Raw genomic sequence first — 111,661 nt, 5'->3', positions numbered from 1 at the left:
GTTTCCATTGCAACATCCAAAGTGGTCAAAGACAACTTATATTTGACTTTTTGAGGCTTAAATCTTAAAAACTAGACGGTAAAAGTTTTTGTTTTTCATATATTTTTGTCTAATGGACAAAACAATCTAACAACTTTTTAGAAAAGTCTGTAGGTGGGGTTCACAGCCACCTTAAATTTATGAAAAAAATAACGTAGCACCGAATCCTGCCTACAGATTTTTTTAAAAAATTGGCAAAAATGTTCCTTGTGTCGGTTAGATAAAAATATATCAAAAACAAGAACTTTCACCAAGTAGTTTTTGAGTTATTAGCCTCAAAAGGTCCAAAGTAGGGTATATTAATTTTGACCTGAAATGACGTTATCATGCAACGAATTTTGACGTCATTATGACCTCAATTTGTTCATTTGTAAACCTTGCACAAGTTTGTACAAAAATATTTTCCTAAACATTACTAGTATAGCTGTGATAGAAGTTTTAGAGCGTGTTCACATTATCATCAGCCTCCAGTTTGTTTTATTCGGGAAAAAAATAGACGCCTATTAAATACAGATTAGATGACATTTGAAGAGAAAAATGCTAGAAAGCAAGTTTTCAGGTGCGTCGCGATACACACTTTGTGAAAACAAAAGCAACAACAAATATAGTCATTACCTAGTCAGCCGAAATAAAAGAAGGAATCCTTGATGCAAATAACGACACAGCACTTATAGACTTGCACCAAGTTGCCCTCTATTGGCGAGCGACATACCTAAACCGCGCGTCGAAGGAGTTTGAGAAAGTTTAAGCACTTACGAACAACAGTTTTTTTGGGAGCATGAACCAAAACCATGAACATGTGTTTTTGTTTGGGATGACTTTTTTGGCGTCCTTCTGATAGGTCATCAAAAATCAGCGAGAAAAAATTGATGTGGTAGCGTACATTTTTTCGACTTATCCCTCGAGAATGTGGAGGAAAGGTACCGTAGTGATTCCATTGAGCGCCTTCAAGCGTTAAAGCAAGTGACACTCGGACACCAACCCCACAGCCGAGGTGCCCACGGCCTGGCTAGTACCATTTTAGCCATTTTACCTGAGCAGTTGCGCCAGTCATGCGCAAAAGAGAAGTGCACTGGATTCCAGAATGTGTGCAAGTCTTAGTGCGTCATTTGCTTTAAGGCGGGGGTGTATGTGAATTTAAGGGAAATTTTTAAGAGGTTTAAAGAAAGGATGGAAGGAAGAAAATTATTTTTGGAACGCCACCAGACAGTTACCCCCACACAAGAGCACCCAATGTTTTCAGGGGACTGTTTTGGTGTTCATGTACTAATTTTTTATTCCAAATTGTAGTTTTAAAATCACATAAATGTTTACAAGAGAACTTCATGTTCTCTTGATGTTCAATATTTCTTATTTCTCTAAATCCTTTGAGAACAACTAAGCTAATCTCCTCTCAGACATCCCCAAAAATCACCAAACATTGTCGAAACACCGCAAAACATAGATTCGTGCGATGACTTTTGGATTGGTAGAAACACGAACCCGTTCCAAAAGCGTCACTTTTCCAATAACTGCACTGATTATGTTTTAATTACAAGGCCGTCAGAGTTCATTGAGATCAACTTTAATTTCTGCGTTACAAAAGAAGTCAAAGAAATGGTGCAAGTAAACAAGCAGTAAAAACTTCTACTCTCCAACTGTTAGTGGAGTTGAAACCTTGTGATTAGGTTTCAGTTTTTCCTAGCTCTTTATATTACGTGACGTCAATTAGGTTACGTGAATCGTGGTCGTGAAAAAAAAGTAGCGACTCGCGTAGGTAGTAAACAAGAGCGTTGAAAGAAAATCGCAGTTCTATTGGAAGAAAACAAATGAAAAAACTTACAGTTAAAAACTGATTAATCTAGAGTTCGGAACATCGTGGACTGGGCTCCTGGTAGACTGGTAGGCCATAAATCCAAAATTCTGTTGATAATTATCTGTTGATAATGTTTACAGTCACACCAATCTAACTCTAGCAGAATACAACTTGTCGTAAAATGGCAGACTATCCTCAATAGCTTTCATGACGTCAGCTGGATACGTCACTTCCTTGTCACTGGATGAGCTGTCACGTGGCTTTAGGAAGCCGTTGCTGTGAATGGCTTGATACATCCAAGCCACGCCCATTTCACCTTCCCAGGCCTTAGGAACCTCGCCAGCCTTCCAAGAGGTCATGTGATCTTCGTATTTGATACCAACCCCCTCACAGTAAGCCTTCATGATCTCCTTTGGTGAGCTGAGCAGGTCATCCGCATCGACTACCACAGGATTTGGATCAATGTTTTCTTTTACAAACTCGTACATCTCCTGTAGTTCTTTAAAGCCAGCTTCACTGGGATCAAAGTAGTCCCATCCTTGGATCTCTGGATTTTCGCTCACTCGATACAGCGAAGGAATGGCTTTCTTTGGATTGCGAATTAGGAATGAATGTTTCGCGTCATGAAAAAATTCCCCCAACATGCCGCGTCTTCCATTCATGTAATAACCCATTTCTTTGATGAAAACCACCTCGATCCCGCCACCGGGCGCTTGATCCATAATCGATTTAGCAATGGCTTCGTAACTGCGAGTCTGATCGACCTTTTCCGATGCGTAACGTGGACTCTGCCTCTGTGGGCCAAAGTAGTAAGCATTTTGAAAAGGTTCTGAGATCAGCTGGGTCGTAGATAAATTCAAGATCGAACGCTCAAATGCTGAAGAGCAGGATCGGGGACAGGTCCACAGAAACACTCGCTTGTTCGGTCCTGGGCTTGCCATCTCGGGGACTCCAATACTATGTTGACAGCCTTCAAACACAGAGAAAAATTTGCGGAGATTCAGCGCCGGAGTGATTGCGTACGCACAACCACAGGAAAACACCCTATGTGTTCGTGGTTAATAATTGTTGACATAAGGTTATGTTGAAATCAATGGTGCAACCTGTACATGATTGTAAAAGTACTTTACTATGTAAAAGTAGAATTACTGATTCCTAGTATTGTAGTGTGAATCACTCTTGATCTTGTAATAAACTTCAGTTGATTAATAGCAATGAAAGGTGTGACTTGAGTCGATTCCCACGACACTATACGATTTACTACAAAATATAAAATTTACTCTAAATGATTCAATAAGATGAAATGTTGAATGAGTCTTGTGTCATGTTTTTTTGCCGCCCCGAGCCCTTTTAAGCGTTTATTTTGCGAGATCATTTAGCGACCGGTAGAAGATATATAGCTCACTGGAATCGCGCTAAATCGCTCCAAAAACCACATAGGAGAAAGAACAACAGACGAAGGACTTAAGTTCGCATTTTTGAATTAACGTAGGAATCGTTATTTGCCATACAAATCCTTACAACGCTGAACAAAGGTCACACGGTCTATACATCTCCCATAGAGCTTTGGGTACCTGTGGTCTCATTCGATCACGTTTTCGCGACTTCGTTTTAACGTTGGTTTTTGATCTACATACGAGTCATGGCAAAAAACAAAGACATTAAGTTTAAGTTCACTTTTTGCCAATCTCAACGAAATTTTCTGTGTAAAAAGGTTTCAAACCGAAATTGGTTTCTCGGTAATGACCAAGCACGTCTAAAAGTACACAGCCGCCTGCTACGCAGGCTAAGCGCGCCTTGTTTTCGAAGAGCAATTTGAAGCAAAATCAATCGCTTTCGCCTCAACTTCTTGAGGTGCTGCAAAAGTAAGAGCCGCTGAAATTTTGAGACCTGAGTTTGCAGCTCAAGAACAAGAAAATAAACGCGAGGGCTTCAAGAGCCACAGTTTCTCTTATAGATGTGGGTATTTTATCGACACCAGTCCTACTCACTAGTGAGTCACGTAAGATATGTGCAAGTAGCCCGAGCGATCAGTTGCGCGCGTAATCCCAGTCGGCGGTCGCATTTTTTGAAAGCTCTTTGATTATGACAGATGCGAACGGGAAGCTACTTTCGACTGAGGCGGAGGACGATGGACACAATCCTAAGGAAAAGACCCCAACAACTGATTCGCCCACAGCCAGACCAAGCGATGGCCTCGTTAATAATTTGCAACGGTCGTTCTCGGTTTGACTCAAGCGATCGAAAAAATGCTCCATAAATTGTTGAATTTGAGATCTTTTATTCAGTAAATTACAATAAATTGTAAGCCTGATAAATAAAGATCAGTTACTTCATGTGATTGTATGTTATTGTGAGATTTGGTGGGGCCTAGTTTGGGACGATTAATTTATCACTTGCCGCTGACGCCCCCTACTAATACCAGAGACTTGTCTCTTTCTCTGGTATTAGTGTGGGGCTCGCTAAACATAAAAGTGTTGTACCTTTTACATTATGGTGTTTTACTAAGGTGGTTAGAGAAGCACAGCTCTTTTAACTCTTTTTAATAGAAAAGCCATATTCTTGTTCAGTGGCTCAAAGCCACTTTGATTGATAACTTTACTTCAGAAGGGTTTAATCTGGCTCTTAGTTAAAAACACTTTAAAGGGTTGTGGCGGCAATATAAAATGTATCTAATACGAGTTTGTGATTTCTACTAAAAAAATCGCGAAATTAACGACCCACGAAACGTATTTTTTAACGTGTTTTGACATATTTTTAATGCTTTTAACGTACTTTTTGAGTATTTTGGCCAAATCGCGAAAATAAAACCCCACGAAATACTGTCTCGCCAAAATTGCGAATACGCCACAATAACAGCTCCTATTGCGTATGTAGAAGACCTAAATGTAAAAATTGAACTTAAATGTAATAAACTCCTAAATGTGACAACATTAAGGCTTAAATATATTTACGCAATCACAATGAAACTTATAGGATGTATAGTATATCCAAACATCTTTATGTAGGAGAAACAAAACGAACTCTTCGGGAACGTTTCACTGAGCACAGGCAGGCCAGCAATAATCCAAGGCACAAGAAAGCAGCCACTGCAGTCCCTACTCATTTCAACATGCCAGGGCACTGCACATCAGACATGTCTCTAGTTCCTCTTGAATTGCTACCCACTAAAAGTACTTCTCGTCGCAAAGCAAGAGAAGCATATCTCATAGACCGAGGCAAAACTCTTGAACCTAATGGCCTCAGTAGACGCTCTGAACAGTGATATGTTATATCTTTAGATCGTTATATGAAAGTTAGCTTTAGTTTATTATTATTTTGTTATTTTTATTTATTTATGTTTTTTTTTTATTTTTTATATATATATATTTTATTTTTATTTATTTTTTATTTTTATTTTTTATATTTTTTTTCATCTTTTATATATTATTAGTGCGTGTATTTTCTTTATACGTATATATTACACCCTCGACGCTGTATTTTATGCTTTTTCCTTATATGGCTATCGTGTTACGTATTATCCACTTATATACTTTAATTTAAATTTTAGGAGCCGTTAAGTTTTATCTCACTCCAGCTCTGGCCCTGTAGAAGACTAGTTGACTAGTCGAAATATCGGCCAAATAAATTGTCCAACACAAGTGACGTCGTACTAGCCGTGCATTTAAAATTACTGTTTTATACACCTCGAGTGAGTTCTAGTACATGCATCTCCAAGCTACGTGAGATCCGACAACAATTGTGCCATAGTCTTCCTAACGTTGTGTGGCCCTCTGCATTTAATCGTCCCACATCTTTCTTTTGGTATATGTCACGTGGGGTAACTCCCAACGAACCTTAAAAACACTGTGGACCATAATGCATTTTGCAGGGAAGCAAAGCGCTTCCTTTTGAAGGAAACTAAATTAACAGATTGATCTCCTGTAGCTTTTTATTTTTATTTTTCTCTTAGATGTATATAGTATAGTAATTTTTTAAAACGCATAAATGTATATAGTATAATATAGCATAGTAGTACACAGTAATTTAATGATAATTATAGAATTTTAATTGTAAATATCATTTTATTTGTTAGGTTAGGGTTAAGTTAATTGGTAAATGTAGAGCTACTCTGTAGAAATGTTACCAAGAACTGTGAACTGTGCTTTTAAAACCGTAAAAAGGTAACAATTTATTGCATTTAAGTTAATTTTCATTAATATTAACACGAAAATTACAAATTTGGGAAAACATGCTAAATACGGTTTAACATAGAAATGACTTAAAATACGGGAAATTCTCCGTAACAAAAAGTGGTTTGTTAAGCCATCTGTCACGCCATCGGACAAGTTGCTGTATTCATCATGAATCAAACGTAACTAATGAAAAACATCCATTAAGTGACTTCAAATTGGGGGTCTCAATGGGGTGGTGGCTTTTACGGTTTACGGTTAAAATTTAGGCTTTTTTACGGCTAACGGTTAATTTATTTCTATTACGGTTAACAATAGTTAAAAATGAATTTCCGTTGTATTTAAAAGATGAAAATTAATTTCCCTTATCGAAAAACATATTTTAGGTCTCAGAAAGTGTGAATGGGGTTTAGTGTTTTTAAAGTGGTTTTTGTATTTAACGTTCGTTTACTACACTAAACATTAAACATTAAAATTAAATATTAAACATTAAAATGTTATTTACCCATAATTTTTAGTGCTTGCTGTTAAATTGGCCAATTTTTTAAAGTTTGCTGTTTCCGGTCAATAGTTTTTAAGATTTTAGCATTGTAAATTCTTATCTGCTCGTCGAAAATCGATAAAAAATCACTCATGAACATTGAGCCCGTGCTATGTGTTCTCCTCTGAAATCTTCGTTATTCTTCAAGTTCCTCGACACAGCAACCTATCCTACCAAATTATTCCAAGATAAATTAAAGATAAGCTCGCAAAGTTTGGCAGCGTTGGTTGAATCTTGAAAAAAGTTATAAGCGTTCAAAGTCAGCACGTGCACTCCCCCCCCCCGGTCTGGATAGGGGTAATGAGGTGATGGTTACGTCATTGATGACGTTATTATAACGTTATAAGTCTGAATATTGTCACAATTAGGAGTTTATTACATTTAAGGTGAAATGTTATTACATTTAGGAGTTTATTACATTTAGGGTCAGTTATTACATTTAGGTCTTCTACACGTAAGCTCCCCCGTTCTGAAAAAGCGACCCAATTCTGTTTACTGCCCTGATTATGTTTCAGATACAAGGCCGTCAGAGTTCATTGAGATCAACTTTAATTTCTGTGTTGTAAAAGAAGTCAAACAACAGGTGCAGGTACTTCATGGTAAGTCAACATGGCCGCTAACATGGTCTAAGATGTTCCGCAAATAAATGCTAACCACAAGCAAACAGCAGTAAATAAATGCTAACCGAGCAAATCGCAAGCAAACAGCGGTAAATAAATGTTAATCTCAAGCATACTGCAGGGTGATTCATCTGTTGGTGGAATCGTAACTTTGCGATTAGGCCCCAGTTTTTCCTAGTTCTTACTTTCTTATTACGTGACGTTAGTTACGTTACGTGAATCGTGGACGTGGAAAAAATGCGAAAACTTGCGACTCACGTAGGTAATCAGTAATCAAAAGCGTTACAAAATATAGCAGTAATGGAAGAAGGTGCATTTGGAGAGCCATGCTATTAGAAGTAAAAAATTTAAAATAAAATAAAATAAAGTTAAAAAACTGGCCATAAAGCCAAAATTCTGTTGAAATTCGGTCAAACCAATCTTACTCTAGCAGAATACAACTTGTCGTTAAATGGCAGGCTATCCTCAATAGTCGTTTAATATTTGACAAACGGCTCCCATTAAATTTCCGTCCTGAAAAACACAACTTAAACATCAACCAGTAAATGTTTATGGTAAGCAATTGTACCAGAATGTTTATAGTGTAGTTGTAAAGTAAAGTGTTCTTCATTCAGTTTATTAAATGTGTCAATTCATTTTAGAATGACTTAGTTAAAAGGATTTATACGTCTCAATAGCTTTCATGACATCAGCGGGATACGTCACCTCCTTGTCATGGGATGAGCTGTCACGTGGCTTTAGGAAGCCGTTCAGTGCTGTGAATGGCTTGATACATCCAAGCCACGCCCATGTCATCTTCCCAGGCCTTAGGAATCTCGCCAGCCTTCCAAGAGGTCATGTGATCTTCGTATTGGATACCAACCCCCTCACAGTAAGCCTTCATGATCTCTTTGGGTGAGCTGAGTAGGTCATCCGCATCGACTACCACTGGATTGGGATCAAGGTTCTAGTAGTTCTTTAAAGCCAGCTTCACTGGGATCAAAGTAGTCCCATCCTTGGATCTCTGTATTTTCGCTCACTCGATACAGCGAAGGAATGGCTTTCTTTGGATCGCGAATTAGGAATGAATGTTTCGCGTCATAAAAAAATTCCCCCAACATGCCAAGTCTTCCTTTCATGTTATAACCCATTTCTTTGATGAAAACCACCTCGATCCCGCCGCCGGCCGCTTGATCCATAATCGATTTGGCAATGGCTTAGTAACTGCGAGCCTGATCGACCTTTTCCGATGCGTAACGTGGACTCTGCCTCTGTGGGCCAAAGTAGTAAGCATATTGAAAAGGTTCTGAGATCAGCTGGGTGGTGGATAAATTCAAGATCGAACGCTCAAATGCTGAAGAGCAGGATCGGGGACAGGTCCACAGAAAAACACGCTTGATCGGTCCTGGGCTTGCCATCTCGAAATACTCCTTTACTCTTCAATTTGATAGCCTTCAAACACAGAGAAAAAAAATCCGGAGATTCAGCGCCGGCGTGATTTCAGTGATCGCGTGCCGCTGTTTCACAGTGTTATATCACATACAAGAACAAGGTGTCAAACGTTTCGTGATCGATCGACATTTCGCACGCGCGATCACGAAATTAATTTCGCGCACACTCCTTCAAGGAGTTAAAAAGAATAGAAAAAACTGTATACAGGTATACTTGATTGTAATGTTAAACCCCCTGAAGAAGTGTGCGCTAGTCACACGAAACGCGTAGGAAAAAATAAAAAAAGGTTTACAACTCAAGTAGTTCGCAGACGTGCTGCTCACTGGTTCTACTCTTAAAATTGAAAAAAAGTGTGAAAGTTGGTACTATGTTGTTTTAGTATATAGATTTTTTCCCAAAGTCTGCCAGTTTAGTTGTAATTTGTAGGCATTGTCTGGCAACGCTTCAGCTCGGAAGGTTAAGTTAGTGAAGCCAAAATTTTATTATTTTGGAAAAGACAATTATTTGAGAGGGAGTCTTCCGGTTTCATTTTTTGCTGCGAAGTTTGGTGCTCTCTGTTAAGACCAAGATAGGATTTGTAAAACTGTGAGTGAAAACGTTCAAAAGAGTTATTATTCACTTAAAAAAAACGCTTCTCAAGTGTCCGTTGACAGTTTCAAAGTCTCTGTTGTCCATTTTAGGGAGTTTAGTTAAGTAAATTTTAGTGGGAAAAAAGGAACATAAAGGTAGAGCATATTTACCAGTTTATGATCGCGTGAGATCGCGAAACGTCTGACATCACGCAACATTTGACGCTAGAGACTGGTAGCTAGGTTGCTTACAGAATCATGGAGTCGAGGCTGGAAAAAAAAGATGGCGGCTGTTTTGCGAAGTTTAAAGCAAGTCGCACTGCGTACGATAGACAAGTTCGCGCCTGAACTTTATCAGCTAAACCAAAAGATTTGGAGAAAACCAGAACTTGGTTACGGGGAAAAATACGCGCATGAGTTTTTGACCGCATTCTTTGATGAAAAAGGTTTTGATGTGACGAAGCAGCACACGCTAGACACAGCGTTCCGCGCATCTAGTGGTCGCAGTGAAAGACGAGTTGTTGGGCTTGTTTGTGAGTACGACGCTTTACCGGGTATAGGACATGCCTGTGGACATAATCTTATTGCTGAGATTGGAGTGGGCGCTGCCTTGGGTAAGTGAAATACCCGGCCAGCGATAATGAGATGATGAAATCCCCCTTCCCCGAAAAAAAAGGGAGGGGGTGGTTGAGGGGAGAGAAGTTTCTCATGAAAAAATAACATGGGTGATCTTTGTACTTTTTATTAGGGAATTAAATTTAATATATGGTGAACGCCACAGTGCACACTACTTAAGTTATGGACTTGCCATTTGTTTTATAGTATATTACCATTTCTTTGAGACACAACTGTGTGTACTTAAGGGGGGTCTTTTTTATTAACTACAGATCTAGAGCAGTTGCTAAGGAATTTCTGAAGGTGGTTTTTGGTGGCAAGCCATATTAAAGCTTTTGGTTATGCCTTATGGTGAATTTTTGGTGGGGAGGACAACTGTATTGAAATTACGGGTGTTTATTATGCCATGTAACTCTTATAATAAAGCAAATTTCATAAAAAGCCATACTTTATCTCTTCATTTTGATTTTCGTATCTTTTTGCCCTTTCAGCTTTAAAAGGGTTTTTTTCTATTCTGGTCACATGACTTGTCAAATATGGCCTTGATTTGAAACACTTGAAGGACTGTTCAATGAAAAAAAAATAATTTATGCAAAAGGCTTCTCGATAGAAGGTTTGGATTCCAAAAAATGATGTTCAGAAACTTTTCCTAACAACAAACTGGTAGTTAAGAATAACCCCCCTTAAGGTTTCTCTCTGAATTTTGAAATAATACGTGTAGTATCACACATTTCCTGACAAAAACCAAAAGGACATCAAACTTTTGCTTAGTGTAAGCCATGGCATACAGTTAACATTCTTTCAGTAGCGGAATAAATTTACTAGTAAAAAATCGGAGAAAGTTTGAAGTAGTTGCACTTTCTCTTTTCTACATTGATTGATTGCACCTTGGTGAGTCACATCAGTGTGCACGGCTAGGAATTCGTCGGCATCCACCCATGGGAGATTGTAAAAATTACATTAACCAGAGCACACTCTTAACTTATACCATAATTGTAGTTCGTACCACATAGGGTGTAAAGATCTAAAATGGCAGTACAATGAATTTTAGAGATTTTAAGCCAGAGAAGATATAATAATCAATACTCCTCTTGTGCACTTCAGTTTTTTGGGGGGTGGGGGTGGGTGCTCATTCGAGGCTGGGTGCTTATTAACTTTTCTTACCTTCAGGGTGGGCGCTTATTTGAGGTTGGGCGCTTAATCAAATAAATACAGTATTATTACTTTGACATATTGTGTTGGGTTTCTGGTTTGAAATCCCCCTTCACCCACCACTCTGGAAATTTCATTTTAGCTAATTAAATAATACTTTTCCTCCCCACTTAAAATTTCCAATGAGCTTCCTTGGGGAGTGTATGACTATCAGACATTTGTGCCATATACATGAAAGTCATAGAGGCTTATGGTATCCCCTTAAAGGTTTAATGATAGATTGTGTGACAGTAAGAAGTAATATTTGTATTGAATTTTAGGATTAAAAGCAGCACTTGAAGCATCAGACCAGGACTTAGGAAAAGTAGTAGTTCTAGGCACCCCTGCAGAAGAAGGTGGAGGTGGAAAAATCAAAATGATTGAAAATGGTTGTTTTGATGAAGTAGATTTTTGTTTAATGGCGCACCCTAAATCGTTCAGCTGTGTCTATCCAACATGCTTAGCTATGCAAGATGTTCAGGTCACATTTCATGGAGTATCATCTCATGCAAGTGCTTTCCCATGGGAAGGCGTCAATGCTTTAGATGCTGCTGTTATGGCATACAATGCTCTGAGTGTTCTGCGACAGCAGCTGAAACCAACTTGGCGCCTTCATGGTGTTATTACAGATGGAGGAGCTAAACCAAATATTATTCCTGAAAAATCATCATTAGAATATTATGTGAGAGCTCCAACTGAGGGAGAACTAAGCAGTCTGCGGGAGAAAGTGCATAGATGCTTTCAATCAGCAGCTCAAGCAACCGGTAAGTAACCCTTTTAGATTTACTGAACAATATTACGCTATTTTTATTTGGGCTAGGCCAAGTCAAGTTTTTGGTCGCATTCTTTTTTCTTTGTGTCGCAATTGTCCTGAAAAGGATGGACCAATACTCGATACCAAATATTCGATACACCGATATTTCTACTGTGCAAAATGATCTTGTAAGTGTATGTGATCCATTGCTGTCATGTGATATCTGTTTACGGATTGTCTGGTAATATTATATTCTGACAAAGGTTGCCTGGGCCGAAATAATCGTCGCCAAACCCCTGCAGTCCCTTACCTTCAAAAAGAAAGTTATGCAAAAGCACACTAAACACTCTCTGTATTTAAGAAAACCTGAGTAAAAGCTGTTTGCAGCTTCTTCAGTGTTGGATGAGGTTTTGTGATATCCAAATAAATTAAAGTTGAGGTATTAAGTTCTGCAAAAAAAAGAAGATAATATCAAAATTGTGAATAAGTACTATTCACAGTTAATTATAAAGAACTAAATTCATAATAGTTATTAGTGATATAATTACTATTAATTTTTACTATGTAACTATTATGTTATTGTTGTTTATTGCCACAAAACTACAGGTTGCACTGTGGACATAGACTGGAATTCTATGTTTTATTCAAACATGGCAACAAACGAACGTTTAGCTGAGCTCTACCAACAGAATGCAGAGGAACTTAGCTTGACTTTCCCTTCACGAGAGGAACAAGTGAAAGCATCTTTTGGATCCACGGACATGGGTAACGTGTCACATGTAAAACCTTCCATTCATCCTTTCTTCGACATTGAAACTTCTGCTGCTAATCACACACATGAGTTCACTGCAGCGTCAGGGACAATGGAAGCTCATTCAAGGGCTGTTATTCAAGCCAAAGTTTTGGCCATGACAGCTTTGGATGTCTTGTGCAATGATCAAGTTTGGGAATCAGTTGTGACAGACTTTGAGAAAGATCATGGAAAGATGAAACCTCGAGTCACATGAAATGTGCTCAAACAGAATCACAATGTACATTGTTAGCTGGTTTGCTGAATAGAGAACAGTGCAGTCTGGTCCAGTCTCAGATTGCTGGGAAAATGAAGAAATGTGGGCAAGTGACAAAAGAAAAAAATGAAGGCAGGATGGCTAGGAATTGTGTGACATCAAGCCAAACAAAAATGGATTTTGACTGCTGGCTATTGTTATTTTTAAATGCAAAATGAAAGCTTATTGTTTAAATCAGTTTTTAATGTCATAAACTCTACATGTGATTAGTTTTAGCATTTACTTTTTATAGACAATTTTTAGCATCTCTAAGAATTTTTATTCTATCATTGTAAAAAGTTATCAATAATTTTTTGTAGACAATTTATTATTTTATTGTATTTTCTTATCCATTGTCTCTGAAAAGCCCCCATGGGGAGGTGACGATAAAATTTGTATTGTATTATTGTACTTTCATTAATTCAGTTCTTTTAAAAAGTACCGCAAGAACGTTTGTTAAATAATATTTTTTTGATGGTGACTTTCAGTTATTTATTAGTACAAATTGTGTGTTTTGGAATAGGTTTGGGCGAAACAATGTATTCAGTGAATAGAACTTTTGCATTACAAAATCCACGCAATCATCATCCAGAAATCAAAATTTAACCGTATAGCATTAGAAAATTAATGTGGTATGAAACAAACCAAATCTTGGCCTTACTTCAGAAATGAGGTGTCTCTGTTTCAAATTACTCCTATAGCTGTACACAGATTTGTGCAACGTCTGTGGTCAGCTAACTAACAGCATAGTGAAGCCTGCAAATACAATTGCCTCTCATCGCTCCCGGCCGGAGAGGGGTCTAGGCCAGGGGGGACTCCTATATGAAAGGGGTGGGGTTGCTCATCGGAAATTTTGAAAAGGACCCCTAAAAGATACCAATCTGGGTGTGGCTCAAGCTTTTTTTGGCTCATAGAAGATACCCAAAACTTAGAATAGAATTTATATTTGCGTATGTCTTCATGTGCAGCCCTAAACGAGACCATTTTGGCTAAAAATATTGGGGCTTTGCCTGGAACACCCTAAGTGAGACCAAAAATCCGACATTTACACCAATACATAAGCGAGACGACGAGCACCCCCCCCCCCCCCTTCATCTTCTCGAAGATATTAGCTCTATACAGCTACTCTGGAAATTTCGAGGATAAATAAAGTACATGTGTATGTGTGTATGTATATGCAAATCCCCCGGGGGTCTAAGGATAGTACAGATCAATTTATTTCCACTTGACGGAGACAACCTAATGACTGCTGACCAATACAATCGCCAGCTATATAACAGAAGACTCTTTTTTCAGAGAACGTGGTCGCTCTAGGCTCAATTTCCAGGCGGTTGTCATCCTCCTTTCAACGGTGTGGTGCAGAGAACGCGGGCTCAGAAAACAGCTGGATCGCTTGCTATAACAAAGAAAGACAAGAAATGTCCGTGAACAGACAACCTTGCGAGCAGAGCCTCCATTAAATCTTTACTCTTAAGAAAATAGTCAGAGGCTCAGCTCGCTGGGTACCCGGAAAACATGCTGCTCTGAGCAATTGCGCGTACAAAGATTCACCCCTGTACTGGGATCGTACTATTTTGACGAACCAATCAGATTAAAGACCAAAATAGATTTAAACAGGTGTTCTTTGCCGAACAGTTACATGGTTGATTTGCATGAAAAATATTCTTTGTTTTGTGTTCATTTTGCTTCTGTTTTCTCCACCGTACTAGTTTATTTTGTCTTGGATCACCCTCTCACGAGTATGAATTAAATTTTCTTACTGTGCAAAAAATGGAAGTTTGGAAAAAATGGAAGTCAAATTAGCATTCAGATCGAATTTAAAATAGCTGAAAAGAAGTAGATCTACTTCTACATCTACATTAAATTTGTCGGTCAAGTCCGAGACATCACACCAACTTTCCTTAAAAATAGACTATGTCATGGTTTTTAACTGAGTACTAAAGGATGTTTTCGTTGCCGCGTTTTTGAACTTGATTTTAATTAGAACTTCTAGGAATATTCTTCAATAGGTGATTATGGACCATGTTTAGGTTATTCACCGGGCAACGAGTAAATAATCTTGCCATGTATTGTCAGTAAGTTATCATTAATTATTAAACGACTACAGACAGTGTCTAAAAATGATTGATTATTACAATATTTAGGATGCTCTTGTTAACATGTTGACTTCGTAAGTCAAATAACAGTTTATTTCATTGCAGCTTGTCACGTGCCTCAGTCGGTCTTCAGGGCTTGAAGACCTCGGTAAACCGACAAGATGCAGCTTGAAGGTATATCAAAACATACATTGCTTCCTGGAATCGTTCGTGACAAACCGCATCGACAAGCCTGTTCTACGTACTAATTTTAAGTCTTCTTTTTCCCCTTTGCAGTATTTTTCGGATTTGTTCTTCTTTTGTTGTGCGATGGAGCTGCTAGCGAAAGAGGGGGATCGATCAGTGAATGTGAACGCGATGAGGTTGGTATGAGATCGCGATAACAACACCTAAACCGCAGTTTTAATATTTTTGCAATTCTGCAATATATTAGTCTGCAGCTTTTAAGTTGCCTTGAAGATCGTATAATGTAAATCGATTTCAGTGCAATTTTTAAAATTGCCTTTAGCAGTTTTTTCGTCTTTGGCACAATTATATTGTGTTAAATTGAACTGTGCGGCAGAGAAATTACAACACGAACAATTTCAGTTTGCAAATACGTTTAAATATGCGTTAATTATCAAACTCTGTTCAATTCTTTGAAATTATGTTAGAACAGCCGGGATAACTGGTAAACACAGAAACAAAAATGATATTTTTATTTCGTCCAAAGGAACCTGTCATTTCGTATCTTGAGAGACTGTTGTGTATTTTAAATATCTACTTTTCTAAACAAAATTTATCAATATCCAATTTTTGTCATTTCTTTTCTTTTTTTTTGGCAATCTTTATACCGTCCAAAACATTTTTCCATTTCGAGACTGGCCTGATGCTCTTGTGCCAACTTTTTTTCAAATTTTTATTTTGCTAAATAAAAGTTATCAATATTCAATTCGCTAATTCTTTTTTTTTTTTAGCAAACATTTATTATGTGCGTCATTCGTACCTACTATGAATCACCATCACTGCGTATTCATAGTTTTTCTTGACACTTAAGACATGTCCATATTGATTCAGTTTTCAGTTTGCGCGTATTGTAACTTATTACGCACGGGAGCAAATTAAACTATTACAGTTGTTTAACTTTATTTTACTGATAAAGAGTACCTTGGAGCGTTAGTGAAATAGGTAAATGTAACTTGTGCTCCCAGAAAAATTTGACTTTTGATTTTTTTAATGACGATTCAAAATGTGCATCTTTTTTTTTTTGAAAAGGTTCTACACTTACTATATACTTGTTGTTCGTCAAAGCAATATATGAACGCTTTTGTTTTTCCATGACACCTACTGAACACCCTTCAGTCATTTTTATTGGTGTTCCTTATGTTCAGAACCCATTTGGTTTAACAATGAAGAAAGTATTGCTGTTTATACAGATTCAAAAGTGTCAACCTGAAGAACATTTATAATTCATTCGAATCTTGTAGCATTTGTATTCACTATTTTCGAATAACGCCAATAAAAAAAAAGAAGCGATATTCATTGTAACTTTCGCCTTACGTTGCTCTTTACCTCGTTTCTATTGTTGACCAAAATGTATTTTCTTACCGCACCTTCGAGATCCGCCTTTACAGGAATATGGTCTGAGGACTGTTCAGTCAAATGTGCGCCAAATCTGTCGCAAAGTACGCATTCGCTAGCTGCGTTTGCCGCAAAATTCGACTCTCTTTTGTAAGTGGACACTTGAAGTGTTTGATTGATGATGTACAATTATACTCCATATCGCGAAACACTAGTCAGCACCCAGCGAGTGGTAGTCAAATTAAAAATGGTTTCTGCTTGTATCTTGAATCTTAGAAATCGTTCTTCTCGAACCTTTTTGCAAATAAGAAGCGGTCATTTTTTCATCATTACGTTTCCCATCGATCTATATCGCTCACGACTTCCGGACTAAATTTTCCTGCAAACTGATCTGTATAAACATTGTTGTTTTCAAGTTACCTCGTTGCATGCCAAACCTTAAGGATCATGAGATGAATTGACTTCACTGTACAAGTATCGCGCGAGTTTCTCGATGTGGTTCACGCGAGATCACGAAGCAGGTGGCACATGCATGTTTTGGTTAAAACTTTGTTTGATACTTTGAACTTATTTTCCATAAGAATTATATGCCAGTTAAACGAAATAACGAAACTTTAAATCATGTTATGCACGCTGACTGAAAAAAGTGTTGACTGAACTATCATGTACGTTTGGTGGAAATGGTTGCCTTAGGTACTTAGCCACATTGTCTTATGCACTTGTTAATTGATTTCCATTTCTATCATTTGTTTTTCACTGTTTATCTTTGGTGCTTAGCTACCTTTCTTAGCTGTCCACGTATGAATAATTTAAACTCTCCACATGAATATTTACTCTACTATCTTTTCGTTCGGATTTCGACATACTTCACTATGCTTATTACTTGTCTTATTGCGGGCCCAAGAGAGGCCCGCAACCCTAATCTTGACAGTGACCAGCGGATTGCGTATTACGCGTGCGCGCCACGTTTATAAAGGCTATCTGCAAACCGGAAGTTTCAAATTTTGTTCTTCCACTAAGAACGATCGGAATGCAAAAAATGTGTCAATCACGACAGTTTGTCGTAACACCGGAAGAGAAAAATCTTGTCTCCAAGAGCGATAAGAATGCGAAAAATCAACAGTTTGTCACATTAGATCGAGGCTTCTGTCTTGCAGACATTACGTTTTGCAGACGTTGTTTTATAGGTGTTGCTTTTGAGAAGATCTGCTGTGATTGTATCACAGATAAACTACGGCAAAGCGAATGATTCCAACAACGGTTATTCTCGAGAAATTCCTTATAACACTGACAACAAAGCGAGTTTGCCGACGGAGGAAAATCACATCTCAATTCACACCGCGTGCTCGACTACACTTCGCAAAACTGTCAATCATAAAAACAACTCTGATTGGTTCGCGGCAATAGGAAACGATAAAAAACATTCGTGACTTAAGCGTGACTCGTTATTTGACCTTCCAAACTAACAAAAAACACTTCCCTCCCAGTACCTTCTCTTAACTGCATCGAGGCCCGCACTTTCTAACCTGTGGTTACCACTAGTTTTACTTTCGTCTTTTTTCAAAGCAATTTAATATTTTGTAACTACTCAGCTCGTTTAGTTTATTTCTATTCTGGGTAGTTTTTTTTACTATGTTTTAGTTAATTTATTTTATGCTATAATTTTTTCTATTATTTTTGGCAAAATAAAATATAGTTGTTGTTGTTGACATTGTCATCAGTTCAAATCTTTCGACGCACAAAACTTTCTATACATATTTGTTACTGAGCTGTTAAATACAATTTTTGATAATTTTCCCCGACTCTCCATTAAAATACCTTTGCCGAAGACAAATGCAAATTTCATTATATTGTACCGGATAGCTTTTTGTTGGTATGTAAATTTGCTGGTATGTAGGTTACGATATCATGCTACAAAGGGAATATTGAAGGAGTTTGTTGTTAGTTGAGATAGTTAAGCCGAGTTGCCATTCGACGGCATTTCCCTTCTAATCTCTTACCAATTCAATCTCGATCGTAACTGTACTTTAGGGAATTTTGTGTTATGTCGTCCCCTCCTATAAATTAATTTGTTCTTGTGTCACTGCAGAGAGATTAGATAACAAAGTCTATTCTGTAATGCCTCGACACAGTCTTCATTGGGCAAAATTTGCCGTGTGTTCAACACCCCGAAAATCGTTGCGTGCACCACTGGGCGTAACTATTCCGAAATAGGACAAGAAGTCCTCAAGTAACTATCGGCAACGCTTTATCCTTTAAACCATTATTGTGCTCACCCTATCCACTTGAAACAATTCTCCCTTTTAGAGCTCAGTAAATCGAAAATTCAACGAAAACATTTTTGTAAAATTTCTCAGTAGGAAACTCTGCGTGCACAAACGAATATTAATATCAGCGATAAAAAATGATGGGAATCTTTTCAAATGGAAACGACTTCAGTGGATCTCTTTTTAATGATGTTCCCGCATTAAACATCAATGCAAGCTTGTTTCGGTCCAATATCGGACATACGAATATGTTCTATTCAATTTTGGTCTTTTAAGAAAGCCCTTAATTATTAAAGAAACTGATAAAAACTATGAATAGCGTTTCATTTTCTGGTTTATTTCTTTTATTTATTTACGCCCTGCAACTAACTAACTTGTAATTTGTGAACTGGAGGTTGAATCATGCATAACCTTTCCAGTTTCTTTTCGGTGTCCCCACCACTTTTTCTCTGTAACTTAATTTAAATGATTCTATTGTGTCCTGTTTTGAATTTACTTTGTGTGGCCAAAAATTGCTTTCAGTAGTTTCATTTCATAAATTATACTTTTTCTGAAGTGAAGCCATAGCAAAACGTAATTCACATTGAGGATAAATAATTTTTAGATCGTAATTTTTCTGACTGTCAGCTATACTGGTATTGTTTGCATTTCGGCATCCTTCAAAGAAACGTCTTGTGTCACGTTCTCGTTCCTGGTCAATCGTTATAATTTAAACTGTTTTCCGAAACATTCTGGTAAAGAATAAAAAACTCGTATCGATATGACGTGGCAGATGATGATAAAATAGAGAAAATGATTTTGGTTTGAAGAACTGGAGTGAGGTTGAGACAACAGTCGGTGCAGGCCAAACCTTAGTTGGCGCTCTATTATTTTTTCACTGATTATAAACATGTATATTTATTCCACACCCTGGTACCGCCACATCTCTACTTTAAAATGATGTTAGAAAAATCTAAAAGACATTTCGCTATAATTTTTATATTTTCGATTCCTTCTCGAGGGTCCCGAAATTTTTGGCACCCGGAAAGCCATAGCAAAATCTCAAGCCTTATGATTACAGAGCTGTTTTATTCCATGCTATTTTTAATATGAACAGAGGTTCCTTTCATACAAAGTTAAGGCCTATACACTTCTCTGTTATTAAGATACAGGTAACTAAAACTGGTTTTGTGGGCCCGGAAAGTTTCCGGTGATTTGAAATTTAAGTGCTAGCCTGTGTAAAGGGAAGGGGGCGGCTATAGGACACACCATCCCCAAATTTTCCTTGCACTATTTACTCTCAAGACTACTGTTCCCTAGTGTCCCTGGACCATGTGTAAGCTCCATTATTTATACAGTACTTTCAGAATGACCACTGATGTGACTTTACTTTATTTCCATCCAGGTTTTCTGTCGCAGCGATAGTAGATGTGTCCCTCGCTTGGCCTTTCGCTGCGGAGACGATTCTTGTGGAATGAACGAAAAGCTTTGCGGATCACCCCTGGAAATGAAATGCATTGCCCAAAACAAAGAATGTCCTCCACCACCTGACAGAGCTGACAATGGCAGCAGCCCTTCCCGAGGAGGTAACGACAATGTCAATCGCCCTCCCCGCCGAGATGATGACGACGACGATGATGACGACAATCCTTTCAGCCGAGGGCCGCCGGATGGTAGGGACGACTTTGACCGAAATGAAACAAGAAGCCTTATGAATGAAACAAGATTGAGAGGAAAGCTGCGCAGATCTTTCAATCCCTCATTTATTGACGAAATCATCGGACTTCGGGGTCGCGGGAACGGGTCATTCGGAGATCATCAGCATGGGGATAAGTGTGCCAGACGATATTCATCCTGTGTCAAAACTGCGCTGGCGAATTTAATGTTTCTGAGTGATTTGGATGGTGAATGCTGCAAAATGACCCAGGATCCTCAGCGTTTCGCGCAGAGGTTGCGCAACATCAGCCGGCAGTTTACTCCACGCAGAATGGATTGTCCTGAGGGAACCAGGTTCTGTCCTTTCAGTTTTGTCCTCAAGGGCAATGGGTGCATCCCCGTGAGAGGAAACTTTTCTGGTGGACTTAACAATGACTCTGATGGCGGTATTCCCATGGACGACCACTCTACACCCTGGGGTAACCAATCCCGGAAAGGATTCAAGGTTTGTGAGGTCCTCATGCGGGGCATTCGTGACGGAAAGCCATGTTCCCATCGTCATCTACTTAGGTGGCTGAGGAACAAAAACGACAGCATTTCTCGATTCGGAAAGGCGTGCCCTGGGGACAAGAAGTTCTGTCCGTCATCGTTTGACTGTAGGTCCGAGGAAGAGGGGTGTCACACTGACAAGCTTAGACACTGGGCATCTAAGAATCTCTGCAACTCCTCTGAACGTCTGTGTCTTGGTTGTAGCATCGAATGTCGTTTGAAGGACGAGGAATGTCCTAGAGCAGCAAACATGAGTAAAGCTCTGCGCGAGGCTGCTCTTGCACTCAAGCCAGGTGAGTTATTTTTGTGTCACTCTATCATAACGCCATTTAAAATGGTAACGTTATTTGCTGTTCTGCTTTCCAAAAATATTCAGCGAAGACGTGGTTCATCATATTTACTAGTAATAGTAAACAATAGAAATAATATTAAGCACTAGCAATGAAAACAGTTACTTGTTTATGCCTTACATCAATGAAATGCTATATTTTGTTCGTATCCTTTCTGATCTCGAAAGAACATGTTTTTTTCTTGCAGAGAATATTACAGATGAAGCACTGCGTATGTTGTCCAAGTCAGGTAAATCAAACTGTCAATACCATAAAACTGATTCGTTGGGAGACGCTTTCTTCTCCACTCTGCCGTTGTGGAGTTAAACCCAAGACCAAAAAGGGGGGTAAGGGGTTTGTTGTACTGACCACAACTGTGCTGCAAGGCTCCTTATCTTTTGGAGTTATACGTATTTACAGTAGTCAAAGATACATCAAAGTGGTCAAGGGAGTTAGTGTAGCAACAAAAGCTATTAACAATGTACAATGTTCACTTAATGATCTCTTTCTTGACTCGTAGGTTGGGCCTCATTCTGCTTTCTCAAGAAGGCTTTAGCGACTTGCATTCTTGAGCGACTTAAAGAATGCCTGTCACAAGAGGTCCACTGTCGTGACACCGGCTACGAATCGCACAAAAAGTGCATGTCCGGAGAAGGCTTCTGCCGAAAAGTCACAAACATTGCTCGTCCTTTGTCGACCGAGAATCACCGACTTTGCAGCCTCCTCAGGACCAACCCTGATAAGTTCGAGAGAGAAATAAAACGCCAGTGGACTAGAACACCCTGGGGTGCACCATGTTTTGCCGGAGGTGTTTTCTGTCCGCTTACAATGGAATGCGTGCCTGAACATGATTTATCCAACTGCACCACAGACAGACAGTTTTTCCAACAAGATTTAGTGAGGGCGCCGTGGAACGTGAACCACACACAGGAAGCAGGCACCAGATTTTGTAGGCTTTCCATGAGGTATAAAAGTTAAAGAGTTGTATCACGTTATCATTATTCGATTGAGTGGCTTTTGCTGACTGTCGAGTAGTTACAACAAGAGCCAATCAGTACGTAAGCACAAATATAGCAATGTCCAATAAGAATGCACAGCGGAAAACACGGCGGAAAATGCGAGGAAAGTATCAGGATCCAAATCGCGATAGATTTTGGATTTGCCTGCTCCTGATTGGCTGACGGAAGTTGCACATGTTTATTGAACAAATTATAATGCACAGCTTAGCTGAGCAAGTAGGTGACGCAATGACCTGCTCAAATCGTCTCACAGAACAAGAGTAGCCTCAAAACCTAACTTACGTAGCAAATTGAAAATAGGAAAAGATGCATTGTCACAAAATGATTCATTTCGCGACACACCCTTTAAGAACATGAACGCATCGTTTATGTTTCCCCTACACACTAAAACGTTAGAACCACATTAGTTGTCCTTAAGTTTAAATCTGGGATTAGCAAGGTTAATAACTCAACAACCAAGGAATTTCGATTCATCTATAAGCTCAGCCAATTACCCTTTGTTTGTTGTTGTTTCGAACTGCTTTATCAACCAGTTTTTAAAGGATACACTATTTTCTACTTTTTATCGTAGCCCTGCTCCAAACGGTTCGTGTTCTTTCCGCACGTGGCTTAATTGGCAGGCGCGAAGAAACAGAAGCTGCTCGCCGTTTGGTCGTTGTTGCCCAAATGGTCAGAGATTTTCATTGTCGGCCATGAAGTGTTTCAACCCACAGGACAAAGACAAACTGAGGCTTGGACTCAATCACACTAAGTGCGATCCTGATGATCAAGTGTTCTGTGACCGGCAACAAGTGTGTCTTCCCAAACATGTCAACTGCACGGATCCGGTCATATTCGATTACTTTTCCGTCAGTCGGTTTGCCAACAAGAGTGGTAGGTTCACTTTTAATAGAGCTCCAACCCCTTTTTTTCCTCATTGGTGTATCTAACAGCCTTGTTATCATTTTAACTTAACTGAAGAAAAACACTCAAAACTTTTTCAAGCTCATTAAAATTTCAAATAAGTTCAGTCCCATGCTCAAGCTGTTTTATTATACTGACGAATTTTGTTATTCTCATCAACTGTCCACTTGTCGATTTATTGATATTGTAAGGAGAAATTATGATGTGATCACTTCCGTGCGCGCGGATCATGTGGATCATAAGCTCGTTGTTGTTAAAAGAAAGTGTTTTACAAGTCACTGGAGCTCCGTTGAAAGGACCATTGTTAGAATTTCAATTCTATGTTGCAAGAAGTTGGTTTTAATGCATGTATACATTTTTGAGTTGACCACATCCTACATTCTTATGTCCTAAATGTTTTTAATAGTTTTGACACACTAAGCAAAAGTTAACGAAAGATCATGGGAAGAAAAGATTTTAAGCTATCTTGTCCCAGTGAGACGGTGAAAGAAAACGTTTATACAAGCCTTGCAAAAGAGCTATGAACGTCTCTTTTTGATATAAATAGGTTGGGCTGCTTTTTGCTCGGTCCTTTATCCCTTTACGGCAAGGTTGGAACATGGATTTAAGAAATGTCGACGGTTGCTCTTGAACGGGACTTGTAGTGCCCAGATCACTTGCTCGGACGAAGAACAATTTTGTCGACGCGAAAGAAGGTAAGCCTGTAAAGCCGAGATTGTAACATTGATTTTTTTCTATGCGATTCCTTATGCAAAACTCGAAAAGCGTTAATGTGTTCAAGACATGTAGGATCTTAATTAACGGGTAAACTAAAGTGTGCATCTTACCCCTGGCCAGGTATTGGCAATCGATAAGGATTGGGTCAATAGAGGCATGTGTTTCCAGCCGAGGAAGGAAGAACGCAATTTACACGCTCAGAAACAAAAAACAACACATCCAATATGGCTGACTAAAGAAACCTCGTGCTTTTTTATTATCTTACCCAAGATACTTAGGGATTTTACAATTTGCAGGGGGGAGGGTGGTGTAAATGTCTTCTTGTCTTCTTTATCCTCAACACATGAACATTTCCTCGCAACTTGTCTGAGAAAAATAAAGCTTTGCAAGTTGAAAGGACACCATCGTTGTTCGTGTAATTTACTCAGTATCTGATCATAACAAATGGAACATCTGACTTGTCTTATGTGAAGCACATTTATATGAAGTAGGTCGAGGCACCATGCTTTGTTCGAAAGCTAAGAGTGCTTTGTCGTAAGATTGCTCTTTAACTCGCGACACGACTTACAAGAATATAATATCTGTTTAACTTGACTATCAGTGAAAACCAGGTCTCCCCAACTCGTATACATTTTTGGAGACGGGAATAACAAATGCACTTCCATCAGGCTTTGGCTAAATTGCCAAATAAAATTGATGTACTTTAGCAATGGTTAAGATTGTAATTAAATAGCTCATACTAAAGTCGCTCACGATTCCTGCTAATTTTAGATGTGTGCCGAAGGGAAATTGCAGCAGTCGGCCGCCACCACCAGACCACAAGAAACCCACTCCGCATCCAACGGATAAGGTGGCCTGCAACCACTCTGACCTAGAGGCGCTAATGCTGTGGTCCAATGAACCCATCAAATATCTGTTCCCAGCCGACAAGGTTCCAGATTTCGTGGGCCTGTTGGGGGTCGGCGAGAAGCACAGAGCCGACTTGCAGTTTAAATCAGACACCGATGATGACTGGAAGCCGTACAAGGGTTGCGGAGATGGTCAAATGCGAGTGGTGTCATCTGATAGCGCTTTAAGGTAAATTCTAAGTAAAAGCAACAAATGCTGAACAACAAAAGAGCAATGAAACAAAAATACCCGTAATTTGCACCAAAACGAAGAAAACAGAAAATGACCATGCTTATAGGTATGAATTTAATCCACTGATTAATTTTTCCGCCCTCACGTACATCACGTAACACAAGAACAGACAATAGATATCGGACAGCATATCCCTTCCGATACAACAACGCAGTGTACATTTTGGGAGATTGTAAGTTATAAATTTATAAATAAATAAATAAATAAATAAATAAATAAATCAAAGAGTAAAGCAAAAATTTGGTAAATATAAAGCCTTTTTGATTGATAGAGGACCATGAGAGATAACCGAGTGATTCGTACTGTTTGTTCCCGGATCCCTTGTTTTAGATGTGCAGGAGCCATACGTAACTGATCCAGTATTGCAATGATTGTCTTTTCGTTCAGACTGAAAAAGCCAAGTTTTGACATCCCTCGACTCAGATTCTTCTTGGTGTTCGTTACAAGTTACACGTTAAGTTTAATTGTGCCGCTCGGAAAATAAGTTTTGGTGTTCAGGTTTTTCGGCGACTTTCGTCCTTTAAAAGCAATGTCGAGGTATTTTGCTTATTCACTGAGTCGTCGGCAAACATTCTTTGTTTTATTTGAAGGTTTGCCTCTTGTGCGCATGGGTTCCTGCCGTTCGAGATTGACTCTGCACCGGAAAATTCTGTCCATGGACAATGCGTGAACACTGCAGACTCGCTCCAACACAGAGATACAGTGATCATGGTCTTGTTGCCAACTTGTGCCGCAGGTCTGGATATCGCGGTCATTCGTCCAAATATTACAATGAAGGAGGACCGACCGTCGAATAAAGAACCGTTACGAGTCATGATCAGTTTGTCCAATAATGGAAGTAGTTAATGAGTAGTTTACAGAGTAAATAACTAGCAACCAGCCCTATAAATTCCTACTGAGTGAAAGCCATGGAAACGAAATGAACTGCACCATGCAAGGAAATTGAAATGATTTTACCCCTGTCGTCCCCGGTCGTGTTTCAGCCCGTGTTCTTTCTCTCAGAATTTATTAATAATGCTTTCATTGTATTGTGAACGCTGAGCGGCGACGTTTTGTTCGGTTTTTGAGTCAGACTGGGAATGCTGCATCCGATACAGCTTTTCCTGGTCCGGCTTGAAAATTTACAGAAAATTATAGAGTGAATACGATTAACCTGCATGTAAATGTTTCAAAAATTTAATTTTCATGGAAAGCATTTGAAATTGGATTCTCATAATTTACATGCTATGTACTTCGCGGCCTGTTTGCTTTTGTTTTTCAAAATAGCGGAAAACTGATCTGTATAGCTTATAAATCCATCTAATACAACATGGACATGTTAGGGAAAGACATGGTGAACCTGACCTCCATTTTCGTTTTCTCTGCAGTTCTCCAACTACGTAAATGTCACAAGTCGGCCTACGAACTGCAGTGAATTGAAATTAGAAGAAGCACTGACCTGCCGAGTTTCCGAAAAATTTGTCTTGAGATACAATCGAGCAGTGAAGCGGTTGGAAGAAAAGATGCCTGGACTAGTCATCACTAAAATCGATCCTATTAGAAAGAGTAAGTGACTGAAGACAACACAACTTCATACAAGGGTGGTATGGGGCATGGAAATCGTTTTAAGAAGATTATGATTTGTTCTGTGTGGAATGCGGCTTAAAAGAGCGGCCAGTTGGAAGATGGCTTTGCACACTCATTTTCAGATCTGAACTTCTGAAAAGCTGTACTTTAGAGCAGTATGGTGTAACGTATATTCAAGGGTTTACATTTGGAACATCCGTCACTGGCCACAAAACCCACAACTAAATGATGTTTGACAATCTTGATGTGAGATCAGACATTAACAGCATTGAAAACATGCAAGTTTAGTGGGTCTTTAACTTTACTTATTATAAATGTATAACGCACTGAAGGTAAAAATGTTGAATAAAGCAATCTACGAAATTAGAAATTCGCTAAGGAAGTTGCAAATAAATATATTTTTTTGAGATTTCCTTTACGAATTGTGATTACTTCCACGTGTATACTAAAATTTCTTTTTTTTTTCTACAGTCCAACTTAAATGCTCTATTCAACAAGGTAAGCGGCCTGTGGAGATAGTTCCAAGTTTGTTCTTCCCTCCGGATGCGACATGTGTTGTACAACCTGCAGAGAATGTATTTGGTAGTGTCAACATCACCTTGGCTCCAGCGTGCAAGTTTCCGGCTCCTCCTTCAGTCAGCTCGGATGCAGTAAGTTCATTGATAAGAAGTATTGATAGTTTTTAAAAGTGAAAGAGACTGGTTTACTTACAACATTGGGCGTTTTTAACTATCAGTTGACAAATAGGCATATTGTAACAGCAGAACTTCTTGCACTGAACCCAGCTTGTGCTCACGACAACAACAACAACAACAACAACAACAACAACAAGGTTTATTTGAACTGTAAAAATTACAAGTAACAACTTAAACAATAAATAAATTAAAAATACATACAGTTGCTGGTCACCCAAAATAACTAAAAAACTAAACTAGTTGGGTGACCACTATTTATTAATTTAATATAAGGTCAGAAAAGAGGCATTTTACATTTTACATTTTACACACTTAATTAAGTAATAATAGTAAAAATAGTAATAATAGTAAAAAAAAGAAAAATGGCAGAAATACCAGAATAAAGCAATTAGAAGAAAAACTTAATAGAAATTAATGTAATGCGAGGATAATTCTCTTTTAAATGAACGACTCAGTGGAGGGGCTTTTGAAGGGGCTTTAACCAGGAAGCTTTAACATCCTGGAGGTGCATAGAACCAGGATAAAGTAAAACATTGTTGAAATCTTCTTATTCTCCAAACCAATCGACTACTCACGGATGAACCGTTTTTGAGCCAAAATTAAAGCCAAAACGTTTCCTTCTTTATTCAATGAACGGAACTATACAATCAATTGCTCATTTGTGCTTCTCTATCTCTCAGGAAAAACCGAACTGGCTGCAGCAGATTTCTCCTAAAGTCTACGCGAGTCTCCTACTCGAGATAAAGAAGGGCAAGATTGATGACGTCATAAGGCAAATCGCTGGCCGGCTTGGTGCAGACGGCGATAAGAAGTTGAAGAGGAAAATAAGAAATTTTGTTAGATCCTTTATCGTGCCAGATAGAAAGGTAATTGTTGTTCCAATAACAACAAAGGCACGGTAAACAAAATAAAAAACAAAGGAGAAAGCAAACAATACACAGGCAATACCCACGGAAACTGATTAAACGCAATAAAAACAACCAGGACATTAAACAGTTGACTTATTCTAGTATCATTCTTTGCAATTTTTGGGTGGAGCCTACAGTTAGTTTCCACAATGCTCTATCATTGTAGATCTTTCCTCAGATCATTGTGTAATATTTTGATTCAGAATTAGAATTCCACCAACTTTTCGAGAGACAAACATGTCTGCAGGCTAATTGGAAGCTACCACATGGCCACTTTGTTTCTATCTAGATTGTGATAAAGGTATAGAGTCCTCGCAGTTTATAATATTTGCTTTTCTTTTTTAAAGAAAACTTGTGTGGGGCCACCTAACTGCGAGTGCCGACTGGGACGAGGAAGGGCCCAGCTGACCTCAAAGATTAAACCCGAGAACGATCCTCCAATGTTTACATTTCGGCGTGAGACATGGTTTCCCTTTCCACCACTCCCAGAGAATTCTAGTGACGCAAAATGCATTAGAGTTGGCAAGTTGACTAAGATGAGCCTAGCATTTATTGAACGCATCAAACAAAACAAAGAAGTTAAGAACGACACAGATGAGGATTTGACCCCGCAGCCTGTTGTAATAGATCCTGACAACCCAGAGGTTGGACTTGTTGTGGAAGCGGTGACGACTAAACAGAAGTTTGGCAAATGGGAATTTCAGATCAAAGAAGGCCCACGACAGGAGATGAACCTGACTTTAGGCAACGTGCTTTACCTAAAACCACACGATTTTATTTGCTTTAGAGCTAACAATGGCGCTATCTGGTCAAAGGCCACTTCTATTGATTCCACTTTTGTCAGAGTAAGAGCCTGGGACTGCTCAGATCACATGTCGTCAGGATATAAAGCATTGAACTCTAGCTCAATAGACGCTCAGACCTCTTTCTCTCGTAAGATCGCCAAACTTGTTGCCTTCATTAAGGGCTGTGACAAAGTTGCTGGATCCAATAAAAAGACAGACCGTTGCGGCAAGTGCCCTATAAGAGGGGTAAAGGAGAATAGTTGTGTTGGATGTGACGGTGTTCCCAACTCCAATCGTAAAAAAGGTAAAGAAACGTACCTTAAATTTAAAGATTGGCTTAGAAGGTGGGGGTAGAGGAACCAAATAGGAACAAATTCGGATCAGGTTGGGATCACTTGAAGTGAATAAAAAATGTTGAGAAACTCATAAGACTGTAAGACCTTTCTACCTTGAGGCCATTAAGTTTCGAATTGAGCGAGGCTCTCTGCGATATGTCCTTGTGCTTGTTTTGCTGCTGCAAGATGTTAAAAAAATGTGAAAAAATTATCTATTCAGCACAATCACCCGTGCACATAAGCCAAAACAGTGTGAAAACAGTCAACCCTCGCAAAATTCTTAGCACACGGTACACAATTGTAAGAGTTACTTAGTTACAGGAAGTACTCAAATTTCTTTATCAAAAGTTATTATAAATTATGTTTTATAGTTTTCTAGAAAACTATAGAACTATCCTTAACTCTTGATCAACTACAAAATATTTTTTTGCTCAAGATGAGTGTGACAACTGTTTACAACCGGGCGAGAAGACTCCATACTGTTCTAAGACTTGCAAGATACCATCCTATATAGACGAGTGTGGAGTTTGCCAAGCAAATGGCAGCGAGAAGTCTGTCAAGGACTGCAATAATGACTGCTCTGGTAAAGCCAAACCGGTAAGTTTAACTTCTGCGCGATTGTTTCTGAATGAGAAAAAACGCTGGCAGCTTTTAAATTGTACAAAAGTTTTCCTCCAATCGGACGAATAAACTTCCGCTTCTAACGAATGGTGGGAAACTCGCGATAGTTAAATATTGCATTGTAAGCAGTCCGAATTAAATTACAAAACCATATTTTGTCTACAACCTTGTGCTATGAAAACGATTTTGGTTATCATCTATTTCCCAGGACCCTCTCGTTCCCGTCCCCTGGAGCGGGAAGGGGAGGACCCTGGGAACGAGGTTTTTTGGTTAAATTATGCAATGGACAAAACAGAAATGGGTTTGAAAGGTATCACATTATTTTTGAGGCATTGAGAGCACGCGAATTATGCGCTGTCCAATTGGTGAAACAGTGTTTATTGCTTTTATAGTGCTGGGCCGAAATTATTACTTTTCAACAATTTACCCATCTTCTATTTAACAAATAGATTCCATTTTGCCGTGCGTCTGTTCAGTTATAGATCACAGATGACGTCAAAATGTGGTAAGAACAAAAAAAAAGTGGCCCACGAGCCGCTAGGCGAGTGGGTAACTGTTGTTCTTACCACATTTTTGACGTCTTCTGTGATCTATAACTGAACAGACCCACGGCAAAATTGAATCTATTTGTTTTATATAATAAAACTCTGCGTCTGTACTCTAATAGATCATAAGTAAGAACCAATCAAAATGCGCGTAGAATTCAGGTTATTATATAATATTTATTTTTCAACAGTCTGATTGTAATGCTAGTGTTTGTGTTGGTGGTAAAACCGGCAAACCACACGATTGGGGAAAGGACCAATGCGGAGTTTGTGGAGGCAGCAACAGGAGTAGTATAGGAGTTGGGGGTACGAGATCATAAAAATTTTTATAATCTCTTACATCCCCAACTCCTATACTACTGCACAGCACTGGAATCAAAAATGAAATCAAAAATAGAATCAAAAATGAAACCAAACCTCGAAGCCAAACTGAAAACCAAAATGGAATCAAAACTGAAAACCAAGCCTGAAAAACCAACCCTAGGTCAACCTTAGGATCAAAATAAAAAAATCTCTTATACCTTTTTCAAAATTTTGGATACAGTGCGTTTAAACAAGCCTTGAAATCATAACTGAAATATGAATCTGGAAAAACCAAGCGAAGCAGATTTTAATGAGTCCGGCACCGCAGATCGTAAGATCGAGGAGGGGGATGGGACGAATGTTAAAAAATCACAAGGCCTTGGTGGGTAAAAAAGCTTCGTAAGAAGCTTTTCGGGCCTTGTTTTATGATGTTTTTGAAATTTATTTCAAAAATCACCTTATTTAAAAAATGCTCTTATACTCTTTTTAAAATTTTGAAATCAAAGTGCGTTTTAATTCGATATTTCAACCTAGATAATTAAACCTATATATTAATTCTTTTTCAGTATTTATATGATTAAACGAAGTTTTCCTTACTTCTCTCTTTTTCTTTATTTAAAATTTTGTAATGGCCGTATGCATAGCTTGATATACCATTATCTAGCAAATATCGTTTATCATCAAAACAACTCAATGATACTTTATTAATTTCATAGCTTCCAAGTTGATGATTTTGACTTCTAATGGTTTTCATCTTATGATGCATTATTTTGTTGCTAAACAGCGTTTCTTTATAATTTTCATGTGTGATATCATATTTAATAACGTTCTTTTTGATTCCTTTAGCGGTCTTACCTACTGATTGATTTTTTTTCAAATAGCTGTACATCTTTGATCTTAAACCAATGAATTCTAAAATTGGAATAAAAGAAGCTTCGTCTTTGAATTTACCTACAACTTTTTTATTTGTTTTATCATAAAACTGAGAGCTTTCAGGATAGCTACTAGTATCGAATTTTTCTTTGTCATTCCAAAAGTCTTGATATACATCTTCAGCTTCAATTTCATAGGTTAAACTGTCAGTATCCGTAAATAGTAGCTTAGCTCTGTTATCATATTTCTTTTTAATATAGTTATAATGAAAATCATACATCAGTGTTTTACTGATGTCTAAAATGCACATGCCGACATATGAAGGGCGATTGAGTGTGAGTGTTTCTTTGATCTTATGAACTGCTACGAGGTCTTTATTAAATATTTTGTTGCTGACATAGGTTGGTTTAGATGCCATCTTCAATAGTTTATTCTCATTTGTAATAAGTCTGACATCAATCCGTTTTCGGAGGTTTTCCATTGTCTTACCAAAAACGCTATTATTCAAAAGCTTAAAAAAGTCTTTTTCAAAATTATTGGAAGCATCCTGTCGTTTTTTAGTATTGAAATCGATATATTGTTTTAGCCAAGGAGATTGGTCAAACTCTAATACTCTATGGACTTTAATTAATTTCAAGCCGAGATCTAGGTATAATTGAAGGTTTCTATAATGTGTTATATATTTATGCTTATTATTCAAGGTAGGTATCAGTTTATGAACTAATCCCGTGGATATATTGTATTTGGTTGCAATGTTTTTGCAATAATCTGATAGCATATCTTTGGTTACTTTTATCTTTTCCGGTGCAAGAGGGTATTCATTATGAAGATCATGCAATTCTTTAGGATATTCAAGATCGACTTCTAATATCAAACCTTTTTTAGTCTCTTCTTTATACTGAGCTAAGTCAATTTTATCAATCTGTTTCTGTGTTATCCATTTAAAATTACCTGTCGGCAAAAACTGACTCATTGCCCAAGAATATAAAGCATTAGCATCTAGATACATTATATACTTCGATGGCGCCTCTTTATTATATGTTTTCATATATTTGTTATTAGCTTTCCCATATCGATGAGCTATATAACTAATACCTCCTCTCATTCCTTTTTCAATGAATTGATACATATCAATGTCTGTCATAAGTTCTAGTTTTATACCAGTCATTTTAAGCATAGCATCCCATGAAAGATTTGGACTACTAAAGTACCAACAGGGATCTAATCCATAATATTTAAAACATGTTTTTCTGAAATTTTCAAATACATCAGCCAGCAAAAGCACATCAGATTGGAGATACAGATCATGATATTCACCCATTGTTTTGAGCTTGAAGGTTTTACACACATTACGAACATGTTTATAGTCTTTATCCGATATATGCTCATTATTCAAGATGCTGTAAAAGTCTTCTTTAGTCGGTAGCCCCTCATTAAATTTATTAAAGCTGTCCATGTAGTCATAAGGGTATACTCCTTTTCTCGTCATCAAATTTAATTTCTTTCCCTTGAACATGTTTGAGGTATATTTTAACGATTCTCTAGGTAGATTACTGACTAACTGCTCAAGGCTAGAACTCATAAACTGAAAACTATCAATAAAATTAAGATGATTACCAAGCATAAAAGCCATATACTTTTCCATATTATTTGGTATAGCATTGATATTCATCTCTTTGATCTCTCCTTTTTTATTTTTGTATGTATGGTTCTTAACAATAGCTCCAATCTCTTGCATTATAAAATGACTATCATAACCCCTTAGATTATGGAATATAACAGGTATTTTTATCTTATCCGATTCTATTCTCAGTTTAAGATTGCATTCTTGGTGTGCTGAACCTCTGTATTTACCAATGATATGGCAATGGTCTCTGACTCGTATATCATCATCAGTATATTGCTTATCACAAATATGACATGCTTTTGCATTTTTGAAATTCTCTTCATTGTCTTTAGTCATTTTCAATGGTTTGTTGAAATGTTTTTTCATCACTTTTTTACAATATTTAATTTCATCCAACATCTTTTCCATGAATTTATAAACAGCTTTTTCACCTCTGTATATCTGCACAGGCTTGCTATATTGGTCATCATAACAACATACAACCTTGTATCCATATCCACAGTCTTGATGCTTCTGATAGGCTTCAGTATATGATTTATCATTATTGGGCTTACAACTTGAGATCTTTTCTGTTATAGCCTCAAAATCTGCATAAATAACGAATGGCACTTGTTGTTGTTTATGAAAGTTGTTGAATTTCAGTATATTGTTATCCTTGTCAGGCATCTTAATAGCTTGTACTCCATTTACTTGTATACAGTTTTCCTTATGATCATTCAATACTCTTTCAGAGCTAAAGCACTGGAGACAATGCATACAAAAATGTTTCCTTTCTTTATGCTTTGTTTGATTATACATAAATTTGTTGAAATCCTTTATAAGAACGTAATGCTTGTTTTCATTTTCAGTTATCAATAATAAATTCATCTCTTTGTTATATTTTTCTTTTGAAATAAATATGGGATATGGCTTTTTGTCTTCATAACCGAATACATTGATATTGATTTCATTCTGTTTCTCGATTTTGTTAAACTGCTTTATATTCACGGGAAAATTAATTCCATCGTAATTTAACTTTTCAACATATGCCTTATCAGATTTTTTAATCCTTTGAGGGTATTTATCTTGCGGATTTAAGCATCTGATATGACACCAACGAAAGCACTCATTATCCTCATTTTTCATGTTAATCAATCCTTTTGAACTATTTCTAAGTTCTGGTGGTAGCTGAATATAGGAGGAGCCTTTTATTGGTTCATATTTTACTATATTAATATAATGACCATCAACTGATTCAATAGTCCATCCTGAACCTTGACTAACCCATTCATTCAGCTACGAAATTTAATATCATTTGTTTAGATGCTTGTAGTGATTCTTCGATCTCTTGATTATTAATTATGGTCTGTGCTTTACTGTTGAAATAAGCTGTTTTATATATTACACTATCGCCAGTCATCTTTGAAAATGTCACCTTAAGAGTTTCAGCAAATTTGAGTCCTTTCATTGCTGATAGCTCTTTTATTATGTGATTTTCTACAGCTTTTCTTGTGTTTTGAAGCTGTAATAACGGGTCTTTATTATTTTTTATACCAATTTCAAAAGACTTTGTGTAGCCTTTTAGAGCTCTGCTGACTTGTTCTATTTTAGTCCTTGGTAATGGAACTGGTTTTTTTGGTTTTATAGTCCTAGGCTTTGGTGTAGGCCTATAATCATCTCTAAATTTAAGTGGTGGTTGAATGATATTTTCCTCATAATCATCAATCATCTGTTTAACACTCTTACGAGGAGTTGGGATTGGTGGCCTAGGTTTGTAAACTTTAGGTTGGTTTGCTTTTAGTGATAATATCATTTTTATAAGATCGGTTTTCGATAGCTTAGCTAGATCTGATTCGTTCATATTATTAGATGAGATATTTTTATTTTCCATTTTTTATACTATATGAAATTATTATTTCTTTAAGTGTCTTATAGTAAAATTATTTTTTTTATTTTTATAAGATCGGTTTTCGATAGCTTAGCTAGATCTGATTTGTTCATATTATTAGATAAGATAATTTTATTTTCCATTGTGTATTGTTATTTTCAATTATTTCAAATCTATCATCATCTTCTATTGCTTTGAAAACAGCATTTTTGAAATGTTTTTTTGACTTCAAATGTGTCCATTTAGCTGCTAATGAACTATCGTAATTACATATATCGCATTTCCATCGTTTATTTAACATATACTTAGTCTTTGAATTTTTGATAGCGTTTATTCTATCAGCGTCGTTATCATACTTTAAATTTCTTCCCATTTTCTCTTATTATACTATAAATGATATTTCTTTATATCTTTTACTATAAATATATTGTGCGTTTAAAAATAACTAGTAATAAATATTATTGGTTGTCATCAACAACAATAACAGTATCATATCAATACTGTGTAACCAGCCTTATAGCCTTCTTCAATATATGTTACATAACTTGTCTTTATATATGTGACTGTTATAGTGCGTTTAGATATAAACAGATAATTATTTTCTTTAATATATATATAGAATGACTGATATAACATTAAATATCAAACACCTTTTAGAATCTGATCAAAGCTCGAATGATATAGCCTTCATTAATAAAATGTATTGTATTCAGAGCATCCTTAAAACAAATATTTGTATTATTAAAATGCTATCTTCAGACCTGAATAGCAGATCTGAAATATCAAATGAAGACAAAAATCATGTACGTTTAAAGTGTATACCTGAAGACCAGAAAAGACGACGTGGAAGACCTCGTAAAGATCAACATTAAATAAATAATTATTCAGTTTACGGTTTTAGCCATAAGTTATAAATGATTAATGACTAAACCATTGACCGAAAAAACCTGCTGACGCGTCAGCAGGTATTTTAATCTGGTGTGATTTCTATTGACCAATCATATTTCAACAAATTTTACTCAAAAAGTTTACACAAAAGTTTACACAAAAGTTTACACAAAAGTTTACTCAAAAGTTTACTCAAAAAGTTTATTCTGAAATTTACTGCCAAACACAGCTGTGCCGTGAAGTTATGTGTGTTATATATATAATGGTTTGTAATTCTGAAATCCACGATGAATTAAAAAATTTAAAAGAACCTATATGCCCTTTCTGTGATCAACTATTGATAAAAGGTATCAAGGATGCTGAGCAATGCTGTAGTAAGCAGGATATAGAAAATATAAATGGTATGGATGTCTGTCTAAATTGCGGTTTGGTTAATAGTTATGATTATGTCAGTGAGTACATTGATTTTTATGAAAATATGCATAGAATACGGCGAGAATCGGTATATCATCGGAAGTATCACGTTGAGAATGTTTTAAACGATTTATGTATTAAAAATAGGGTACAATTGACTAGTGATCAAAGAAATCGAATTTATAAAGTGTTTGATATTATCGAATCCGGCGCTATTCCTGTTGTAAACAAAGGTAGAAAAAGACTTATATCAACCAAATTCATAATTAAACAGCTTTTTTTGATGATGAATCTACCTTGTGAATTTATCAAAATTAGCAAAAGCAAGAAAACGTTAGCCTATTATCGATTGTATTGGAATGAGATTTTGTCATTAAATTTTGGCGAAATAAATCGGATCATCCAATAAATTTCTTATCATATTTTCGTAGGTACTTGTCGATTATCGGACAGGTATCCGTCACATAATCGTCAATGTTCTTCATTGAAATTATGACGCTAGACGGATTGTAATCACCGCATCTCATCGTGTTTTTAATTGAGTTGAGTAAATGCTGGTAGCTCTGATATGCATATGTACTATTTTGAATTTTTAAATCGAGATTTTGATGATGCATCCAGCCTTGTATTAAAAGCGCTATTGTACTAATTGCAACCAAACTAACACCTCCTGTAGCAATACTTGATGAAATGGAGCCGGATGCAAAGAGAATAGACAATGAATTCCCTAATAATTTCCATTTTTTGAAACGTTTAACAGCCTGCTTATAAGCCCAACATTTTCGATGATATGTTTGATAATAAGCTTTCAATTCTATAATTTGTTCTTCAGTCAGTTCGCTTGATATATGGTTCCATGTAAATATGCATTTTCGATGTTTAGTCATATATATTAGTTATATATGATTTTTTTGCTTTATCATTTTGTTATTTTACCATTGCGCTTGTTCTTTATTGTGTAATACAGCTTCCTTATGTTTTGAATTAATCTATCAATAGAATCAATAATATTGCTAACCAATTTCACTGTTTTCATATAAGTGAATTAGATAAAATCGTTGGAGTTAGATAATTTATTCAAAGAATACATCGTATGTTTTATCTAAAAATTGAATTTTATGATAGATGGGCCCATTTATCGGGTATGTATTTTTACTAAAACCGATTCTTTGTATATAGTAACCTGAAGAAATTTGAAGGCTAGATGCATTCAGCGTATACCCCGAGAAAATTTTATCGAGACTAATGCCGTTGTTACAAATACCTATTCTAAATTGATTACCTATTTTAGTATACCAGAGATTCAAATATTTACCTATATAACCAGCTCTAATTTGCTCATAAGATACATCTAAATCATAATCGAGTGATAACTTATTAGACTCTACTTTCACCCATGGATAGGAAAAACTACTAACATTGTCGAAGTTAATTTTAATTCTTTCAGCGGATTTATAGTCATATTTAAATACCATATATATAGTCCAGTCATCGGATTCAGTGACATTTTCATTTAAATTAATTTCGAAACCACTCATAAAGCCCTTTTTTGGATCAAAATCTGATAACAATTTTGTGGGATTAAAGACAAGATTGCCATTTAATCCAGACACTACAGCACCGTTACTATCTGACATGATGAATTCAGATGGATCTGTTAGATCATAAAAATACTCGAAAATTTTATGGTAATAGCTGATGTTTCTTTTTTTATCCATTTTTAATTCAAGATCAGACTTCAAATTGTCCCGAAAATTTTTTAACTGTTCATAATTAACAGCTTGGTCATTAGTAGTAGCTGGTTTAATACCATAAATAGTCTTTGTTTTCATATCAATTGATGCATTGAAAGCTATTCTATCATTTTCAACATAATATAGCTGATCGTATATCCTAGGATCAACGTTACTCTGATAACCTTTTATTCCATAAATCACGATATATGTTTGTAATTTTGGGACATATGCGTTCCCTGATTTCATCTTTAAAACGATATCAACATAGAGATAATTATTAGGATGTTGCTGATATTTATTAATTTGTGCTATTGTTCGACTATATCCATCATAAACTCGCGTAGTTGATTTGTCGATGTTGTCGATTGATGATACAATATCGATATCTAGACTATCATGATCTATTTCAGCTGGAAAAAATAGCTCGAAAACCATTGTGTATCGATTGATTGGTAAACTATATACATTGATACCTAATCTGCTTGAGTAGTAGCCTTTATTGCTGTCAAGTACCAGCTTACTGTCTACAACTTTCGTATTGATCTTATGGTATGAATTCGGATGATCGATTAAACTGCCTAACTTTATATCATCTTCCTCGCTTAATTGATTGATACTATCGGTCATTATATGGGCAAACGTGTTTTCTTGGCCAACGGAAGTTATATGACTGCTATCAACATGATCAAGCATATATTTTTTGTTTACAGCGTCTGTATCATTGGTTGGGTTTTTTAGATGGGTTATATTATACCCACCCATATGGAGATTTGCCTGCATCATGTTACTACCGTGAATATTGAGCCTATTTTGTATGCTCTGAGCTAAGCCATTACCAACGGATTTAGTTAGAAAAGTACTGTCTACATATACCTTCGAAGCCTTACTCTGAATACTGTTAGATAAAATAGCTCCGGTATTTTTGGTTAAATATGTATTATCAGTGTATGATTTGTCTGCTTTAAGCGCGTCTCTTGAGTCAATATATTCTTTATTCATTACGTTAGACATATTACTATATCCTGAATCGAATTTCGGTACGTTTATTATGCTGTTAAACGTTTGTTCGTTATTGGTACTAAGATCGGCTTTATCAGTGAGTTTGTTGTTTAGTTCTGTTTTGACTTTATTGTCTTCTAATTTTACATATTCAACATTCGGTATTGATAAGTCGTTATACAACCCATCATAGTAAGCTTCAGTGTTCTGAAGTGAAAGTCCAACACAATCAAAATGGGTTTCATCACTGTTTTTTTTCATTAAAAATTGGTTGACATATCTCTTGTTAACAGCACTACTCAAGTCTTTTGCATATGTATCAAGATCAGCATCAAATGCTACGTCATCTTGAGTCTTTAACCCAAATATTTTCTTTTTATCCATGTCATAATCACCTGATTCTGTTAGTTTGAACCCAACCCCAGCTGGTCCTTCTTTTCCAACACTTCCAGTTATTGCATTCGCAGTATGATTGCCGTCAAAAAATCCCATATGTAATTATGTTATATATTTTCAAAATAGTTCTTGATGAATTTTTCATTGTGATTGGTGTTTGTCATTGATAATGGTTTCAAGATGTCAAAATATCCTTTTTTGAATACAAGTGCTTGGTGTAAAAAATAAAGACAATAATAACCACATAAAACAGACTTGAGGTCTTGATATTGAGAATTATTGAAAAGAATATTGGTGATACCATCTCTTTTTGCTCTCATTTTAAACTCCTGGGGGTAACTCATCCCAAAAGAATCAAAGTACCATAGCGTTCCTTTCTTATGACCATTTACACACGCAACCCAATGAGTACCAGCACCTTCCAAATCATCAAGATTGATGATACAAGGACTATGTTTCTTCGGCATATGTTCATCTCTGCTGAAAATTCCAATTATGTTTATGCCAAGTAATTCACACCATCTCATCAAATCAATGCTGTTCAAAGGTTCATTGAGGAATTTCATAGTTTCATACCGATTATGGGAATTCTTGGTTCTTTTACTTTTCTTTTCACTTTTCTTTTTTTTTTTAATTCCCAAGCCTTTCTGATCTTGCCAACTTCCGATGAAAGGAGGTGGCCTGTACTGTGCATAATCATGTATATTAAAAGGTCTATTTCGTAGCCCTTGGCCTATTTTTTTGATTGGAGTCGGTGGTCTGTTTTGAAGACCCAGGCCTGTCATCGATCTCATTTTGGATATTAGCGTTTTTGAAATGTTAATGTCAACACCCTTATTGAGGCTTTTGGATTTTTTGATCTTATTTATCTGCGTTTTAGTCAGGAAGATTCTGTCACTTCCAGATAAATCAGCAGATGACAATCTCAGTGTTATTGGAGATTTGTTCATGATGGCTTTTGTAAGCTTCAATTTCTGGTTTCCGCTGAGTGATATAGTGTATGGTTTGTATTCAGTCATATATATTAACGTTACATAAAATACATTTGATTAACGAATCAAGCTTTGAGGAGAACTTTACCATTGACGATATCAACACCAAGCTCTTCTTCATGGAGAATGAGAGCATAAAGACTGTAATTTGCATTTGGAATCCCAGATAGTTTATAACTGAACTGGATTTTGGTCGATCCACTTTTGATTTCTTCTTCCTGGTTTCTCAGATCAAAATAGATGAGCCCATATAACTCTTGAAATGATTTCAGTGTTATTGTTGGAGAACTGTAATAAGCATTAAAATCTTTTTGATATTCCATCAATGTCCTGTATGCTTGTACGATCTCTGTATCTGGTTTCAGTTCTTCGTTTGGATAAAAAATACCGTTGCTTAGTTCAAGCCTTGCATTTGAAAATGTTCGGTTATTCGCGATGTTATATGTATTAAATAGAAACGGATTCTGTGTTTGATCATTCATTTTTGCATCATTAAGAGCCCATATAAAAACATGCCTCGGTTTTCGAATTGAAGAAGTAATCCTGAATGTACCTTGACGTGCTGTTGTTGATGGAGAAATCTCAATTCTCTCTTTGAGATATGACCATGTATGTGGCTTTAGATATGTTTGAAGAAAAATCTGCTCACCCTCAGCATTGAATATCATTTTCGGTACCCATAAAACAAGCCTAGTGACAATAAACCTTCCTGGGTCACCCCCAGCACGAAATATCACATTGTTATCAGTTTCAAGACTGACATCAATGGTGACTTTACCATTCGGTGCTATTTCTGTCTCAAAAGAGTTGAAGAAACCATATCTGTTCAATGGTAGTATGATGTTATTTTCAACAGCTTGCGTGAGTAATGCTTTTCTTTTTGCAAAACCTTCATTATATGTTGCCATATCTGTTGGTGCAATATTCTGAGCATTTCCATCCAGTGCTAATGTTGTGTATTTTTGAATAACAGCTCCGACGGCTGTATCAGGGTAATTAAACATGCTTGGTCCGACTGTTTCAGTGTAACTTGATGATAATTCAGTCAGATTTTTCACATTGATAGCATGATTAACCCCTGGTGCATCGAGAGCATTAACTCCGCTTAATTCAACCTTCAACTGATTGATAAGTGAATAACCGGAATTGACGGTTGCAACCCGATCAGCTACAGCATAACCAGTGTTATCCATCTTTGTGATTTTAAAATCGACAGAAAGGTATGAATTATACAAGTCAAAAGGGTGAGTCTCACTACTGCTATCAATAACAAACCTGTATCCACTCTTTTTTTGAGACTGGTTGTTTGCAGGTAATGTTATTGGATTTTGTAATTCAAATGAGACATATTCGTATCGTTTGCAATATTTCGAACTTCTGAAAGACATTATATAATAATGGTTTACATTATTTTACATGTTGGTTAATTTGTCGAATTCCAGACTGAGGATATCATTCCTCAATTGTTCTTCAGTATTTTTGGTTCTTTCTGGTTGGAATTTTTTGTTTTCAGGATGTGATTGTAATAAGCTGACGATCATGTCTCCCTTATTTTCTGATTCAGTGTATTTTTTCAGTTTTTCTGTTTCTTTCTTGGTTGCTTTATTCAGTCTATTTTTGATGATGTTGCCAGTTTTATGTGCAACATGTTGTACTCCTTTTTTACCAGCTTTTTTTGCCAAATCTTTGGTGGTTTTACTTGTCAATGATTTTTTTGCAGTGGAAATTAAACTGTTCATAATACCACCTCCTTTTTGGTGATCATCAACTGGGTCACCGGTTTCAATGTCGATGTAGTATGACATACCGGTATTCATATCTCTCACTTTTCTGATTCTGCTCATATACGAATACGATATATAATATCACACTTCTTTCAACAGCAAAGTCAAGTTAATTGGTATATTATTGAGATGGATAGGGTTGTTCAATCCATCAGTGATATATATCCTCAATTCTTTGATGATGTTGGTATTGATTTTGTTGAAAAGGGGTCGAGGTATTGTTTCTTTTATTTCAAATGGATAAGATATCTGCAAATTGGCAACACTAAAACGATAAAGTACATCACCTTGCGTCCCAGAAACAAGTGAGTCGCTCAGAAGATTGCAATGAATGAAAATGTTATCAACATTTCTAGTTATGTTTGGAGCATTGGATCCGTATTTTGTTGATGTGATGATTTCTTTATTGAAACCAATCAGTTTTGAGAAATCACCTTCTCTGAGATCCAATTGATATTTTTCTTCCAATTCAATATACACCTTCAATAATGATGATGAAAATTCAAGTGAGATACCTTTCCCCTTATCGTTTAAATCACCATTCACTTCGAGTATTTGTGAAATATACTCATTGATGTCTGAATAAGAATAATTACCATCACGGAAAACAATTTCAACCCAATTCGCTCCAGAATCCTTGCTGTATTTTATTTTGTTATTTCCATACTTTGAAGACACATTGAACCAGCTATAAGTCATTTCAGCACTGTAAAGAGCCAAATAATATGTTTTATTCCTGTCTAGGACTATTTCAGGCACATGATTGATGGTGAAATCATGAGACATTGAATCTCTTATTCCATCATTGCTATCCAAAAACATCGGGATTTCCATTATATCATTAGATTACATTAATTGAGTCCTGACAAATTTATCGTATTGTGTTTTAGCTATCACACCTTGTTTGAGTAAATAATCAATGATCTGCCACATTTCATTTCTGAGAACAATACTTGTATTACCAGCCCTTTTGCTTCCAGTCAACAAAGTCAATCTTTTCATCAAATCGTTTGGGTCTGAGTATATCATTGCACCTCCAATCAGTTTTGATTTCCCTGATGATCTATGTTTTGGGATGTTTGATAACAAATTGAGATTATTGAATATTTTGATTGCTTTTGATGAATACTTTTTCTTCGGATCAAACCTCTTTGTGATGAGATCAACGAGTGATTTGTCAGCAATATCTTCATAAACCATTTTGCCATCTTTCACGGCTTCGATGACCATTTCATTGATTAATCTTGGCATATTTATGAGTAAACCACCATACTGTCCATTGTTTATCTTGTAAGCATTTCGCTTTGGCTGTTTGTAAGACCTGATACCTTCGCCTGTTTTTTCCCTGAAATTGATTCCTTTTATAACAGTGCGATATTTACTCAATATCTCTTGATCTTTCCTTGCGTTATTTTTAATAATCCGATTTGAAGATCGTCTTTTTCCAGTAAGATGAGATATTGCTGATCTAACTTCTTTTTCATCTGGAATATCATTCAAATCAGGATCAAATCCATATTTTCTTATGATGGTTTTTTCACCTTGGTTAAAGATATGTTCTTCAACGACTTCTTTTTTTGGGACTTCTTCATCTTCATCTTCTTCTTCATCTTCTTCAGGTAATATGTCTAAAGGTTCAAATTTTGATGGTAAATCACTTAACCAACTTTGAACCCCACTTTGTGAACCAGATGATGACATTGTTTCATTCAACATATCAACAGCTGTAATTAATTTTTCTTGTTTTTCATTCAAGTTTTCAATTAATTTGTCTTGTTTTTTATCGATGGTTTCTTTCACCTCTTTCTGAGATGTTATAACGGGTTTGAATAATTCCTTGCTTTCAAATTGTCTTGATTGTTTTTCATCCAGTGTGTCTTTTATTTGTTTTCTGATTTGTCTTTTCAAAAGATTATTCTCATAATGCTTCTTCTGATTCTCTCTGAATTTTTCGATATCCATATATAATAGTTTAGATAAATGACAAAATTAATATATCAATTGACATAAATGTTGGAAGACAGATATTTTAATGTACACAATATATATATTGATGAAGATTCCAAACTATGACAACATCAAAAAAGAAGCCCAAAAACGAAGCTTAAATAACTTCTTGAATGAAGAATTCAGAATGCTCATTTGTGGTCAAAGCAATTGTGGTAAAACAAACCTTCTGATGCACATATTGAGAAAACCGCTCGTGTTTTATGACAAGATAATATTTTATACTCCGAATAGACATCAAGACAAAATAAAAGATCTCGAATCATTGATGGATGACATATCAAAAAAGGTTGGTTATGATGTGTTAGAGATTAAGACTGCTGATGAAATAATGGCTACTGAAGAATATCCCAACAATAACAGAAAAATAGTGGTCTTCGATGATTTGATAAATTGTTGTGACAAAATTCAATCCAAAATAGCGAATCATTTCACTGACGGAAGACATCATAATATAACTCCCATTTATTTGAGTCAAAGTTACTATGATGTGCCTCAGAAAATAAGACTGAACAGTTCACATATGTTATTATATCCACCAGCCACAAAAAACCATTCCAATCTGATCGGCAAAGAAAACAGAATAGATCCCAATTTATTTGACAAACTGATGCCCTTCGAATTTTTGTTCATTGATAAAGAAAAGAGAAGCTGTAAAAAAAATTTTGATGAAATTGTATAATCAATATATATAATGGTCAAATCGTATTGTGTAAAACAGAAAAAAAAGACTGAATGCATACCTGATAGCGAGCGATATGTAAAAACCAAAAATGGCCGAACTATGATGAAATGCATATGCGCTGAATGCAAAATCACTAAAACCCGTTTTGTAAGCAACAAATCTGGTAAAGGACTCGGAGAATCGATCAACAATAAAATCGGCAATAAGATCCCAGGGTTTAAGCAGGCTCAAGACGTAGCATCCTTTATCATGGGCGCTACCGGAGGTGATAAAAAATTGTTTGATAAATACTGGAGTGGTGAAATTGCTAAAGGGGCTTTTAACAATAAAAATGGATTATTTTCAAAAAAGTTCTGGACATCCCCAAGTGAGCATCAAGATCCGTCATGCTCTGCTACTATTTGGGATAAGAAATCAAAAAAATGGCGAAACACATACTGCGATTAAATATCTAATGTATATATATATGTGTAAGTCATACTGTGTTTCATGTAAAAAGAATACTGAGTCTATGAATTCTAAAAAAAGTCAAAGCAAAGAATGGCCGTCTTATGGAAAAATCAAATTGTTATATTTGCGGTAAAAAGAAGAGTAAATTCATAAAAGGTCATAGTGGTGGAGCTCTCACAAGACGAAAAGACCCTTCTACTGTTGATAAAATAGCCTATGTAGCATCTAATTTCGTAACTCCATCACCTAGCTTTGCTTCAATGGCAAGACTTTTAGCAGGGCAAGCTCTCAAAGGTGTAAAAGACAATGTTGATTACTATAAAAAGGGTAAGGGTCTTGATATTCAAAAACACTTATCAAAACTTGGAGAATTACATATGAGAACACCTACAGGAAAAAAGTACAACTATTGTGGACCTGGTACTAAATTAGAAGAAAGATTAGCTTCTAACGATCCTAAATATAGAGATCCAATAAACAATCTTGATAGCATATGTCAACAGCATGATATTGATTACAGTAATTCAAAATCACTAGCTGATAAACATAAGGCAGATGATCTTATGCTTAAGAGAATATCAAAAATACCATTTAAAGACCGTCCATGGGGAACAACAGGGGTACAAGCTTTAATCGCTAGTAAAAGAAAAATCGGATTGGGTATAAAAAAAAAAAGCCAAAAAACGTAAAAAGCCATCGGGTGAAGAAAACTGGCAAGAAAAATTAGCTGATGAATTACACACGCAAATAAAGAGGAACTTTACTCGACGGCGTGTTATTGTGAATCATATTGACGAAATATGGTGTTCGGATTTGGTTGAAATGCAACAGTTCAGTAAATGGAACAAAGGCTACAGATATCTTCTCATGGTACTGGATGTTTTTAGTAAATATGGTTGGATAGTGCCTTTGAAAGATAAAAAAGGTGAAACAGTAACTCAAGCATTCAAAACAATATTCAAAGAGGGGCGTAAACCACAATATCTTTGGACTGATAAAGGGAAAGAGTATTACAATAAAAATATGAAGGAGCTTTTGGAAAAGAATGGTATAACACTATACTCCACCGAGAACGAAGAGAAGAGTAGTGTTTGTGAACGATGGAACAGGACAATTAAAACCCGAATGTGGAAGCAGTTTACCGTACAAGGCAATACTATGTATGTTGATATGTTGCCCAAATTAGTGAAGCAGTATAATAATACCAAACACTCAAGCATTAAAATGACACCCGTAGAAGCATCGAGGAAAAAGAATGAAGGCTTAGTATATTTCAATTTATACGGTGATATGAAAACATCAAAACAGAAACCGAAATTCAAAATAGGTGATAAGGTTCGAATATCGAAGTATAAAAGAAATATTTTCGATAAAGGGTACACGCCAAACTGGACCGAAGAAATTTTTACAATCGATAAGATACAATACACTAATCCTATTACTTTCAAATTGAAAGATCTCAATAATGAAGACATACAAGGAAGCTTTTATGAACCTGAACTATTAAAAGCAAAACAGGATGTATTCAGAATTGATAAAGTGATCCGTAGAGACTACAAAAAGAAACACGCTCTTGTCAAATGGAAAGGTTATAATAATAAATTCAACTCATGGGTTCCTATAAAGGATTTACAGCAAATAAATACACTATAAAACTACGTGCTCAATAAAGTGTCATCGTCTCATGAAAAACTTGTATAAAAACATTAAACAAGTTCTTAATTTTTTCCATCATCCAGATTCAATTCTTCAATCTCTTCTTCATCCATCTCTTCTTCATCCATCTCTTCAATCTTCTTTTGGTTCAGTTCCTCCATCATCATCTTCTTAATATTTGGGATGATAATCGGCTTTGTTTTCCTCTCAAATTTATTCTTCATAGTCAAGCGTTTGATGGTTTGCTTGAGCTCTTTAGCCTTCAGTCGTTGGCGAATTTCTTTAGAATATTGCCGACGCTTTCGCTCCAAATTAAAAATCTTCTCACACTGCTGAAAAATATTGAGAGCTGTACCAACTAGTTGGATAGCTTCGTCAATATCAAGGGTTGTCAAGGAATTTACAGCGTCAGCCAAACAAAAGTTCAGCTTGTAATTCACATCACCAACCTCATCGGCACATAGGGTTAAAGCCTCTTGAATCCCCTCTTCACATCCATTAATCTGGTTTTTCAAAGTCGTTATTGATTTAGGCATTTTCAACTGCTTGATTACAATTCTGAGAATAAACTTTTTGAGTAAAATAAATTTTATCAAAAAAATTTATAATAAAGTTTGTTTGAATATGATTGGTTGGTGAAAAATCATCCAACTGTTAGCTGACCTTGGGTAGAATCATCAAGAAGGATTCATCTATTGTATTTCAGAGTGATTAAGCAAATATTATGAAACCATAGCAACAATAAGTTCAGCAGATGTTTTTACTAAAGATTTACCATGATAATAAAAACAGCATAAAACTCGGCTTCGCTTGGTTTTTCCAGATTGATATTTCAGTTATGATATCAAGGCTTGTTTAAACGCACTATTAATGATATAAGAAATTAATATATTGTGTTATTAATATATAACAATTGATGTTTTGGAATGATAATATTGTTAATGCCCGATACCAGAGATGGTTTACCAAAGAAGACAAAATGAAAGCTATAAGGCGCACAAAAGCCCGTTATATGCGAAATACACGATGGTTTTGTGAGCAATGTAAAAAAGAGTACAGTCTGGGTAGCAAGTGGACCCATATAAGGCAATCCCATTCGAACGCAGTATAAAAAAAGTTTAAAAAAGAGTATAAGAGCATTTTTTAAATAAGGTGATTTTTGAAATAAATTTCAAAAACATCATAAAACAAGGCCCGAAAAGCTTCTTACGAAGCTTTTTTACCCACCAAGGCCTTGTGATTTTTTAACATTCGTCCCATCCCCCTCCTCGATCTTACGATCTGCGGTGCCGGACTCATTAAAATCTGCTTCGCTTGGTTTTTCCAGATTCATATTTCAGTTATGATTTCAAGGCTTGTTTAAACGCACTGTATCCAAAATTTTGAAAAAGGTATAAGAGATTTTTTTATTTTGATCCTAAGGTTGACCTAGGGTTGGTTTTTCAGGCTTGGTTTTCAGTTTTGATTCCATTTTGGTTTTCAGTTTGGCTTCGAGGTTTGGTTTCATTTTTGATTCTATTTTTGATTTCATTTTTGATTCCAGTGCTGTGCAGTAGTATAGGAGTTGGGGATGTAAGAGATTATAAAAATTTTTATGATCTCGTACCCCCAACTCCTATACTACTAACAGGTGTGTTGACTGTGCTGGAGTGGTGCGTGGAAAGAAGGTCTTAGATTCTTGTGGTCGTTGCTTGCTTGAAAGCGACAAGGAATTTGACCGCTGCCCAGAGATCAAAGATGTCAATATCAGAGCTGTACCTGGACACGAACCTACACTGTTGGTCCTGACTGTTGCTGGAATGAAGGAACGCGTCACTTGCACTCTTGGTGGAAGGTACGCCATGAAAATGCTACATCGTAAATCGACCTAAATCCTGACCACTGACAATATTCCGATGCTCAGGTGGGATTCGAAGTCACGACTTTCAACCTTCATGTCAGTGGTTAGGATTTAAAGCATACCGTTTTCGTTCAGTAATTGACATGCCTGAGAATATTTTTACTCACATGAGGGTGATAATTTTACTTTAGCTAGCACCGGGTTGACGTAACGCATAACTCAAAATCTTGTGTCCAGCGCCAGCGATTGCTTTATTTTCGTCGAAATCGCCAGTAGCCTTCGGTCGTCACTAGTTAATAACATACGATTTGTGGAGATGTGATAGAAAACGTTACTGGTTGAACGCTACTCACAGTTTGAACCATACGTGCCCCAATCTCACACACGGAAAGCTATTCTTTCAAAAACGTTTCGAAACATTTATCACTAATTACGTACCTTACCTATCTGCACGTTTTGTCTCTTTGATGTTTCTGTGGTCACTGGGATGATTTTGAGCAATATCATTAAGCGAGCTTCTCTTGTTCGGAAATTGCTCCAAATCAACCCAGAAATACCACCAGCAAAAAAAGAGTTTGATTAAATTACTATATTTAGAGAGGAAGCCACATCAGCGCTAGCTGGTTTTCATGCGTTCCTCTGTCCAGGTCGAATTGGAATTTGGAAGTGTTGGTTTTTCAGGAGGGAGGAAAACCGGAGAACCCGGAGAAAAACCCTCGGAGCAAGGCGAGAACCAACAACAAACTCAACCCACATATGGCACCGGGCCGGAATCGAACCCGGGCCACATTGGTGGGAGGCGAGCGCTCTCACCACTGCGCCATCCCTGCTCCCCCCCTAAAAATGGAATCATGAAAAATGTATGTATCTATGTATGTATGTATGTTTGTATGTTGGTAGGTAGTCAATAAGTATGTGTATAAGATAGAATCCCTTAACACTTGACCAACAACGTTTTATTGTTTCATTTGTAGGCAATACTCCCTTACGTTCCTGAAGACTCTCTCAAGAAAGAAAGCTGCACTAAAAACACCAGCGGGAATGACAGCTGGCGAATATTTACTGGAATGTTTGTTTGATGATGCTGTTAATAAGGTAGCTTACACCAAAGAGAAGATTCATGTTTATGACCAACCGATAATCAACGAAATCAGTCCCAATGAAACTGCGGTGAACACAGAAATAAATGTGACTATCACAGGTAGTGGATTTATTAACAGTTCTTCTCTGATGTGTGTACTTGTCCCGGACAAAGAAAGGAAGGTGGAAACGTTTAAGGCCATATTTGTAAATTCAGCAACAATCATTTGTCTGCTGAGGCGCTCCTCTCGGGCTAAACATAGCAAGATCAGTGTACTCTTTGCCCCTGGATCCGAGAATGAGAAGTTAGCCAGGGCAATAGCGACGAAGTTCAGTTTCTACGACCCTGTTCCTGTGCCATTAAGATGCGAGTTTAGCACTTCTGCTCGCTTCATCTTTGTCATCTTTAATAAATCAGTTGACTGTAACGGGAAATGCGAACGTTTTATCAAGGGATCTGCTTTAAACAAGCTTACAAAGGACTCCAAGTGTCGCTGCCAGAACAAGAAGCTGTTTATTCAGCTTCAAAATTCCAGACTTCGTCCCGGTGATGAAATGGAACTTTTCCTGAGGAACTTTCAGAGTCAAAGGTCAAGCTATACAAAACACGTTTCCGCTGAGGAGGATCACACGCTCACATGTAATTTCAACGGTGCTTCGAAACCCTTTGAACTGGAGATTTCTGCTCCGGAGACAGTAGGTAGGTACTAGAGCTCATTGCTAAATCACACACAAGGGGAAAGAAAAACTCGAATGTACTCCGCAAATCTTTAGCAGTGTTTAGCACATCTTAGCCTTCGAATACAGCCGCCTCTCATTCGCTCCCGCTACTACGTGCGAAACAAAGTTACAGATGCCAATGATTAAAGTTCTTGTGTTAGCTCTTTGTAACAGTGACAGTAAAGGCGACGACTGTAGGGATCGGAGGGGTAACAAAATTGGAGAAAACAAAGTGGCAATATAATAAACAAATCAACATAAATAAATTAATCGAGTTAATAAGTTAATCAAATGAAAAAAATATTACATTGAAAAGATTTTACAAGATTTTACAAGTTTAGTTTTGTATCTGCAAGTGACTGCAATTTAAATGTAAAGAGTTGCTTCTCCATAAAAGTAATGATCTGAACCAAGGTGTTATTCTAAATGTTGGGGAAATAAATTTGCTTACCGATACTTATTCAGAAATATTAATGCCGAAAGGCAAGAGAAAAATTATAACAAAATTATAACTTCAATTCTCTCCTGCACTGATTAACCTGTTTTGTTGTTTTAGGCTTGTGTGATTCATTCGTGGTGTCTGTGAAGGGGAACATGCGAGCAGCAATGAATTGGTCAGTGGTTATCTCCGATTCACCGGCTGTCACAGCGGAACATACCGCTGATGTGCAGAAACTGAATCTCAGATTCTCAAACTTGCCCTCCAATCAGACCAGAGTAAAGCTGAGTGCTAGAGACGTAATAACTGGAGTAGATTACAACGTTACAGTCTGTGGCCGAGCGGATTTGAGTGGCCAGGAAGCTTGTGTCACAAAAACCGTCAGACGTGTTGGTAAAAAAGTTCCCAAGATAAGATTTCCTAGGACTGTCATTAAAACCCTTCCATCTGTTACACTGAAGCTGCGTGGTGAGTTCTGGTTTCTTTTTTCAGTAATCAGAGTAACGCAGACTCCTCTAACAGGGATAGACCAAGAGGAAAAAAATAACTTGCTCTTCTTTACGATAATACCCCTGAAGTTTTCAATTCCGGTTTATGTTACGTAGCTCTAAGCATTTTCCATCCAGAGACGCCAAATACGCAGAAGGATATGACACGTGATAACTGTTTGTCCGTAGATCGATCGTTCGCTCGTTCTTTCGTTCGTTCGTTCCTTCGTTTGCTCGTTCATTCGGTCGGTCGGTCAGTTGGTTGGTCAGATGTTCAGTAAGTTACATGTGTACAATTAGCAAGCTTATCACCAGCTCGCTGACACTGCACAGCAGTTTCATAAGAACTCAATAAATACGTCTTCGCTCTGATTCGCTAAACCATGTTACACGCGTTACTCCGTTCGTACAAATGGCGTCTTTTCTAGAAAATGCTGCTCAACTAAATCAATGTATTTTCCCATTTCTCCTGTCGCAGCCATCGTACACGCAGCGTCTTGTGCCCAGCGTAATATGCGATATTTGTCTTTCTTTTGGTCATGTGACGGGAATCTTGAGTTTGATGATGATAGCCCACGTCTTGTAGTGAAAGCTGATCAGTGGACCGCAGGCCAAGTGAGTTAATGCACCACAATCTCCAAAAATAAGTAATGAAACAAGTTATCCCGTCCTTTGAGTGTGAGTGGTACACAATTATCTTGAAAATTGTACGGGTTGCACTGAAACCAGCTGTGAATGATCTTCGCTTTACTAGCTCTGTACTGTTTGGTTTCAATTCCTTACTTAGGCTCTTTGCTAATAAGGAGTTAGTAACATATTCAACCATCTATTAAAAATTTCTGCTAACTTCCAAATTAACTGACGCTGACTCTTATTAGGAGGGGCTGTCCGACAAGAAAATAGGGTATATGGCCCGTTTTACGGTTTGAACTGCAGTAAAATTCGGCCTGCAACTCTGTTAGTAAAACGACAATCATAAAGTAGTTTAATCATTATGTTTTTGATAAACTTTAGAAAAATCGATGTTGAAAGAAATAGCTTAAAAGGTAACATCTCCTCTGAAAATTTTGCTTATGAATTTATTAATGAGCAAGGTTCCTGCGTGACCTTATGTCTGTGGATGAAACGCTAGTGTACGACCATTCTAATAAAAGGTGTTAAACTACTGTACATCCATGGATTCTGTTTATTATGCTGTACAAGGTGATTCTTACTTTTACCGCCACGGATTAAACCCTGGTATGCTTGAAATCGGGTAGTCCTATTCTATATTGCAGTCTGTTTCGTGACATTTTATAAACTTTACAACTGCCTGCTCTCTTCTGTCTCTTCTCTTTCAGAGATATCAATGCATTTTAACGGTGTACGTGATAAATGATGATTCGTTGTTTGCACGTGCCAAAGTAACCATAGTGGTGAAGAAAGAGAAAATGAAAGCAAAGATAAAAGGTACATTAATCTTATATCTCATTCCCGACCAGTCGTTTCTGTAGATAATGTGACTACTAGTAATGAAGAGTCGACAGTCTGGTCGACCAAGTTTTGTTCAAGACTTCAATCATTGTGCAAAATAATGTTTGCATTGAAAGCCCATGTAAAATATTCTCGTAAAATAGTCCCGACGTTGTTGTTAAATAACAGATGCAGCCACGTTTTCAGACTTGCACAATTTTTTCCACAATACTCAGCTTAAGTCGGCGGCAAATGTTTGGAGACAAAAGTATGGAAGTCAGGACTGAAATCTCAATTACATTCTTCCAGTATTAGAACTACAACAATTAAAAAAAAAAAAAAAAAATCCCCCAAAAAAAAAAAAAAAAAAAAAAAACCCCAAAAATAAAAGTAATTGACCTATATATTATCTTCAAAATTCTGTCCGGGAGAATATAAAAATGAGAACATTTGTCAGGTACTTACATCTTGTAAATCAAGAACGGGATGACTTACAAAGAAAAGTAGCCCAGATTTAGTAGGGTAAAGGTGTTTCAGCAACGAAATGAAAGAAAAAACACACTGTTTGATGGTGTTGCAGTAACACGTTGCTAGACATATTTCTTTATGTACTCATTTTGGTCCAGAATCAAGGTTTTTAAGGATTTTTCCTGTTGTGTTTCAACGTCTAGGTCGTCAAAATACCAAATTTATATATTATTTCTAGCATTTTTAAAAGTAAATCAATTACATTTGTCATTCGACGTTATCCACTCATCCTCTTCGCTCCTGTATTAGTGGAGCATAAGTATGCAAACGACATTATCCAAGTCAGAAATTACAGTATTTTACAACATTTAAAGTGATTCGTTCTTCTGCAGCTGGTTCATCATTCTATGATCAATTTTTGATACTTATCTTACACTACGTTATATTCTCTTGCACCTTTTCCGTAGGTGGCGAAAGACGAACATTGAGTGCACACCAAGAGGCAGTCTGTGATGGCAGTGACAGTAAAGATCCTAATAACTTGCCAGGCAATCCTATATATCTATGGACAGTCAAATGCCAAGAACGTGCCAACTGGTACCCAGCTTTCTTTGAGAACAAGACCACGGGAAATCTTCAGCGACTCATCTTACCACGTACGGCAGTCGTTCGCATTCCTCCAAACACATTGCCTGCTAATAAAATGTAAGTATTCACTGACAGATGAACGCGAAATCTTGGGAGTGTATAAGAATGGGAGAAGTTAAAGGGTTTTCTGCATTCTGGGGTACCAAAGCTATATACATAAAGGCTGGAAATGACCCTTAATTTGTCATACAAAATTGTGTTCGTGTAGACGTCAATTCCGTACCAGAAATTCCAATTAGGGCCTGTTTACAACAGGTAGGGTAACCCTAGGTGCTAGGGTTACCCTAGCAAGGGTTAGAAGATAGCCCGGGTTCTCGCAGGTAGGGTCCCACTACCCGGTCAACTTACACCCGCTTCAACCTTGTTTTGTCGTTAGAACTGTTATTCGAAAATCCGTTCCAGTAACACATGTTTCTTGGTCACATTCGCTGTTTTTGTCGGACTTTTAAACATATTTACTTTTTGGGCCATCCCGGGTGGCGGTCCCCGCGTTTACACGCTAGGGTTACCCTAGCTAGGTACCTACCTCAGCTAGGGTTACCCACTTGGGTACCTAGCGCCTTGTACACGTCGATGAAAGAGAAATGTGGGAGCGCTAGGGTAACCCTAGTGCTAGGGTAACCCTATGTGCTAGGGTTCCCGCCTCCTTGTAAACAGGCCCTTAAACACTCAAGGCATAGTAATATTTTCGCAGGAGGGTCCTATCATAGAAATATTGCATTAAAAATATGATTGGGCTGATATTTTAAATGGGCAGTATAACAATTTTTCGAAGATCGAGGTATGAAAATATCGTATGTTAAAAGTTCGTGAGCAAAACTGATTTGAAATCAAAACAAGCTTACATACACAGTCTCTAAACACACCGTAAAGGGAGAAATTACAAATTGCCCCGGCACTTTCTTTGTCAAGCTAAATCTAAATACAATCCCACAGTTTTTTTTTCACATCCGGATGGAAGAAGTGTTATTCGAGTTTTACGGCCAAAGAATAAATGTCATTGCCTAATTTTGTTTGAGACTTTTCCCCAATTCATTAAATCGAAAAAATAGCTACAAAATTCAAATGTTCCATCAAATACGAAGTTATTCATTTTAAGGTGCAAACGATGACAGAAAAATTAGACTTTCCCGCTCGGGGAAAAACAAACGCGATGCTTTATTGCTCAAATATCGCATGCAATTTGCGTCTGAAATATATATATGTTATTTGCCGGCTGGGAGGTCCGTATAGTGAAAAACTGTGACCGAGGTCTTGAAAATGCTGCCCGAGGCCGCAGGCCGAGGGCAGCATTTTCAAGGCCGAGGTCACAGTTTTTCACTATACGGACCGACCCTAAGCCGGTAAATAACTTATTTATTTTTTTCCTACTTTAATGTGTTTGATTAAAAAACACCTAAAAACCTACAAAGACTTTCTTGCCAAATGTGTTTGTATTTATATACGCGCGCATCCAATGTTGAGTCGATCGCCATAAGCTACGGCAAGAGTAAATAATGATCTGTTTGCTACAAGAGCTTACTGCCAAACAAAATAAATTCACTAAAATGAACAGTACTCAAGGAAAATTTCATCTGCAAAAAAAAAAAGAAAAAAAGCATCTGAAATAATAGAAAAGCACAATGTAGAACAGAGCAATCAGCGAGTTGCGAAACACTTTTAACTCCATTTCGGCTTGTGAGTTCTTTAGTTAATTAAACTTACTTTTCGGACTGGAAAGCACTTAGCTATTTACATTTGTATTTAACGAGTCAAAAACCTCTGTGTTGATTTCCACAGTATTCTGTTTTGACAAAAAGTTTGCGAAAGTGAAACTGAATGAAGCTGAAATGTGTAGTTTGGTCGCCTGCACAGTGACGGCACAATATTGCGAGAATTAATTTGACTGTTTTTTAATAAAGCATCTCATTTTCTTGAATGGCGATAAGCAGTATTCGGTTTTGGAGAAAAGTAGCAGAGAAGCAAGGTGTTTGAAAGGATAAATCGAGTCTGTAAACCGGCGACTTGCAGTTAACCGCAATGGCGTGAAAATCAGTGCGAATGCACAAACAACGATCGGCAAACCACGGCCATAAAACTATAACTTCATTTTGTCACTAAAGAGAATAAATACTCGCCTTTTGGAGAACTTCAAGGCCTTTAATTCCACTGCTAATTTTCCCTTTCAAATTTACAACGGTTGGTGAGCAACTACATCGATTTAAATCATTTTGGAGAGCAAAACTGTCATGGGTTCGTTCGTCTCGCCGCGAAATGTAACTCACGAAAGCGTTACCGTGGCCCGTGGGCAGAGATAGGAGAATCTTGCCCGCGCTAATAACCAATCAGATTGCAGGATTCGTTACCGTGCCCTCTTGGAAAAAAAATAAAGACTGTTATGTGTTGCTATATAGGGCAGATGTTTAGCTGACATAGCTGATGTTTGGGTGATCTAAGTGATCAACCATGCAACACGTATCTTTGGTTTTGATATGCCTGCTGTTAATTTAAATGTTGCTGATACAGGTCATTCCTGAGATATTTAATTGTCGTATATTTGATCAACAGGTGTGCAGTGACACTGGGTTATTTCAAGGGCGATATGAACGATAGTACCTCCGTATACTTTGCTGTAAAAGAGCAGGAATTGCCGTTTGTAAAGATGGTGAAAGTTTCTGTCAAGGAAGACAAGGTGGTGTTTGAAGCTGTTATCAGGAGTACGTTGCCGGAAATAAAGATTGAGTGGTCATGCCAGGAAGAAGACGAAGACGGTGAGCGTATTAGACTTTAATTACATGACACACTTTTTGTTCGCTTAAAAAGCTTCACGCTTAGAGCGCTTTCCATTTTCCAGAACTGGCCGGCCGGTCCGATGGTTTTGAATGTGAAATGGGCCTTTTCCAAGAGATTTTCCCACAAATCTACCATTTATGATATTTATGCATTGACTGATCTGACGGGACAAATCTGACTAACAACGGAATTCTGTTCTCGAATACCTTATTATAGGAAATTAACGCTTGTGTTAATTAAGGTATTTGAAATTAACGCGACTTAAATTAACGCGAATTGAAGGAAAAATTACTTTCCAATAAAGAAAATTAACGCGAAAGAGGGGGTAACATTTCAAAATGAAGGAAATTAACGCGACCTACACAACAGGAACAAGTTTATTTCAACACTTGTAGGCCTATAATCTTAAACGAAAGAAAGCAATGTTCGTGGTACTTTTACCACTTTGAGCGTTCTTCGCAGTATCAATGATAGTGGCAGATAAAATAATGCTTTTCCCTTGGAGTCAAGAACGTCTGGACTGTAACGAGAAATTGGGGCCAAAAAAATGGAAATTAACGTCATGGAAATTCACGTTCCACTTAATTAACGGTGCGGAAATAAACGTTAACAAAAATTAACGCGACTTAAATTAACGCGAATGTTTGAAATTCGCGTTAATTTCATGACGCGTTAATTTCCAATAATAAGGTATAACGCTCTGACCGGCCAGTCTTGACTTATGGAAAGCGCCTTAACACTCAATGTGATAAAGGACCGAGAGAGTGGCGACTAGAGTTGACGGTAATGATGCGGTAAACAATGAGAACAACAAAAACGAAAGAAGAAACAAAGGAACTTAATCCGAAATTAAAGGAATGGATGAATGAAATACCACGCACTTTGCCGGTCAAACGTCAACACTTTTTCCTTTTTTATAGGAAACCTGATCGTCATTGATTTGGAGGGTATAGTCCTCACACCAGCTATCTTGAATGTGAAAAAGCAACCAGACAAAGATGTTATCAAAAAAAGAGTGTCTCTTGTTTTGAAAAAGTTATCAGCAGGAGTGAAGCTAGGATGCACGTGCCAAGCATCTCATGGTGAAGCAGTTGCTTCTGTGGAGGAGAAGATTGAGGTGAACCAGCCACCAATGGCGGGAAAATGTAAGTTAATAGGTTACACGTGAGGACATGCATGCGCGCATGCGTGACCTCTGTATAAGATTGTTCGGTGTCGGCGGCTGCCGTTATAGAAATAATGAACAATAGTGAAAAATATTTCGACAGTAAAAGCCACTACTGTTTAGTCTTCTTGAGGACTTTACCGACGCTGTCCCTGACACCGAATCAGAAGCTATTTAAATTAGAGCTCATTGTAATTCCTGGGTAACCTTTATCAATCGCGAGAAATAACATGGTGCTTAGTATCGCACCCAAATAAAGACAGAGTTAAATTTGATCAAATTACGTTCTTTTTTTTCAGGCTTATTAGAGATGTCAGAAGATGGGAAGATTTCCCTAACAGCTCAAGGTTTTGAAGATCCAAATAGTGAAGATAGCGACGAGCTGAAATATCGCTGTGGATATATCGCGGAAGGAGAAAAAGTAAAATACCGTGCCATCACTACATGGTCCGAAGAGAGAACATGTGAAAACTTGGATTTACCACCAGGTATGGAATAATCTCACGGGAAAAGGAGGGGGGTGCCCGAGGGGAAGGGGGAATTATATTATATTTTTAAACTTTTCGTTGTCTAGAAATACTCAGGTTAAAAAAATAAAATATTTCTCTTTATAACGTGAAACGAATTAAAGTAATTTTAGAAGTGACATAAATGTAGAGGATGTTTGCTTTTCAGTGGTTGTTTATATATAAATGAAAGAGACACTAATTACTATGTGACGGAACTGAAAACAAGTGGCGTGCTCACGTGTAACATTAACGTTTTAATCGTGCTGTAGGTGACCCGGGTAAAGATTACCAACTGAAAACTTTTGTACAAGCAAAAGACCCGAGTGGAGCCAAAACACACAGTGATTGCCGGTCAGTACGAGTGCCGCCTCGAAACCTCAATAGCGAGGAAATAGCGAATGTTACAGACGATATCAAGCAATTACTCGGCCAAAACGACTTCTTTGAATCTGTCGGTGGGTATCTCCATAACAATTCTTGTCAGTAATTTCCGTACATTTCCCTATTGTTATTTATTATGTGGACAATATCTTCCAGTTGATGTAAATGTTATTTGTCTTCATCGTAAACTTGTTTTCTTGATGGTGATGAATTGATTCTGTTAGGAGAAATTCAGCGACATGTATGAAGAGTTTAGAGCGCGATAATAGCAACAAAACCGACCGAGTTTCGAGCTAGTTGTCTAAGAGTACTTGATCCCCATTAAAGGGAATTAAAGAGTTTAGAAGCACTGATACGATCCTCGCCGTGTGCCTACCAATTTAAGCATGTTAAGCAATTGGGGAAAAGAAGCCTGAAACAAATATAACTCAGCGAAATCCGGAGCGTTGCTCTGAGCTAACTGAGCTATGAAGCCACACATTGGAAGCCAGGTATGATCTGTCTCCCAGTGTTCGCTCGTTCGTTCTTTTGTTCGTTAGTTCGTTCGTTCGTTCGTTCGTTCGTTCGTTCGTTCGTTCGTTCGTTCGTTCGTCCGTCCGTCCGTCCGTTCCTTCCTTCTTTATTTCGTTTATTGATGTACGTCTGTCTGTCTATCTATCGGCATTTTCTTACTTACTTACTTACATACTTACTTACTTACTTACTTACTTACTTACTTACTTACTTACTTTCTACTTACTTACTTACTTACTTACTTACTTACTTACTTGCTTGCTTGCTTGCTTGCTCTTACTTACTTACTTACTTTAATACTGACTGACTGACTGACTGATTGCCTGACTGACTGACTGACTGACTGACTGACTAACTGACTGACTGACTGACTGACGGACTGACTGACTGACTGACTGACTGACTGACTGACTTACTTACTTACTTGCTTGCTTACTTACTTACTTACTTAATTGATCGATTAATCAATCAATCAATTAATTTATCATTTTTTTGCAGCCAAGCTTGATTCAGTACTAAAGGGTTCCAACGAAAACAATGAGAGTGTCGAAGCATTTACTATCATGCTGAAGGAATTTATAAATGAGGTAAAATTATTCAATTATTGTTAAGTGGTTTTACATCGGAGTGAAGATCTACCTTTTTTGGTTTTTGTCAAGTTTAACAGCCAAGCTTTTTAACCGTCAGCGATAGAATACTGCGTTTCTAACTGAGTCGGAAGGAGAGTATATAGTACTCGCCAAACCGTACTTTACTGAACAACGAACACCCCCATTTCCCCAGACGCTCTTGACAAATGTCCAACAACAAGTTGCATACCCGTAAAGTGAAATGAACGCAATGAACTTGGTTGTTAGAACACTAAAACTACTCTTTGTGTTAATATTTTGTTCTTATTCTTGTATTCTTTTTATTCTTATTATCATGCCGTCTATTAACGGCTGCATAATTTATGCAAGACTCACGGTTTCACAAGTTTGAATTATTCTACCAGTAGGCCTTCAAAGGTATGAAAGGGTCTTGACCCAAGTTGATCGCTCATATAATGTCTTTATACTGTGTCTGGTAGATCTTGGAGCAATGTACAACATTTCTGGAAGATGAAGGGAAGCCTCGGGATGCTGAGGACGACGCGATGATGATGAAAGGAATACATGTTGCTTTAGATGGAGTGAAAAAGCGCAACAAAAGCGTGGAAAATACGAAAGAAATGTCCGAAAAGGTGCGAAAAATGAATTCCCCGCGACCCAAAGAAAGTGATGACAGTGCTCGGAGAAAACGAAGAGCTGCCGATGATGGCAACGGTGAAGGAGAAGGAGCCGAGGTTGAGACGAAGACGCCAGACGAGGTTAGATTGAGGGAAATGTTTTAAAGCATCGATTTAGGTTAAGTCCGTTAAACATCCCGAAAAACATTGTTAACGCCAATCAGAACATTACAACAGCATGTGCACGCCTAAGGCTGTCACGTCAGCTTGTGTAAGGGCCTGTTTACATGGAGGGAGGGTGCCCCGGCTAACCGAGTTTCCCGGCTAGAAGGGATGAAACATAGCCCGCCTTTACATGTAGAATTTACAACCCTTCTACCAGAGTTGAGACAGCGTCATTGAAGCGTGTCACTGCGTGGGAAAACCATGCAGCTCCAAATGATTGAAGAAAAATATTCTTTTTTACCGAATAATCAAGGCTAGCCGTTATTTTACTTTAATGTGCAAGCTCTTAGAAATTTATTTCGTCCATTTTTGGGGGAATTGAATTGAAATTCAACAGTCTTTGGCCGCCAAATTGAAATTAATTAAATTTGTTGTTTTGTGAATTAGGATAATCATTCCTACGAAAATTTCGAATTAATTAGCTGTTGCTCCAATAATTATTTTCCAGCCTACAGATAAAACTTATTTGATCTAATTTTGGTTAAAAAGCACTGTTTGGGTCAAGAATTTATTCATTTTATGCCATTTACTTCAAATTTATTTTAAGAACACGAGCGAAGACTTATCCCGGCAAGCCGGGGTAGCCCGGGCACAACCGTTTACATGGCAAAAAGCTATCCCGCCTAGAAGGGTGCCCCGGGCAAGTAGACCGAGTGCCCCGGCAAGGCCGGTTTCCCGTCTAGCATGTAAACGCTTCAATGCGTTTTCTAAAGAAACGTATGAAAAGTTGGCTCTCCCAGGGTAGCTCGGACAGCCGGGTAACTCGGCTAGCCGGGACACCCGCCTTTCATGTAAACAGGCCCTAACAAGGATAACATATTTATAAGCACTTGTTTTATTTTGTGATTGGATAAGGATAACAATAAGAGAATCTTCGTTTTTTACGAAGATTGGCAAGCTCACATGCTCGACGAGTTTTCGATTCCGGCAGAGAGTCCGTAACAAATGTAACGCAAGAAATTATCTTTAGATATGTAGATTAAGCCAAGCCTAACAGTGGAGATTCGCAGTTATTTATTTCTTAAGCGCTGTGTCGATAGATAATCACGTGAGAACTAAAATTTTTTGATTTACCAAATTTTCTTAGGTATGGGCTCTTCTATAACACCACTTAGTGTTGAGGAACCACCGCCAGGGTAAACCAATTCAGAATAAACAATCTCGAAGGCTGTGACCCGGTATCCATACGCTCAAACCTTTTCATTATTTATGGCCAGAGAACTTTACTCTAAATTTTATAAATAAAACATTTTTGTAATTTCGATTTTCTTTACATGTTGTTGGAAAGGTAGTTGTTACCAAAGACATTAGGTATATAGCTAGTTCAATTTAGTGATCACACCTGCGCTATTACAGTTATTGTCAAGAGTTAAAGCGTCGTCTTACACGAGCAATTCTTATGTAAAAATTTTATTTCCTCGTAAATGAGGAAAATTGGCCAATTTTTTTAGGGACAAATATATTTGCTGAGAAGCTGGCTAGCTGGCTTAAGGAAACCACACAATAGCGTAACTAAACAGGCACTCTTCTGGAACCCTCAAGGAAAGAGAAATCGTGGAAGGCCAAAAAACAACTGGAGAAGATCAGCCGAACAAGAACTGCGGCAGATAGGTCTACGATGGACCCAAATTGAACACCAAGCCCAAGACAGAGAACAGTGGAAGAAAACTGTGGATGAGCTATGCTTCACTTAGGAGCCAAGGCTATATATATATGGCTAGCTGGCTTGCATATGCGTTTCTGCGTATCTCTGCTGTCCAAAGTCAATAAACTTTGAACTGTTGACACAATCAAATATATTTGTCACATAAAAATTGCTCGTGAAGACGACACTTAAGTTACTTCGCGAGAAAATAACCGCCTCGCTATTGAAATGAGGACATCCAACAGCGGTGGAGAACGGAAAGTTGTTCAACAGTGATTGCATGATGAATTTATTACAATACCTCGTAATTGATTTCTCGTGATTTAACTGGTCCACATTTATCGAGACGCAAAAATAACAATTTATTTGTTGAGAGGTATTGAGTAAAGCACACGAACAAAGCGTGACACATTTCCTTCACCTTTGCTCATACAGGTTGAGAACGTACTTAAAATTTACAGCACGCTCATCGAGCCCAAGAACTTCGACAACGCCTCCATGGCAGTGAAAAGTGATCTCGTGTCTCTTGTTGATGAGTTGGGCCGATCCATGTGTCAAGGAATAAACACAGGGGAGCAAGCAGTGACCGCTGAATCTGACTTCGTGGTTTTGAGGAGCGAAAAGAACAGCTTCGATACTGTAGATGTTAATTATACTCATGTTACATGCGAAAACTGCAGTTCTGTAGTTCAGGCAAGCGCGCAAGTTCTGCTGGGACAGTCTTTGAAAGATCTTTATCAGAGCTGGGACTGCAACGAAGATGGATGTAACGGCGCATGCGTTGTGTCCGCTCAGGTAAGTATTTTAAGGAAGCTTGACGCGTTTTTAAGACAGGAGGCTTGATTAGTTAACAATATTAGTTAGTAGAATAACAATGCTATCAAAGAAAGAAAGTTGCCGTTGTAGTGATGTGACTATACAAACTAGGTAGCAGTCAGGCGGGCTTCCAATCAATTTACGGGGTTAAATTTGTTTGAACGAAATTAGTAAGAAGGTAAAAACCTTCTTAAATTCAAATTCGAATCAATCGAGATGCCAGGCATTGATTCCCTTTCCGATACCTGTACTTCAATGACATTACAGACTCGCCCTTTCCCAGGACTTTGCCCGACTACTTTCTGCACGTCATAAAGAGAATATAGGGACTAGTCTAAATCAAAGTAAATCCCTGTATTCATACGAAAATTTATTTCCTGCAGTACCCGCACGACTTGCTGGCGACATCTGATAACGAAAGCTTAATCAGTGACGTGGTTTACGTCAAACTCTTCAACCCAGAAAACGCCGCTCATCTATCAGTCAGCGGTCTTGCTGAACCTGTCACTTTTAGCATCCCACTGCGTGATTACAACGAAGCTAACGATACTGCGCCTGTGGTAAGTTATCGCGGATCAGCGGTGTTATTTATCACGTTTGAACTATACAGATGGAATCCCGTCCATGTGAAAGTCTGAGGTTTTCAGCATTGTGCAGTTGCTAAGCTAGAAACGTGACGTATGTGATGACGACAGGCTAAAGTCAGATTTTTCAGAGTTCCAGTTTAGGGGATTAATTCTAGGTTTTACTGATTATTTTAGCATTCTATTTGTAATTTATCTTGATCGATGGAATCTAACACGGATCAGAATTTCCTATGTTAAGATTAATTCTGATTAACACTTGTTAATTCTATCTCCGCTGTCCAGTGCCATGCATGGGACGAGTTAACGCTATCGTGGATAACGGATGACATCTCCACTGGCTTAATCTCTGAGAATGAAAATGGCGATGTGGTTATTGAGTGCCGATTTCCGAAGCTTGGATTTATCTCCGTCTTTGCTGTCAATTCTTCTGTCTTGCCACCTCCAACTTCCCAACCTCCAACAGTAACCACTCAAAATGTTATCTCGGAAGAACCGGTTTACATCCAGTTTAAACTTGTTGCCAATTTCGCGGACATCATTCCTAACGAGTCAAAGAAAGAGGCTTTTACATTGGCATTTAGACAGAGAACCGCTGCTGTTATGGCCATCAACATATCTCGCATAGCTAACGTTGAAGTCAGACAAGGGAGTATTCTGGTGTCTTTCACCCTGTTACCGGGAGGTCCTGGTGAGAATAACGCCTCCGCAGCTACGTCAATGCTGATGAAGCTGGTGAGAGATGGCAACTTTTCTGTCACCCTGGGTGACGGACAAACGTTGGTTGCTGATTCTGGATCATTCCTGACGTCTGCAACTCAATGGACATTTTCAACTTCCGCATCTCAGCTCCCCACAACGACGACACATCACGAGGAAGAACAGACCGAGACCTCCTCGGATCTCAGCACAGGTGCGCTGGTCGGTGTTATCGTGGGCTCAGTGTTGGCTGTGCTTCTGTTGGTCGTCTGTGTGATTGTGTTTTTCAAAGTGAGAGGCAAGACTAGTAAAGTGGAAAACACCACTCCCACGCAGTCTCAGACCAGACTGACACTATCATCCCCAGTAACATCTGGTAATTATAAATATCTGAGTTTTTTTATCCTTTACTGTAATTTGTTCACTCATTTTCAAGTTCTTTATATTTTTAAATTGGAAAACCTTTTTTCGGCTTCTTGCAAACTTGGTTAATTCAAATCGTTTCATAGACTGTATGTCATTATATTGCAATTTAATTTGAAGAAAGTAAAATTATCGATTTGTTACATTAATTTCGTTTTCCTTTGCTTTTAAAGGTCACGACAATAACGAAGTGCAGCAAGAAATGTCAACAGGTACGCCTCGACACCACGTGGACGCCTCTTTTGTTTTGTAAAAATCCGCCTAAATGGAAAGAAAATTGACAAGATGTACCCTTTCTAACTTAAACGACGTATCGTTAAATATCGTGGAAATGAACCAGTTTTATTATTAAAATTATTGGCTGTAAAGATAGTGGGAGCTAGATTAATACCGAGTTCTAATGCTGAGATCGTAACGAAAAATCAATGACCGTGTGCATCATACTTATTCTTTTGGTTAATATGTATAATTTTATCATTTTTTCACAGGGGACGACAAGAGAAACGAGTACCCCATGGCCAACCTTAGGGAAGAAGGTGTGTAATATGAAACAATTGCTGTTGTGTTAAAAGCGCTTACCAAAAAAACTGACATCGTTAGTCGCTAGGTCACGATTCAATCTTCCTTTCTGTTCACCATAAAATAATTAATAATAAGAAGAATCTTTAATGAGGAGACTTTTTCACACATAGGTGGTTTTCAAAAAGGACCTCGAAGATTAAACCTAAAAACTAAAATTAACTACATTAAGAGGACTAAAAATAAGAATTTTATTAACACTTAAATTAAGAAATTAAAAACCTGCCGCTTAAAAATATTTACATTGTCAGTCTCGTATTATCTGGCTAAGAGAATTAAAATCATTAACTGCATGATAGGCTGTTCTCTGTTTACCTCAATTTCTCTTGACGCAGAGGAGTCTGAGATTGACTTTATTTCTGGTATTATAATTATGTTGATGTTGTTGTGTCATTTAGAACAATTCATGATTTATAAGTCCATTTAGACATTTGCATAAATGCACACATCGCTGGAAACGCCTTTTCTTTAATGGTATCCATTTAAGGGTCGCTAATGCATGCGACGCAGATGAATACAGCGGTCGATCTAAAATTATTTTAGCCGCCTTATTTTGCAAAACTTGTAGGCTAGACATTAAAGTTGAATTGTGCTTGTCACCCCAAACTAGATCAGCGTACTCGAATAAGGGCATGATAAGACTTTTATAAAAAAGGATGCGCCTCCTAAACGGTAATAAATGCTTAATGCGCCTAAGTAATCCAAGCCTTTGGTTAATTTTCCCTGCCATGTATTCAATATGATTTGTCCAGGTAAAATCAGACGATATTAAAATTCCAAGATATTTAAAACAGGTAACATCGTTAACACAATGATCTTGGAAGACTTAGTTCAAGGCTTTTTTTTTATTTAATTGCAAAACACAGAAAAAAAAGGGTTTTTCCTGAGATAATAACGTGGTTTATTCCTATAAATTGCTTGAATTTGATATAAAACGTAACGAGAAGTTACAAGTTAAGCGTTGCTGGGGAGTAACGTGCTTTTTACCAAACACTGTCTGTGCGGATTTCATGGATTTTTGTAGAGACGTCTTTCATTAGCACAGTTTGGCAGTGGGCTTTAGCTCTATAACTTCTTTCACATCTGTGTGTTTGTGCTATTTACTTAGCTCTAGTAAGGAAACTAATCTAAACGAAGTAAAGAAAACCTGCCGACGTGTTACGAGGTCAAACGAAGAGTGTCCGAAAGTTGTTATTCAATCATAACTGATAGGATGGTACCTCGGGGAGGTGTCATATTATAATCAAGATGCGTCATGTCGTGCTCGGTCGATCACTTGAGGCGAAATGGCATTGCCTGCTTCGGCCACAATAAAGTAAATTGAAGACCAAACTAAACTGTTTAAATAATATACTGACTGATGTTGTGCTTTTGTCTTTATATCAAGCTGATGTACCATTGCCAGGGACTCCACAATATCCGCCCAAGTGAGAGATGAAAAGATGAGTGGGGTTCACCGTGGAGATTGTGTTCATAACTTGCTCTCAACACACAACGCATTGACATTTAATCAAACGTCAGTAATGAAAGCATTAGGTTAGAAGTGTGATCCAGATCGTTAACAAAATATAATATCACTTACACGAGTGTGGATAGTTACCGTAATGATTTGATTTAACTTCATCCTAATTCTGGTAAGCACCCCTATTTAATTTAAGCACCCCTATAGCAATGGACCCCTACTTCTGTTTCAATTACAGCGTTGTTAGTTATGTCAGCATTTTCAGGGCTCATTGCCAACAACCACTAATTTACATCGTAGTTCATCTTACTCCTGAATTGCGCACATCATGCATTTCTGGAAAACTAAACAACTGGGCATGGTCTCCTTCTCCTAATTCTCTCGACTGTTATTTCCCTGTCTGGGCATGATTCCTTCCAACGGGAAATCTTTCTCACTTTTTACGCATTCAGATGTTTACTTCAAAGACGAAATAAGCGCCCTGTCCACTGCGAGCCCTCCTTTTTGAGCTTAAAATAAATTATTGCGGTACGTTTTTTCTTTTTAAACAAACTAAATTCAATAAAAAAGAAGCACACATGAAATGTAAAGTAATCATTTCATTTTGATTTACTATCACTGAAAGTTTTAGCAAGTTTTAAAATTGTCGATAACTTTAAATATACTAAGTTAACCTAAAAATACGTTTTTGCATGTGCAAATCACTTTGAAACTTCATTTTCGCTTGACACAAAACAGTATTATACAGTTATTATGGTCCACCTTCAGTGACTACTTAGTTGCCTTTATAAGGTCTAAAACAGTGCGAAAACTTAACTTGTTACTTGCTTTAGTATATTTAGACACGTGTATGAACGGTTGGTTGGTAAAAGGCATGACCATCACGTGCCAATATAACATTCAGTTCTGTGGCATTAAGCGATTCTATTTTAATTAGCTAAAGTATGCTACCGACTTTCCTACCCCTGAGCGTATTGGCCTCCATTACTCCCCTATTGAGAATAGCTGTATACTGATCGCGAGTTGATACCAGTTGATCTCAGTTCATACAACTGGGTTTTCAGTTTAAATAAAGTTTTAATCTTGTCTTACTCATGGTTGTCTTACAACGATCAATGATTTTAAGCAAACCACGGCGGAGACGCAACTTATTGCTGTTTAATGAGCAGGCACTTGGTCTAGACGTGCTTGGTAGATTTCTAAGTTGTTATTCGTGTTTGACGACTAAACGCTTCACCTTATAAGCAATGCGAATCTCTTGTTGAGACTGAGTGTCGTCACGCGAGATATTCTGTAGTGGTTGCTTTTATTTCCTAAATTATTCAATCGTAAGTTACTGTGAAAAGAGTTGTATATAATCGATTCACTGAACTATTAAAGGTTGTCATAAAACTAACTACGCCTTGATAGCTGTATTAACTTAATGAAAAATAAATCCATTGAGCTGCACGTTTGGACTCAGATTTAGTAACACTAGTTTAACACCATGGCATGCAATGTGTAGAGAACAGTCATACAGAAGTATTCACCCGCATAAGTGAAAATTGACTGCATAAGTTCAACCTACGCTGTTCAACCTGTTCAACCTAGGTCTAGATATCTTGCTCACGTCGAAGCCGATTGCTCATATGCTCCGTCAAATACACTCTCCATTTTAAAATAGTTTAAGATATCAACACAGACTGCAATGTTTGGGCAACAAAGGTTATCGACAAAGAAGCATCCACGGGAGGACCAATAAACTAAAAGTAGGTGATATGCCTCTGACTAAAAGGCATAAACTAAAATGATGGTGTGGGTATTGCGTGGCTTCAATCGTCCAATAATATTGGTAATAGTAATGTTCTTCTATAGCGCATTTCCCGAAACTCAATGCGCTTTACAATTAGAGCACAGGACGAGATCGGACATCAGCATATTACAGGTGCCTTTAGCAGCCGCTATCCGTCCATGTAGATGACCTCGTTCATCCACCCAACCCATGGATTCATGTGAATAGGCCAGACCATAACACCGGACCGGGATTTCCATGCCCTACTCTTTGTGATAAGTGTGTGGATTCTTTAACTTCCCCTGCTGACCATATACACTGAAAATGCAGGAGGCGGGGCCTACAGTTTATTGTCCTTATCCGAGAGGACTAGAACATCTAACCATTCGCAGATGTCAATGCAAAGGCAGCACGTTCTCCTCCATTATTTTAAATCCCTAAGTTATGGTCCGGTCTGGGAGTCGAACCCGAAACCTCCCGCACAGCAGTCCGGTGCTCGACCAACTGAGATAACTGGTCGGCGGTTAGTTCAGTTAATAGAACCTTCTGCCAAATTTGGTCGGTGTTTACCGGTTAGCTGGAATAAGTATGGGACAGATAGCCAATCAAAAACGAAGAAATATTTTGAATGAATAATAATAACACTTATTTTGTGTAGTAATTGGACTTGAGGTAAAGGTTTTAGAAGATATCATTGTAGTGCGAATCTATTTGACCCACCTTTTACTTAACTACTCATAGTTCTCACTAAGCTGCCCCCGCCATTAATTTTTTTTAAAGCAATAATCCAAGTTAAGTGAAGTCTTTTTGACGCCTATATTGATGTCGATGGACTACTTAGGCTTGTTTTTTTACTGTGTTGTGTACGCCACGACATTGTTTGCTGCGGAATTTCTTGTTGTGTGGCACCGTTCTGACCTAAATCACAAGTTCAAGTGGAATATGTTATCTAGCAGAAATAACACATAAACGAATTCAGGAATAACCTCAAAATACACAACACGTGAACATCTATATACGTGGTGAAAACACGCAAGCTTATTACTGGGCTTATTGCATTCAAAAGGAACTGAATTTCCGGCCAATAGCCTAACAATTCCACGAGTAACTTTATGTATATTTTTATAAGAAACTCTTCGTCCCTGGATGATATATACGTCTGTATCCTTTCCAGGGTCATTTTCGGTATCATTTCAATTTCAGGTACTCGTTTCAGCCATTTCTTCGAGCAACATATGTTTCTTGTGAACATGTATGTGATCACAATGTGACGACCATTTTCATCCTTTGCGGCACTGTCTTTCGTTGTTCCTTTGCGACCGTTCTGGCAATCCTTTGCGAGCATTTTTTCAATCCTTTGAGAGCCGCTTTGACCAAAATCAAGATCTTTGCCGGTACCGTTAGCTGAATACAGATATTTTACCTACCTACGCGGGGACTTCTAAGGTGCCTCCTCGGGTTCCTCCTGAGTCCGGAACCCTGCGGGGGCAATTAATGTTAAGGGTAAGGCTTTCCATGTCGGGTTCGTCTTCATCCTGAATGAGACGAATTTTATACTGCGAAATTTACCACTGAAACGTTTTCGATCCTTCCTATTTAACTGAGATGCATCATTGTCTCAAGCTTCAACTTGTATTTTATTTACACAACCAGCCCTTCCTTAGAATAACTTTACAATGTAAATTGGAATTATTTTTATTATCACAATATATTACTTACAGGACGCATACTTAAAAAAGGAAAAATTACTTATTTTATCGATCTATAGTCCGTATAATCTACCGACATGCTATAAAAAAGTGTTTTTTTATATTTAAAAGATGGATCACACTTCTATATAAAACAGAAACTAATTGCTTTATGAGATCCTCTCTATTAGTGCTTTTTGAAATGTCATCATTTAAAGACACTCTTGGGGATATGACATTTATAGATATCTAGTTAACTACAGTATAAAGTAAGTATATATGACTTATTTGATAAAGAATTTTTCCTCTAGCCCTGGTAAGTCAGGCCCGGTTCAAACGTCGCGCTATCGTCGTGTCGGACTTTCTCAAGTTCTTGCGAGTTTTCTGTGTCTAGTTTAATGCTGATGCTCATTGTTTATGGCAATGTTAACTATGTTATTGATAAGTTGAAGTCTTAAAATTTAATAATTTCAAAGAATTTTCATTTTTTTCTGACTTGGATATTTGTTAAAAAGGTATAAAGACTACAATAAACATGATAACAGTGTTGGCATTGAACAAACATTCAGAAGAAACTACTTACAAATCGTCAAGCTCAGGGTGCTCGCAAAATTTGTCAGGAATGGTCAGTCATTCGAACCAGTTAGTTTTCCAAATTTAAAGGTGTGGACCAATTTCCTATGAATTGTTTCAAGCTTAATGGGCCTAGTGCTTTTGTAACAGAGACCTGACAAATGAGGTAAACCGGTCGTCATGGTCGTCTCTGTTTTAAAACATATCCGAAGTCTTGTTGGTTTAATGATTGTTTAAAATCTCCCCATCATGTTAAAATAATCCTGCGAATGACGGGGTGGATTTGTGTCTTCCATTACCCCGTCGGGGGGAGGGCGCGGGATCTCTTCCATGCTCTCAAAGATCTCAGGCTCAACCATAACTGGTTCTTGTGGTTCCATTTCAACCGGTGCAAACAAAGACGATGGTGTTGATACATAGCGGGGCTCATCTTCGTGCTCCTGACCAGATTCGTACCCAATGTTTTCATCGCCCAGGTCTTTTGGGTTGTCAAACTCTGTGTCGTCATCATCACAAATTAGTTTTGGGGCAGATTCTGCGGGATTTGGTTCATGAGCCGATGGTTCCAGCATTCCTGGCAGGTACGAGGTTCTTGCCCAGTCGTAATTAGCCATAGCGCGCTCATTCACTTTTTGAGGCTTTCTGTACCCCATATCAAACCTGGACGGTTCTTTCGCTTCTGCTTCTGTTGAGAAAATAAAAAGAATAACTGACTATCCTTTCGAGTTAATTTAGACAATCTTTGGACAATCGTCAGAAATTATCATTTAAAGAATCCAAAAAGCTTCCTTAGGTTCCATTTTTAGCCTGTTCTTTCTACGAACAATTTAAATAAACTGTAACCTGGATATCAAGATATCATTTTCCTAGTGAGTGAGTGAGTGTGTGGTAATTTCGGGAATGGCAATACTCTTACCTTTCCTTTGTCGTCGCAGTTCTCTCAGCTCTTCCTTCCTCCTTTTCTTCTCAATGTCCTTAAGCGGCGTACTGTTAACCTCTGTAAACTTGTTTCTCTTTAGCCACCATGAATGAACCAAGCACATGCAGCAGACATAGACAATGAAGCACGCGAATCCAGCAGCCACGCTGATAATGATTGGCGTGTAGTCCGTGTCGAGCGGATGAAAAGTCGTGGGAGTGGGCGTGGTCGACACGTGACTGTCAGCTACACTCGTGCTCGCAGAAACTAAAACGCTAGCTGTCGGCACTGAAGAAAAATTATTTTTTTGTATTTAAGTTAGCAAATATGCCATGACAATGGGGACCAGGGTAGCCTTGGGCTAACTGCAGCGTCTTAAGGATGGATGGCCGAGGAGGAGTGTTTGAGGTATTGTAGCGGGTGTTTCTGATATGATTGACTTTAAAGTGTGAAAGAATTTGCTATGAATAGCTGGCAAAGTTATGAGAATGACAAACCCAGCCCCCTTCTCCGAAAAAGAAAGGGGACAGTCCCGACTGAGATGTGCACTTCAGCCCTAGGCCACATTCTGCCACATAAGTTTCCATTACGCATAAAAGGTTATCCTTCAGTATGTTTCGTCATTCTACTCACCTATGGAAACTGCACCATTTCCACTGGCCAAATTGTTTGCCGTCACTGTTGTAGGCGCTGATTACAAGAGAAAAATAAAGATTCCACTTAGTCTAGCGTGCGTAAAGACTCCATGTAGGCAAAAAAAAAAAAAAAAAAAAAAAAAAAAAAAAAAAAAAAAAAAAAAAAAAAAAACCTAACACCAAATCCCTACAATTTGCTCCTGTTTGTCAGAGTGGTCTTGCATAGTTACAGAAGTTATTGTTTACAAGTTTGTCATGTTTATTTTAGATTTGCATACCACCTGCCGGACAAATTTTCCTGTCTGTCCTTGTGTGTGTGCTTGTGTTGGCGTCCAAGAAGAAAGGGAAGTTCTAAATGTTGAGGCGGGAAGTTCTAAACTCTGTACATAAAAAAGTCTAAACTGCTCTCAATAAATCCTAGCTTGCAAGGCGAAACGAATTTAAGCCAAAGTGCATGATTGGAACTGCTGTTAAGCTAAGCTAACCTGAAATCTCTGCTCGCAGGCCAGCGGTAAATACATCGAATGAAAGACGATAATAATTGCCGTTATTTATAAGTTGACGAAATAACTGGCATTCTTTCTTTATCGTTTATCACTGCGCTTAAACCCATCGAAACTTTATAACAGTGTCACACTCACCTATAGGACAGCTAACGTTGTTCCAACACAAACTTTCGTTGTAACTTGCTGAGGCCTGGCACGAGCTGTTAGATGGACAGTAAGTCTGGTTTGGTGAAGTACAGTTACATTCTGTTAAGTTGTTGGCATTATCCACACATCTCCCCACACCAGGCAAGCTGCACCAAAACTAGCGAAAAAAAGAATAAAAATAAAGATAAATTCGATGGCTAAAGTTGAAAGGGTTAGGGTTAGAATAGAAAAGTATGATGAATTGCTTTATGTTGCCTTATGATATACGCAGCAAATTTTACATGCGCAATTTCTGCGCACAAAATAAATTGAGAAAAAAGTACGGAAGGCTTGCGCCTACGAAATAGTGGAACACGTTAAAAAACTTTTTTCGGGCAAGCTGTCTGTATATTTTGTTTATTATATTACGCAAGTAAACATGATTACGCGACAGTGCTAAAAACTTCGTCTCATCCTGCCCGCGTGTTTAACATATAAGCATCGGGTTACGAAGTTGTGGTAAACCAAAACTAGTTACAAAATTTTCATTCGTATTACTGACTAATTCATTGCCGCACAATAACCTCTTTCCTTATTTTATGACGCAAAATTATACTTTTGGGGGCTTTTTCGATGGTACTTTCTGTCGTTCGGCTTGATATGCTTTATCTTAGAAAGGCTCGATAAATCCCTCTTGCTTTAACACCTTTGCCTGTTTTGGTTGTTGCGATGGTAGCATCAACTTTTATTGAAAAAGCAAGCGAAATATATTTTAAGAAGTCGTGCCATACTTTAAAATACTTCGCAATCTGAAAACGTCTACCAAAAATGCTGCCTCAATAGTTCATCGCCATAGGAAACAAAACTCTGCATTCTAAAATTAAAATTGGTGATAATATGATGTGATATTTTTGTAACGTACCACGCAAAAGAAAACTGCTTAGCAACCCATGCGGAGTAAGCTCTGCATAAACCTTTCCTATAATTTATCATTTTTTAAAAAATACAAAGAACTTGAAAGAAACAAAAGTGAACTTAGCCCGAATATTGATTCAAAATTCTGACACTGAGGCGACAATTACTTAAGTAGAATTTTAATTTGAAGTTTTAGAACGCAACAACCCTTTCTCGCTGAGTATAACTCTGCTGATACAGACAAATGCATGGCCTGCGAGCAGGCTCTCTACCGGGGGCAACGTGAATTTTGAACTCTTCGAGCGCCGAAGGCGCGAGTCGGTGAGCGAAGCGAGCCCGCGACCACTCGCGCCCACGCACTCGCGCCTTCGGCGCTCGAGAAGTTCAATAATAATAATAATATATTCACGTTTCCCCCGAATAGAGAGCCTGCTCGCAGGCTAACAAATGCAGGAAATGTTTCTTAAAGTTTTCCAGTAACGCTTAAATACAGGTTATAATTGTGCTCGATCTAAATTTGCAAATAAGCACCTTTAATGAAAAGGATTTCAGTGTTGACTTAATGTTTGGTAGAATTCCATCTATTGTTAGGCATTCTGTGTCGCATATATGTCGGTAACCTGTTTTCATGCTTATTAAACGCTAATAGTTGTAAAATCAGGGAGGAAAAAAACAGGGAGGAACTAATTGTGGAGAGACGATAAAAAAGTTGATGTGGATGGGTATAAAATTTAACAACTTCGGTTTAAATTTTCTTCAATCAATGGCTAAAAATGAATAATTTACTGTAATAATCATGACCTAGGTAGGTTTCTTCGTTTTAGTGAGTTGAATTTCTGCATAATAGTTTCAAAAACTATTTCCTAAAGCCTGCAAACAAAATAAAAGTTTTCTTATTATTTGAATGTGATATATTTATATTCATTATACCTGGTTTTGGCTGTTGGCGAGGGAAGGGCAAACTGTACAAATTAAAAAAATACGAATTAGTATTAAAATCTTAAACTTTGACATATATATATCTAAAATTTTAATCGTCTGCGGAAACAGTGCGAGCAACGAGGGGTTTTCAGAGCAAACTGTTTCTGTGTTAATTCACAGTCGAACGTAATTTTCACTGATCAACGTAACTCGAAGAAGGTTAAGATAATATTATTTATAAGCGATATTAAACAGAATTGCCAGTTATGATATTAAGGTTTGTGTCGTTTTGGTACCAGGCGCTTTAAAACATAAACGTTAATAAATACCTGATATAGTGCTTGTTAGAAGAAACAAACTGCTGAAGAACAACATTTTGTAACACGATTTGTTAAAATATGGTTGGGTTTTGGGCTTTAACTGGGATGATATTTTCCGGCGTGTGCTGAGAGTAATAAGTGTCATACGGCTCATTGAATATTAATGATATTTTCCTAATCGAACCAGGTTACCAGGAGAACCTCAACGCACGCGGCGCGAAAAACTGTAAACACATTAAAATGTTAAGCTCGATACTGGTCGAAAAACGCAAGCATTTTTGAAAACGTATTAAGCGGTGTATAATATTTAACTGTAAGAAGAAAGCGCCTTTGAGAAATGTTAAAAATAGTTCCTGAGCTGCAGGTGGCGGCTTTATTTTAATTTTCAAATACTTGTAGCTTATTCCGTTTTGTCCGTTTAACACAGCGGCCGTTTTAGACAGCAAGATTCATTTTATAGATCTCAGACTGAACTCAGCTTGAGCTTTATTTAAGTAGCTTAGCAAAAGCCTCACCTTAAGGATTAATTTGTACACTCATCTCGATTGCTTAAAAGCTAGTATCTCGACGTATATCCATGGAAATTTCAATTTTGGCATAAAAATTCATGTTGTAAAATGCACGACAAATCCACTGCAGAACGGTCAAGGCCGAAAAGGCGAACGAACACCTATAATAATGAATTTTGCCGGGCTTCATAGCCATATCCCTTTATTAACCATGATTTCTGTAATTTTAGCTTAAAGCTCAGGTTTTTAAATTTTAGTCGATCCACTACCATTGGAAATATGAAATATTGAAATTTTCCATCTTTATTATTTACGATGTCTTATTATTTTGACAAGACAGGTCAAATATATTGACGCACAACTTATTTCGCAGCATTAATAATTTATCACAGTCAACTTTATGCAAAACACACTCAAACAGTTAATCATCATTATTACGTGACAGGGACTTTTTAAGTTAGACACACAACGTAGTGATCAAAAAGCTAATTCTGTCTGTACATGCCACTTTTCATTGCAGAACTGTTTGAATTGAATTTTTGTATTGGCAAATTCGATTCAAATAGTCTCCTTTTGTTTTGTTCTGTTTTTCGCAGTGTTTTAAACTTTGGGCACACTAAATAAAAGGTAGAAACAAATGTTTATCAGGCACGCATTTCACGTCTGTTTGTTTAAACTAAGTTGTTCTGTTTACATTTACTGCCGGTTTCCTAACTGTGTTGCCTTCAGACATAGAACCCACCTACACCTTTTAGACTTAAGATATATAGTTAATTACCTGTGTAAAGACAGGAAAATTAAGAGTTGTCCACTAGTCACAATCTATTGGTGGCCACCATCACCAGAGAAAAGTGTTCATTGGACATTCCATTGTTGACCCCATTGTATACTCCATTGTTACTTTAGGTGGCTCTTCCACAATTTCAAATCACTACAACTCATGGTCGGTAAATGATGACGATGAAAGCCTCTTTCTCTGGCGTTCTCCTTCTTGAGCTGATCCTCTCACAGTGGAACTATTTTAAAAGGTCGTGTTTACACGGAACAGTATTTCATACAACTTGCCTCACAAAAATATTTGTTGCTGGTTGCAACAAATTTCTATGAAATATTTTACAAAAAAACTATGTGTAAGATGCTGTATGTACCTCGATCATTTGGTAAATAGTATAACAAGAAGAGTAAAACAAAATTTTTAAAGTAATTTTTTTAAAAAGGGAAAATTCTAAGCTTAAAAAAGATATCATTCTCAAACAAATGGGGTTATCAATGTTCAAAGATTTGCAGTAACATCACGCGAGACATGCTTGCAGGCAATAATAATAATAATAATCTTCAACACGGTAAAAATCATCAGGACTTAAAATACATAATACTTATTTAAAATTACTTAATACCTATTTTACATAATAAATTTAAATTATATTAGTCGTCTACAATGATATTAATTAGTTATAATAAAAGAAATGCCTGCTTTCCATGAATGCCGTGTGATGTTAATATTTACATTGATTCTAGCCAAAAACGAAACAGCTGCAGCCGGATTTAAAGCAAGTGAGAGTTTGTGCTTGCCGAAGGTCGACAGGTAAACTGTTCCACAGCACCGCACCTCTATAGCTAAAACTGTTTTTAAGAAAACAAGAACATTGAGAAGCTTGAGAAGCTTAAAATCGGGCGCTTTGCCTTGAAAGGCAGGGTTCAGTACAGCAGAAACCACGAAGCAGTTACTTAAGTAGCACTCAGTCCGACTGTGTTTGTGTAAGTCACAGGGCTTGCATGAGCTGTATTAGTGTGCATAATATAATATCTAGAACGTTGTCGAGATTGCATTATTACTTAATGACATGATGGTTTCAATTTCAGTAAATGTATCTCACACAATACAAATAAACGATTGAAGTAGACGACTAGACAATGTAAAGTTTTAAGACTTAGCAAAGTGCAGTGTATTGGTAATACTGTAAGGTGCGGTTTCACCTGAAGGTCGTGTGCTTTTCGGTATTTTCCAGGCATTGCACTTTGATGGGACAGTACTACAACTGTTTACCGGGGAACTACTATTGTCAAGAAAATGATCACAACTTGTTGATGAATGATTGAACATTTGTTTCATACCATTACTGTAATAGCAATTGATGAAGGCTTTTAGTCCTGAACCAAAGTATAAGGACTGGGAAATACTGAAACCTATTATCAGCCACCTTAAACGGAAATATCTTGTTGGTGTTTCAAGGAATCCAAGGAAACTTCACTCATCCCATGTATCTATGTATTGCGGTATTTTGTAATTTTTTGAGTGATTTTTGGGGATGTTTGGCAGGTGATAGTTTTTTTAAAAGAATTAGTAAAATTTAGACAACTAAGAAATATTGAAAATTTAATGTGAATTTAACATTGGAATTTGAAGTTAGAAATTGGCAGACGGACACCAAACAGTCCCGTGACATCCTGGAGTGTTTTTGCATGGGGGTCAACTGTGTGATGATGTTTCCATTTTTTCTTCAATCCCCACTGATAAAGAACTGTTGTTGGTGTTATGTTGGTGTTATCACATGTCAAGCCTTTAACAAGGTATGAAAGAACACAAGGATTTAAATTATTCTGGTGCTCAATTTTTGCGTAACTAAAATTAATGTTACTCAAATTCCTGATGGATTCTGTCTTAAACTGTTACGAGCTTAGTATTTCCAAATTATTGCATGTCAATGTAAGGCAAGACAAGACATGCCTTGGTTCTTATGTAATTCTCTTAAAAACACATAAGATATTGACTATAATTTTGTCTGTGCTATGGCAATTCACAGTGGGGTGGTCTTGATGTGTCTTTAACTTGTAGACTGGACTGGACTAGTAAAACGCGGACTAGTAAAACGCGGACTTGTAAAACGCCTCTAGACACTTCGAATTCCTTGGCCACAATCATCTTACGGCTCTCTTCAATACATAATGTCTCAAAAAAACAGTAACCTCAGAAAGAAGTCAGAAGCAAATAAGGTCGAAAGACCGAATTTAAACATTTAACGGCAAATATTCTAATGTCACGAACGTAGGAGTCGTGTAGGCCCGTCACCTTTATTTACGATTGACTGTTGATTTCTGGACGGGCCCCGTTCTACCTCGTGCGAGCAATACAGACGACTGCACTCAACAGACGTCAAGTAGTGGAAAGAAAGAAACATATGCACACAACTCATAGCATCAATCCCGTTGTTTTAGTAGGGGTTTGCAGAACGAACATGTGCTATACTGCAAAATCATCTCCACGCTAAAACAGACCATAGGGTGCTCAAAAAAGCTAGAAATATGCCGTCGAAGAAACACACAAGAGCTTCAAACACAAATTGTTTCGCTCGCTAAACCGTTTAGTTTTATCCGATTTACAAGCGCTTGTTTTACAAGTCCGCGTTCTACAAGTCCGTGCTTAACAAGCCCTCGTTTTACAAGTCCGCGTTTTACAAGTCCGCGTTTTACTAGTCCGCGTTTTACTAGTCCGCCTTTTACAAGTCCGCGTTTTACCTGAGTCCGCGTTTTACTAGTCCGCGTTTTACAAGTCCGCGTTTTTTTTATTTTTTTTTTTATTAATAATACACAACAAAACTTACAGAACAGTACTTACGTAGATTTACGGGATAATGCTTACAGTATATTATTTACATTACTTTCAATAGACTACAATATATTATTACATCACTTACAAACATTTAATTACAGCATTTTGACATAACATTGTCTTTTCCCTATATGTACTTACTAATCATAGTCGCCACATACAATTCTAAAAGCTATAACATTATTTATGTTTACACTATATTTATAATTTTAAGATTTACAAAATAAAGGCCCATGTTAGCTGAAAATTTTCTAATGATTTTTTTGCAATTGCGATCTCCTTAAGTATTTGCAATTTGTCTTTTACCCGTAGTAGAAAGCTTTGGAAACAAAGTTCATCTTGTAGACCATTTGTGCAGAAAATGTAATATTTCGCTAGCAGAATAAGGTAATTTAGAGGCTGCCAGTGCGATGTCTTTTCAAAAAAGCCGTACAATATTTTACTTTGATCTAAGCGTATCGTTTCGTGCGTTTTCTCGTACCACCAGCTATTAAAAGTTTTCCAAAAGGAGGTCGTTTTGATGCAAGTAACTAATAAATGGTTCAAGGTTTGTATTTCGTTTTTGCAAAGAGGACAGGTATCGTTTTCTGAGATACCGTCACGATATAAACTCATTTGGGTAGGTAGTATGTTGTGTATAATTTTAAATTGAAACATTATGATTTTAATTTCTTTTGTAATCTTAAAAGGTAGTAAGTAAACTTTCTGAACATTGTTTTCAGTAAAGCCGTGACGCAGAATTTTACCTTGAGAGGTTGGTGGTTTGAAGAGGCTTGTCAAGATAGCAGAATAAATTGAACTTGTGGACAGGGCTCTGTTACCGTTTGTTGAGTTACTCTCGATTTGGAAGCGCTGTTTTATTTTATTTTTCCATGTGTTAGGAATGGCGTCGATGAGACCGTAGAAGGTAGTAAACGGCACATTCAGGTTATATTTGGTTTTAAATTCTGCGAGATCGTAGAAATTACCGTGTTCGTCCAATAGATGATGCACGTGAACAATGTTTTGAGTGAACCAATTATTATAAAAAACTGGCTTCTTGTCAATTAAAATGTTGCGGTTGTTCCATAGAATTTCATGTCTAAGGTCTGTTTCTTTAGAATCTAATGTTTTAAAATACTGCCAGTATTCTAGTATTGACCGATAAAAGTCCGGGAGGTTATTGAGCTTCAGCATTTTAGTTTCGTAATTACATTTTGTTAAAAAAGCAAGGTTGCCATTAAGTCGTGAGAAGTAGCCTGGAATAATTTTCCATGCGGCCGAAGATTGAGTTTGAATTCTGTTAATCCAGGCGATCTTTAATGCTTTGTCCATAATTGAAAAATCACACATTTTAAGTCCACCGTCTTTTTTCTCACCTATGATCGTGGTTCTTTTGATTTTGGGAGGTTTACCGCCCCAAATGAAATTGAACGTAATCTTATTAATTTGCTTTATGAAGTGATCCGGAATGTGTAAAACTGAAGCATTGAAAATCAGTTTGGAAAGGCCTAGCGTTTTAACGATATTGATTTTCCCGTATAGTGTTAGTTTTCTCTTCTGCCAAGCGAGAAGAGTTTTCTCTAAGTCACGAACTTTGGCACCGAAGTTAAGATCGTCCGCATGTGCCTGATTGTGCGAGAAGAAGATACCGAGAGAAAGTATTGGCTCTTTTGGCCACCTGAAACCAAAGGGAGTGTCCTGGTTATTTTTCCATTGTCCTAGCCACATCGCCTCAGTTTTAGCTGTGTTTATTTCTAGCCCAGATTGTGCACTAAATTCTTTGAGAAAATCAAGAAGCTCGTGGACCGATTCTCTGTCACGGACAAAGACGGTGGTGTCATCAGCATATTGTGCCACTTTTATTTCATGATTGTCGACTTCGATCCCTTTAATGGAAGTTTTGTTTTTTAACGCTCTTGCAAATAGTTCGATTCCTAGGACAAATAGGATTCCCGATAAAGGGCATCCTTGACGAACGCCTCGTTGTAAAGGGAAGAAGGTAGAAGCATGGCCGTTGTTAACAACACAGCTGGAGACATCTTTATATACTATTTTAATCCAGCTCATAATATCAGGTCCGAAATTAAATAGCTCGAGGGCGGCGTTAAGGTACGTCCATTCGATCGTGTCAAAGGCTTTTTTGAAATCGAGGAAAATAGCAATTCCTTTTTCATTCATTTGGCTTGTCAAGTGTATTACATCTTGTATCAAGCGGATATTTTCGCCGATATACCGACCTTTCACATAACCGGTTTGATCAACATTTATAATATCAGGTAGCACTTTTTCAACTCTTTTTGCAATGGCTTTGGTGAGGATTTTGTAGTCTACGTTTAGGAGCGATATAGGCCGCAGGTACAAGTCCGCGTTTTACTAGTCCGCGTTATACTAGTCCGCGTTTTACAAGTCCGCGTTATACAAGTCCGCGTTTTACTAGTCCGCGTTTTGCTAGTCCAGTCCAGTCCTCGAAATACAGTATGCCAAAACTCCCCGCCCTCTAAAGATAAGTCCTTGACGGTTCTTGTCGTTTTTCGGTGCCTATTCATCATCGGCATCTTTCTCATCCACCTCTCGTTCTGTCCTGTGTCTGTCATCACACGAAAGAAAAGCTGATTCTCAAAAAATCTGCCACAAAAGGAAATTGACAATATGAAAACCATATATCGAAAGTTTCTTATTCTAAAATTTTATCATACGTCTTAATTCAGAGCTACAAAGAAGTTCCTCCTTTTGAGTTATTGATACTGTTCTTACAGTACCTCTTTCCACTAGCGAAATTTTACAAAATTCCTTCGCGGCGAAAAGGTAGCGCGAATCCAGAACAGACTCCAATCGAGAGTGGGTTAATTCTAGATTACTATTAATTAACTATTACAACATTCATTTTTAAAATAGTTTCCCAAGCCGACTAAGCTCACTAAACGTCGAGTGTATCTTTCAGTAAACAAAACATGCCGTTATGACGCCGGAAATCCAGCTCACGCATACTATACCCCGTGACTCACGCAAACCTCCGACTTACGTGCTACTACAGTCATTCCTTTCTAAACATTTTTTTTTGACCACCACCGTACCTTTCTACCCAAAAAACTCATGAAACCGCCCGGTTTTAACCTGTTTTAACCTTTCAAAAATTAGAGCGTTCGAAACTAAATAAGATCCGTAATCACAAACAACATACAGCCGTTTACCAGCACTCTTTAAAACTCCTGAAACCCTTCAAAATCAGGCAAAATAAATCTTTGAAATAACCTTTATCAATGTTTCTTATTTTTTATTCACTTCTATAAAATGCCTTTCATACACTACTGTCAAACAAAAATTTCAATTTCCTCAAAGTTTCAAGACAAAAGAATAACAAATATTTCGTGCACAATGTAATTTGATTAAGCCAATATTATCACGTCTAAAAATACTTCTAGCAATTCAGTGAAAACCCGTTTTTTTTTTCGTATCAACGAAAACCACTTTCGAATAATCAATACATGAAAATAACAATAAGATCAAAAGGAAGAAAGGAACCTTTCTAATTATTTGAAGACTTTCAAAGCCGTGATATTATGCATCCAATCCGCGATAAAATTTAATAACAACAAAATCCAAGTTCTCATTTTGAATTCCATTTTTTTCAGTTGATACCTTTATCCAACTTGTGAAAAATTCCATTCAAGTTCCTATTAATACTGTACATTCCCAATGTTTTGCTCAGGTCTTCAGAAGTGTCTTACTAACCAAATCTAAAATAATTCCAAAACATGCTGTACAAACATTCTACTCTTTGTGACAAACGACTTGACGACCAATTATTCAGAAATGAAAATCGACACAGTTCTTGCTAAATAAAAAAAAGCTTTACGGCGGAGTCAGGCTCAAAAAATATACCGCAAGATCACACCCCCATTCATAGTCAGAAACCAGCAAACCATCTAGTTTGCTAAAAAAAAACACTGCGTGACATCAATGACGTTACCTTTTTCATTTACAAAAATAACTTAAACTTGTCAAAGTAAGTGCAATTTCACAATGGTGAATATCAGTACAGTATGGGGCCCAGTTCTCGGCCGGGTCCAGTTCTCGGCCACTTTGTGTTTAACGCGTTTTTTCACACTCCAGTTGAATCAAAAGAAAAAGGTATTTCCTTCAAACGATAGACTGATTCATGTGCTTTAAGTATCTTGAGTTTGATCGTTCAATTCGATATAGAAAGCTCACACGTCGAGTTTACGCGGAGGAAGGTGAATTTGCATTCCCGAAAAAGTTGTTTGTTTACGGCTTCAAATTCATGGATGTAGTTAAATTCGTATTTTATCCAAAAGCCCCCACCATACGAGCTAATTTTTGGCATGTGAAACGTAGAATAATTCAGCTTTCTGCTTTAGTTAACTTTTCGTTGAACCGTTGTATTTTTTGGTCTTAATTTACTTCGAAATTTTTTCTTGCGACGTTTGCGTATTTGCCAGTTCTCGGCCACCCTGCTCGCTATCACAGCTTAGCGCTTGGTTTTTAATATAATTTCATCTGCTGCTGCCAGAATGAAAGAAATAAATGTTTTAAAAATAAAGTTCAATCTTATCTCTAAGTTTTGAGCTGACTCTTGTCTTGTCTATTATTTCTACAACGCCTAAATCTTTCAAGACCTTTTCACTGCAAAATAAACCATCTAAATGCACGGGTCACACAATGCGGTTTTGCCAGAACCTGCACATAGGCAACTAGGCGCGTTAAAATCCTTCTTTTCTAAAGTAAAACAAAGCATCATAAAAATAATTTGGGATCGATATAGTATAAATAGGTTTACAGAGTGATTTTATGACTGTGAAAATTAATTGAGCATTTTTTACAGATAATTACGCACAAGCTTTTTAGTGGCCGAGAACTGGGCCAAGGTGGCCGAGAACTGGGCCCACAAATGGAGCTTTTATTTTTATTATTGCTCGGGCAAATTAATTTTTGACCGGTCGATAGCTTTACACCAAAAAGCTGAATAATGTAGCTAGCTCTGCGAGAAATTTCAAGTTCCTGCGGTTCTTCTGAGGTAAGAAATACAAGTTTACGTCAAAAGTGGCCGAGAACTGGGCCAAGCTGGCCGAGAACTGGGCCCACAAATGGAGCTTTTATTTTTATTATTGCTCGGGCAAATTAATTTTTGACCGGTCGATAGCTTTACACCAAAAAGCTGAATAATGTAGCTAGCTCTGCGAGAAATTTCAAGTTCCTGCGGTTCTTCTGAGGTAAGAAATACAAGTTTACGTCAAAAGTGGCCGAGAACTGGGCCCCATACTGTACTTTGCCCCGTAAGCTTTTTTCTCTGTCCTTCCGCCGAAGCAAAAAAACACAACCTGATTACACATTAACCCAAAAGTCGACCAAGTGTGCCTGCAACGATTTCCTGTCAAAACTAAAATGAAAACCATTGCGGTATGCGTCACCCGTAGCGGTTTTGTAGCAACCCCAAGCTATCCCCGTCTTTTTGGCCGCGCCAGGAGACTACGCTCTAGGACGACCAAAGGGTAAACTATAAATCGGCCACGCCCGATTAATTAGTGCGGGGGAGCGGAACAGTTAGTTTACCCGCGGACCCTCTCAGTGAATAGGTACACGTATCGCTTCTATTAGAAAACATTGTCCTAAGGTAGTCAGGTGCAAGACCATTAAGTGATTTATAGACCATGACGGCTGTTTTAAATTTAAATTGGACATCGAGTTTATTCCAGCCAAGTCTTGCAATAAGATCATCAACATTGGCATCGTAGGAAGAAGAGGTCAAGATACGCGCAGCACGGTTTTGCAGTTTTTGTAGTTTACTTGCCAGAGTTTTACTGCAATTCCCCCAAACGACACTACGATAATCAAAATGGGGTTGTACTAAAGAGTTATAGATACATAGTAATGTCTTAAATGGAACAAAAGACCTGCTACGCTTTAGGATGCCAATGCCAGATGCAATCTTTTTAGAAATATTTGTAATGTGTAGATTCCAAGTTAGGTTCTTATCTATATATACACCAAGGGAGTTTGTAAATTCAACTTGCTTTATAGAGTCACCATTTATTGAGAAGGACAATGGTCTACTCAAAGTACTTAACCTTTGCCTTGACCCTAGCAACATAAACTCAGTCTTAGACTTATTAAGAGTGAGTTTATTTGCAATTAACCATTCAGAAACTTTAGTTAACTCATTATTCATGTTTTCTTCTAATAGGGTAACATCGTTACTAGCAAAGGTTAAGTGTGTGTCATCTGCGTACATCCTAGGTTGCGAAATAGAGAGACAGTTGGGCAAGTCGTTTATATAGAGTAAAAAGAGAAGTGGACCTAGGATTGTACCCTGGGGGATGCCGCACAATAGCGGTTTACTGTCCGAGAGACAACCGTTCACAAAACACTTAGAAAAGGCATGTGTCGCGTAATGGGTGACTTGAGTACATGCAACTAACTTGTAAACCGGTGATGCATTCAATTTTCAGTAACACTGATTCAGTGCAGTTCTTAAGGTGTTGATTGCGACTATGAAGGTAATTAGCAATCAAGCGAAAAGAAGGATCTGAATGTGGCTGGGTTATGTTCCCAGGGTGGACATCAAAAAGAAAAGAACCCACACATTATCCTTATATGAATGCACGAAGGTAGAACGAGAAGGGGCTGGTTTCGTGAAACGTGGATGGAGAAGGACGATAGAGAATGAGATGAAATAGATGGGTTTGAAAACATGGACAGCTGACGAAGAAGACTGGAGACGGCGAGCACGCGACCCCAATTCTCTATAGCGTTTCACCAGCAGTGATAATGAGTTGATTATTTAAACTATGGTTTGTTGGGGCTGTCGTCCGCTAAACCCTTACACTCCTAAAGCGCTATGATGTAAACTTTTATAGGCAATTAATTAATTAATATCAATTAATTACCTATTCCTGTGGAGGGGGTGGGGGTGGGGAGCACCTGACCGCACGCCCCAAGTAAAACGTGCAGCATATCTACGTTACTTTCATATGGAGATTTCAAAAGTATATATTTGTTTCAGAAAACCCTTTGCTCTCCTTGTGGTACTACTCTTTTTAGAGCAAAGTACTTTGCGTCAAACGCATGCGCAGATTAGTCAACGTTATATTCTTAGGAACATTGCATGTATCATGCGTTTGCAGTAGCATTCCTGCAGACTCCATGGCGCCAAGTAAAAGCCACAAAAGTAATTAAATTACATTTTAAGACTTTCACAGCACTTTCGTCATTAAGCATGCAAAAACTTAGAGCGAGAGTTTTGGCGCGAAACTCCTAATAACCGCGTTTTAAAATACCTTTCGACAGAGATGTTTTTTTATTTTTTTGTTCTTTAATTTTTAAGAAACGCCTTTCTAAGAGTTAAAACCGCAACTTAATTAAATTAAGGTGAAAAATTTGGCTTTATTATTCGGAAAGCAAAACAACTGCCACCGATGTCGTTACGACAAAAAAGTTTCGTGTTTCAGCATTTGCAAGAAAAACAAAAGTATCTCGTTTGCTGTTTCAATATCAAACTGAAATTCAAACTAACGAAAATTAAAATAACAGGGACGTGTTTAGAAATTTTGTATTAAAGCCTAAAGTGGTGTGCTTTTCAATGCGGTAAAATTTGTAGAATCCCTGGCGTTAATTTAATTAGACTTTAAAGGCATCACAGCGATCTAAGAGAAAAAAAGTATCATGTTACATCCGTCACTTCCTTTCCTTTGATTTGTTCTTCATCCTTTGAACTAACCTCTGTATTATTTTGTAAAACCTCTGCCTTAGAGGGCCTTCGTGTAAAAGCCAAGCAAAGAACAATATTGTCGGTTTCCCTGACTAGAGACGCGACAAAGCGTTACCCTTCTGGACAAACAGGGAAAAACATTTTGTAGCTTTTCTGGTTACATATAAAGACGGGCACAAGACACGTTTCCTGTCTAGATGAGCTACCTTTTGTAAAGCGACGCTCAAGACGCAGTAACCGTGAGTCTGCAGCCCGGGGCCTGCGTTTACACCTCATTCCGTGATTTTTAGCTAGTCCGTAGTCCGTAGCCGCAGTTTGTGTTCGTGATCAAAAAACGCTCAATACAAATAATAGCAATAATACATCCTCGTTATAAAAATAAGCACAATGAAAGCTCTCGCGAAGTCTCTCACGCCAAGCACTCACAATTTTTAAGTGTATTATAGATTGTAGTAAAAATGTTGGCTGCAACAATTCCGCGTCCGAATCGAACATTTTGTCGCCTTGGCCAACAGGCGAAGCCATTGTATCTAGTTTTTAGTTAACCAAGCAGAAGCGCCGCTTTGTAACCGCAAACGCAACCATCAAAATTTCCCACGGAAAAAATGTCGTTCAGTCTGCAACGCACAACGTCACGCGATATTTTTAAGTCATGGTTGTTGTGGGGTGCGGGGAGAGTGCAAGGACGAAATGCTAATCGCAACGAAGATTAAAATAGAATTTAATGTTAATTTTTATGTGAATATTGTATTTTATGACTTTTCTTCCGCTGTTCTTTTTCCATTAATATTTTTGTCCATTTGTGAGCAATCAATCTAATCGCAAAATTCTAGGCACTGATCATGCTTCGTTTCAAAATACTTATTTCTTTAATATTTTATCTTTATTTAGATGTTTTAAATTTATTTAAATTTACTTGAGTTGTTTTGCTGATATGTGTTTAAACATTTTCGGTGTTCCAGAGGTGTTTCGTGGTGTTCCTGCATTTAAAGACACCCCAAGAAATGTGTTGAGCAGAAATCGAGAAGCCTTTGAAGGGTCCCTTGAGGCCTTGACCGGGTTGAAACTCTACGTCAGACTGGCCATACACGAATGTTTGGTATCCTCTCTTGATTTTTTTATGACCGTTTTTGTTACCCCCGACTTTACCCACACCCACGACCCACGACCCACGACAGTTAGCTATACTCCCTTGCGCACGGCATGCTTTAGCGACAATTGCGGGGAAAAAGCCGCAATTTTTTAGCGACAGTTTCGGGGGGAAAGAGCCGAAATTACAAACATTTAGCATGCTTTGTAATTCATAATTTGTGCTCTGCTTGTACACTGTTCTGAAAATTGGTAATTTTTTAGGTTTTTTTCCAAATGCTGAAGGGGACAATGTGGTAGGATTGTTGTAGAATCCGTAGCGAATATAATTTAATACGGTCTAAGAGAAAAACAAAAGTATCATGTTACATACCTTTGCAAAGTACAAACGTCACGTTTGCTGCTTATATAGTAAAGGAAACTCTGTAACGGTTCGAATGATTGAAAACATCCTTGACTAGAAAATTTTTCTTAAGTGTCAACTAGTCGCCCCCGTGATTTAGTTGTCACGTTTTGTCTTTTATCATCTTACAAGTACACATGAAACTACGTTTCAGACTGAAAGGTGAACTCATTTGACTTATTCTCAAGCGAAATTACCCTGGAAAATTATTATCATGCTGACCTTTGAATCTCTGAGTTAAAATGTCTTGAGTAGCTATGTAATTGCGGTCAGAAACGATTCTTCATATGGAGCATGCGCAAACACTACAATCGGCCAAAAAAGTTGCGGATAATTTGAAATCAAAGTCGGCGATAAATTTGTCCAAAAAAGTGGTCTTGGTCGATGTTTCAGCGTTCCTGGTTTTTAAAAAAGCTGCCATAATATATTTTTCAAGACAATTCTCGCCAGTCTTTTAAAACGAGAGGGCCCAGTCTTGGCTCAGTTAACAGGGACAACCGTTCCTCATATAAACGCTCGGGGTGATGTGCAGGTGGCACTGGCTTGATATATGTTAGCGTGTACGACCAGTGCTGGGTTGCTCATACGCTTACCCTATCTCAGACCAAACCCGGACCTATCAAAAAGTTTTTCACGAGCAACTTTTTGCTATTAAATTACTGCTTAAGATCGTTTTTCCCAGTCTAGGTTCCAGACCCCTGTTATTACAATATAAATAGTTTTCAAAATTTGTGACGATTACACTCCTTTTTATATATGTAGTTAAGAACCTTTTTTATAAGAACGTTGAGGCTGAAAAAAGGCCAAAATTTAAGAACATCCTAAGAACGTGTCCAAGACTGAAATTTGGTTACGTTGAAAACGAATTTTATTTTTCCTATTTGTTGTAATGACAAATATATGAACGAAATGAACACATCTTTATTCAAATCCTGACCTGAAACCAACATTGTCATCACTCATTGCAATTGGTGACGTGAACATATACATTTCGGTTAGGAATGAATTAACTGCAATACCACTTTGTCTTTAAAATTTAAAAACTAAGAACATTTTAAGAACATTTTAGGCTCAAATCTTCGAAAAAGTTAAGAACGTTCAGCCTCGGCCGATATATGTTGCCTAGCATACAAAACATGAAGTTTAGTAAAATTCGTTTTTCCATAATGTTTATCGCCGCTGTTTGTTTTATATTTTTAATCAAGCTACGATGGCCTAAGAATAACAGTTTATACGATACCTGCTGTTTTGTTACGATTATAACTGTAATCTGCTGTAATTAGCTTTGAAGTGTAACTGAAACCTGCACTAGCCATTTGTCTAACTGTAAATACAACCTGCATAAAGCTATTACCCACCTGCGAAATTTTGTAAGTAAATAATGTTCCAGAACCTTTATCCTATAGAACTGCCGAAATGTTGTTCATGTTTTCAATAATAGCGTCTTTGGCCTATGGTGTTTGTATCGCGTCACTAGCTAGCTCGCTCATAAATAGAACCGCACTGTAAAATATTATTTGCTAATGTTTTTGAAGTAAAGTATACTGTTGGAGCCACATTATGTCTATTGTTTACGTCTCCGAAGATTTTGTTAGCTGTAAGAGATCCCGACCTTCCCATTGTCAGCGAGTTTCCCCCAGGATTACAGATTTTCCTTTACAGGTTTTACACAAGTGCTTTCCCACGCCAAAAACCTGTAATCACATAGTAGTTCGATCGAAAAATTGTCAGGTTATATTTTGATCGAAACGAAAGGAATTCTTTCAAAGAATTGTGTTGTTTGTTTTCGACCTCAGCAACACTTATGCGCTTATCATTTACCTCCGGCTAAACGTTACATGGCTCTGATGTCCAGTTATGAACGAATGAAAAGAGTTTTCGCTTTCCTATTTCCAGTTCAGCCAGTTATGCACTGCACTTCAGGAGTCTTTTAAAGCTACTTCTAAAGTTCTCGTTTCTCCAGCAGTATATCAAAGGATTCCAACAGGCATTCAAACTTGCGACCAAATAAACTGCGTATATTTGATGCGAACCGATCGATGTTGAAGTCAGAAAGCGAAGACACAACACGCCTAGCAACGGGATGAAACTAACGAGACAGATCCCCACCACAATGGCCACCGTACGAGCTCCTTTCATTTCACGCTTCATGACGAGGTTTCCTTGCAAGTTGTTTGCCCCCTGAATTTGTCTTCGCTGTTTACATGCAACAGTCAAAATGTAACTGTATGATACCATGATTATGACGATAGGTACGACCAGTAATGATGTCACCAAGAAAACAAGGTAAGCCTTGACCAGAGATGATTGTGACTTGAATTCGAAGGGCTTATGAGAAGGATTGAAACACGGTGTCAAGTTCTGCAAAAACTCTGTCATCACTTCCCCCCCCATCTACCTTTATTGCCTCAGGAGAGACCAATACAACAAAAATTCCCCAAAGCCAAACCAGAGTGGAAGCAATCACTGCTCTGCGATTAGTCACTATCGTGTAATATCTCAAGGCGAACTTGACGGCGATGAAGCGATCGACGCTGATTAAAGCGAGATGCAGAACAATGATGGAGATGAGAGAAAGGTTTATCGTGAACACCAAGGCGCATAGTTCGTATGGACGGAGCCTACTGCCGACTAAGATGTTGGCAATATGTAAAAGGAAATCAATACACATCAAAATGTCAGCCACTGACAAACTCACCAGGATGGTATTAGAAGCACTTCGCAGGATTGGAAATTTATGAAACGCCATGATCACAAGAGAATTGCCGAAAATTGTGGCTATTATCAAAATAGCGTAGATGGCAATGAAAATGGCTTTCAGCTCGGTCGTTAAATCATCTTCATTGCGGCTAGGAAATGAGTTATTAGAAGGTTCCATTTTGTCAAACAAGCGTTCTCCTAAGAGCTGGCGAATCTTCTAGCTTTCAATTTAGAGGATGTTCCTTTCATTATGATGACTTACTGTCGGCGACGTAGTATTGTCCTTGCTTACAGCTGTTTAAATTAATTTTCATGTTTCCATCATAAAAAGACCAATCACAATTAAAGCAGTTCAAACTGTGCGCGTGAATTAATTAGCGAAAACCAAATATTATCTCAAATGTCTATAGTTCCTCAGAATTTGTGGGAATAAAGTTTTCCTTACAATTTGTGGGAATAAAATTGAACTGAATCAAAGATTACCAACGTTTGAATAAAATCGCGAAATGATGAGTTCCCGCCGTGTTCCTCGCTTTTCTATTGTTGTGGTATATTTTAATTTATATGGGGTTTGCACCAAATAAGCCGGTCGATTATGAATTTTGAAACGCGTGCAAACATCTTCCCTTCCAAACGGTGAAAAATGTTTATCTAAAATTATTTCCTTTCCTATAAATAAACATTTGCTACATTATTCAATGAGAGTGTCAAATGAGGAGGTTAGAAGACAGGCAAGGACTTGCACCATCAGTGAGCAGATAAGGAGGCGAAGGTGGAGATGGATAGGCCATGTATTGCGCATGGGCCATCAGCAACATCCGCGCATTGCGCTAACATGGGCACCCGAAGGAAGGAGAAGAAGGGGGTGTCCGAAGGAAACGTGGAGGAGAACGGTAGAGGGGGAGAGGCGGAAGATGGGGTTTGCCACCTGGGCAGAGGCGGTTAATGTTGCGGAAGACAGAGTAGAGTGGAGGGAACGGATCAAAGGCCCTATTCTCCCAGAGGAGACATAAGGAAGCAGATGAGATGACATTATTCAAGCCCAACTTTCTTCACTGAGATTGTTTTAGTACTGAAGTGTCGTCTTGACAACAAATAAAGAGCAGTCCTGTAATTAGTTGTTGTTAGAATTTCGTACAGTGAAGTGTTGTAAAATCAGGAGAAATTGCATTGAAGAGTTGTTAACATCAAGAGATCGGTAGTGGACTAAATTGCTATAAGAGAAAGGACCGAGCTTATTCCCCCATAACTGTTATCCCTTCTTCTACAGCTGTCCTCTGTACTGTCGTGAATTGTAATAACAGTTGTCGTGAATTGTAAAAGCTGTCGTAAGTTGTAATAATGCACCTATCGCAAATTGTAATAACATGTTGCCGTAATTTGTAATACTCCGAGCTGTCGCTTGTAATAAGCAGTATTATCACTCTCAATTTTTCATTTAAAAGGGGTCCTTCTTAACTACAGATCTAGAGCAGTTTCTAATTGCAGCCTGGCAGGCCATTTTGGAGCGTTTGGTAATGCTTAATGGTGAATTTGTTGAAACGAGAACAACTATGTCCATAATGTTCGCTTTATAAAATATATACTATATACAAGGCTAAAAAGAGTTAAAATGGTAAAATTAATATGATAAAACCAAACGTTTTCGGCTGTTTGCCATCATCAGGGTAGCTTTATAAAATATATACTATATACAAGGCTAAAAAGAGTTAAAATGGTAAAATTAATATGATAAAACCAAACGTTTTCGGCTGTTTGCCATCATCAGTTTTCGGCTGTTTGCCATCAACCCTGATGATGGCAAACAGCCGAAAACGTTTGGTTTTATCATATTAATTTTACCATTTTAACTCTTTTTAGCCTTGTATATAGTATATATGAGAACAACTATATTAGAAAACTAATATTTCGCGCTCGTAACTAGTGCCAGTCCAAGAAGGACCCCCTTCATGGCAACGTACAGCGAAGGGAATTACTAAGAAGAGGTTCCGGCAATTCTATTTTTTTCTAAAAATGTGTATTATTTTGATAAAAGAAAGAAAATACTAAAGAAATCTCAGGTTCAAATCACGACAATTGTTATTACAATTTACTACAAGTATTAAAATTCAAGACGTTTATTACAATTCACGACAGTGCAGTAGAAAACGAGCAATTTAAAGTGGCAATGAAGTAAAAAAGTAAAATTATAGAAGAATGGCGTTTTCCTTTTTGAAATATCTTCTTTCTTTTTAAAGATATTTACATTTTTGTATTTTAGAGCGGTGTTCTTCAAACTTAGCACCAGAAATGTACATTACAAATGTCAGAAAATGACACCCACTGTGCCGTTGCCATGGCAACAGTTTTGCTATGAAGACCTATTTTAATTAATACGGACATTCCCAGTTTTTTGTTTAACCAATAATCATCCACTCCCAACGAGCTAATGAGGAGGGTGAAGGAAATATGGCCAATATTAGTGTTCCGATCACAACACGCTGTCCCACTTTAAATGGTTGCAAATGGAGATATTTTGTTTATGACACAAAGAGACTGGAGTCAAGAGTGTTGCCATGGTTACATCAAAATATGAGCCATCTTGTATCTTTGAGGGAGGTCATTACTGATGCCAAAATTCAAAACATCACTCTTATATTTTTAGAGATATCCTTGGTTTTGTGATCTGTCATTTATTGGAACAATTTATGACGCCATCACTTTCTTCATTTGCATAACACAAAAATTTGAATATATCTTAAACAAGAAGTTCCGGTATAAGTGGCCTGCCCTGGCCATTCTCACGCCCAGTTGTCAGTCAATCATCAAAGCGTAAACAACTGGCAAACAACCTGCGTATTTTCCACAACTGTTACTGATAAAATGTGTTTCATTTTCGCTAGGAATATTCTGTTTAACCTTAGGAAGTTATTTTTAATATTTTTGTAAATGATATATGATATATATTGGTTTCATGACATTTCAAGGCATGTTCAGCTTGAAGGATGCTCGGCACCACAACGTGCCACGAATGCAAAAGTACAAATTTGCATTTCGCGCCCGAGAAGTGTGAAATGTGGGAAGTGCCATCCCTTTTATGGTGGAACTTCTTGTTTAAATTAAAGAAGATTTTTCTAAACGGAAAACTCCATTTTCTTTTATTTCTAAAAGCGTTTCAAATAAGCAACAATTAACGACCAACAAATTAAAGTACGTACCTCGGTCAACAGACCGAAGACTTATCAGGTGGTTTTACCTGACCAACGTAGTTGATTAAACTATTTGTTCCACCATAGGGGAAATTTCATCTACAAGTTAAAATTTTAATCATAACATAATGTTTGCATTATTTGCAATCAATCTTGTCCTTGTAATTGTTGAAAGAAAAATTTAACACCAAACATTACAATAAAAATGGAATCCGAATTCTTGCAACGTTTGGAATCCGGAATCCAGGACTTTTTTGGTGAATTCTTTCCTTACATTTTTTACTATCTGATCGAGCTCTTGTAACGCAGTACAAGAGTAATATTTTATCTTGTTTGAATAAAGCTTATGGTGATGTATCATGTCTTTGAGTCTTTGGTATTCCAATCGCCTACAAACCACCCTTCAAAATATTTTTGAAACTGCTTCTAAAGTTCTCGTTTCTCCAGCAGTAAATCAGAGGATTCCAACAGGCGTTCAAACTTGCAACTAAATAAACTGCGTACATTTGACGTGATGGTATCGATGTTAAAGTTAGAAAGCGAAGACACAACAGGACCAGCAAGGGGATAAAACTGAGAAGACAGATCCCCGCCACAATGGCTACAGAACGAGCTCCTTTCATTTCACGCTTCATGACGAGGTTTCCTTGCAAGTTGTTTGCCTCCTGAATTTGTCTTCGCTGTTTACAAGCAGCAGTGAAAATGTAACTGTATGATATCAAGATAATCAGGATAGGTACGACCAGTAAAGATATCAGTAGTAATATAGGGACCGTTCGAGCCGGAAAAATGCTGAGGAAATGCGGAGAAATGCTGAGTAAATGCTGAGTAAATGCTGAGGCATCTCATTACCGGGCTGAGGCATCTCATTATCGTGCTGAGGCATCTCATTACCGTCCGTTAGCTGACGTCATAGCTTTTTTTCTGGCTATTTGGATTGGCTGTCTCTAAAAAACAAAGGCGTTCATTGGTTGCCTTTGTTTTAGGTTGACACTCTGATTGGTCATGCATATGTCTATTGTTGTCCAGGAATAAAACGGTAGGCACCACCTATAGCGTCACTCTTGCATTTGAATTCTAGTCATTCTGCTTACTCTCTACAGTTGAATTTATGATGGTTCCAAATATCGTTATTAAGTCTACCAATAGCTTGACTGTTGATGAAGTGGAAAAAATCCAGCGCCAAAAGATAGCCAGTCTTGTCGGACATGTGTTTCAGCTAACCTACGCTGCAATCTATGACGGGCTTATCCACGAGGAAAAAGTAAAGCGCTGTAATGGTTGTGCTATTCATCACCCTAGCCAGAGAGAGCATTCATGTCTAATGATGGATAACGAAGATGCATGGTTTTACTTCCACGATGAAGTAAGAGAAAAAATTGACCTCAGCCACGTCTTAAAAACAGTCGAATATGTCTGCAGTGCTCTTGGTTTCAAGCTAGCTAATTCGTGGGAAACGTACGTTACCGAGCTACCAAAGTTTCCTTGGACCAGCATGTATCTCACGTCACTGGAATTCGAGGAGTGTGGCGAGATCGTTCAAGCAAAGGAACTGCAAGATCGCATTCTGTATGCCATTTACTATGGTCCAAATGGTCTCAAAACGAACGATTTCAGTGGTATGGAAACTCGAGACCATCAAAATGCTGACGAGGTTATGAACAGTGACCCGTTTGAAGTGGAATGCCCTGAGAACGTTGGCAGAAAAGAAGAAGAATTAATGGACCTTGATTTTGTAATTAATGAAATTCAAAATAAGTTTTATTTTTAAAACAATAAAGAGTGCTCATGAGATGGTTATAAGTCAGTCTCTGTTTGTCTCTAGTCAAGTAAACATGGGTCTAACCCTCTCTATGCTTCGAGTGGATTTTTACTGCTACCGCCTCATAGCAAGGAATTTAACAATACCTTCAAGTGAAACAACTTTACTTAAAGACAAATTTTGTGTTTTGCCGGGATCTATGCTTGACAAATTAAAAGCTCTCCATTCAGAGGTATTTTCAAAAGTTCACTGGGGTCGATTAGTGGCATTTTTAAATTTCGCGGAGAAATTAGAATTGACCGAGGAAGAATGGGAACAACTCTTCGATTTTCTCGTTCCAACCCTATCCAAGATTCGAGAATAGTCATATAAGTGAGCACCCTCGAAAGAGCAGTCATTACAACTTCAACCTTGACGGTAGACACATGTGATGGGTTGTTGTCCGCCTTCCTCCACTTTGGGATTCGAGCGCATTTTTAATCGCATCCGTTGTGTATTAGCTTGTTGTGGTGGCAAAGTCATCGTACAAAACTCCGAGTTTTGCGATGGAGAAAACACTGGCAAGCATTTATCTCGACCCAAGTCATCCCGCAAGTTTCGGTGGTTTAGATGCTGTTTACCGAGAAGTCAAAAAAGAAGGAAATAGTAAAATTTCTCTCAAACAAGTCCAAGATTGGTTGAGTCAACAAGACGTTTACACGCTGCATAAACCTGCCCGCAGGCGGTACAAACGGAGTCGAGTGATTGTTTCTGGAATAGACGCACAATTCCAGGCGGATCTTTGTGATGTTCAAAATCTCAGTCGCTACAACAAAGGCTACAAATACTTACTTACTTTACTTACTTTAGTTTGTAGTTTAGACGAAAACCGTCTAAACTACAAACGGATCAGGGTACCGAATTCCTTAATCGAGTCTTTCAGAAATTCCTGCGAGACAATAAAATCGGGTTTTTTACAGTCAATTCAGGCCTTAAAGCTTCTGTGATTGAACGATTCAACCGCTCATTTAAAAACAAGATGTATAAATATTTTACAGCCAAAAATACCCTGACCTATATAGACGTGCTTCCTCAACTGGTTAAATCTTACAATAACACTTACCATCGGAGCATTAAAATGAAACCGAGTCAGGTTACTAAAGCCAACGAAGCTAAGGTTTGGGACACACTGTATGGCAGTGATGTACAGAAGAGAGTTCGCTTCAAATTGCAAGTTGGAGATCGCGTAAGGATCAGCAAGGTTAAGCGAATTTTTGAAAAGTCTTACCTTCCCAATTACACGGAAGAAATGTTTACGATCTACAAGGGATTTGCACGTCAAGTACCGGTCTATAAACTTAAAGATGATGCTGGAGAGATCCTTGACGGAATATTCTACGAACCTAAACTGCAAAAAGTAATCAAGAACGATGATGTCTATCGCGTTGAAAAGATCTTACGTAAGAGAAAGCGCAACGGAGTAGTGGAATATCTTGTTAGATGGAAAGGATACAAAGATCCAAAATTTGATTCCTGGGTTCCTGAAAGTGATATTTCGAATTTGTAATTTACGCATTATTGTGTGGTAAATAAAAGATTATGAAATGGTACAATGGTTGTCGCGTGCTTTCTAATAAATTAAGAATACCCAAAGTAAAAACTTCATTTGAACGCAAGATACGATGGAGGTAACACAGTTTTACCTACATCTTCCCAGCAATAGCAGCCTAGATAAATATCCAAATGACACGTTGACAGAGTACCGGGTTTGTTTACCTCAAACCGTTAGCTTAACGGGGGACTGGGAAGTAGCCTTAACAGAAATTCATTATCCTCACAGCTGAAATAATGTTCAAGGAAATTTTGAGCCTCGATTTGATATTCGCAATCATGAATTGTTTGGACAATGGGAGTCATTTCGTGTTCCACCGGGTTATTATTCTTCCATTGGGGACATTCTATTAAAGATGAACGAGCTGGTCGGCAATGAAAAGCGTTTCGGTGACGATGTAAAATTTACCTACAATACGCTCGATAGAAAGGTCACTGTTCACTTGCAAAATAATGCAGAGCTATTCTTTGACGATATCGGATACCTGCTAGGATTTCTCCCAAAACAGGTTTTTTCCACAACAACCACGGCTGATAGAGCAGTCGATTTGGAACACGGATTTCACGATCTTTACGTTTACTGTGACATTGTACAACCACAATATGTTGGAGACGCACCTGTTCCGTTACTCCGGATCGTCCCCGTTGAAGGAGATAATGGGCAACGGATCAACAAATCCTTCGTACGCCCGCAATACATACCTGTCAGCAGAAAGCAGTTTGAAAGTATTGAAGTAAATATAAAGCGCGACACGGGAGCATCAGTGCCAGTCGAGTTTGGGAGAGTGTTGATTACACTTCATTTTATACAGAGCAGACACGTAAACTTTTAAAGAGATGAAGAAAATTCACACCCCGAATCACAAGTTGTATGAAGAATATTATTTACGTCAAGCTAAGCAAAAAGGTGGAAACTTACCAGCTTTTCACGGTGCTCGATTTCAGCGAGGTTATGGGTTAGGTTCCATATTTAAAGGTATTTTTCGGTGGGCAGTGCCCCACCTTCAACAGGGCGCTAAAATGCTTGGCAAAAAAGCTCTACAGGCCGGTGTCAATGTTGCACAAGATGTGTTAGCAGGAGAAAATCTAAAAAAGGCGGTCGCTAAGCAAGGCAAAAAAGCCCTGGGCCTACCTTCCCAGAATTTTTCGCAGTCAGGTGCTGGTAAAAATGTTACAAAACGGAAAGCGCAGCCAAGAAATAACAGTTTGCCTCCAGGCAAGAAACGGAAAACATCTCCGCAGAAGAGAAAACCCAAAGAGAAATTTTCCTTCTGGAAGTAAAATGGCTTTCGTTCATCACGAATCTCGGGAGTGCACAAAATCAGAACTCGATCTTTTCAGCATTCCTGCGACACAAACATCCATCACCAAGGGTCAATGGATTGAATATCACCCCCTTACTAACATCACTGATAGCGGTCCAATCGAGTTTAACGTCTCTGGAACTGGAGAAGAATATCTTGATTTGGCAAAAACCCAACTGTTTGTTAAAGCCAAGATCACTAAAGCAAACGGTACCGCTTTAGATGCCGAAAAAAAAGTGGGACCGGTGAATCTATTTCTACATTCCCTGTTTTCACAAGTGGATGTTTCTTTGAACGAGCGACTTATTTCCCCATCCACCAATACTTACCCATATCGCGCCATGATTGAAACGTTGTTGAACTACGGGGAAGATGCTAAATCAAGTCAGCTATCCATGGCTATGTTTTACAAAGATACTCCTGGAAAGATGGATGTCGGGGATCCCGTGGCAAACGATGAAGACGCAAACATGAGCTTGAAAGCTCGATTTGAATTCACAAAAGAAATTCAAACAGTGGATATGATAGGTCCCATCCACAGCGATATTTTTTTCCAAGACCGTTTAATTTTGAACGGAGTTAATCTAAGACTCAAACTCAACAGAGCTAAAGATTCTTTCTGCTTAGTCTCATCAGCTGCTGGAGCTAATTTTAAGGTGGTCATTACGGAAGCAATACTGTTCGTTCGAAAAGTCAAAGTGGCCTTTCCATTACTCTTGGACACGCAGCTGCTCTAAAGCAAACGACTGCCAAGTACCCTATCCGCCGAGTTGATTGCAAAGTTCTCACCATCCCGGCCGGATTCAGTAGCTTTACGCCAGACAACCTTTTCTTGGGTCATATTCCAAAACGCCTGGTATTAGTACTGGTGGATACAGCAGCTTTTAATGGAACATACGCCTCCAACCCGTATAATTTTAAGCACCACAACCTTACCCAAGTGGGTGTCTACGTGGACGGGGAACAAATGCCGCGAAAACCCCTGTTTCTCAAATTCGATGAAGCTGGCGGTGAAAATTTTATAGCCGGATTTCAAGCCTCTTTTCTGGAACAGGGAAACTCTCCCAAGATGCAGGCAACCAAATAGGTAGAGGTGATTATGGTTCTGGGTACACAGCCTTCTGTTTTGACTTGTCCCCAGACCACTGCTCGGGTGATCATTTTGAGCTTATAAAACAAGGCAACCTCCGTGTCGAGCTTCAGTTTGGACAAGCACTCGCAAACACGGTTAACCTTATCATCTACGCCGAGTTCCAAAACGTGATTGAAATTGACGCTAGCCGAAACGTTCTGTACGACTATACAAACTAGAATGAATACCATCCAATTGACGTATATATTGAGAAAAGATAGACATACACGGGGTGTTTTTCAAGGAGTATATCCTTCAGATAAACTTCCCCCAAGTGTTTCGTCCTTCCCGGCCCTGTTCATCGCCAATGTGGATACAAGTGAAAAGTCTGGGTCGCACTGGGTTGCGTTTTATTTTACCAAAGACCGAGAGGGAGAATTTTTTTGACTCTTACGGACTACCTCCAAGCAATTATACTGGAACTTTTACCCGCTTTTTAAATAATAATTCTAACGAGTGGAATTTTAACTCGGTGACATTGCAGAGCGTGGACAGCAAAGTGTGTGGACATTACTGTTTGTATTATGCTGTTTTCCGCTGTCGTAATATTAGTATGAGCACCATTGTACATCGTTTCTCTAACAATAAACGACGCAATGATTTTCTTGTTAAACGCTTTATCGAAAAACATTTCCCACTAAGTTTAAACAAATATTATACCCATGTAATCAAACAAGGAGTGAAAGCACAGTTCAATAAAGACACCATGTAATTTACGTTTAAACGTATTTTATTGAAATATCAAAATAAAGGACGTGATTTACAATAATAAAAAAAGTTCTCTTGTCATGATTTATAATCGTAACCAACGAACAGCTTGGGGGCGTGGACTTGCCGCTCTTCGTCTGTGCTTTTTCACAGCGGATGAGGTAGAGGGGGGAGTAGGAAGCCAGCGAGAGGGGCTATCTGGGGTCTCTTCCCTAACTTTTGAATTCTCGGATGGCGCTCTGGCGTTGTGGATTTCGCACCAGGTTCTCGGGGACATTCATTCGTGCCAGGCCCCTTGCAAACACTGACCATCCAACCGGTTCAAATCCTTTTCGGTGACGCAATATGTCATTCACTAAATCTACCACATGAGAACCTGGAATCGGTTTGTTTTCATACATTAGTTCCCCCTTGTTGTTCTAATGCAACAGATCCCGATTTTCTTTAATTTTGTCCAATAGCTGTCTTGCTCCAGTCTTGTAAAGCTTTGGTACACTTTTCATTACTTCCTGTTCTACTGCTGTCGGTATGGTTTCTAATTCGGAGGAATCTTTACTGGTCTCTTTTTCTTTACTCTCTTCTTGTTTTGGAGTTTCCACTGACTTTGGTGTTGTTAATTTCACGTGAAGCGGTTGACCTTTCCGTTGGTCATAAAAAGTCAGGTAACGCTGCAAGACCTGATTGTAAAGTTTTGCTTTCTCTTCATCGTCGAGTTGTTTACTGGATAAAATCTCAGTCATTTCGCTATCCAAGTTCTTAAGTGTTTGTGTCACAGGTGGTGTTAATAACTGTTGCCGTTGTTGTATTCTTTCCAGTATATTTTCTGGCACTAAAACCATACGTTTGGTGTGATTCATCTTAGGCAAGAATGGTACTTAAGACACGAAGCACGGGTGGTAACAATACACTTAAAAAGTTTCCTCCGTGTTGAACTAAAATTTTCTTTTTCTTTGGAAGTGGAGTACTTTTTTCCGCAAGAGCAATCAAGGATTTCTTGTGGGCTAGAATCTTTCTCTTGGCTGGTTAACTGACAGGTACCGTTTGTTTTAATACGTTGAGAACGCACTCACAGAGAGTTTTTATCAAAGAATCGTCGGCTACTTTCAAAATCGCCTTGCGTTGTGCTGGAGTACACTTGGCTAGGAGCTTGAGAAAGTCTTGGTTCCTTCTCAGTCGCTGGGCCATGCTAAAAATAAAAAAAAAATAAAAAATAAACTAACTGAAATCACTGTGATGTAGCCTTTTTATACTTTTTTGACGTAAGCATATTGGGTCTCTCCAGGGAATACATTAGTTCTCAACCGGAAGTCGGTAGGTGTTTCCGGTTTAAGATCGCATAACAAGTACCCATATGGTCTTTTGGTTGCGTCTTGGAAAGATTCTTGCATATATTTGGAATGACCGGGAAACATTTGTTTCGCTAAATGAATCACTTGACTACTATCGCGTGGAGATTTAAATAAAACCAAATAGTGACAGTTCAAGCTCATAATTTTTGCTTAAATTACTTGATTACTTCGAGAAAATTTCAGGATTAAAATTAAACGTCATGAAAACTGAAGCCATGTGGATTGGATCTCTTCAGGACTGTGAAGAGGAACCACTTGGATTTAGGTGGAAAAAATGTGTCAAATTTTTGGGTATCTTCATTACATATGACGTCAAGCTACTTGTTGAAAAAAATTTTAAACAAAGATTGAAGAAAATTGCAAAGTTAATAAATCTTTGGAAGTCAAGAAACCTTTCCATTCATGGCAAAGTCAACATAATTAAAGCAATCCTTCTCCCAAAAATGATCTTTCCAAGCTCTTTTTTAAGCACTCCGTCACCTGTAGTAAAAGAATTTAACTCCTTGGTTTTTAACTTCCTGTGGAATGGGAAGGATAAAGTTACCCGACGCTCAACTCACGCACCTTATACCTTAGGTGGTCTTAAAATGATCGACTATGAAAACATGATAAAAGCACTAAGATTAAGCTGGCTGAAACGAATTATGGATGTAGAGTGCTCTGGTTTTTGGAAGCTTTACCTCAATTATCTTTTGAGGAACCAAGGAGGATTATTTTTCTTTCAATGCAATTATGATGTAAATAAATTAAATATTTCATCAACCTTTTACCTTGAACTTTTATCATGGTGGTCTGAATTAAGAGAAAGCGCAGACCCTGACAGAGGTTACAAATATATTTTATGGAATAATAAAGAAATTTTGATTGAGGGCAGGACTATTTTTTATAGGCATTACTTTAATAATGGTGTTGTTTTTACAAAGGACCTGCTTTTTGATAAGACAAACACTGAGTCTTTCAGTACCAGGAAAATACAAGGTTTATCAAATACAAATTTTTTAGTTTGGACTGGTCTAAGACAATCTGTCCCACTGAACCTACGTGGCAATGTGCCTAGCTCTAAGGAAGTTATTGATATAGAAAATTATAAATGTCGAAATTACTATTGTCACTTAATAAAACTCAAATATGAAAAACCTAGCAAATCGGATAAACTCGGTCTAGAATTTGATTTGAGAGAAGATCAAATTTCATGGGCATACCTTCTACCTTTGAGGGTAGCAAGCGAACCTTATGTACGCTCCTTTCAATACAAGGTGTTAAATTCTATTCTCTTTTCAAATGACCGCCTGTTTAAAATTGGCTACGTAACAAATCCTAACTGTACTTTTTGTCAAGTGAGTCGAGAAACTATCAATCACTTTTTGTTTGAATGCACTTTTTCAAAGTCTTTTTGGAATACGGTGACCGTTAATATTTTGAATAGGCTTGGTAGTTGCGGATGTCTCTTGTTACGTGATGTTATTATTGGAATTCTGAAGGAGGGAATGGACTTGGTAAACTATATAATAATTTTAGGAAAAACGTATCTTTGGACCTGTAAACGAAAAGGAATTAAACCCAACTTTGATCACTTCAAACAAATTTTAGAAATCAAATACGAAACTGAAAAATATATCGCTTTTAAGACAAATCAGATTAACGTGTTCAACAAAAAATGGAAAGCATTTGAGGAAAACGTCTAGAATAAGTAAAGTTAAGTAATAAGTTAGGTAAGGTAAAGTAATTACTCCTGTTGTACCTATAATTTTGTATGTTTTAGTATACGGTGTAAAAAAAAAAAAAAACCTTGAGAAACTAAATTGTAAAGTAAAAATCTATTGCACATAAGTATAGGTTAAATCTTATCTTCTAATTTTGTAAAGTGTTGATTATCAATAAAAGAAAGAAAAAAAAAAAAAAAAAAAAAAAAAAGCTCATATCTCTCAGTTCTTTTCCGCGGTGAAAAATATTTTGTAAAATGAATATCACACTCAAGTTGCGGTGATGACATCCTTTTGTGAACAGATTGGTGATTCGCTGATTATTAGCCAGTTCTTGCATCAAATCATCAATGACCACTAAGGCAGGGTTAATCATTTTTTTCTAGATCACTGGGAACTCCCTCAATAAATGTAATATTTGGAATACTCTTTAACATGTCATCATACGCGGTTTGATATATTCCATAGCAGAAGATTATGTTTTCAGGTGCGCCATCAATCATGTCTTTGCCCGATTCAAGCAACGTTTAACAAATTGAGATTTTCCGCTACATGTGGGCCCAGCGAGGAGCGCTGGGAAAGGATGCTTCCACCTCGGGTCCATGGTCACAACTGATTAAGGAAACTGCGTGCACTCTCATTTATAGAAAGATCGTTTTAGGTTCAGCATCTTTCTCGTAGACACGAATCATGCAGGTGTTTTGTAATTTTGAGAACTGTAGCCAATACTTTCGCTCCAACTCTGATAATTCGTGCACTTGCGCTAAATTATTTGCGAGTCGAACTAAAAATTTAGAACCACAGCCAGGAATGGGGCAGTGCTTACATTTTAGTCTCTTCATGTTTACGGTGTGAAAGTTGGATTGCAACTGAAATAGATCTGATAATCAATTACATTTAACGGGTAATAAGGGCAGCAGGGGCACCGAGGGTAGGAGGGGTAATGAACTGTGATGTGTTTTTCGTGGCTAAACAGAAATTAAGCCATGTTTATCACATCAAACAATGTTTATTTACAAAATACTACGTACAAAAATACATTTTTAAGAAAAAAAATATCGTTATAATATGGAACTGTATTTACAACTCTATTTACGAAAACCTAAATATCTAACGGAAGCGTGCTGACCCCATCGTCTAAAACTTTTCTCTTTGGGTAAAAATATGAAAAGGCATCTCTTACTTGAGTATATGTATACATGCTGTTGTTCATAACACGAAAACCCTTGTTCGTTCCTGATCCATTTTCCTTAGTCAACAGAACATTGATGTATTTGTCCTTGTTAATCTCATTGGAACGCTTATTGACACCTTTACATGAAAACTTATCTTTACTTCCCCAGCAGAGTGCTACGATCCCATCCCCTTCCCACTCTACTTTAAATAATCCTGGTGTACGTTTATCGTAGCCCCTGTGCTCTGATGTGTCAGTTCTAGGAAACCAGTTACTTTTTTCTCCGTTAAATTTTTCTTTTAGCTCAGGTCTCACTAACTTTTCTATACTGTCTCCAGAAATTGCAATGTAAGCGCTATCAGTATCCATTTCACAGTACTGAAAATCTGATCGGTCGAGATACTTATCAATGCAATCAAAGTAAAATTGCAACATTCTTAGCTTTGCGTACTGGTATACGAAGAAACCTACTTGAATGGGTAGATCTAGCCTAATTACTTTCTTGAAAGATTGCACTTCATACGTATCTCCGTCTATAGGATCCAGATCTCTGAAAAATGGACTGTTGATCAACTGATGGACAGAAGCTTCACTGCAAAACCTAACTTCCCTGTGGCGCTCCTTGTTGGTGATAGTACGGCCATAAGACGAGTTACCGACCTAGGAAAAATAATAAATCGAATTAGACGAGTAAATAAAAAAGAAATTAGACATTATAGACTTTCTTATTATATTTTACCACCTCTTACTAATTTCATGGTGTCAGCAATTATGGCCTTTGAGGGGTCCACGTCACCTGCTCTACGTGCGTCAGAGACGGCGTTGCCAAATGGTTCAAAACATCGCTCTGGAGTGTATTCAATGATCTCGTACACACGAGAAACCTTGAGACCATGTTCCAAGTACCACTTCAATAAGGGTGTGGCCAGAAGAATTCTCTCTCCTTTCATGCTTCCTATCAAGCTTCGTCTGGGGCGCCTCATTATATTGTGTTGCGTAGCATATGCTTTCATCTGTTCACCAATTTCCTCAGAGCAGATGTCAACATTTTTGAAAATGGGACACATCTCTGAAAAATATTCCTTGAGAGAGTCAGGTACTTCAATATCGCGGAGGACACAGCCAAAGATCTTCTCTGTCATAACCGCCTCCAGAATTTGTTCCTGGGAAGGAGAATGGACCCGGTCAAACGGTCTGCGTAATTTGGTGGCAATAAAGCGCTGAAGATCTTTGTTCGTGTTCTTCATCTGCAACCACTAACACTCCCAGAGTTCAACTACCCGATATCCTTGGTCCTCAATATACTTCGTATTTGCTTTCGTTTCGTCATAGAGCTCCACCATAGACTTTCCACGTTTTTCATTCACTTCTTTTCCATGAGTTAAATGACATTGATGGCCATGCCAGAAACAGCCGTAAAATTGGAAGACCGTTTGACTTTCTTTGTGAAATCCATCCACTGAAAGTTGACGATCCCCGATGCGTTTTTCTGTTTGGTTAAGCTGAAAGCGGATTCTGATACCTCTTTTCTCGCCTTCCCATTGAATCCAGTCGTCAGCCATTCGACTTGACCATTCCCTCTTGAAATTATTTTCTTCTCTTCGTCGAGTGTAAGACCCTGTGGGCATATCTTGCATAATAGCCCACAAGTATAACGCATTGGCATCGTAACCGACGATGTTCTCACAAAGTTTAGCTTCCTTTCCCTTCTCTTGCATCTCTCTTTGCCTTATGTGTGTCTTTCCTTTTTCTTGATAACGATGAAAGACTATGCTTGGGCCTCCGCAGTTGTTGTTTTTAAACAAGTGATATAAGTCTTTATTTTTCTCGTTGAAAAGACTGAAATAGGTGTCGTGATGAAGCTGGGAAAATAGATATTTCATTGTCAGTCCTGGAACGGAGATACCATCTTTTAACATATCGATCTTACGGTTTCTCCAAAAACGCTTCATTTTCTCCACTGCCTCGACAAACGGTCCTACGTCTAGGTAATTGTACCAAACGAGAAAGTCTTTGACAGTTGTCATTTCATTGTCCTCCCAGACTTGTTGGCAATACCGATATTCCTCTTGGGTTATGTTTTCGTTTTTTAATGAAGAATAAAACGCTTCGTGCGGTGGTAGCGAAGTATCTTCTAACTTCTCCAATCCGTCTATCCACTCGTACGGGAAAAAGCCTTTAGTTTCTTCGCATTCGTAAGCCTTTAAAAACTGTGCGTAACTAAAACCAGGAGCCAGATAACTTTTTATGTCGAGAAAGTTGAGATGTTCTGTTTTCACAGACATATGGTTCTGGTTTCTCTTGATAGCAAAGTCAATGGGTTCGTACTTACCAGATGAGGGAAGATAAACTCTTTAACTGCATTGATGTCATACTTTCCCGAGTTGAAGCCAAGGACTGGGAGTGTTTTAAGGTATCCCCAGAGCTTTCCTTTTAAGTTCAACAGAGGAGGAGTACTTTTTTCTTGTTCATCACTTGTATCTTGATCTTTGAGAGGTTGTTGGTCGGCTTCATTGTTTATCTTCTCGTTATCGATGCGGTTATAAAACGAGGTGTTTTGTTCATCAACAGCTTCGTCATTTAGAAAGGCACGGTCTTCATCCGTTTCAGATTCAATCATTTCCTCGTCCGCGAATTCTGCGTCACTTGACATGAGATCAATTGCACCGTTATCCATTTCTTCGTCCATTTCTACGTTACTTGGCATGACTTCATACGCACCGTTAACCATTTCACCTTCTTCAAACTCTTTACTTCTGAAGTCGTCAATTTGCTCATCCATTAGATTGTCAATTGCTTCGAAGACATCTTTGAATTCTTCTTCGAGAATGCGATAACTTTCTTCACTTACCCCCACCAGATAATCAACCATTTCACCCGCCAAGTCATCTTCGTTCCCACTAGATACTATGCAGTGGGGACGATCAAATCCAGGGACGTTCGAGCTAACACTCACACTAAGCGGCTTGTGTTTGTTCTTCCAGTGAAGTTTTTCAGTGTTTTTAAGTTCCACATCCGCTTCATCGAAGAAGCACTCGAAATCGAAAACGGCAAAGTAGGGATAGTAACGCATATTATGAGGTACTGATATGCCTTCATCTTCCAGTTGATCGAAGATGGATGGAGGCAAGTTGTAAGCACCACCAGGAAACTTTAGCTTCACTTGTGCGTCACAGGTTCGCTCGTGGCGGTGAAGCTTGCCCACGTGCTTCCACATCTTTTGACATCGATTGCAAGAAAACGACTTGGAGTAGCGATTAATATTCTTGATGTAACTAAAATGGTTCTTGTACAGGTTCAGGTACATGGTGTTGTTATATTTACAATGAGAGCGCTGAAGAAGACGTGCAGTTATTTCAACGTTAGTGCGATCTTGATGGGTGGAGTTATCTTGGTCGCTTACTTCACCGTCCGGCTGAGCTTTCTCTAATGTGTACACAAAGATATTTACTTCAAAACGTTTCTCGAGGTCGGGAAGTTCTTCCAACGTTACTCCACGAAAAGCTTCATCTGATTGGCGGGTCTGCATAAACCTTTCAAAGTAGTGGCTGGTGTCTCTTTCTAAATTCTTTGTATGACACCCGTTATGGACAGCAAGACAGCGAAAGAAACAGAGGTTGTCGTTGTAAGGAAGCCCACTATTTTTGTCGCATTCCAGACTTACAACTGCCTTGTTGTTGACAATAAAAGAAGGTAGTAGTGTACTCTTACCAATGGGATGCTGACGGAGCTTTGTTACGAAAAATGTAACGTTGGTAACTTGATCCACTATCCATTTAGATTTGGGTCGTTGTTATCTCGCCCATTCCAAGATATCAAATTCTTGTAAAGCCTCGTTTACTTGAACAAGATCGTGCTCAGCTTGGATCTGAAATGGACTGTCAAACACCTGATTGTTATTCTGGGAAGAATGGTAGTACTGCAAGGCACCCGAATCGTTGTTTCGCAAAATAAATCCGAACGAAATGTTCAGTTTGAACACTGTTGACTGGTCGTAAAAGATGCGTTGCGTGTGACGTTTAAGTTCCTGAGGGTCCAGAGAAGTTAGTCGGAAATTATACCAGTCCAGCAAAGGGTTACCACGATGGAAGCGCGTGCGAATTTGCAGCCAGTGTTCTTCATACATGCGCCTTGTAATAGGATCTTCATTGGCCAAAAGATTTGCAGGGACGGATAGCGGGTCAGATTCCCAACTTGAACTTGCAGCAGCGACTGGTGCAGGTGGATGTGGTGGAGTCGGTCTAGATCTCTTTGACTTGGGAGCTACAATATAATGTCACAAATACTATCTAAGTTTATTCAGAATGTAAATCAAACTTCTCCCCGCTTTCATTTTCTCTAGGAATTTAATTAGAGGTATAACAGAAGCAATAACAATGCAAGACGGTATTAAATAAAATTAACACTTCAATCGAAACTTAGAGCGTGAAAAATAAAGTTTAGTATATGAAGAAATTTATCTTCTCATAATAATCAATACTATCATACCTTCTTCCTCGCTTGTTCTCTTGGCAGCTTGATGTGCATTTCTCACGTGTGCTTGGTAAGGCGCCATGTTGTTAAACGTCTCCCCACACGTTCCACATCTGAAGCTCCTTTGAACAGCTCGGTTTTGATGCACACGCTTTTTGTGGCGTTTCAGGTCACCAGGACGCGCAAACCGTTTGTTACACAAAGGACAAACATGTGGTTTTTCTCTAGTATGTACTAGAATGTGGCGTTTAAGATTGTCTTTACGCGAGAAAGTTCTTTCACAAGTGCGACATTCATATGACGCTGCAGCTTTCTTGGCCAGCGGCGCCCCCTCCAGACCAGCTCCTTCTTGATAGCAGCTCTATAATAAATGATATAAGACCATTAACTTAAAGTAAAGATCCAATAAAGTAAAGTGAAATCGAACTTTACCTCTGTCACTGCAATGTCATTCCATTCGGAGGGGTTCCAAGGGGATAACTGGGCAAAGAGGAAGCCCACTATAAGAAAACAGAAGATATGCTTAAACCATTTTATTATTTTTACCATCAATGACAACGACAGATAATTATTAGGCGGCCTTACCTCCATTGCTAGGGTATCTAAATGATCGTCATTGTCTTGTATGAACCTGGGAGAAGATAAAGTTTAGATGAATTAGCTAGTGAAAACAAATAAAAGCCAACAAACGTGTCGAAATTACTTAAGTGCATAAACTATTGCGATCAAGACATTTGATTGTTTTGTCATTTCTTCGAAACAAAGGCTGTATTAATTGCTAAATGGTGTAAAGTTTAACCTTAGAAATGGAAATTAAATTATGGCCGTAACGTGTAAACAAACCGAACTTTCTTTTAGCGTTAAATTGTAATAACAATCATGGAACTGAACTTACGTTCTGTTGGTCTACGCATCCCTCCAATCCGTTGAATTCGCTACTTTTCTGAATACACTCTTCGATCACCTATGGAAGAATAATATATATTAGCTGTCGGAAGTCAAATGACGTATTTAAGCTGAGAGTCTGATAAAGATGAACTCTCGGGGGAAAACGCAAACAAAACTAAAGAAAAAGATGTGAAGTAATGTGTATGACTATTGTATGTGTAATTAGACACAACAACTTACGTATTCTTCATGCGGGAAACTATTCGTTCCAGTAAGTAGATTAGTACCCGTGATGTTATTATCTTGTATTGGTATCTGGAAAATAATACAATACCATTTTACTGTTTGTTTTTATTTATTCGCATCAGTCTTTCAATACAACATTTGAAGGTTCCCCAGGGGAGCCAAATTGGTCGAACAAACATAATAGCGTTTATTCTAGACATGCAAATTTCGCTGTCTACATTTTAACTGTAAAAGTATTACTTAACCACAAATTTGAAAAATTTATTGGAAAAGAACCTGTCCTTACTTAACATGTCAACGCAGTTATTTCAGAAATTTGATTTCGACATTGATGCTTACGGTACAAACTATGATAAAGTAAAATCCTAAGAACAGCTTTATATTGCAATTAAATAAACAATACGACTAACAAGTGGTTTGACCATATCTTTTATCCAGACGCGTCATGTAATTAACAATTGACCAGACATTAATTGGTCTGGTGGTTTCATTCCAGACATGTTAAGATCAAGCAGT

General features: G+C 37.8%; 5 protein-coding genes and 3 pseudogenes across 6 annotated transcripts; 3 read left to right on the top strand and 5 right to left on the bottom strand.

The window, feature by feature from the left end:
- Nucleotides 1–1,593: 1,593 nt before the first annotated feature.
- Nucleotides 1,594–2,853, bottom strand: LOC144652044 (uncharacterized). The gene has a single exon (XM_078512085.1). The coding sequence runs from the start codon at nt 2,773–2,775 to the stop codon at nt 1,975–1,977; it is 801 nt and encodes a 266-aa protein (XP_078368211.1). The 5' UTR covers nt 2,776–2,853; the 3' UTR covers nt 1,594–1,974.
- A 4,580-nt stretch (nt 2,854–7,433) lies between these two features.
- LOC144648068 (uncharacterized) lies at nt 7,434–8,761 on the bottom strand (annotated as a pseudogene).
- Nucleotides 8,762–9,318: 557 nt separating this feature from the next.
- LOC144652043 (peptidase M20 domain-containing protein 2-like) lies at nt 9,319–13,598 on the top strand. Its single transcript, XM_078512084.1, has 3 exons — nt 9,319–9,781; nt 11,255–11,737; nt 12,334–13,598. Exons 1-3 carry the CDS (start codon nt 9,451–9,453, stop codon nt 12,732–12,734), a joined length of 1,215 nt encoding a protein of 404 aa, XP_078368210.1. The 5' UTR covers nt 9,319–9,450; the 3' UTR covers nt 12,735–13,598.
- Nucleotides 13,599–14,481: 883 nt separating this feature from the next.
- Nucleotides 14,482–26,042, top strand: LOC144648981 (uncharacterized). Of its 2 annotated transcripts, XM_078508431.1 has the most exons (10): nt 14,482–14,512; nt 14,975–15,043; nt 15,146–15,231; nt 20,081–21,173; nt 21,418–21,459; nt 21,730–22,174; nt 22,800–23,101; nt 23,679–23,826; nt 24,620–24,925; nt 25,579–26,042. In XM_078508431.1, exons 2-10 carry the CDS (start codon nt 15,031–15,033, stop codon nt 25,832–25,834), a joined length of 2,691 nt encoding a protein of 896 aa, XP_078364557.1. In that variant the 5' UTR covers nt 14,482–14,512; nt 14,975–15,030; the 3' UTR covers nt 25,835–26,042. The 2 variants fall into 2 exon arrangements, with proteins under 2 accessions (XP_078364557.1, XP_078364556.1); XM_078508430.1 differs by lacking the exon at nt 14,482–14,512 and having other exon boundaries at nt 14,545–15,043.
- Nucleotides 26,043–26,132: 90 nt separating this feature from the next.
- Nucleotides 26,133–68,631, top strand: LOC144648980 (uncharacterized). Its single transcript, XM_078508429.1, has 24 exons — nt 26,133–26,533; nt 27,026–27,204; nt 27,930–28,115; nt 28,505–29,246; nt 29,714–29,874; nt 30,635–30,730; nt 48,752–48,954; nt 49,935–50,740; nt 51,317–51,667; nt 52,166–52,302; nt 53,028–53,136; nt 54,075–54,312; nt 56,803–57,005; nt 57,948–58,172; nt 58,492–58,680; nt 58,971–59,156; nt 60,094–60,182; nt 60,665–60,943; nt 63,108–63,467; nt 63,872–64,048; nt 64,358–65,147; nt 65,368–65,406; nt 65,683–65,730; nt 67,161–68,631. Exons 1-24 carry the CDS (start codon nt 26,491–26,493, stop codon nt 67,202–67,204), a joined length of 5,880 nt encoding a protein of 1,959 aa, XP_078364555.1. The 5' UTR covers nt 26,133–26,490; the 3' UTR covers nt 67,205–68,631.
- LOC144649178 (uncharacterized) lies at nt 66,021–67,030 on the bottom strand (annotated as a pseudogene).
- Nucleotides 68,632–70,619: 1,988 nt separating the features above from the next.
- On the bottom strand, nt 70,620–76,243 carry LOC144648975 (uncharacterized). Its single transcript, XM_078508424.1, has 6 exons — nt 75,619–76,243; nt 75,299–75,330; nt 73,463–73,631; nt 72,820–72,876; nt 72,184–72,474; nt 70,620–71,952 (listed from the first exon to the last, which is right to left on the bottom strand). Exons 1-6 carry the CDS (start codon nt 75,761–75,763, stop codon nt 71,501–71,503), a joined length of 1,146 nt encoding a protein of 381 aa, XP_078364550.1. The 5' UTR covers nt 75,764–76,243; the 3' UTR covers nt 70,620–71,500.
- A 13,806-nt stretch (nt 76,244–90,049) lies between these two features.
- On the bottom strand, nt 90,050–91,832 carry LOC144652042 (adenosine receptor A2b-like; annotated as a pseudogene).
- Nucleotides 91,833–111,661: the final 19,829 nt, after the last annotated feature.

The sequence above is a fragment of the Oculina patagonica genome, chromosome 4 (genome assembly GCF_052425735.1).
Source record: "Oculina patagonica isolate OP01 chromosome 4, crgOcupat, whole genome shotgun sequence".
Taxonomy (NCBI): Eukaryota; Metazoa; Cnidaria; class Anthozoa; order Scleractinia; family Oculinidae; genus Oculina; species Oculina patagonica.
Note: the sequence above shows the minus strand (reverse complement) of the source record. Positions and strands in the feature narration are given on the sequence as shown.

Bases quoted from the DNA above. Each gene is read 5' to 3' on its own strand.
- LOC144652044 (XM_078512085.1), bottom strand. From the start codon at position 2,775: ATGGCAAGCCCAGGACCGAACAAGCGAGTGTTTCTGTGGACCTGTCCC.
- LOC144652043 (XM_078512084.1), top strand. From the start codon at position 9,451: ATGGCGGCTGTTTTGCGAAGTTTAAAGCAAGTCGCACTGCGTACGATA. The intron at 9,782-11,254 runs GTAAGTGAAATA...ATTGAATTTTAG, and splicing joins TGGAGTGGGCGCTGCCTTGG to GATTAAAAGCAGCACTTGAA. The intron at 11,738-12,333 runs GTAAGTAACCCT...ACAAAACTACAG, and splicing joins ATCAGCAGCTCAAGCAACCG to GTTGCACTGTGGACATAGAC.
- LOC144648981 (XM_078508431.1), top strand. The intron at 21,174-21,417 runs GTGAGTTATTTT...TTTTTCTTGCAG, and splicing joins TGCTCTTGCACTCAAGCCAG to AGAATATTACAGATGAAGCA. The intron at 23,827-24,619 runs GTAAGCCTGTAA...TGCTAATTTTAG, and splicing joins TTTTGTCGACGCGAAAGAAG to ATGTGTGCCGAAGGGAAATT.
- LOC144648980 (XM_078508429.1), top strand. From the start codon at position 26,491: ATGCCTGGACTAGTCATCACTAAAATCGATCCTATTAGAAAGA. The intron at 28,116-28,504 runs GTAATTGTTGTT...TCTTTTTTAAAG, and splicing joins TTATCGTGCCAGATAGAAAG to AAAACTTGTGTGGGGCCACC. The intron at 52,303-53,027 runs GTGAGTTAATGC...CTTCTCTTTCAG, and splicing joins ATCAGTGGACCGCAGGCCAA to AGATATCAATGCATTTTAAC.
- LOC144648975 (XM_078508424.1), bottom strand. From the start codon at position 75,763: ATGAGCCGTATGACACTTATTACTCTCAGCACACGCCGGAAAATATCA. The intron at 72,877-73,462 runs GTGAGTGTGACA...TCTTGTAATCAG, and splicing joins CAACGTTAGCTGTCCTATAG to CGCCTACAACAGTGACGGCA. The intron at 72,475-72,819 runs GTGAGTAGAATG...ATTTTTCTTCAG, and splicing joins AAATGGTGCAGTTTCCATAG to TGCCGACAGCTAGCGTTTTA.